Raw genomic sequence first — 144,179 nt, forward strand, 5'->3', positions numbered from 1 at the left:
TGTACAGTGGTATACCTCTTGATATTTTGAGAAAATATCTCAAAATTTGGACTTTAAATGTTGAATATCAAGAATACAAAGCATTAACATTAGTAGCAATTATTATGATGACAATGTTTCTGCCTTTATATATATATATATTTTTTGTTTTTCTTATTGGCCATTTACCTTAGTGATGAGTAGTAAATGTAAAAAAGAATATGTCATACAGAGAACTTGGTAAAGGCAATATTTTCACATGTCCCAGTTTTTATCCTTTTATCTCCTCAGTGCTTCCTTAGTTCAAGTCTATTAATTTTATGCAAAACTTATAATACCGTACTGACGCGAGTGTAGTCCCACCTTCGAGTAAAGTCCCACCCCCAAACTTTCGAAAAATTTCAGAAATTTAAAAAATATGTTTGATTTAAAAATAAAAAAAAAATATTGTAGGCCTATGTGTTTTGAATAAATTTGTACTCATGTCATACTCTATTAATGATTTCAAAATGCATACAAATTCAATGCATTTTGAAATCATTAATAGAGTATGACATGAGTACAAATTTATTCAAAACACATAGGCCTACAATATTTTAAATCAACCATGAATGATCCTAGCATTTAGGTCAATTTTTTTTTTGAAATTTGAGTATAGTCCCACCCCCCAATTTTGAAAAATGTTCAACCAAAAGCGGGGTGGGACTATACTCGCGTCAGTACGGTATATGAAATATATAGCTCAGGAATTTAGGTAGATCTATAGGAAGTATGAAATTCACAAATTAAATCAAGTGCACATGTTTGACAGTTGAGAAGCTCAAAGTATTTCCCGGGTCAACATTTATATATGCACCATAATCAACATTAATTAGTGAATAAGAACCCTTCTAAAGTAGGATTTGCCATGGAAGCTTAGCCTAGAATCAATGGATTCCTAATTACTAATGTTTATAGAAGTTCTCTGGTCACCACACCTAGTTCCGTTGATATCATTTGCTTTGTATTGTCTTTGGTGGATCTTAACTATTTATAGGCTTACAAATTAGTGTATAACTTGTTTAGGGATATTGCTGATTTGAAGCTTTGATGTGATGATTTTGTGGGGAAATTAGCACTGAAAGTTAAGGCAGTTAAGATGTATAAGATCATAAATATTTAATTACTGTCTTTCCTTGTTGTTAATACTAATTATTACTTGGGGATTTGTTGTATTAAAGGTTAAGCTGAAACATTAATGCCCTGCATGCTGGCCATAGGCTTTAACATAAAAAGTTCACTGGTTTTGGGGTGTTCACAAAATATCAAGAGCTATCTCAAGAGCCAATACAAGGCTTGTTTGTATTCGCTTTAGTGCTTTTTTCATGCTGATTCCAAATACAGTCATGAAAATGTACAATTCTGATATTTTTGAATTTTAAAGAAAAATTTGGAATGTGTCGTCTGCCGTCGACACCCATGTGAAGAGAGTTAATACTAATATTACATGGGGATTTTTGATTATTAACGGTTAAGCTAAAGTGTGTCAACAGAAGAATGTGGATCACTATGATGACTGTTTATCAATGAAAGAGGTGGAAATATCATTATGAGTACATTACTCACACAATTCTCGCGTTTCACAATACGATACGCCGCCAGCGGTTGCTTTTGGCAGTCACATGTTCGACTCCAGAGTCGACATCGCCGTTCTAGCTGCTATTGAATTTTCACGCGAGTGCGATAATAAATATGTTGAAAACAGCTCCACGAAGGATTCCCTGTGATCATGATAGAAAATGGATCTACGTTAGTTGTAAATTGTTGTTTTAGTTGTGCATTCGCATGTAACATCATTATAATGACATTTAAACCCACAATGATGCATGTTCCTGTATTGTATTCGTATTACGCGGGCTTTGGATGTCTACTCATTTTTCCATGATGCACTACATATTTTGGCAGCCTCGACTCAGCGACCGCTGGAGGTGCATCGTATTGTGAAACGTGAGAATTGTTTGATTCTTGCCTCTTGTTTGCTTGTTTAGGTTTGCACAGGGAGATGTCCAGGGAAATAGTTTGTAGCATGACTCTATACTGAAGTTTAAACCAAAACTATTTGCTTATGGATACTTGAACTGGCGTTGGCTTAAAGCTATAATGTACGATTTCCATCAAATTTTTATTTTGTTATTCTTTACTCATAATGGTGAAATAATATTAGTAATAACTGTCTATTTTAAGCAGAAATAACAATTAATGTAAAGTGAAAGAAACCCCACTAGCTATTTTGACCGTTTAACATGCAGTTCCATGGGTTAATTAATGTCTGAAACCAACATGTCAAAATTGCTCTGTTGACCTACAAACACAACAAATTTGGCTGATTCCATTTAGGTGTAAGTTGGGACTTTACTAAACATTACAAATATGCCAAAAATCAGGTTTGAAAAAAAAATTAACCAATTCCATATTATAATATCATACATTATGGCTGTAATGCTAAAATTATTTATACAATTCTAGGCATAAATCAATTGTAGCACATGTTACAGATATTTTAGGGTGAATATCCTGATGATAGTGTTTACCAGTTGACAAAGAAAACCACCTAATAATTCATTCTGATAAATTCTTGGTATTTGATGATACTTACTGACAAGTGCATGGGAAACTCATCAAAGTGATGTGGCTGTGCAAAATGAGATTACTATATAATATTTGATGATGGCCATGATACAGCATCATTTATCATCCTCTGAATGTTAGCCATGTCCATATACTTACTGTGGGATAGTCTCCAATTTCAGAATTCTTAAGATGAGTACACAGCTGATACAGTCAAATTTATCATGTGTGATAAGCTATTTCCACTATGTGAAATTCTTCTCAAGATTTAGTTCTTACTATGAATTACACCCAGTTGATGTTGCTCATCCTCATGCCCACATTGTGACATACATCTAAAGTTTACGGGGTAAATTGTGGGATAGGCTTTTACAATGAGTTCATAACAATTAGTAAGTTTTTGGCGGGTTCGCCGTTTGACAAGTTTAGAATATACATTAGAGTAGCTCTAACTTCTTCATATCAGGACAAAGAAACCAAGAATGAGACACGTAGGCTGCCCCTTGCCTATGATGGCTCTGAAAAGAGCTGTATCAATATTAATTGCCCCACTATGTACAATTCCAGTCCAAACATTTTAGATGCCAAAGACTTAATTTATAGCAAATTAGAAAGTATTTAACCACAGCATTGCAGATGCCTTGATGTTATGCCATGATGCAACAATCTGGTGCCAAAAATGTTTAATAGTTCTGAGAAAATGTTGTTCTTTATGATGCCAAAATGGTAACTTAAAAACCACCGCATTTCAGAGATGACTTTGTGTTACATAATGCCATGATGTAAAATTCTGGCTGGTACTAGATATATTAGATGTGAACAAAGATTAGACAGAAAAAGGTCTGAGAAGTTAATGAAACAAGAGTCAGTAAGCTGGTAAGTTCCATTTCACTAAACCTACTTATGAACGGTACCCTTCGTAAGTATCCCGGGTAGGGATTTACTACAGGGAATCTTCTTAAAGTTATGCCTAGTATTAGGTATGTCACAGTGGCTGCACAATAATTCTGTCATACTGTGCACGCATACATAACAGTGAATCAAAAAGCGCGCGGATCAAAGTTGGCAAATTTTTGAAAACATACATGTCAAAAAACGATTTCCTCGTTATGTTTCATTGATCACAATAATTTGTCTTTTTAATATATGGTAGGTGAAACATTTCCTAAATCACTATCAACTCATGAAATTAAACACTGCCTAGTTTAAGAGTTAAGACCTGTTTTATGAATTTTTTTAGATCGTCCATAAATCAATAAATATAGGTCTCTCGAAATAGAGGACCTAGTACCACCGGTCTGAAAAACCAGTGTTTGTTATCATGTATTTTTTTCCTTGGACAATGAGTGAAACACTTCCCTATACCAATTGAAAACTCGGTGCACTTAGGCAATTAACTGCAGTTTCTTTATTCAACATCACAGCAGGTTCATATTTGACAAAATCATGCTGTATGAATAAAACATAAATAAAACATTGAAAAAAGTAAAAATTACATATGCCTAATTAACATAAGAATGGCATAAATATATAATTAGATGTAATTAGCTAATTTGCATAATTAATGACTTTTTGTGTATTTTTTGTTACCAAATGAAAGACCTTTGGGTACTTATGTGTGCAAAAAAACACATCCTCATATCATGTACGGTTCTCTGTTGGCATTATTTTTGCATATTAATTATCTGGACCTGGTCATTTTTTAAGCTTTTATTTGTCTGCAGATTGGTCAAAATGGCTAAAATTGTATATTTGGTGGATTTATTACATTTATTCGAGGAGAGATTTTTAATCTTGTTTTCTTTAACGAAGTCCGGAAAGATATGCAATTAATCTGTGATACTTAAATCAATGCTACCTTTTCAAGTAAGTGTCCGAATAAGCATTACAAATCCCAAAAATTACCATTTTGCCATTTATAGCAATTTGTGGCAGGTTTTCACCCGATTTCCGGGTATCTTCAAGTTGACGTTACATCACTTTGCATTATCCGATTTCAATTCTGTTTTTTGTTTGTTGAAGCATTCATAACGATGATTCAATTAAAAGCGTCAAATAACATGTTTCTGCTGCGCTTATTTTTGGGGTGATATACCTACTAGTATAGGGTATTCGTAAATGGTTACTTGAGTTACGAAGGGTTAAAGGTTTAGTGAAATGGCCCTGGTGAAGAAGGGGGCTGCTGCAGGTAACGGGTCAGGGCATTTTTACGTCAGGCAAGTGACGTTAGATGACAAACAAGCTTTACCCTGATTGGAACCAACTGTAACAAAGTCTTTATCATGGCTCATCTGCCCCACCTTTTCCAGATAAAGTGCATGTGGAGAGCCTTTTTTTTGTCCTGCAAAGATTTTGATCCAAGGACTTCTTGCACCAAAGGTAAAGACCTTACCAGTGTGCCATGCTGCTCCCTGTACTGTATATAAAGCAAGATTTGGAAGCTGTTCAAAAATGTTCTTTACTCTTAATTTAGAGCATGTTTGAAATTGTAATTAATATTTTGATTTTAATCAAACAGACAAACTTTGGTGGAGTGACATAATACACTAAGAGAGAAAGAAAAAAGTCAGGACCATTGGAAAGCTCTCTTGATTCCTGCTAGTTCTGAATAGATTGTAGATGACTTCAAATTTCTAAGCTTCCACACCTCCATAAGTACTTTCACATGTTCAGCCTCATAAGATCATAATATCAATATTATAATCAGCCCAGCCTGGCCTGGCAAGTTCTTAATGTCTTAGGAAGAGGGGTAGTAATTTTATGTTGTCGTGGGTATAGGTTTAAAACTGAACAAGCATTGAAATAATGCCCTTTAAGTTTCCAAGTAAATTGAACAAACCAATAGTAGTATATCACTGTACATAGAAAACATAAGTAGGACTTGATTCCTGGACTTGATACATGCCATATGACTTGCAGGTAATAAAGTGAGTAAAAATAGCTCTTTAATCTGCTACAGGCATCATTCATTGCCTGTTGACTTCCAAGAACTTGAAATGTGAACTTCAAGTAAAAACATTGATAGTGTGTCCAGGGATATGCTGTGACCAAGATTCAGTGACATGTTGGCTACATGTATACGAAGTCGGAAGTTACAAGGATATTAGATGTCATTCGTTAACCCTAATGCACTAGTTGTATTTTGGCGAGAGGGAAGGAAAGAACGAAGGAAGAAAGAAAGAAGAAAAAACCTTTTTTCTCAGGTTCTGAACCACTGATCCCTTGTGTGACCAGGGATATTTGTCTCATATCCTTGGTGTGACAGACACGTGCACGGGCCTAGCTGGGCCACACTGGTCTACCTTGGCTGGCCAAGCTTTCCGTGGCCATACAACTGTTCGCATGATAACGCAATCGCATATGCTTTGTGAATTGAGGTTTTTTGATGTTTGGTTCGTTTAGGGTTAGGCTCAGTGATCATGCAGGTTACAGGACTGACGTAGATACTTGTGTCTGTTGAGATTGATGTTCAATGAGTGATATCACTTTTTGACATCCAGATGTCCTGTTGAAATCTATAGGCCCTACACTAATCCGACGAGCTAAGTGATGATCAGAATTCATTCTGCCATTCCTGGGGGCCAACCACACCAAACTGGTGTTGTAACTGCCCAGTTGGGTGGAAAAGCGCTACTTCAAAATCAATCTTATATTGTATTGCATTGTAAACTTTCCGCATCCTTTTGTCACACAGCTGATGGAACACAGTTTAAAATTCCTGTAAAGCCTGCATCATTTCACATTTCAGGTGGGATTTTTTTTTTCAGGTATATTTTTATTAAAACACTCAAATAGCAGCCAAAATGGCTGAATTGCATGGTGAATTACTATAATTATGGCCCACTTCAATGGCTGCCATTGAGGTGTAGGAATGCCTGGAATCGGATTGTCTATATGTATATGGATAAGACATAATGGGAACATAGGGAAGTCACATATTTGGTTTACATGTTGGGAGTATATTAGGATCCTGAGCTTGTACATCACTGTTTGTAAGTTTACATAATACGGTGTGTATGTTCACATTGTAAAAAAAGTTGCTGAATACTTGTCCATTGTTTAATGCATTGAGGTGCTATTTGAACTATAATTTTGATTCAAGCTTCAAAGTATATTGCAACAAGCAAATAACATCATATCACTTCTTGTAGGTTATTATTTACCAGGTCATTAGCCTATAGATGTAATAAATATCATCAGCGTGATCAGAGCTCCATGAAATAAGTTGATCTGCTCTCTATCTTTCAAGATTAATTCTTCGGAATCAAAATACATCATCAATCAGATGAGGTTTACTTGAGAGATATAGAATCAAGGTTGTTACTAGTTATGATTCAACAAAGGCATCACCCAGCTAAAGGAGATACATGCCAAATAAATTGCATTATTTGGGTCCTGCCCAGAGGAGATATCTTACACTTCCCATAATGCATTTTTCCCATTTCAATTTTCTATACAGATTTGCTTTCTAGTGCAACATGGGTCAATTTTGACAAAATGAACAGAACATATCCAGAGCTTGCAAAATATGTTTATTTCTTGACTAACAACCTATGTTTAGCCAGTCTATTCTCAAAATAAAAACAAAGGGAATCTGTACAAAGTAATGGGAGCATCATTAATTAAATAAGGTTATGTATAATGTTGCAAAGGATTCTGGGAAGGTAAGATATCTTTGCTGAGGCTAATGAACGCAAGTTAATACCATGTTACTAGATAACCACAAGCTCTGGGACCAATTGAGATGCCATTCATACTTGCACATGTATCATGATGTGAAATGAAATAGAAGTTCATATTGGATTGTAAAGATAATGATCAATATTATAAAGACAGTGATAAATTGATGCAATTAGAAGATGTTGAATGCAATTACTTGTGGGAAACATCTGATTAGGGCTGTGAAAGAAATTGTGTAAAATGTGATGCTTGGTTCAATTGCTTTTCAAGTTCCCCAAAGATACATTATTATTCTGAGCAGTGTATTTTCAACAATATAACTTACATGTTGTATATTTTGATTGCATCAATGCCCTAAAACTAAACATTTCTATATTCTCCTGTGGCTTCGCGAAGATCATTATGTTAACCCTCTCCACTCGGGTGTCGACTACAGACGACAAGTTTCTAATTTTGTTTTAAAAATTAAAAAATTCAGAAATGTAAATTTTCATGACCATATGGAATAAGATTGAAAAATGTATTAAAATAAGTACAAACTAGCCTAGTTGTGGTTCAGTGGTTCTTAAGATATCTTAATTATTTGATAAATTATCTCAAAACTTTGACTTTTTTTGTTGAAGCCTTTTGGCTAGCATGTAATGTAATCGCTGCTCAGTAACTTCTTACAGTCTTCTTGCAGCAGTATACAAAGTCTTGAGTTCCTATATTTTAGGTCCTGTTGAGTAAACCCTGTCCTCCCAGATACAGATAAATCATGATCTGTATGTTGTATTTCATCTTGTTTTTATGATTCCATTTTATTACCTTTTTTAAATCCAATTTATTTGTTATAATGTTTTATTTTGCTTTTGTGTAAATTCTCAATTTTGTGTGTGAATCACCCTAAGGTTGTTTCAGCATACAAATAACAGCTAGTACATACACACTACAAGATTCCTATTGGGCCGTCTTCACAATTACACTATCACTTAGGTACTTGCCTGGTACTGTCCAGTACCACGGGAGTACCAGTGTAGTACCAGTGCAGTACCACTGCTGGTGGGTCCTACTGTGTAGTAGCAATATTGGTACTGTGTATGTATACTCTATGTGTACTCGTCAGACAGCTCGGTGACAGTGTACATGTGCAGGCAGCCACAAAAGGAAGTTTGTTCTGTATGTGTTTCTTGCAGTCACACAAGGATATTTGTTATATTTTGGTCAGTATGATAGTAATATAATCATAATACAAAAATGAATTTTAATTCCAAATGTCAAATAGCAGTGTGGATTCTGAGAATTACTGAAATTTGAAGAAACATAAATGTACCATAGAATTGACCCATGCTGTGATTGGAGGGGTGAAATGAATCTATGGCTTTATGAAACAGCCATCATGATTCCAAAAATAATATTATTCTTTGAATGCTTACAAGTTACAACCAACTAGGGTGAAGTTGAGTAACCTATTCATGGTAAAAACTGTTGCCACACTGAAGCGTAAATTGCCCAACATCCTTCCCTGCTCCCTTGCATTGTTGATTTGGACAAAATCATCACTATTTCTACATAATAGTTTTCTAACAGTGAAAGATACGGATGGGGGAAGGGAAAATGTAACCTGTATGTGCATAAATCAACTATCCCAGATAATGGGATTTTTAACATACAAGGGTCATTCAAAATATAACTTTTATTTTGTAGCCTAGATTTAAGAGTATAATCAAGTTTAATTTCAATATCCTGGCAAGTAACATAACAGAGATGTGATGATGGAGGTAGAACTTTTGAATGACCCTTGTACTTTAGTTCTGGCAGGTGCATGCTGTTAACAATGCTGGTGTGGCACGGGGTGTGGCAACACCAGGATTGTAGTCTTTCCCCCTTGATGCTTCATGCAAGCGTACTATGAAACTACATAAGGAAGCACTTTGATGGGTAACCATACTCAACAACCCTAACGCCCAGTTGCTTTTTGGCGAGGCGGAAGGAAAGAAGGAAGAAACAAAGAAAGAAGAAGAGAAAACTTTTTTCTCTGGTGTGGTTTTGAACCCCGACCCCTCGGTGCCACGCCGGTACATGTGCCTACCTTGCCACAGGGGTGTAGCTTGCCTGGCCAAGCTTTCCGTCGCCATATGACTGTTCGCTTGATGATGCAATCGCATCACATGGGATACCTGCTTGTGCCTACGCTTTCTGAATTACGGTACGGTTAGGGTTAAGGAGCTCATCAGTTGATATTTGATGAGACCAACGCTGATGAATAGATAGTGTAAATGAAATATAGAGAACCAACAATGTCAAAGAATCCTAATTCAATATCCTTTCCAGGATGGCACCTGTAAAATTTTGATCTTGATCCGTAGTACTTCCCTGCAGGATTTCCACCCAGAATGTGTTCAGTGGTTTCCCAATGTGTTCCAACATTGATTGATGGGGAGAGGGGAAGGGTAAATCATTGTTGTAGATGTCATGTTTGTTCCCAAAGACAATACTCATTTCCATGATCATAACAAATTCTGTACGGAATTTTGACAGAGTCTGCTAAGTGTTCCAAGTACTTTTTTCCAAGATTGTAATTGTTTACAGGGAGGGGCAAAAGGCGATGAGAAAAACAATCCTGTTCTACGGGTGGACGGACCTTTCAACTTTCAAGTAGCGTCGTTCGATCGGGCATTTGTTTGGGGTTTTTTTTCCTTGAGGCTAAAATTACCCTAAAATTCACCAAAATCTGAAAATCTAAAAAAAATTTGCAAACATAATTTCTAAAAATGCTCAGCCAAAATGAATACATTTTGGTTTCAGAATGGCTGATTTTACATAATTTTAGCAAAATTATGAAATAAAATGATCCAAAACACATCGATCGGTGGAGTAGAGCCGTAGAACAAGGTTTATTTTGTCGCCTCAAGGTACTTTTCTTACCTTTACATGTTTAGTGGTATTTTGTCACATTTTATTGCAAATTTGAAGTTCCTCCATGAGTTTTTAGTAACTATTTGTGAATTTGTCAAAGATGATTTAGTCAAGCAAAATGAGTCATTTGTCAAGCAAAATCAAAATTCAGTTTTCAATTTCACTGCATGTGCCATTTCAGAGCATCATTTCACGGAAAAATCCATCTCAAAATGATTGCTCACAACAATAAAATACAAAGGAAGTTGAATACTATTATTGGCTATATTTGAAAATCAATATTAAAGCAGATTCAACCCATCGTGGACGTTTTTTCCAACAAATCCAGGCAGCTGGTCAATCATCTGCACCTCGTCTTTTGCATGATATTGCAAGATTGCCCGGTAGCCTGAATTCCTTTGAAAAACGTTCCACAATGGGTTGTATCCGCTATTGTGACGAACATTTCGGTTTGGAGTGAAATTTTGAGTGATGTTGTCTGCTCTGTAGCACTCTGTCTTGTGGAGAGTTATGTAGAACAGTTGAACACAATGATGTCATTTTATTTGGGTTGATTGACTGCTTGCCAGTTTTGGTATTTGGCAGATTGGTCTATATGTGTGTGACAGTTATACAATCATAGGCGACAAGACTTAGTGGAGTCCAACTTTTGTAAATATTGAATTCGGAGCATAAAGTCCAATTCAGACTCCACATCGCAACACAATGCGATGCTTTTAAAACTGAAATCTGAGCCAGGTTTTTACGAGCTTGGCGGTGAAAATTCTCATCGCGCAGTGGAAAGTTTGGTCCACGATGGAGTTGGATTTTGTTCAACTTTTTCGCATTGCGCTGCGATATCGCAGCCGTGCAGGCTTGTTATTGGCTGCTGGAAAAACAAGGTCGGCAGAATGACCATAAAAGGAGATGCAGACCCCACATGCTTTTTAAACATAGCAGTATCGAGCGATGAAATTGAAATGGACATTTTAATTTCATCACGCTATGCTACAATGTTTTTGAATCTGACTTAAGAATTCAGATGATGATCAGGCAAATGTAACATTTGTTTAAACCAGAAAACCAGTTAGATCCTGTGATATTTTGCAAGTTCTGTCTTGGTATCTTTAGCATGTTAATAATTAATAGATAGTGAATTTCTAAATTAATTGAATACATATTGTCATTTAGGATACTGCTACACATACCATACAGACAATCAAATACAACCATACATGTACATCTTTCAAAGACCTTATATGTGTGGCAACAATCTAAAAGATAGGCAGAAATGTGGCACATAACCCTTAAAATTAATAAAAATCCCTTAAAATTAATAAAAATCCCTTAAAAAGGGATGAGCAGCGACAAAGTTCATCATTTGGCTATATGGGGAAGAAATTTAGAGTAATCTTTGTTGCACGAAACCACTGAAGTGTGAAGTTTTGCGTGATATCATCATTCATCATTGTAGTAATACCCTCAACTCACACCAAACACGCACCCCACACCTGAGACGAAAACCCCACTCTGCATCCACATCCACATCCACACACACCCCACCAACAAAGGCGTGGACCGTTGACACATCCCGACAAACATTGACTTACACATATTTCAAATAAATAAAAAGAAATCCGGGAATAGTAATATGATAAAATAAAATATGTGATAAAGCAGGATCTGCCACAAAGACTACTTTGGTGATACATATACCATTTGCAGACTAATTAAACAGGACTCCTGTAGCAAGTATATGTATCAATTACCTCATTCCAATAAACTTGACTAATATTTAAGGCCAGAGGGAAAATTATATCGAACCCTCATGCTCTAGTTAGCAAAGAGAGTGATGTAGTTGATTCCTCAACACAATTCTTGACAAAACTCTTAAAAGAACTGTCTGCAATGGGGTGTGACCCGATCAACAGCCTTATTCACCCAATTTTCTTCATCAAAACTGAGATTTTGGTATCGGAAGAAAGCTCTTTATTTTTCTCATTATCCCATTAAATTTTAAAGCCCAAGACATTTTTTATTTAGATGAAGTGAACCATTTTGTTGAATTGTGGTAACCACAATTGGAAGTATTTTTGTTTGATGGGATGTACAACAACTGAAAGTTTGTAATGCATCTATGGGGCATTGTTATACACGTTTTTGCTTCTCATATCAAAACGACTGGATCAATACAACTCAAAATTTGTAATTGTTTTAATGGTTAGCCTCAATGTAAGATAGAAAACAACATGACAAATTTGGAGTGACCATGCCCCTTTGATATTTGGAAACAAAATTTAATGGGAATTTCACTTCTCTTTGTAGGATATTAATTTTGTACCTCAAGAAGGCTTACTGCTATTTTTTCAAACTCTTTAATAGTAGGTGTGAAGGAATTTGTATAATAGTTGCTTCTGTTTCAGCAAATCATATAATTTGCAGTAAGTCTTGAGAATAGCAAATCATCTACTGGAAATAACCCAAGGTTTAACCATGGCATATTCTTCTTTATCAGGATGTTAATTGAAGTTAGGAAATATAATACGAGAAGATCTCAATATTATTTAAAGAAATGTCAAGGCTATACAATATTTTTCAAGTCCAGTTTCTAGTATTCCAATTACTTTTTATCATTCAATTTTCATTCAGATTTGTTAAAATTGTGTTGCTGTGAAATGTTGTCTGATGTGTCTAGATAAAATAACATAAGCATAGTATCTGGGCATCTAGTATGTATCTGCATTTGTGATCATGGTGATGTGACCGAGCAAAACATTACAAGTGTGCCAGAAATTCTGTGTCCTTTTTTGACAACTTGTTAAGGGCTGGGGTATGAATTTGGACAGTATTTATTTTGGGACATTAGAGCACATCAGACATATCGAATTGCATTCGAATACTGAAGAATGTCATTCTGATATCAATAATTTTGATTTTTGAAATTGCAATTTAATACACATTTTATGGCAAATCATTAAAATTGATATTTTTGATATTTAACAGTACTTGAAGTAAACTTTATAAATCTGATGCTTTATACTTAAAGTGTATGTAGGTGGGATGAAAAGCCGACGATCAATTGAAAATTTTGACCTTTCGTATTGAAGATATGGATTTTCCTTCCTGCTACATACACTTTAAGAATATATCATTAGATTTATATAATTTACTTCGAGGACTGTTGTATATCAAAAATTTGAAAAATATTAAATTTTTATAATTTGTCATAAAATTTGTATTATATTGTGATTTTCAAAAAATGAAAATTATTTGATATCACAAAGACATGCTTCAGTATTCAGAATGCAATTCGATAGGTCTGAGGTGCTCTCATGTCCCACAAAAAATACTGTCTAAAACATAATAAACGCTCATTTTAGATCCTTTTCTGATATCAAATAATTTTCATTTTTGAAAATCACAATATAATACAAATTTTATGACAAATTATAAAATTTGATATTTTTCAAATTTTGATATATAACAGTCCTCGAAGTAAATTATATAAATCTAATGATATATTCTTAAAGTGTATGTAGCAGGAGGAAAAGCCGACGGTCAATTGAAAATTTTGACCTTTCATATTGAAGATATGGATTTTTTTCCCAAAAAGACCTAATTTTTTTTGGTGTTTTGGGAAAAAAATCCATATCTTCAATGCGTAAAGGTCAAAATTTTCAATTGATCGCTGGCTTTTCATCCCACCTACATACACTTTAAGTATAAATCATCAGATTTATAAAGTTTACTTCAAGTACTGTTAAATATCAAAATTATCAATTTTTAATGATTTGCCATAAAATGTGCATTAAATTGCTAATTTCAAAAATCAAAATTATTTGATATCAGAATGACATTCTTCGTATTCAGAATGCAATTCGATATGTCTGATGTGCTCTAATGTCCCAAAATAAATACTGTCCAAACGTTCATACCCCAGCCCTTAATGTTCCAACAAAAATATTTGTGCCAATGGAAGTTGTGAAATTGTTGACCCCAGTTTGTTTTGCCCAGTGCACTCTAGAATCTTAAAAGTGTGTTGGGGTGTGTTTGTGGGGGAGGGATGGTTCAGTAATACTTTGCACAAGTCTGTCAGCAGTATTTTCAGGGGTTTTGTGTGAAGCAGTCATATATAACTTTCTATCTAGTAGAAGTAGTGCTATTTCCTTCCAAGTAATTAAGATAGGTACATGACCGTATATATTTAAGTTTAGGAAGTTTCTGTCTGGAACACATTCAAACATTCCAGGAAGGTAATCACATCGGGATGATTTCCTTGATTTCCCAATAATTGTTTGTAAATATGATTTACACTCGCCCTGACCTTACGTTAGTAGTCACAATGTTTGGAGTTGTGATATTTATATTTTTCCAGGTAGTACCATTGTTGTATTCCTGAGAGTATTAATGTTGTTATATCTGGAATCCAAATTGCAGGAGCAGTTTTACTTGAAACCTTGGAATAGGAATGTTAGGGACTTAGGGTGATGGGCATCAACGTAAGGTAAAAAACACGATGTTTTACAATCGGACCACTACTACTAAAGGTGGGTGGTTTTCCCGAATGACAATGGCTCTCCATAGTTTTCTGTCCTACATGGCTGTCTTGAAATCTTCTAAACCTCCAATCCTGTGTTGGACCACAATATCATCCTGCACCTTTAATCCTCAGCTGTTATACATGATGACATTGCAATGCATGATGGGATACTCCCTTCAGCTGCTGTGGGCTGTTTATATACATGATAACACATTTAAATGAAGCTCAACTTATTGCATCCATGAACATTGGGCTGTAATTACCATACATGTCCCATCAAACACAAAAATTATCTTATAATGTTAGAAGCGTGTTATAGGCATGTTTTAGTTTTATTGAAAACGTTTTAATAACATTTAAATGTCAGGTTAAATATAATGGTCATAAAAACATTTCTAAAACATTTTATATAAAAAAGCACCGCAGCAACATTTTTAAAATGTTGTCAAAATGTTATTATATAATATTTTTGGCAAACATTTTTGGAAATTGTTTTATCAACTCTTAAATAACATTATGTTAGAATGTTTTGCATCATGTTTTCAGAAATATGTTTGGAACATTATTACAACATTTTGTAACCTATAGGCCTATATAACCTGATAATAAAACATTTTATGTGAAACGTTTTGTGTTTACAGGGTATAGAATTAGCTTTTTGTTTGTTTTTGTGATTGTAGAATTAGACCGGAGACATTGAACTCTATAGCTCCATGCACAATGTGCGTTTTTACAGTAGCTAGAATGATGTGAGTCATGTTGTGATATTTATATTATTCCCAGTAGCTCATACATGAAGTATTAATAGCTGCAGCTCTTGTTAAATTACAACACACATTAAAGTTGATCTTAACTTGAACTGGTGACTCTGGTATGATTAGGTTTTAAGATCTTTTCCAAAATGTGTAATATAATAGAAAACTCCCTTCCCCTCCCCCTTTATAAAGAAACTGATAGAGTTGACATCATTGTTTATCAACAAAGGTAAGGGACTGGGCTATTGATATGCTTGAACGAACCGCTACACTGTTCATTGGCTTTCTTGTACTAAATGAAATGTGGCGGGCGATTTAAAATGCACATGCACTGAGCAAACTACGATGCGTACACACACTGCAGGGCAAAGAACAATAGAAATTGCCATAATTCGCATGCATACTGCCGGGCAATGACCTCACATGTCAAGTGGTCTATAGAACCATGAGTGCAGTATTTTTATGCCCTAACAGATTGCCTTCGAAAACAAAAATGTTGAAATGGTTGTTACGGTTAAGTGTAGCCTTAAAGTAAAGCTGAGCAATGTCAAAACATAAAATGTATTGAATACTACCCAGATTTTCAAGTTTGTAAATATAAAACAGTCATTAGGCTCTATGCCAAAAAAAAACAACTTTTTATCTTCACAATGTTTGTAAACCTTAATGTTTCAGGGGTTGTAAAATGATACATGCAACACCAAAGGTTTCCCCTATGAGAGCCACTCTCCTCATTTATGTTGATGTTCCCATGTTTACATTTTAATGTATCTCTCAATTCTCATTTTATTATGGCACAATTAATACAGACTTTCCAATGGGAGTAAATGCAACCACAACCATCTGGTAAATGTATGCGCAAACCAATGTACAAGCATTGTCTACGCGATAGCTTAGTAACCATATTTCCCCACTTTCACTTATTTTTGGACCTGGATGTGTATTTTGGCTGTTTTTTTAGACTTGATTAATAAAATTGAAAAACAAAATGATATACAGTGTAAGCTGGTATATGCTTAACATTGATAAATTGTAATTAAAATATGCAAATGTATCACCAACCTTTTGAGTTATACTGGCAAGCAGTTTACTAAATTCGCTACTTTATTATGTGCAGGTGTGTTGCTGATGCTACTGCACATTGGTGCTCAAGTTTATTGAATCACATAAAATGTGGTCTTTAAACTCATCAAATTATTTCAATAAAATGTGCTATATCATACATATATGATACCGTATTTCCTCGAATAGTCGCCCCTGGGGGGCGTTGCATTTTCCAAAAGGCGGGCGTTTATTAGAGGTCATTTTTAGAATGATTATTCCCGTTAAAATCATTAGGTAAGCTTAAAACTCACGCTAAAATGACGAACTATGAACTTAGGAACGATGACTTCCAGTTCACTTTCAGCTTACTACACAAGATAGCATGGAAATATCATCATTTTGGAAACATCTTGGTTGAAAAGAGTGGTGGGGAATTTATTTGAAGGGGGACTATTCAAAGAAATATGGTAAATTAATAACATTACCATAGATTTCATTAATGAAAATATAAACAATTATGGCCATATTTCCTGGTCACATCTTTAGAAGAATCTTGTGAGTTGCACAGTGAGAATAGTAGGCTTATTACTATTAGCCCAGATAATATAAATTCCAGGATAAAGTTGAAGTTTTTGCTAGCAATAATTATTAGTCCTAAAATTAAGGTTAAACTAATTAATTGATATTCATTAATTTCGGCACATTAGTGACTCAAATATTTTATGGTTTCAAGCATTGTGATATAGGCCTATAGTTTACTCATAAAATTTAACAAGTGTGAACTTGAAGGGGAAATATTTTTAATAATTTTTTCCTTGCCGACATGTGTGAACAAAGGTTCCTGCCTTAATGTCCTCTTAAGTGCATTATTTTGAACTATTGTTACATCCTTTACAAATTCAAATCTTTTTTTCAAAAAAATTAGTGTAATTTCTTAACCTACTTGTAAATCAGTCCTTGCATTGTAGCATATTCTTAGCCACTATTTGAAACTACTCTTGTGAGTTCTTAATAGATCCTGTGCACTTGTAAATCGGTCCTTGCTATTGTAGCACATTTGCTATTGGCACTTAATGTCTGAAACCTCATCCATTAGTTTCTTTACATGACTTATTGAAAGTTGAATGCAAATCATTTTGTCATGTTGCTTATAGTTTTTGACCTAAATTGATTTGATCGATATGAATTATGTATTTAATGCTCCCAATTTTCACACCTGGAATAAATATATAGATTTTGATTACAAAAAAAACAAAAAAAGCTGAATTTGGCTTTTTACTTTGTCTATTTAGAAGTTTCAGCACTTTTTGAATGTATTTGTGATAATGCACAGGCAATAAGCAGCACTGTGAAGTTATCCACTGGATGCTTTATACACGCAGATTCAGTGTAAAGGAATTATGCTTCCTAGTTTACGGGGGTATCATATATGTGACACGATCAAGGGAAATGAGTCGGATGTCGCTAATATTGATTTTGAGATATTGGCAAAGAAAGCGTTAAAATTCTTTTGTTTTATATTGTTTTCAGTGATTGATAAATTGATGTAACTTCACAAAGGAAAGGTGTATCAACATGGGGTTTTCAGTTTCTGAAAGCTCTAAATTTCCTCTTTAGAAACATGTGTCAAACTCATTTTCGACCAGGGCCGACATGTGACTCATTCCCCTTGATCATGTCACATATGCGCTCCTAGTTTATCTGGTGTGTCAAATGAGGCATTTTTCCCAAATTGGCCCAAATACACATTGCAAATTCTCGTTTGTAAAATCTGGGTGAAAATTGTGATAAATTGAACCCCCATACAGAATGTGTGCCCCTGCATCCTCCACTCATGATTCCCTCGTGAGCAGCAAGTCTTGAACATGTGCAACCAACCACCCCACTGACTCCCTTCTTGATAGCTCTTGATTAGAGCACTCACAGTGACTAAATACAGTGATGAAGTCTGTGTGTTGCTAGCCCCGCCAGTAATAAGAAAGCTAGAGTAATGGTGTAACATTTCCTAGAAAGTCTTAGTTATCTAGAAACCCCACTCATGACACAAACCAGTGCTAACCCAGCCCGTTATCTGGAAACCCATCTCACTGATGCGCCAACCTTCCTGTCCTTCTTCAGACTGTTAAGGGATATGTCATGCCAGTTGGTCTCAGTCTCAATTTTCTTTTTATTGGGTGGGAAAATGTAATCTGCTGTGGAGCAAAGCTACTCTCAGATTGCTAAATCTGCTTGTAAGCCTAAGCTCTATTTTTAATTGTGACGTGCAAAAGTTGTCAAACACAGTGATTAGTCAGAATGATCCTAAACACGACACAAGAGAAGGTGGCTTTATCAACTGCCTCTATCTCTATATATAGCAAGCAATAAAGAGTGTTATACCTTCCTGCACGTAGGCTGTAATGCTGTGAATTTGTTACAGTATTGACTGGGATATTTCACTGTCACTTCTTGAGTAATGTATTCATTCACTGCTGCAGTTGCTGATGTCAAGACAACCAGGCTTTGAAGATGAACCTGCTAATTAATATGTTCCTTAATAGTCAGAGTTCATGACTATCCAAACAAGCATTTTGAAGAAATTCAGTGTTTGTTTCAAAACATGTTTTTGTTTATCAAAAATTGGATTTCAGTCAGTTACTAGTTTATGATTAATGTTCAAATAATTTGATTAGAAACTAGTGATGATTTGAAAGGAAAAACATTGTACATTTTAAAACAAAGAAATAAATAGCTTATGAAGCAAGTTGTGACATTATATCTTAACTCCATGAGTAGTACCTGCTGATTGGTTACCATAAGACTGGTGGTACATGTAGAGCTGAAGAAGCTGTATTTTAATTGGTCATTCAGATGAATATATTGCATAATTAAAACCCTAACTGAGCACAAGGTTTTTTTGCTATCAGAATGGAAAGAAGAAATGAAAAAGGAGAGAAGATGAAGAAAGAAGTCACTTGTTACCCCCGGGATTCGAACCTCAGACCCCTTGCATGCCACGCAAAAGATCACCGACCTGTAGCCATGGAGGTCAAGCTGCCCCGGGCAGTGATTCTCTGGGTATATGACTTAGGCTGATTGCATCATCAAGTCACATGGGATGTATGCACAAGTAGTGGTTTTAATAGTGAGATTTAGTGAGATCTGGTTCAGTTAGGGTTAACCCCGGGGTACTCAGTACAAATGACCATACGGGACGTGCGCAAACATGGGTAGCATTTTCAGCCTTCTGGTATATCAATGACCCCCCTTTTCAAAGCCTATTTGGTATATGAATGGGTCCTTTTTTCAAAATTTTCTCAATTTTTTCAGAAAACAGCCCAATTTTTCCTTAATCTAGCCAAAATTTTCCTTAATCTAGCCAAAATTTTCAAAATTTTGGGAAAATTTGTAAAAAATAAGACAATTTTGGTTAAATTCGGCCGAAAATTTCGACTTTTGGTATATAAATGGGTCCAAATTTCTTGAAAAATTGGTATATTTATGGGTCCACTTCCAAAATCTCAGCGGCACGTCCCTACCAAAACCAAACTTGAGTACCCCCCCCGGGGGGTTAACCAATTAGGAACACTGTACCACATAATTAACCAATTAGAAATGCAGTAAGAAAGTAGTACTGTGGGAGCTAAATGGCACACACATGGAAGGAGTGTAGGTGTCAAATTGTGATACCCTGGATATATGGCATTTTGCCATGCTTCTGAAAACCATTTTTTTTTCAAGGCCAGTTAATGCTGGTTGGTTACCTTGTAGATTGGTTCTGAATGTATAGCTACATAATCATTGGCAGCTACTGTCAACTATAATGGGAAATCTGCCATTTAGGATTGTTACTCATGGAGACTAAATAAGTGTCCTTGCTGCATTTTTGGCAAAGATAATTGGTGGATAACACTGACACATAATTCTTCTGAAAGGTTTGGGCATGTTGTGCTTCTTTGCTTTGTTAGTGTTGATGAGGATTATATCATGGCTATACCACAAAGACAATAAATGCAAAAGTATCATGTCAAAATTAATTATGTGTCCAGGTGCTTCCATGATTTGTAATTCAATTAAACAAATTTGATATTGACCGCATTAAGATATTAGTCAAGTTTAAGTTTGAGCATAGTTTACTTGTCATTATAAACCCCAGTAAACATACGGTCATTGACGTCTATAAGCATGATAAGCTTCCTAATAGAAGTGTTAATACGGTGAAATGTGTGGCTATATGTATCAGGAAAGGAAGTTATTTTTAGTGTTACTTCTAGGAAGATTGTGTTAGATTTGTTATGCTAGCAATTTGCTACTCATATTAGCACTTTTAATTCATGTGAAAGAATAATTTGCTGCAAACAGAAAATGCAGGAGTGAGATAGCCTATGTTAACTCTTCAGTATTGCATACCAGAGGGCTGACAGTAAATTTCGCTGATCCCTCCTGTTCTTTTCTATGTCGATTTAACACACGATTCCCGCTGTTGTTTTGGTTCCACTTTAGCACCCCCGGTACACGCATGGAGGTCGCCATTTGAGGTTTTAGCACCCGGCTACCTTGACTACGCGTTCAGCATCGCGCGCACGCTGCGTTCCCAACTGTCAATCATTAGGGGTCAATCACCTCGAGCTTGACAACAATATCTGAATAGACTATCGCCAAGTCTTACGTGTATGCGCGAAATGTAGGTTAATTTTCGTGATTGAAACAGTATTTTTCTTGTGTAAATCTTGGCCCGGATAGCGGGATTGTTGGTTGATTTAATGCATTTGATAAATTAAGTTCATGGATGCGCTAAAAATATAATTAAAAGTATTCAAAAACCTGTTCAACATTTGAAAAAAAATGCACTGTAGCAGGCTTGAAAAAGTCTAACCGTGGATGCAGCAAGCCGCGATTTTTCATGACTTGAACGCAGAGCACGGACGCGATATAGCCGGTAGAAATCGCGGTAGTGTTCCAGGCCTACGCGATATGGCAGGGTAATGGCGGCTTCCATACTTGAATTACTTTTATAACGAGCTGTCGCCAGCCTGTGCATACCATAAAGAATGGTGCATATGGGCACCCTTACATAACTAAAATTTTAGGCACAAACTTAAAGTGCCCTCCTGTAAAAATGCCACTAGAAAATAAGGGCATGGACCCTTAATTCTAGTTAACATTTTCAGAGGAGGGAGATCCATATATATATATATATATATGTCCTTAAGAGTATCTGTGACACTCATCAACAAATTTGAATACCTTACAATTGTCATGAGGGCCACAAATATTATAGTGAGTCTCATCTCAAGTTGAAAGCAATGCCGTGTTGTATGATGCAGTTTAGATGTATACAGTGCCCCAGTACCAGTACAACTGTATAAACACACTGACAGTATTCCTGAACTTGAGACAAGACACAGTATGTTTTCTAATTTCATTTGTCAAAATACTCTTTTTGTTTTGTTTCTTACAAGCAATATGAAATCAATAAATCCTGTGAATATCAATTTAGAATTTAGTACATTCATATCATACCTACTCTACACTGATTTGACTTTAAATATTTGTGATTTGAGGCATATGATGCCATAAATCTTAACTCTAAAAATGGAGAAAAAAATTAAGATAAAAAAACCAAAAACACATTTTAGTTTTTGTGCCACCTGCAAGAAATGCACCTTACAGATATTTTTTAGCCTTTAAGATATTTTTTAAACTGCTGAGAAAAAAAAAGAATGAAGGAGTAGACTGCTGTCAAGGAAGGTGATGGTGAGATGATTCAGATAAATAGACACAGAGAAACATAAAAAAAGCACTGTGATTTATAGTGTGCTACGCACAGGCACAACACCTAGACGTTGATCCACAAGCCTCAGCACACTTTACAGTGTGCATAGAATTTGATCTTCCTGCCAGGTGGCTATGCAATAAATAGATAGCAATGCAATGAGTGATAACATGGCAAAATCCTCTGTGTTGTGGTTTGCTTCTGAAACCACAAAAGTTTGGATATATTCCTGATCTTGCATAACATTAAATGCTTTTAGCAAATTTGCTTGACTGAAAGAGGCCATTGGGTGCTGCCATATACTATGGACCACAATGGCCTCATCCCATGGCATAGTTCAATAGCCTCAATTACACAATCATAGTGCAAAATTTGACCTCAAGTTTTTGTACCCAAATTTTCAAAGGTTTTTAAATGAATGTGCAAATGTTGGGGTTAAAGAACTGTGCCTTGATATATGAGTATGTTGTGGATCCTAGTGATATGCCTTCACCATATCCCTTGATGTTGAAGGCCTATGGTGTCACTGAGAAGTACTTGTGTGTTTTAACTATGCCACTGCTTCTATCTCATCTCGCTCTACAATCTGATACTAAATTAGGCAGTCCTTCCTAGCCATTATTTGCATTATGGAGTTACATTGATGTTTTCCATGGCATGTACCTCCATCATGTTCATATTCAGAATTGCAGAAAGACTCATTTCCAAAAGTATGTGTGACATGATCTGATCCACCCAGGTAAAGTTTTCATTATCAATGTTGAGATACCAACACTATATTGCCTGTAAAGAGAGGAAAGACAGATTTGTAATAATGAAAATGTCTTAAACATATTATACTCTGTGTAAATTGTTATGGCATTGTGAGAAGTAATAATTCATTGGTATAGACGAATCCAACGAGCCAAGTCATGGTCAGAATTTGGTCGGCCATGACGGGTCCCCGCATGCACCAAACTGGTGTAGTGACTGCCCAATTGGGTGGGTTAAAGCTGCTTAAAATTCGATATTAGATTCTTTTGTGTTATACACTGTCGTTATTCTTTTGTCTACGTGTAACACAGGTGATAGAATGCAGTTTAAAATACCCTCCAAGGCCGCATCACTTCACATTTTAGGTGAGATGACGCCGACGGGGACCCAACTTTGGCAGCCATTCAGGGGTAGGAATGTGTGAATTTGGATTCGTCTATAGCACCAGCGCAGTCACATTCGGAGCCTTATTTCACCCTTATACAGATGAGCACTCCATTATAATGCCTCTTTGAAGGTGTCTTGGGAAGTATTCCTTGAACTGCATAACAATAAAAACGCAATAATATTATACTGTCGTATTCATCCTACTATTTCTTTTTTTGATTTTCAGATGAGAATAATTCTGCAGTGTAGCTGAAGTGAGGTCACATATGGTTTTATATCAGTGAAACACACAGTCTTAATACATCTTGTGTGATTATCATTTGGTAAGTATATGATGGTAGAGTGAATATGTGTAGAGTCTTCACAGAGAAGTTGACTTCAATTGCACCATCAAATTCAGATTCCTGGTTCAGATTGTGACTAAGGATTAGCAGAAATTATTTGTTGATGGGGTGTTAACTTGACTTCTAATTGTTTGTTTATACTGCCAAAGTCAAGTTTAAAGTCAAGTTTGAATTTGACAAACGTTGCTCCGGGTCGCCATTAGAAGTTGACTTCAAAACACAGCAACCCTGTTTACACACAAACAAAGTTGAGTTCAAATTTGACTGAAGTCGACTGAGTCTCTGTGTACGTGTAAGCAGAGTTTCTGTCAAAATGTGAAGTCTGTTTCTGATCCTGGTATGGTACTGTACTCTACAACTGTTGATGAGATGTGAGTGAGATGTATGGTAGATTATTCTGTATGACTTTGCTTTAAATAAAGATGGTTCTACAGTTGATGACAAGTTATTCCAGTTCACCACATTTGCATGGATAAAAATCAATCTTTCTGTCAGAATTCTTTGGAAGGTATATCATATCACCACATTTGCATGGATAAAAAGCAATCTTTCTTTGTCAGAATTCTTTGGAAGGTATATCATATCACCACATTTGCATGGATAAAAAGCAATCGTTCTTTGTCGGAGTTCTTTAGAAGGTGAGATCATTGGTGAATTGGGCAGGTGACTGTGCAGAGCTTTGCGGTTACTAACTTTGTCATGAAAAAAACTAACAAGAAGTGGGTTTCTTTCTCTGTTGTGTATTCATTCATTACATAAAAAACTATTACTTATTGCTAAAGAACTATTTTTATAATCATATGTGTTGATGTTGATTGTGTATTGCAGGTGACTTCTGATGCATATAAAAGGTCCTTCAACTGGCCACGTCTATAACCATTTGGCTCACACCCAAAGAGATATGGAGGTAATTTTATTTTCCCAGTTCTCTTTTTATATATTTGTGGGCAAAACAAATCTTGATGTTAAGAAACAGAACATCCTATTTACTTGTGTTAGTCAATCAGTTGGCATCGTAGGGTGATGTCCGGGAGACGCATGTATTTAATACATGCACTTCCTCTATGAGCCCGATATACCCTCCCTAGTGGCATGTAGTTCTATTTATATGACACAAACATAACATGGCCGGAGCATAGGGAATATAGGGCAGTTACACACCTTGCAACCTGTTTTTAATTTGAAGTATTACCCTCACTTGACTAGGCCATACTTTTATTTGTTCGTTTTCATATTGTGTGATTATTGATATCAAGGCTATTTACCCCATCTATGGCTGATTCATGCCAGTCAGAGGAATGGTCTATGGACCCCCATCCCATTTCTGTTTTAAGGCATAGCTCTGCATGAATTACCTGATAGGGGTGTGTGCTTTGATCAGTGGCATGTGCAAGAGTCTACCAGGGGCATGCAAAATTTGGTGCAACCAGTTGCATGTGCAGGAGCATGCAAATGGTAAAATGGCTGGAAATTGAAATCAGGATATTGAAAATATAAAAATGTATGTCATCATAGTCTACTTGAGTAATGAATACCAATAAAGTCAACATGAATACAAAAATGTCAGGTGAACAGGAGGCTTTACTGTGTTTGAGCTAACATTAAGGGTATATAAAACTTAAGTTACATATGGTATACCTTAAAAAGTGGACAACACGTATGTGCAAGTGAAAATCGCTTTTTATTCTGAGAGGTGCCCGATCATGCCTTCACCATGTTCCCTTTATGGTTACTGCACTGACTGGCATGACTAAGACTTTGGACTTTGACATAGTGGGCTGAAGTAAATAATGGTGTTAACTCTTAATTATGTCTGGATTTGATTTGGACCAATGGAACCTATATTCTCAGAGCCAGACATAAAGCATCATTTGTGCTCAAACCAGTTTGACATTTGGAGGTAAATAAAGGTAGAATGAATCATGAGACGGTAATATATTTTATTGTCTGGATGAAAACCGATGTCTGGTCAGGAAGAATACATGTCACCAGGTATATATCCAAAATTGTTTACTAATACCCTGCTCTATTAAGCTCCAGTCTGGAGCCCAAGAAGTGGTTCATGATATGCTACATATATTTAAGAAATTGTTGTCACCACATGGAAAACACCCCAAGGAAAAAATTTGGATTTTGCATTAATGAAGTGCAATTATAACTTTTAAAATTTGGCAGGGGATTTCCCTCTTTTAATATAAAAAATGATCTGTATTTGTTAGCCGAGTGCAATAATGAAATAGCATATTATTATTTGGGCCATCAACAGGCTGTGAATTTGCCAAGCAGACTTAAAAGTTTACGTTATGTGTCAAGTTTTAATTAGAATAAAATTGGAGGAAATGAATGCTAGCCCGGTATCAGGACATGATTTCTATTTCTGCTATGATATTTTAAGGACTGAGACTTCGAAAGTCCCAAATTAAATCCATTTCATTATGTTGAATGATAATTGTACATAACGTGACAAATATATCTGGAATCATACTCTGTAGCATTTGTAAAGCAGCCAGTTGTTAAAAACTTGGAAATAAAAGTCTGTGAGTAAATGGGCCCATGGCTCATTCTTTGTTGCTCAGTTATGGCGTTTGTATGCATATGCAGCACAGTTGTCATTCTATTATATCTATATTTTTATTCAGACAGGCCAGAACATTTAAAAAAAAATTGTATTGTACTACACATGCTTTCGTTGTGGATAAGCAGTTCAGAAATAAATAATAATAAAACAGATGCAATATAGGCACATTGCCTTTGAAACAATTTCTGTAATAAGATGATTGTAATCAGTGTGTTAAATATGCTGGCATCTTCATGGGCCATTAGGGCTCTGGGTTTGAAATCTACGGGCCCTCAATTTTCATGGGCCTGAACTCGGAATTGTTCTGTGTGTTGAAGAGACTAGCTTTAAACCACACTATTTTTGGCTACTTACATTACTAGCAAATTAATAACTGGTTAACAGGTAGGTAATGCTAAGGATTGATGTTGAAGTCAACATTGAGCCCAGCAGACTTGAGCCCGGCATTGAATTTGTAAATTGCTGACTTTGGTGAAAACATTTCATGGGTATTCGTACAGGGTTGAGTATTGGCAGGCCCCCAGTCATTTGTTCAGGCTATATGGTATGAGGGTGTGCCATACTTTACACACTGCTTGTAATGGTCTATAGAAAAGGGCATTTTAGAGGTCAATTGTAAAAAGCTTTCAAGATAAGTGTTTTAATAGTGACTCATTTTTTCCTTCATAACAGTTGCTGAATTCACAGCAGTTGCTGAAAAAAACCCAGCCATTTGGATATTCTTTGCTCTCCTTCTTCTTATTCTTATCCAATAACAGACATCGCAAAAGGTGCTCCATGGTTTGTGTTTCTTTGACACATAAGCAGGTCACATCTTCGTTGTTTAGATATCCCCACTTCTTACGAGTCACTTTACATCGGCCAGTACCAGCTCTCAGTCTGTTGAGGCATTTCCATTCAGCCCAGTTTGAATTGGCACCAGGGGGAAGTTCTTCGGCACTATGGACATGGATGTTGTTGGGGGAAGATTGGCAAGCCTCCCATAAGGCAGTTCTGGTACCTTCTTGCTCTACTTAGGGGGGATTCTCCATGTTATTTGGTTGCATGTCAACGACAGTTTGTTTTACAGTTACAAACAACTCATTTTGCACAATTTCAATCATCACACTCTACAATTGCAATTAATTTCCATTATATATTTCCATTATGTGTTCAGAATTAGATAATTGTAAAGAATGAGATGAATCAAGTCACCATCAGATCACTCAAGTTGAAAATCACATGAAGTAACTCATCAAACTCACTCATACAAACTGGGTTAACCTGGCTCTATGAGTGTTACTATGGTAACACCATGGTGTAACATCTTGGCTACATGAGTGTTACTATGGAGATACCATGCTGTAGCTGGAGGAGTAGGAATTGACATAAGTGATGGTGTAATGTTTGTTTGTATTGTTTTTAATTTATTTCTATTTTTCCTGCAGTGTTTGTTGAAATCGTTGACTGGAATATTTTTATACATGTTGGGGTTTTCAATCATGGTTGGGTCCTCATTTGTGCAATGGGTGTCAACAGTGACCTTAAATGGGACCTTTCCAGGATCTGTGATGGGACCAACATAATGAAAAGGACCCTTTTGTGGTGCTTGAACTATATTGTGTGGATGAAAATCATGCAAAGGATTTAACAAAGCTCAGCCATTCCTGAGGGTTTCATAACTAGAAATCATGAATAAAGAAAGTAGTGCTTATTTGTGAATTTTTAGACTATCATGACTATGGAAGCAACTCCCAGGACAGAAGAAAAAGTGCAAACTCATTCATATCACAGTGGCTGGCCATGAATCTCTTTAAGCTTATGCATTCTGTGAAGTGAAATATGTTTGAGGGATATCATTTGCAGTTTCGAAGTAAACCTCACACCGGTTAAATGAAATGTTTATATAATTCACACATTTCCTTGGCCTTTATAAAAATGATAGTAAAATACTTTGAGCATGAAAATATGGCATACCGTAAAGATTCGCCTAATGGCGCACTTGGGCTCCTTTGCCTTGGGGTAAATTTCATGTGCAAATAGAGAGCTCCTTCCTCGGAAATCAAAACAAGAATTAAGGTTCAGTTTCCTTATTTTGCTGGTGGGAATTTTACGGGAGGGCACTTTTAGGTTGTGCCTAAAATCCTACTTATGTCGATTGAGAGCCCATAGCGTCATTAGGCGAATCTTTACAGTATCCTTGTTGCATGCAAAATGCACACAAAATTTAATTCATGTGAACATCTTGTTAGAGTAACCATACTAGAAGCTACAACATAATATTCCATATTCCAGGTGTTTCTATTATAGGATCAGCTCTTCATTAATTTCATTACCATTATTTGAATACAGTTTAACACTCTCCCCACGGATGTCGACTGCAGACGACAATTAGTTCCAATTTTTTTTTATAAATTCAAAAATTTCAGAATTTTTAATTTTCATGGTCATATTCGGAATCAGCATGAAAAATGCATTAAAATGAGTACAAACAAGCCTAGTATTGGTCCAGTGGGTCTTAAGATAGCTCCGAGCTTATATTTTTAGAACATATCTCAAAACTCACTTAAGTTGAAGCTTACATGGCCAGCATGCAGAGGATTAATAATATGATAGTGCAGTTGCAGCTGGCTCTTTGTCGTTGTGCCGCGATATGTTTATGACATTCCAACTCTTTCAATTGATAGATCTTCTCAAAACGTATGTACTTTTTAAATATTTTATGTCTATGTATAGAAACAGAGAGATGACTTTATGGCAGCATCTAGCAGCACAAAGTATTATGTAATATAATACAGTTATATGTTAGGTTACATTTGGACCACAGATATCTGGCCATAAGGCGACAACTATGGATTGATTTTGACTGAGAATTACGAGGAAAGGAAGTTAGAAAATAGGGTGGGTTTTTTTTGTTGCCTATTATGGAATTTTTTATGGCAAGGCAGCAGATGATATTATACAGCAACTATCTACAGCCTGGTAATGGAAGCATTAAAATTTAGGGGGTTGAGGGACAAGCATTTTTGTTTCCATTTTACTGGACTTTTTCCGGGACTTTTTAGCCCACAAAATTCAATTTCAGACTCTTTTCTGCCCCTAATGAAGGTGTATTTTGTGATTTGGTGGCCAATTTTATCCTATTTTGGCCCCTAAACACAGTGTTTTTCGCGCTAAAGTGAAGTTGGCTTGTACTGTTTTTGCCATTTTGATGACCACAGGAGTCCACAGTAGGTCTTTGCTAACTGTAATTCCATGTTGGTCAATACTGTCGGTCACTTCTGTTGTTTTTCAGAGAAGGGCAGGTTTGGTTGGCTACTACATTGTAGGGCTGCTCTTATTTTCAGATTGTGGTTGTCTTGCACTTGGCAGCACCAAATAGCACATTCCATGAGGTGCCCATTGCTTGATCTCCTGAATATTATTCCGGGGCACTCAAATATAATGATGTAAGCATGCGTGACCAAAAAAAAACGCGTGAAAAGGGGTGTTTTTTCTTGGTTGGGCACGTTACGCGCGTGACGCGTTAAGGGGGTAAAAAACGGTAATTTTCATGAAAAGGGGTAGTTTTAAAATCGTTTGTAACGCATTTAGGGTACCATTTTAATCCGCTTTTCAAATCTGCTGAAATTCCGATTCCGAAAAAACTTATTCCAGTGCCGGAATTCCCCGTTTGTATCCAAACCTAAAGTGTCACTATGTTATGCAAATATATTTCATGACGTATTACATGTGATTTAACCATGGCCTCATACTTCTATGTAAAATACCGTTTAGATTAAAAAAACCGTGCATATTAATTATAATTTATGACGTCATGTAAAATTGTAATGGGTATATAGTTCAGTGGACAAACGATGAGACGAACGAAAATTCCGGGACGAAAATATAATGTAGGCCGATATCAAAAAGATTTTAAGGACCTTTACATTATTTACTACTCCTGCTGGTAGATTTGTGAGTTCCCCTTCTCTGGATTACATTAGGAAATTATATTTGTAGTAGAAAGTATGAAAAGGGCACACAATACCGGAACGGACACAATAATCAACTTTAGGTGCCGAATTCGGAACCAACTACGATGTGAATACTGCTTAACGTTGCCTCTGGATAAATTACGCTGTGTATTGGTATTTTGTATTCTCACAAAACTTTACGAGAATCCAATCAGATTCATGTAACAAGCTACGAATCTGAAAGACCTCATGGTAGCTGAGACTATTGTCATTATTTATATTTTAAAGTGGTATGGTATACCGCGCCGGAGGGGGGGTATATCCGGTAGACTTTTAGTGTTGAATGGCAAGTTAATAGGCCTACAAAAATTGTTCAATTTGTCAAAATCCATTAAAACTTGTAAAGTGGGTCAAATATAGACAAAAACTTGTTTAGGTGGTCAAAATTAGACAAAAACTTGTTTAGGGGTCAAATTTTTGGGGAAAGCGCTAAAAACTTGCTTAGGGGTCATTTTGCTCACAGAGGAAAACTTGTTTAGGGGGTGTTCGAAAAAAATTTGGTCACTCATGCGTACACTCTCATATTTGAGTGGCCCCCCCGGGATATTACTGTTTTAAGGAACAATTTGTTTCTCTTGTCTTCTTATTAGTTATTAGTGTGACATAGTCTGCATAGATGATGGGTGGGTTCATAATTTGGAGAGATTTCACAGACCAGATGCAAGACCTAAACTTCATGGATCACAATAATGCACCTGGAATATGCAGACATAAGCAACAGTGGCATAGCCAGGGGGACAAAGGGAGGCAGCTGTCCCCTGTGAAAAATTGTGCCACTGGAATTCTGGCTGCTCTGATATTTAAGATTTTTAGGCCTTTTTTGATTGTTTAGCCCATTTTTGACCAAGTTCGCCCCTTAAAAGTTGTCTTATCCTCCTTTGCCACAACTGGTGTCACAACTGGCAAGCAAAGGCTGTTCTACTGGGTTGATTTTGCAAAAGAAGACAAGGGTATACTTTGTTCAACTTATAATTGGCAAAAAATATTTGTATTTTGTTACTATGTTCACATTAATAAAGTCCCAACTTATGCTTGCATAAATGCATATAAGTAATTACGCATGCGTATTAGTCACACATATACATATAGTATACACAAAGCACAACTAGCATAGGTGCTGCTCCCAACTGCATGCACACCATTATAATGATTCTATATCAATCCACGAAGTCTTTGCCAATTATAAGCCAAACAAAGTATAGCAAGGGGTTGACATATTGACAAATAAATGAATTATTAGATACCGAACATAAAGAGATGCATTTGTAGGATTGATAAAATGATGAGTTTATTTAATTATGTTAGTCAAATCTAATATATATTGGATTGACCAACATAATAAAAAAAAAACTCAAAACTTGAATTAGAACATCTGTGGTGATTTAATTAATTGTCATGACTATATACAGTGTGTCTCAACGAAAATAACCAGATGCTTTTATTTTGCTATAATTCCAAAAGTCAGGAGTCACACTTACGGAATTAAAAAAGAACATTTAGCACAATGGGTTTCTTACATATCAGTGTGGATTGTATTTGATTCAGTTCAGTGGTTACAACAGGGGCTATTTTAATGTGCCTCCTGGCACGTTTGTGCAGTGAGATTAAAAATCTGTGCAGCAACAATTAAAAATCTGTGCTTAAAATATGAAGTAGAGATGCTTATTATAGCTTTTTTTACTGTCACTTTGTGCAGCTACGTACAAAAATGTCAAATTTGTCATAAGCTTTTGAGCACATTCAGCACTTTTAAGTGTAAAAGTAATTCTTGAACCTTCCTTTCATAGGGCCCAATTTAAACATAAATAGGAACTGTTCCCTTAGTGGGGGTACCTCTCAGTGAGTCAAAAAATTGTGCTAATATGGGGGTCAAAATCATCAAAAAAGTCCCCTTTTTTAGAGGGGGCCTGCTCTCAGAATAAGTTCTTGACCATGCAAACACAACAAACCATATTTAGACTTTCATATTTTTCTCAATATTTTGACGACTGATTATTTACAAATCTTATTTCGAGTGAACATCATGAATGTGATGAAACCCTAAAGTAGAAGCCTAATTTAATAGATAATAATTATTTTGTTCAATATATGATATTGAATGATTAAATAATATTATGAACGTGAGTGAATATATTCATGATTTTTAAATGCCATGTCAACAGGAAAAATGGAACTCATCTATATATATTCTCCATAATGAAAATTAATTTTCATTTTAAAAGACTGTTAAATGAAGACCATTGATCAAAACTATGTGCATAAAACTCAAAATACATGTACGTATGCACAAATCTTTTATGTGGCAAGATATTACCAGTGATTAGGCTATATGGTTAAAAGGCATCAATACTGATTGCTTGATTGAAATTTCTGTACATATCATCCATTTTGAAAGATGATCTAGCACTGGTAAAGGAGAACAGATGAATCATGAATACCATCAAAAGAGATATATTCCACAAGTTAATAGAGAATGCGGCTGGAAATTTGATTAATATGGGTTTATTACTCAGAAAATCAAAATTGTAAATGAGAAACATGTAAAAATGACTTAGGCAATTAGCGTATTATGTTGGCTAAAGAGAATTTTTTGTTTTAGGTTTATTTGTTGCTTTATGATGATAATGCAACAGCAACAACAACTTTCAAGCCTTCATGCAGGAGCTAACTTAATTACTCACCTGAGTTTACTAAGGTGCTCAAGAAGGAGCTCAATCTTTTAATATCTGTATTAAAACAAAGGGATTCAAGTAGTGAGGAGCTCAGTAAATCATACTCCTGAAATGTTGTGAAGGAGAGCTGTAGGAGCTCTGGTGCAATTGAGCTCCTGAAAAATGAAGGTCTGAACTTTGGAGACATTTCCCTGATTCTAACAATTTCTAGGCATTTGCCTTCACTTGCGTGCCCAATTCTGAAGATATTCAAAGGCATAGCAATGTTGCCTGTGCAGGAAACATGATGCCTGGTCGGCAGTGTTTCCTTGCCAAGCATGTGGACTGGACTAATTAATATACAAACTCCTGGACTTCATTTGAGCCAGACATTACATCATAGCTGTATTGTGCTTCATTCCGGATCTGTCATGTGTGTAAACATTGAATCATCTATTTATAATCATTATTTCAAGAATCTGAGCCATTTTCCTGTCTGTACCCACATCTCCACCTGTACTGCTCTGAGAAAGCTTTGCGTCATCAGCCATGACCACATGGAGGTTGAAATTTCAGGGTTCGGACAATTGGAGGGTTCATTTGGGGTTTCAGACCATGTGCAGGTGATAATCTTCAGCTGAAATCTGTTTGAGTGGAATTAGGAGTTTCATGTCAGGTAGACACATTCACTTCGAGGTTTTAGTTGATATCATGAGTCTTGACATGAGTATCAATTGTGTTTGACCTATGGTTTCAGCACAGGATCTTTGACTCTCTCCACACAAGTGCCGAGTACTATTGCAGACGACAAGTTCCACTTTATTTTCTTAATTTATTTTTTTAATTCAAAATTTTCAGAATTTTTAATCAATTTTCACGACTATATTTGGAGTCAATGTGTCAAATGCTTTAAAATGAGTACAAACAAGCATAGTATTGGTTCTTTAAGATAGCACTTGATATTTTGAGAAATGTCTCAAAACTTGGACTTAGTATGTTGAAGAAAGTCACAATCATGTACTCAGAATCAAGAGGAATGGGAAGATCATAACTAAATACCAAACAGAAGAAGAAGGTATCCATTTGGAAAAAACCGGTCAGTCACACAGAATTGATCACATATACTGGTCAACACTTTCTGTATGCTGGTTTGAGTGGCTGAAACTGTCTTGTTGACACAACATGGAGTGTATGGTTTCTACCAGCCCTCGAATTAACCCACGGCACCGACGGCATATTGCCGTGGGTGCCCACCCCCATTGCCGTAATGCCCTCAAAATATGTCCTTTACCGACGGCAGTCACTTGCCGTGCCCTTTAATGAAGTTGCCGTGGATGCCCTAGCCGGCCAGCCCTGCCCCTTCATGATTATAAAATCATTAACAAGTACTGGTTGAAACCCTGAAAAATTGTGGAAAATTAAAATCGAAAATCTTGAACACGATCGCTATTTTCAGCATCGTAACCCAGCTATCAATCAATTAGTTTGTTGTGAATTAATATTCATTACCCCTATGTAAGCTTACATATTCAGCCAATCACATCCACTTTTATACATTATCTGGTTGCTAGAAATCTGACTTCATTTTCCCGATTGGTCAGAGAAATACCTTCAGCTTACTATTGACCAATCAGAAACGCTGTTAGTAACAACTAAGCTTCCTTGTGTCTTGAACAAAATCCGAGCGCTGGGCAAATCAATTGATCTCTCGATTATTAGCAAACATTGACTTCCCATTGCAAACCGATGGCGATACCCTTCCGGTATCGTCTTATCTTGTACATTTTTGTTCATTAATTTCATTAATTTACTTCAATAATTAGTTTTTGATATGTGCATTTTGTTTTTGTTTTTTCTTTGTTTTTTCCTTAAATGTTAACATAGGATATGTCATTGATGGACATGACAGCTGGTTGGTTGGACTCGGCATTTTTGTTGTCTACCAACCTGCTGCCATGTCAAATAAATGCCATATACCTGTATCAAGGGGTTACAGAGCTACAGGCCTTTGGGCCTTTACTGTAATTCCTTCACTCATCGTTGTATTATGCATTTCCATAATTATTATATTTGTATTATTATTTATATCTTTATAATGTATTATTCTTATGTATTTTTCTTGTATCATGTAATGAGTGAAAAGATAATAATAAATCTATCTATCTATCTATCTGTACATGTGAGCCCATCTCTAGATATGTTTTGCATTGCACGAACTAGTTTTTATCCCGGCAAATTTGATCAATATTATTACCAAAGTTACAGCTGTTTCACCGCTGTTTCGAGTCAGTTTTGCAGCTCAGAACTAGGGATCGCAAAATTTAAGTAAATTAAACTGTTGATTTTTGACTGCTTTGTATTATTTAAGCAGGTTTTTTGAGCAATCAGGTTAGTTTTAGTGTAAAGTTGAGAGTCGAATTTTACTTTGTCGAATTCAGCTGACATGGCTGACAGCAATGCATCTATTCGCTTTTGAGAAATTGCCTTGGTGCCCTTCTCAAATTTTGAACAGTTGCCATGATGCCCTTTTGAAATATTACAAATTGCCATGCTGCCTTGCCTTTTCAGTGAAAATCCAAGGCAATTATCAACTTGCCCTAAAAATGTTGCCGTGCCCCTTCAGATCCTTAATTCAAGGGCTGGTTTCTACTTCTGAAACCTTCTCAAAATCCTAAAACTTTTTTGTCTGTGTGAACATGATGGCTATCATACAACAGCCCAAACAATCCCACTACATGCATGTACCCATGCAGGACATTACTAATACCATGGCAAGATGTGGAACAGGTCATAGGGTGACTGACCGCTATGGGATTGACCATTAATCACCAAATGTTACCAGATTCTTACTATGGAATGATAGTTAGGGCTTTTAGTTAACAGCCAGAAATGAGGTGTTTTCCTTAAATTGATGGAATGATGAGAAACCTTTTTTGAACTTGAGTTTCTTGAACCTCGAGTTGTGACATGACGGTCATGATGATTTGTGCAAGTCATACAATTGCAAAGTGACTTCTGGTATAATCATAATTTTTATCTTTAGTTTTTACAATTTGCATTAGATCTATGTCCCATTTCTGCAAAGGGGTGTTCATGTGGATTTATATGGTGTGCTTAATAGAACAACATGTCCCAGTTCATGCTGGAAGGGGGGTGTTAACATGAATATGGTGTGCTTTAGAACTACATGTCTCATTTCTGGAAGGAGGTGTTAACATGAATATGGTGTGCTTTAGAACTACATGTCTCATTTCTGGAAGGAGGTGTTAACATGGATATGGTGTGCTTTAGAACTACATGTCTCATTTCTGGAAGGAGGTGTTAACATGGATATGGTGTGCTTTAGAACTACATGTCTCATTTCTGGAAGGGGGTGTTAACATGGATATGGTGTGCTTTAGAACTACATGTCTCATTTCGGGAAGGAGGTGTTAACATGAATATGGTGTGCTTTAGAACTACATGTCTCATTTCTGGAAGGAGGTGTTAACATGGATATGGTGTGCTTTAGAACTACATGTCTCATTTCTGGAAGGAGGTGTTAACATGGATATGGTGTGCTTTAGAACTACATGTCTCATTTCTGGAAGGAGGTGTTAACATGGATATGGTGTGCTTTAGAACTACACGTCTCATTTCTGGAAGGAGGTGTTAACATGGATATGGTGTGCTTTAGAACTACATATCTCATTTCTGGAAGGAGGTGTTAACATGGATATGGTGTGCTTTAGAACTACATGTTTCATTTCTGGAAGGGGGTGTTAACATGGATGTGGTGTGCTTTAGAACTTTTGTCCTGTTTCTAGAAGGGGGTGTTCAGCTGAGTGACTGAAATGTGCCCAACTAGAGAAGATATCTTACACTTCCCATAATACATTTCTCCCATTTCAATTTGCTGTACTGATTTGCTATCTAGTGATGAATAGTGATAAAATGTACCTCAATGAACAGAACCCACACTATATTGAAGCCCTGTTATGCCATGTCGTAAAAAAAAATAAAAAAATAAGCTTTAATTTATATAAGTATCATCCTCATAGCACTTAAAATAAAAAAGCGCCAAATCTAAAGAACTGGTAACCACCCCCTTGGTCACCCCCTTACAAACCGTGACAACGCTTTACCCTCCTAACACCCATTAACCAACCGCACCCCATGTCCCACAATGACAACCTTTTGAGGTGATCCAAGGCACCAATATCAAAATACCTATACATTCCCTTTTAAGGCAATTTTTGTCAAGTGATCAGTTTCCTTGACATACGATTCAGTCCGTTATCATTGCAAACACAGGTAGCTAACAAAATGCTACCTATTGCGCTACACTGTATTAATAAGTCGTATCTATTTTGCTTTTTAAAGCCTTTGAACTTTGACCTTTGGGGTTGCGGCTACCACAGAATACATCTAGGGCCATGGGCCATCATTGTACCAAGTATGAACCCTGAGGGCGCTGTAGTTCTTGAGCTAGAGCTGTTTGAAATTTTACACATATTGATCCCTGTAGCCCATAACTTTTGACCTCTGGGGTTGATGTTACTGCAGTAAATATCTCAGGGTCATAGGCCATCATTGTACCAAGTATGAACCCTGAGGGCACTATAGTTCTTGAGCTAAATCTGTTTTAACAGTTTACACATACTGCTCCCTGTAGCCTATGACCTTTGACCTCTGGGGTCGTGGCTACCATAGGTTACTTTTAGGGGTCATGGGCCATCATTATACTTAGTATGAACCCTGAGGGCACTATAGTTTTTTGAGCTAGAGATGTTTCAAATTTTACACATATTGCCCCCTGTAGCCCATGACCTTTGACCTCTTGGGTCGGGGTACCCTAGGATGTTTTTAGGGGTCATGGGTCATCATTGTACCAAGTATGGGCCCTGAGGCTACTTGAGTTTAGCTAGAGGAGAGCAAAGAACTGGTCTTGAGAAGGAGAAGGAGAAGCCGAAGACTAAACACAACAAATACGATGCAATGCATAGATAAATAGACATAAGAGTTAAACACACTATTAGTGATTCAATAAATCAGATTTTTGCAAGTGATAAGACTTGAATGAGAAGTGAATGTGACATAATAAAGGTAAATGGTCACATTTTAGTAATATTGCAGGAGTTCATCTGTTCGGACACTTGTAGCTGCACACAAATGAATGGTGCTTTGTATTTATCAACACTGCTGGGTTTTTTTTCCTTTTGCCAATATTTTCTTTTGAAAAAAAAATGCTGACAATTTTATTGACTAATCCTATATTTTTAAACCAATCCTAAAAAAAAAATATTTGTACTGCTCCGCTTGGATCACTGATAGTGGCTTTAATTTTGAGCCTTTCTGTAGACCCAATGTGGCCTCACTTTGGTAGGTTTCATTGCATGTACAGGTTCCTGTTAGTATTGCTTTGCTTTATTTAACTTGACTTCCTAGTTTCAATTTGGAAATTACTCCTAAACATCAAGTGGAAATTGAATGTTGCTAGTGGCTGAAAGTGGATCAGGAAATCTGCTTGAAAATATGTAAAAATATTATTTTTGTGGGCTCTACCATCATTACAAATTGAAGGTTGAGTTTTTGGTAGATTAGCGTGGCCTGAAGCAGGGCATCTAGACCAGTCATCATTCTCCTGAATTTGAGCCATTTCTTGTGTTTGCTATGTGAGAACAGAGGTCTTTAAGTTACCAACCACAGCAGTGCTACAGGATTGAGACATACATTTTGCCCTCGATTTGTCTTCACACTTGCAAAGTGCCGCAGTTGCAAGTTTTTATTTTTGATTGCACTATTTTGGTTCAGTATTTAGTATTAGCAATTAATTCATCAAGGATACTGTCTGGTTTTCATGCATTATCTGTTGTGTAATATGGGAATTTCAATCCAAATCAATGACTTGTCATTAAAAATGTGAGATGATCAATCCAAATGATTATGTAATAAAGCAATTTTGATACAGACAAGAATAATGTTTCAATTCTTATGTTTTCTTTGTTTTCAGCAAGAGGTAAATCATGTCCTTTCAGAAGCCACAAGTTCACCTGTGATAGGATTTAACCATATTGAAGCAGAGTTTATATTAGGCAAGTATGTGAAACAAAAAAATGTGGTAAATTATTTTCAAGTCACTCACAAGTATAGACATTAGATGTCAATGGCTGCAGCAGTGAAAAATGCATGGCACCCTAGAGCAGGGTCATAGTAAGTAAGTCAAAATATTGGGTGGCCATCCAGAATTGGGGTGATTAAAAAAAATGGTTTATGTCCATATGTTATGAAGAAATAGGTAACACATTGCTATGCTGGCCGGTTGCTGCGACCATGCCCTGGAGTTAGTCAGTCTCCCATTGCTGTGGCCATACCCTGGAGTAAGTCATTCTGTCCTTCACTTGCTGCAGCCATGGCCTGGAGTAAGTCATTGTGCCCTCCGCTTGCTGCAGCCATGCCCTGGAGTATGTCATTCTGCCCTTAGTAAATTGAAGTAGCTTCTTGCTGCGGTCTTGCCCTGGAGTAAGTCATTCTGCCCTGTGCTTGCTGCTGCCATGCACTGGAGTAAGTCATTTTGCCCTGACTGTGAACATGCCCTGGAGTAAGTCATTCTGCCCTTAGTAAATTGAAGTAGCTTCTTGCTGCGGTCTTGCCCTGGAGTAAGTCATTCTGCCCTGTGCTTGCTGCGGCCATGCAATGGAGTAAGTCATTCTGCCCTCAGTGCTGCGGCCATGCCTTGGAGTAAGTCATTCTGCCCTCCTGTTGTTGTGACCATGGCACAAGTCATTCTGCTTTGGCTGTGGCCATGCCCTGCCTTGGAGTAAATCATTCTGCCCTCAGTGCTGCGGCCATGCCCTGGAGTATACAAATACAACATGTTTTGCTTCCCGAAGCGTCAGCGGAGGGAAGTAGTCAAATCATCCAACACCGAGGGACCAGTAGTTTTGAATACTTCCCCGAAATGGAACATGTTGTATTTGTTTTACTATATACCTCATAAATATTTTCACTATCAAATCGTTCAAACAAAAGTCAACAACACACCAGTCAACATTCCGGCCAGCATGGTAAATAAGCTTAATATTTTGCTTACCTGATTTTATTGGAGGATTTCTGTTCAATCAATTTACATTTTGACGTATATTATTCTAATTTTCTTTTTAACATTCCATAAAGAGCATTTTGTTTCATAAAATGTCAAATTTGTGTGTTATTATCCATCGGTAATCTCGGCAAAATAACTGCAGCAGACGCCATTTTCACGATAAACGCGTCTGCAGAATCGCCGCTGTGTAGCATAATGTTACATTTGAAGGAACGGTGACGCGCGGGGTCGAAACACCGTGTGGTAGTAGGGTGCGGAAGTAAGTCATTCTGCCCTCTGGTTGCTGTGGCCATACCCTGGAGTAAGTCCTTTTGCCCTCCCCTTTCTGTGGCCATGCCCTGACGTATTATCAAAGACAGAGATAAAAATATTTTATCGCGTCTGATGTCACTGTCAATTATGATCCTTGATTGGTTTACACAGGTTCATAGCGCGTAAAAGGAAGGCCGATTTATCTGGTGCCGATCGGAGAAAAGGAATAGCAGCAAATGACAAAAAATTCCGTACTTTTACAAGGCAAAAAGCAGCTTTTCTAGGCATTGTTGACATGGTGCCTTCGCGAAAGAAAGTTTCCTATTACAAAGACCTAACTTTTGAGATGGTTTGCATGTTTGAAGGTGCAAAATTAACAATAAGGCGCCCGGTTATACCGCCATGTTCAGCAAGTCATCATCACGACACTTGTTAAACAAACCGTGTTCGAGTTTGATTGACAGATGACGTCAGACGCGATAAAATCTTTTTATCTCTGTCTTTGATAATAAGTTATTCTGCCCTCCCCTTGCTGTGGCCATGCCCTGGAGCAAATCATTCTACCTTTGCTGTGACCATGTCCATGCCAAGGAGTTAGTCTGTCTGCCCCAATGAGGTAGAAAGGATAGAGCGCCCTGCTCGCCGAATCTGTGAAGCCGGTTTGGGTGCTGTATAGTTACACAAAATTGAACAAATCATGTATTAAAACACATTAAATTTCCCAGTATACCATTGTTTTTATCAAAAAATTGCTGAATTATAAAGGCAAGCACGCCTGAATCTGGTATTTCATCAGTGTTGCCACACTAAACAACCCGTAAACAACTCTACCACTTTTCGAAATTTCGCCTTCAGTCGCCGTTCCAGTAGCGGGCGAATGAACTAGATTTAGGAGCGTGCTTGCCTTTATTATTCAGCAATTTTTTGATAGAAAAATGGTACACAGTAAAGTTGAATATGCTAAAACAAGTAATTTGTTTAATTTTATTAATCCGTACATGCTAGAGTAAATTCAGTTCCCATTTTAGTTGTATTTGATGCTGATTTTGTTAGGTCCCTTCATTTCATAATGGCTTACTCAGTGTGTGATTGTCAATGAAACGGCAACGTACCAGCTCGAGCTCAGCGATCTATGTTTTTCTACATCATTGGTCTGCCTTTGCAGTGACCATGCCCAGGAGTAAGTCATTCTGCCCTTGCTGTGGCCATGCCCTGGACCAAGTCATTCTGCCCTTCGTGTGGCCATGCCCTGGAATAAGTCATTCTGCCCTCGGTTAAATACAGTAGCTGCTCTATCAAATACTGCATTTACCTTTGGGACTGAGGAGACTGACTCAAACATTTAAACATACCTGTCTTGTAAATTTAGCAAAAAACAATTATTTACTATGTTTTGTGCTGGCAGATTAGATATTACATTTTGACTCTAGGAAGCCAGAGAAGATATCTTACCCTTCCCAGAATCCTTTGCAATATGTCAAATCACCTCATTACATCAAATGTCATTCCTAATACTTTGTACAGGTTCCCTTTGATTTCATGTTGAGAATAGACTGGCTAAATATGGGGTGATAGTCAAGAAATAAACATATTTTGCAAGATCTGGCTGTGCTTTGTTCATTCACATACTTTTTGTCACTATCAACCCATGTTGCACCAGATGGCAAATCAGGACAGAAAATGGAAATGGAAGAAATGCATTGTGGGAAGTGTGAGATATGTCCTCTGCTAGAAAGCAGACTGATTGCAAACCACCTGCTTCACAGGTAACAACACAGTATCCGCTGTGCTTTCTTATGTGAAGATACTGTCTTTACACTTGGGAAGTCAGTAGTGCATGTAATGTGCTGCTTCCACTATTGGCAAGTATTCAAACCATCACTTTGTACAGGAAAGTGTGTCAAGTTATTTTTGAAATTGAAAGAACTTTGCTACATGATTCTTCCGCTTGGTGGTAAAAATATGATTGTGCACCTTCAGTCTTAAGCTGAATTTATTCTCCATCGCTGGACGATGAGCGATTGGTATTTGACCAATGAGGTAGTGCACTTTTCACAATGCAGTAAAAAGCACTCCACCTCATTGGCTAAAAACCAATCACTTTTGGTCAGGGATGTAGTATAAATTCAGCTTTAATCTGCAAGTGGTAGAGAGATGCAGATGTGAACTGAAACCGCTACCTACAGTCAAATAAAATTGGACTCTTCATGGTTGCTGCTATGCCTTAACATATTATTTGGACAAAATGTTCCAGGTGTGCAGCATTTGGGCCTGCGCCTTGCATGCTCAATGGCATATAATTATACATGTATATATACAAGGGACTGGAAGAAGTTCCTTGTATGTATAATATGTTTGTATGTATTATTAATATTATTTTATTTTTTTGCTAGAAAGTTCACTTTTTTGTAAATAATAAAAACCATGGATATAATGGGCACATTTTGGTATTTGCAGCCAGAAAAGTGAACAATATGGATTTAGGGGTTTAAAACGTGAATACTATACTCTTGAAATACTTTTAAAGGTGAACCTCATTGAAAATAAAGTTATATATCAATGGAAAGCTTATGATGCCAGGAAGCAGAAAAGAATATTTTTTATTTGCCTAACGCACCAGGATAGACATAATCTCCATGCAAAGATTGGATATTGGCACCCCCTAAATTACAAAACGAAATCGTTCAAATTGGGCGCTTTTCGATGATGGCGTCAACACAGGGACACACAGTTACTTCCGGGTTTGAGTGTAAACACAATGTCCATGCATTACTGTGGCATGCATCGGGCCAATGCACGAACTCAGTCATTGCCAACTTACTTTACATGAAAATATCTTCAATAAAATAAGAATAACATGAAGGAAACAGTATGATCAAATCAAGAATGAAGTTCCTGAATAAAGTGTGTGGATTAAAAAATGGGAAAAGTGCTGGCGGGTGATTTGGGATAGGCCAAGCCATCCACGATATGCAGGGAATATTACAGTAAAGCACGAAGAGCGAAGATTAGCGAAGAACCGGAATGAAAACAGATTGCAAAAATAACTGCTAGTGCTACCAGTTCAGATCGTCACACCAAGTTGAGATGAACTTATCACAATGAGAAAATGAAGGAATAGAATAAAGTACATGTACGGGATTTTTTAATTATTTCTTAACTTTACAACCGGTCATGTATGATAGGCGAACTCGTAGATACATATATATAGATACATACGGGGCGGGGTGAACTCACTCAGTCGCCGAGTGTTCCGTATCCGCGACTGTACGTACTGTACTTGCAGACAAAATGACCGATTTGATATTCACATTCTGATATTTCCAACTTATTGCTACTTCATCAGCAAAATTTATTCCTGTAGATGTTCCAAATATAAGGGAGCGATTGATCAAATCTGCTGAAACACGGCGCAACTTGAACTTGTGCTACCGGAGAGACGAAGCGAGTCGTTGTGTTTGCCCACCTTGATCATGCGGCTGCCTGTAATTTCTTCAGCATAAAAGCAGCAATTTGCGCATCGTGTTCGGTAATCCATAAAACATGAATGTTTCACTTTTTCAGTACACTGATGGTAGTATCATTAAAAGAATCGTGACATAAGTGACAATATTTTAATTTTATTCAGATTTCAGAATTGCATCAAATAACGGTCTACTAAGCCTAAATTGTATTTATTTTATAATAAAGTATCTGTTTCTTTCAATCGTGATTGTGTGGAAAGAATGTACCGGAGAATGTATTACCGCAATGCGCTATAATATGAAAACCTTTATGGGCTGGATTTGATGAAATCGGCGGTTTTTAATTAATTTTTGATTGCTACAAGGCGATATTTTTAAATGAATCAAGAATAGGGAATGTCACAAACAAGTTATTTAATTTGTTATTCGATCATGTTTATTCAGTCCATGACATGAACGGTATACGGTAGCAGCAATCATTTGCGCATGAAATTGATCCCAGCGCGAAATTCAAACTCAATTACCCAGTTATACCCAGCCAGTTATGACTGATTTTGTCAAAAATTTACGGAACATTTTCGTGTTGACAATAATTCTATTATTTCTAATATATATAGAAGGAATCAGCAAATTGAAGATTCTTCTCATTTCAAGCTTTATTGTGAAAATCAGACTTGCCGGGCAGCTTGCAAAGTACAAGAAGCAAGTCTTGTTTACATGTTTCCGAGTAGGATCACGTGACTGCGAACCCTGAGCTTACGCCACGAGCATTCTCAAGGTCAAAGCGATTGATTTGGGTGCTTTTTGGGCGCCTTAAAAAAGACCAAAAATTCATTCATTTTTTTAATTTTTCAGCTTTATTGGCCATCAAAAAAATCGGAAAAAAATATTTTTAATATCCTGATATCATAAGCTTTCCATTGATATATAACTTTATTTTCAATGAGGTTCACCTTTAAAATGTCATAATACAGAATTAGGCTTGAAATTGAAATTGCTGGCTGTGAGACGGGAAGTCTTTATGTTGGTAGCTAAGCTGGCTGCTAGGAAGAGTAGAGTTCCTGTTATACCTTAATATGAATGTAATGTTAGCCATGAATTTGGAAATGTGCCATATTGGTTAATGTATAGATTACTCCAGATACTATTGAAACCCCATGAAGAAGACTGATCATTTATACCATTGTGATCTTTACATTAAATAGATGGGAATTCCGACTACATTTTTTTTAAAAGAATGAGAAGTCCCACCTGAGTTGTGAGTAGTTTTATTTTATTTTATAAAAAAAATGACCCAAAGTGATAGGATTCAAGCAAAATTTGGAGTAATTGAAGACTAGTTAGCAATGGGTTAAGTGTAAGTGTCTTTATGGTTGTCAAGGTGTGTTTATTTCTTCTCTGTCAAGGTTTTTGCTGTTGATATTGAAGACCATAGACTTTACCTATAAGCCTACATATATGTGCTAAATATCATTTCTAGAAAGTGTAGGGTCTACAGACATGTTATTTGATTGGATGGAGCATAGATTATCAAACAAAAAGAAGATTATTATGACCTGTGGCATCTGAGCACAAAAATGAGATCCATATCTTGTACAGGAGTGCAGACCTGCCAACTGTCCCTCATTTTGAGGGACTGTCCCTCATTTGGGGTTTTCTAAAGTGAAAATGAGGGACAGTCCTGCTTTCTGAAAATTTCAGTGATGGCAAATTTAAATGTAAGAACAGCAGAAAATGATGCAAATTTCACTTTCAAATTTTGCTATAGCATTCTCTTTAGTCTATTGTGATAAATTTAGACCTGCAAAATCTTCCCTGAATTCTGAAAGTATTGCACACCTGAAGTCTTTGAATAAGTCGGTACCTGGTTTGTGTACATATACAAAGTTTTGGCCTCAATGTCCCTCTTTCTGACTTTGGTAGGTTGGCAGGTCTGGGAGTGCGATAACTCAGTCTTGTCCACTCATTTGTATTATCAGTCATAAACCAATGGAATGTAGTACTCTTGAGCCTACATGTAGCTCTTTGCAAGTACAGTATGACATTGAGACCAGTACTATTGCTTAGAAAATACAGGTTTAAATCATTCAATGTCAGTGTTACATATCAACAGCCTGCTAGAAGCTAATTGCATAAGTCATTTATGTAATTTTGAGAACAAAGTACAAAATATGGTTCAAGCATGCATTTAAACATATTTATTCACCAATCGTTGAACAAGAACAAATAATAATGATACTAATAGTAATAAAAGGGAATAATCCAAAATAATTAGGGTGATTGCACATAACTGATTCATGCTTGAATCACATTTTGTTCTTTGTTCTCAAAATTACAAAAAATGACTTGGGCAATTAGTGTAGCAAGCTGACGATATATTGTTTATAAATTGCCATGGTGAATATTATTTATTTTATTAACTTTAAACTGAATCAAACCAATCTCTTTCTTCAAATATATTTTATTCTGTTGATACAATAGATCGAATGTTGTTCTTTTCAAACATGATAACCCAACAGGTGTTAGCGAGACAATGTATAATTGTATAGAATCTAGATCCAGATGGTGCATAGGAAATGAATCTCTGTATAGCTTGTCATCTTTCTATATATTAACTCAATCTTTTAGTCGTATTTTTTCCTGATCATGTCAGATTTGTGTTTTCCAAACAAAAATAATTTTAAAAGGTTTCTGAATAATTCTATGTGACTTGTGACATATATATTTTTGATCAAGTCCTATTTTGATGCAATTTTCAGCATAAAAGGTTTCTGAATAACTCTATGATGTGACTTGTGACATACGAGGGGCAGTCAGTATGTTTTAAGAATTGACTTGTGACGTCATTTGTGGATCGTTTTCATGGCATTTCTCAATGATTACATAAACACTGTACAAGTGGACAAGTGGACTACGGAGTAGTCTAGGCTACATAGGGTCCAGTGCAACTGGGTCCGGTGCATCCGGTCTTTCAAACAACACATGTAAAAATTGCTGTAAAAATTGGCATTTTTAGTAAAAAAATAATAAAAATAGTTTTAAAAAGTATGTTTTAACCTCAATTTCACCTCAATATGGTAGGATGGAATATTTTTGTTCACATATATAAAATATTCATGTGCCTTCTATTATTCAGAACAAAAATTAAGGTTGCACTCGATTTTATTTTGAAATTATTGCTACTTTAATATTTGACATATTGGGGTAAAAATTGGAAAAAAAAGTCACACAAAACACATTTTTCAACAAAAATATCTCAGTTCACTTTTTCAGAAATGCCAGCCGGGTTTAACAGATGGATATAAATTCTAACCCGGCTGGCACCTTTGTCCAAAACAGTTGCACCGGATCCTATGAAACATAGCAGTAGCAGCAGCAGTAGCAGCACATCACATCTGGCTCCTCAAATCATCAATGAATTACATGTTTCTACTTGGATATACAGATATTAACTTATATCAATGGATTTGTTATAACTCCAGGAATACCACTGTGACTGTATTTTCTTCAGATTGATGGAATTTTGTCTGTTTTCAGTGGATTTACTCCTCAAATTTTGAACTATAATTTTGTGAATTTCTTCATATGGATATTGATGTCACCTACATATTCACCAACTTATATTCATAGACCAATCATACAACTGCTTCCTGTCATGTGACTACTGATCTACAACTCATTTACATATTACCTAGACCACTTAAGTCAAAGGACTGACCTATATTGATTACCAAGTCTACATTTGCACTTGAATTCTGCTAGTTTGACACATACTGATTATTGATTTTCTTATCCCAATCAACCAGGACAATGGAGCGAATAAACAACACAATAGGTGCAATCAGCCATGCATGGTCTTCTCTGAGCACAAGTTTTCTGGACAGATATTATAATTTCAGTGGATTTGATAATGATGAAGTTTTTGCTTCTTCTCTTTGGAAAATAAAACCAAACTCACGCTCTACAACTGTTTATGTAAACCCAGAAAAATTTGCTGAAGTAGCATCAGAGCTCACAACTCTGTATGGTGACCCAACACCGAAAGGAAGCAATGGCCAGATATATAAATGCAACATGACCCATGATGATGATATCCCTGCTATGGTAACTATTACCAGCTACAGCACTACCTCAGTCCTTCATATACAAGGGAGCCTACATGAGATATGGGTGGACACAAATCTTAATGCAATTAAACAGAGACTATCAACTCAAATTGAACCCAAAACTTTGGAACAATCAAGTGCACAAGATCTATCTGTATCATTTGATGCAGATGAGCCATCATGTCCTCTGCCTACCACGTCAACCCCTATGCACAGGAAACCTACAACAAATCGTCCCTCAATGTGTGAAGCACATACACAGACCTATGCCCAATTGGATGAGACCCCCAAACTTAAGGACACTATCAGATCTTTGAAAGCCAATCTAGAGGATTACAAACGCCAACTTGCTGAATTCCAAGATCTACGTAATAACTATACGCACTTGGCAACATCTTACAAAGATCTGAGTGATCGTAACTGTATGTTAGAAGGAAAACTAACAAGCTTGGAAGCACAGTCTGCTGCCTTCCAAACCGCAAAAACCCCTGCTAAACCATTACCTACTAGTCCTACCCCTCCAACCATTGGAGTCGCTAACAAATTTAACAAACTTGCAGATGAACTTGAATCCAATGATGCTGTCCCTGCTGTCCCTTCTGCCCCAAGCATCTCTTTGTTAACCCCTGATAAACAACTGCAGAAACCTCAGAAATCTACAAGACAACACAAACCAGTGAAACAGCCCAAGACAAGAGATGAGTCATCCCATTCAACAACACATGATAAGCCTCAACCACAGATCCTCATCTTCAGCAACTCAATGTGCAGAAAAATAAATGGACAGAGATTCTACAGGGGAAGAACTACGCAAGTGTTCGCGAAACCAGGCGCTTCAATTGGTGATGTACAAAAACTAGTTGAAGATTGTGAGTATGATGACCCGAAATATGTCATCTTGCAAGCATGGACCAATAATGCTACCCGTGAATCAGCTCACCAATGTGAACGCAAAGCCCGACCTCTCATAGATGCAACACTTAAGAAGTTTCCTTCTGCTCACATCATTGTATCCAGCGCCCTCCCAAGACTCATCCCTGTGGAGTGGAAAAACACCACAAATGATGTGATTCGCCAACTTAATAGAATGTTTGAGCATAACTGTAGGAACAGTACAAGAGTCACTTTCGCTGATCACATTCCAACTTATGTGACAGAATCAGGGCCGACGCGAAGACTTATACTATGACTATGTACATTTGAACAATCGCGGTTTAGGCAAATTGGTGATGAATTTGAGACGTGTAATTGACTCTGTGGATTTTCATATGACTGCTCATCAACCAAGGCCTTAGAACTTTCAAGAAAGACTCTAGATAAGAAAGTAAACAATGGCATTTGTACCGTGAAGTATAGTACAAATCGTAATGTAAACACCAATAATGTGATCAACTTAATGAGTGATAATGATGACAAAAATTATTGTAATAATAGTATAAATTGTATAAGTGATCATGTGCATGTTTCTAACCTTAGTACCAAAGTAAATAATTACAATAATTGTTTACGTTCCCACAATGTACCTATAAATACACATGAAATTGATGCCTTAGATGCAAACAGTGTAAATGATACTATTAATGACACATGTAATGAAGATATTATGGATGATAATGTAAATATTGTAAATAAGGATTTTTCAGATAGTACTTCTGTTATTGAAAATAGTGCTGAAAATAGCAATGACAGTTATACTGATTATGTTTTAAATGATATTAGTGAAGCTTGTATGGGCATTGAAAGCAACAATAATTTGAATATATCAAGTGACAATTCAAACCAAATCAGTAAAGACAACAATAGTAATGATATTAATCACTTGAATAATTTTAATCCCTACAAAGTTCTTAATACACATGAAAAAATATTGTTTTAGCAAACCTAAACATTTGCAGTCTTACTGGTAATATTGATGAGCTAAAGCATATACTTAATGATAATCCCATTGATGTAATGGGACTTGGTGAAACTTTCTTAAATGAACATATATCAGATAACATTATAGATATTGATAATTATTTTTTGTATAGACATGATAGAGTACTAAATGGAAATTATGTTAATAATAGGCGTGGTGGTGTAGCTTTTTATGTAAACAAAAACTGTATTCACAAAGTAAGAGATGATTTAGTTTCAAATCAACTTGAACTGCTTACTATTGAACTAATGCCTCTTAAAAGGAAGCCCATTATAGTTATATTATGGTATAGAGTGCCTGGGTCAGCTATTGATCTATTCAATCATCTTAATCATCTTCTTCAAGTAGTTGAGTCAGAAGGTAAAGATTATATACTTATGGGTGATCTAAATTGTGATCTATTAACAAGCACTCCGCATTGTTATACAAATAGACTCAAAGAAATTTGTAGTAATATGAACCTTGTACAGCTAATTAAGGAACCAACCAGGATAACCAAGAATAGTGAAACACTCATTGATGTTATATATTGTACAAATCCTTCTAAGATATGTGATTCTGGAGTAATTCATGTTGGTTTAAGTGACCATTCAATATCATATGCAATATGGGGTAAAAAACACAGGATATGTAATGAACCAACAAATGAAAATGATGATGATAAAATGCGTGCAGATAAACATAACTTCAGAACATCTCGTTCTTACAAGAAATTCAATGAAACTGACTTCTTAAATGATTTGTGTCAAACAAACTGGGATAGTGTATTTAATACTGGTAATGTTAACACTTCAGCTGAACTATTTGAAAAATTATTTCTTGAAGTAATTGACAGGCATGCACCTTTTAAAAAGCAAAAAAAAAAAAAAAAGTGTTCTCCATGGATCACCGATGATGTGCTAAATATGATGCGTAAGCGTGACAAACTTAAACAAATTGCTATTAAATCAAGTAATGATAACAAATGCTGGGAAAATTTCCGTAAAATTAGAAACGAAACTAACAAACTTATAAAAGATAAAAAGAAAGAGTTTCTTAAACAAGGTTTTGATGCTCACAAGAATAATATTAAAAAAGCTGGGAACATCTACGGCATATTGTTCCATCTAAAGGTAAAAATACAAAAATCTCTGTTATTAACTCTGAAAATGGCCTGGCACTAACTGAACCTAAGGATAAAGCAAATGAATTGAACAATTTTTTGCCAATATAGGCCCTAAACTTGCAAGTAAGATTGCTAAAAATAACTTTTGTAATTATGAAGTCAATGAAAAGCAGCAAACTGATCAGTCACATTTTGAATTTGTAAATGTATCAAATGACTATGTATTCAATCAACTCAATAAGTTAGCAAATGATAAAGCTACTGGTTTAGATAACATTCCATCTCGACTACTGAAAATAGCATCACCAGTAATCACACCAATTGTAACTTATTTAATAAATAATTCTTTTGCATCATGTACTTTTCCTACATGCTGGAAACGTGCAAAGGTGATTCCTGTATTTAAAGCTGGTGATCCCAATGATCCTAGCAATTATAGACCTATCTCAATTCTAGTTGTTATCTCTAAAATTATTGAAAGGGCCGTGTTTGATCAACTGTACAAGTACTTAAATGTAAATTGTTTAATTAATATAAACCAATCTGGTTTCCGCCATCTCACTCCACTTCTTCTTCTCTTATAAACATCACGGAGGACTGGTATAATGAAATTGATAAAGGTAATTTAATTGGATTATGTCTGCTGGATCTGAAGAAAGCATTTGACACCGTAGACCATAATATCTTCTTGAGTAAGCTTAAAATGTATAAAGTAGGTGAATATTGTATTAAGTGGTTTACTAGTTATCTTTCTGGTCGCACCCAATGTACATCTGTAAATGGGACTCTCTCAGACTTTAAAGAAACTGTTTGTGGAATGCCCCAGGGCTCAATTGACGGACCACTCGCTTTTCTCATTTATATAAATGATTTACCAAATTATGTTTCTCATTGTAAAGTTAATATGTATGCAGATGATACTGTGTTGTACTATGCCTCTAACTCGTCAAAAGATATCACGGAATGTATTAATAATGATTTAAAAATGATAAATAATTGGTTACAAAGTAATAAACTTAGTCTGAATACTGATAAAACTGAAGTTATGCTAATAGGATCTAGACAAAGACTCAATACAATTAAGAACAGTGTTAATGAATTATCTATCAACATAAATGGTGTAACTATAAAGAAAGTTAATAAATGTAAACATCTGGGTGTAATTATTGATGACACATTAACTTGGAATGAGCAAATCAATAATGTACGTAAAAAAAGTCTAAAAGGTATGTTCATGCTCAAACAATGCAGGGCAAATAGTCTCCCTAAGGATATTTTATGTACTGTGTATAATGCTATTGTTCTGCCGCACTTAGATTATTGTAATGTTGTATGGGGAAATTGTGGTGTTACTGTTTCAAAGAAACTTCAAGTTATTCAAAACAGGGCTGCAAGAACTATCTGTGGTGCACAATGGGACACACCTAGCATAGATGTCCGTGCTGAACTTAATTGGAAACCATTAATTGACAGACAAAACTCAAATTGTTTAATTTTAACCTACAAAATCTTAAATCATCTTGCACCTCCTTATTTGAGTCATATTTTCAGTCACGTAAACAATACCTATAATTTTTCGTCAAAGCCAAAGCAATGTAACTATTCCCCTGCCAAGAACAAAAAACAAAAAAAAAAGTCTGTGATATAGAGGTGCTGTAAGCTGGAATGAACTAGAAAATAATATCCAAAACTCTCCAACATTGTATACTTTCAAAAATAATCTTAAAAAATCATAAAGCCATGCCTGTAAGCATGGTATGTATGTAACCATAAGTATCATTTTGACTTGACAATTAATACTTTTGAGTTTGTAATATGTTTAAGTCTAGATAATAAGCTTTTGTAATTATTTGTTATTTTGTACATGTATGTTTGTTTATGCACGGCCCCAAGGAAGAACAACTTTTGTTGAATTGGGCTTTCCGTGTTGAAATAAAGTCTAATATATATATATATATGTAGCCTAGACTACTCCGTAATCCACTTGTCCATCGTGCATACTCTGGTTATTGCATATAAGCTTAAAACTCTGATTTAATTAATTTGTGCACAATTGATAGATTTTCACAACTGATCTTTTCAGTCACCGTACCCCCTCTGTTTGTTAGCTTTCCAAGTGGACTACTGACTTTGGATTGCGGTTTGCATGCTTAACACGGCTGTCTATGGATGAGATTGTCGGATTTCTGGCCTACTAAAATTGGCCATGATGTAATGCATCTTTAAATGGATCTGGCTTGTGATTGGTCGCCCATATCTCGTTATGGTTTAAATCCTCCGGGCACCTGCCATTACCATTAATAACTACATGGTACACAACACAACTATGCAGCCTTTGTGTTGGCGGGAACATTAAACTCCCTGTACGTGCATGAGCGCGTCTTGTACCATGCTTGTACTTCCAAGCTTTGTGCGGTGTGGTTAAATTGGATTGATAAACAAGTATGATTGACAGTGTGTGTGTTAGGGACTTTGCCCGATCAAAGTCCCGTTTAAAATGCAATGTCCATTGTCGATTTTTAACCCGGACTTTCGCGATTAATAAACTGGTAGATTCTAAAATCAGAATTGTTCAGTATTGAAGTGCCAATATAATCATGACATTATGATATGTTGCATTCAATAATATAAGCCTACATATACTTTACTTTTACGGTCACTAACATAATTATATAAACTTTTCATAACAATTTTATACTAGTATTTTGATGTAATAAATATCAGTATAATTTCGAGTTCAACTGAATCCTTTCATCATGATTAATAACATGTTTTATTTATCAAAAATCGACTATGGCATAGTCTATATGTAGCCAACAAATTCCCATGACAAATATTTAGGTGACAGATGGATAAGGCCTCAATTATGACTGACGTAAAGAACCGACGGAAAGACGAGTAAAATGCTGATGAACCTTAATGTTGAAGGTGTTGATTAAGCATGTTAAATGAGTAAATATCGGAGCCTGAGCATGAAAATAAAAAAAACAATTCTTGTGTGATGACCAAAAAGAGCATCTGATTCGATTTCAGGTAGATATAGATGCAAATAGCTACATAGTCATCTCATGTTGATTAAAGAAAATGATTGCGAAGTACATTAAAAAAAATATGGTTTCTTAATGAATGAGGAAATTTTATAGAGAGCAGATTGGTGAAATGACATGTTGACCTCCAGGATATCCCCAATCAGGTTTTTACAATTTTTGAAAGGTTTTTTTTAAACATTTATTTTTGTTTGTCAGTATTTGCTTGCCACACGGCAAGTTCTTGCAGGTCATATCAGTCCTGCAGGCCAAAGATTGAGAATCTGTACTCTAGAGCAATATACTGATCATCATGAAACTCTCTTGTAAAGATGGCAATGTTGCTACTGTTAGGCATGGGAGATTATGGCACTGCACAAGTATGCCATTAATACGCGGATTTAGGGTTTCTCTATCGGAAGTCAATTTGTGCCGAAATTCCTTCCCACAATGCAATATGCGTATTGCATAACAAAGAATATTGATTAACCTCGGAACTGTATCTATTGTTATGCTATTGCTAAACGCTTATTGCATTGTGGGATGGAATTTCGGCACAAATTGACTTCCGACAGAGAAACCCTAAATCCGTGTATTAGTGGACCATTAATAGCTGAGATTTTTATGCATCATTGAAAAAAAATGTTAGAAATAATAATTACTTTTTTTTCATAAAGAAGCAAAAAATTAATATGCCCAAATATTAATAGTACTGTAACAGATGTAAAAGTTGGAAGTAAAAATGAGAATATTTTCAGCGTAAATGTGATTAATTAAGGGACAAATGCATGCAAAGCATACAAAATGTGCAATTGTAATGTTAAATGGGCCAAAACAAGGACAATTAGGGCCAAAAGAAGGCACACATTACAACTTATGGTAAATTTTCTTTCGGTATTTTGAGCCAATGGAGTCAACTTGCCATTCCCGCTTGGTGTGCCTCCGCTATTCTGTCAATCTTATACTTTATAGCACACTGATTCTATGTAGTGACGTCATCTGGTGAAGAAGAATAAAAAATGTGCCACTCAAATTTCAGAATTATAACAAATGTAATTGCACAAAGTACAGCTATCACAAAAAAATAGGCACATCAGCCTTCTTTTCAAACTTTTTTTCCATTAAATCAACCCAGGTGTTGTTCTTACAATAAAAACACTTGATTTTTTTTACCAGCCCATTTGGTGGTGTGATTTTGGTGGCGTGAAATCAGAACACTGAAAAAATCAGTGCAAACTGCAACTAAATCGAGAACATTTTCAGCATAAACGTTTATAGGTTAATGAACGCGTATTACTTATTGGGAGAGAAATTAGACAAAATAATATGCTGCTGATGTTGATGCGTCTAATGCATGAGCCCGAAGAGGAGTGCATTAGACGCATCAACATCAGCGCAAGTGCATTATTTTGTCTAATTTCTTGAGCAATAAGTAATACAAGTTTATTAATCTATTTCATACACGAGAAGCAAAAAACATGTGATTTTTCTTTTTTTATATAACAAATTATCACTAAAAATGTTGGAAAACAGAACCAAATATAAATGCATCAACCCGCCCAAAAATGGATCAATCCTACGCGCGTGAAGCGCTGAAACACTACTGCGTAGTAATGCTGGAGTGCACAATATACACAATCAATGCATGTTTCGTACTTTTCTAACAGCTTTTCTGATTGGCTGCTTTGATATAGGAGTGTATGAATATTGATTAGTATGATTTAGCAAGCTAATATATTGGTATGTGCGAGTTGCATTGATCCAAATCTTTGTAAGAGAATTTTCACTGTCACAAGTAGTGGACCAACTTGACAACAGTTTTCATGTGAATGATTTAGGTTGTAATTTCAGTGGTTTGTAGGCTCTCAGCTGAATCATGTGATGATTGATGGGTGCTCCACTAAGGACTTTGCCCAGAATGATGCAGAAAATGTTGATAAGTGGTATAAAAAACTACTATAATATCAATAAGAGTAAAGAACTGGATAGAAGAAGCCGTCATGCATTTGTAATTTATTTCAAATGTTTGTTTTTTTGTTTTAATTTTAGTGATATAGGCCTAGGCCTATGCCATTTTCAGATCAAATTTGTCTGCATCATATATAAGCCTATAGAGAGAGAGAGTACTATACAGATGCATGTGGTCAATTTCAGATAATTTTAAGTATCAATATCTGCGTGCCTGCTGGGTAATGTTACGATAAATATAAATTTTGTGCATGTAACTTTCACACTCTGTAAAGCACTTCTTTGAAAGCACAAAATTCAAAATATACATGAGTATGTTGGTCCATTAAAGTACTAATAGTAATTGGTATTTGTAAAAAAAAACATGCAACGATGGAATTACCAGAAGCATAATAAACAGTTGTCATGAGCTGTGTTCACATTGTGGAAATATGTACTACACCTAGCGGAACTTGCTTCTTGTTTGCAACAACCAGAAGTGACAGGTAAAGAGTGCAAACATCTTTTCCATGATTGTAGGTGTGGTCACATGGTAGAAGTAGGGAAAATATTTGTGGAATTTGTATCAATGTTGGCGAACTTTAACGCTGGGTGTTACTAAAAATGTGAACACGACTATGAGCATTATGCTTCTATGTAGACCTATAGGGTTGCTAACGAACAGCTTGAAATGGTTTCCAGCCCATTGTTGGCCTGATTAAAGTTGGTCAGTTAACAGCAGTGTAGGTCAACATGGTCAATGTCTAAATTAGGATTCAATTCTGGGTCAGGTCAAGGGAGCATGAATATCAACATGGCATTCGGTCAGTCATTTTTGAAAGCTATAAGTTTGTACCATCCATGTTGGTTTGAATCACGTTGGTACTGTAAGGATGACTCTATATGCCTACAGTCTCCAGATCAGCTAGTATTGTAAGGATGATCATATGATCAGCTATTCAATCTCAGCCAAATTTAACTAAATAAACTCGGGAATAAACTAATTGTATGTAAGCAGAGTAAGGTGACTTGAAAAGTATTGATCTGACGATTGTCCGGTTCCCAGTTGCTATTTTTAGATATCATAACAGGTCAGCGCAATCAGCTGTACTTTATATTTAGCTTAATCATGACACCTTATTGTTGATAAATTCTAATATTATAATCTTCCTTGACCTAATCAAGCTGGCTGGCAAGCTCACATGTTGCTTCATGTGCATGAGGAAAGTACCTTTAAAGAGTATCAGAAGGAGGAGCAATGGTGCACTGAGCAAAATTTTGGATGGCAAAATTGCAAGTTGGTCCAATTTGAACCAAAATTACGTTAATTGTGGTCTTCTAAAAAAGGCTGAAGACCCCATGGCAATATATGGCCATGCACGTGTCTGGCACCCGAGGGGTCCCTGGTTCAAAACTGCAAACGCGATAAAAAAATCTTCTCTTCCTCACTTTTCTTTCTTCCTTCCTTCTTTGCTTCCCCTTGCCAAAGTAGGCCTGGGGTATTAGGGTTAAAGCAAGCTGGTAAGCTCACATGTTGCTTCATGTGCAATCATAGATAGTGAAGGTGCAATTCAATTCCGCTACATGTAGGTTGGAGCGCCTGCCTTCCTGATCAGACGGGCAAGTCATTCCCCTTATCTCACAATTGGTGATGCAATGCGCATAACAATAATCTAATATTATAATATCATAGATTATCAAAAATATTATGATATACCTTGATCAAAGCCTGGGACCTAAGCAAGCTGACAAGTTCACATGTTGCTTCGTGTGCAATTCAATTCAATTCAATTAAACTCTTTTTCCACATTGCCATAATACCATAATAAAAAATGGATCAAATACTTATTAAATCCATTGCTACTGAAAAAGACGAAACAAAATGATCATGGAGTTTGGGAATAGTCAAAAGGCCAAATAATGCCAGTATCGACACCCAGACCGAAACAAAACCTAGCGAAACCAGAGACAACATACATGACATAAAACTAGCTCCAAATTCATCATAAGATGAGATCAGATATCATTTGTATTTGTTCCAAAAGTTTTTGAATGACTTGGCTTGACATTTTTATCATTTAGGGAGTTCCATAGGATTGGGCCTGTGGTTCTTAAACTGCTTGATCAGTAAAGACTATTTTATTATTTCTTGTTTGATGACAATTGTTACTGTTTCTTGTGTGATAGCTACGATGATTATCAAATTGTTTTATACAGAAGTTATTAAATGAGCTAAAGGGATCTGGAATGAGCGTTTTGAGCGTTTCGACAGTATTTTTTGTGGGATATGAGAGCACATCAGACGTATCGAATTGCATTCTGAATACAAAGAATGTCTTTATGATATCAAATAATTTTCATAATACAAATTTTATGACAAATTATAAAAAGTTGATATTTTTCACATTTTTGATATATAACAGTCCTCGAAGTTAATTTTATAAATTTAATTATATATTCTTAAAGTGAATGTAGCTGGGAGGAAAAGCCGACGATCAATTGAAAATTTTGACCTTTCATATTGAAGATATAGATTTTTTTCCAAAAGACCTAATTTTTTTTGGTGTTTTGGGAAAAAAATCCATATCTTCAATACGAAAAGGTCAAAATTTTCAATTGATCGTCGGCTTTTCATCCCACCTACATACACTTTAAGTATAAATCATCAGATTTGTAAAGTTTACTTTGAGTACTGTTAAATATCAAAAATATCAATTTTTAATGATTTGCCATAAAATGTGTATTACATTGCGAATTTCTAAAAATCCAAATTATTTGATATCAGAAGGACATTCTTTGTATTCAGAATGCAATTTGATATGTCTGATTTGTTCTAATGTCCCACAATAAATTATGTCCAAACGTTCATACCCCTTCCCTTAATTGGTTATTGATTAAGATACGTACATGCATGTATACACCCAATGATAATATTTGTAGGTATCAAATACATTTAAATATCATCTGGGAATATCATATGAAAAAGTGGTCTGGAATGACTTCGATAGTATCCCCAGAATTAGGCCCATAATAATATGGTTAGGCCTTTTGCATGCATACAATTGGATCACAACGTACAAATCATCATATTATTTATTTATAATTGCAATTGAGGTCTATAGATGCAATCCATTTAAATAATTTTCTAATTATAGTCTTTTTTTTTCACTATATAGTCTATTAATTATTAAGTGTTGAACTTAGTCATTGAAGTCCAAGGCTTATGAAGGAAATGAGGAAGAACTTAATACTTAGCTGTTATACCTGTTATTCACCATGTTCATACTGATGATTCTAAAATTTTGCAAGGTATTATTTTTGTGAATTTCACATATCCAGCTTAACCGCAAAATTAAAGGCGCGGAATGTTGAATAATCCATAGTATGTATGCATCAGTATTAAGCAACTGTGAAATCAAGAAATTATTATTTTGCTTTAAATTATGAAAATATCTTCACATGAAAATATTGGCTTAGACACAGTCAACCAATAGGAAGATTCAGTATGATAAGTTTACAGTGGGAGGGGCTTGACACTGTGATGTCAGACTAGAGCAAATGTTTTCACTCACAGTGTAGCAGCACAACAGCAGAACAGGCTTTTAAAAATATCCTTGTACTGATGTTGTGTATATATGAAGATTGCTTGAATCAGAGTTATTTACGGCAGAAACGGGGTAAGGGTAAGGTTGGGTTATTCAAGTAAACTTTCAGATATGAGTCAACAACTCGGTGAACCAACATCAGCAGAGCAAGTCAGCTAGTCTCACTTTAAACCTGGATTTAATGCATTCAATATATCTGATACAATTTCAATTCAATAAAGGATAGTCTGCTACATTTATTGCTTTTCTGCATTGAATAGCGAGTGTTCTTTTTTCCAGCTGGATGGTTTAGTTATAGCGTACATCATTGCATCAATAACTACACAATAGATAAGCCTCATTTTGGTTCTGTTCATCAGACAGCTAGTTTTTTTTCATATGATGTCACCGTTATCATATCTGTATACCGACTCCAGTTTGCATCATCATCTGTGTCTTACGCATCAACAAGCAGTTATATATTGGAATTATTGAATAGCTGTGATTGAAAAACATATCGGAAAAATAGCTTGTTCATCTGTGGAAGCCATCCACTTATTACCAGTGTGTTATTATCTTCATCTAGATGTATGTTACAATAAGGTATGTGTGCAACATTTCTGCTTTTCTAATTTCAAAATGTTAATATTTTCTTGTTCCCTTCCCTTAAATGAGGTATTCGTATCAAACTTTACAATTTTCAATACATTTGGTGTATTCTTTATACAGAGATCTAAGTTGTCCGGTTTTTGGATTTTGCCAGAGTTTATTTTTACATTTCTGGAATTGGATGATGATATTTCATCATAAAAAGAGCAAAACAAACATCAAAAACATTTCAGTTTTTTTTTCAACAGCTACTTTCATGCTTGTTAATATTCTTAATTCTTATTTTTAATATTATTGTTTTTTTCATACCATTGTTTCACTTCTTTCATCTGCATGATTAAGTTATTTGACTGTATATTATTGTTGCTCATAAACAGATATTTATAATTAATTCAAATGCATTATTTATTTTCAAATAGGAGAAGAGCCAGGGCATTAAAAGAATGCATTGTTCTTCTGTTTTTCTGGTCTTTCACTTACAATTCATTCTAGAAACAAATGAACAAGCAAACAAATAAAATAACCAGCTGAATTATCAATAGTAGATTGAATTAAAACTGACGCAAGCAATGGGATCATAATCATGTGATATAATTTAATTATAATTGACTAAAACATGCTGGTAGTATTATACTACCAGCATGTATAATACATTGATCATGTGATGTAGGTAAATTCCATGTTTTAAAAGATATTGCCCTGTGACAGTTGCGCTCCACTGAATTTTCCCATGGTAGGCCTGGTGCTGAGCATGGGCGTTTTTGTATTTATTTTTATTATTATTACCTTCAAAATGTTTTAACAAAAGTGCTGAACATGCTCAGTGGGTGCATTTTCAACTCTTTTCATTCAAAAACAACCCAACTTTTAAAACAAGATATGCTTTGGATTTTACAGACATGAATCAGAAGCAAATCATTAAATGTCCTAACAAAATGAATCATTATTTTATTTCTATATAGTTGATGTGAAGATGAATTTAATAAGGGAATTCACCATGCATTGTGGGATAGTTTTGGTACAGGAGAACTTTGGGAAAGTGAATGTTTGTGCTGACAAAATATTGTTTTAAATGTGTTGCTAACATTTTAACAAAACCCAAGATATTGTAATTGTAATTTTACAAATTGAGTAAGAAATCTTTCCCTAGAGAAGTCCTTTTCAGAAGGCTGGGCTTTCAGAACTCTAGCCTTCATCTTTGGCTCTGAAGCGGGCTCTGAAGATGGCACTCGCTAGAGTTCCGAAAGCTCAGCCTTCTGAAAAGGACTTCTCTAGGGAAAGATTAAATCTTACTCATGTTTACCAACCTAGAGTACCAAGTAATTTCAAATTTTACAAATTATATAAAATATTTGTAGTAATAACATTGCTACACTAATAGATGAATAATTAAAGCAATTTTCCCGATCAGATTTTTCAACTGTATCTAACTGCCCCACAATGCATTGCTGATATTATATATTTAAAGAAGTGTTGACATTCATTTGTGTATATTTTATTGTTGCCTCAAAAAATATATTGATTTTGATATCTCAGGAACTGTAAGTTTAATTTGAAAATTAAATATATTTAAATGAAAATAGGAAAATATATGTAACAACTCAGTGTGATATGAAATGGTATGTTTGAATCTAAATCATTCAAACTCAGCAAATGCCAGCCAAGAAATTTTAGTCCATCAGAATTTACCAGACTTGATTCAAATATATGTTTACAGATGAATTGCTTTGTAGTGCAGGAAACACAGACCTTCCGTTTATGTTCACTCAAAAATGTAATGCTGCAGATTAACCGATTCTGGTACTTGGCACTCGCTGCATGTCTGCATTGCATATTGAATCATATCTAACAATAAATTGTCGTGTTCAATGGTTAGATTCTGACAATTAAAACTATAGGATTTCAAATACCACTGAATCAATACTTGTCAGTTATGTTTGTTTATTTAAATCAGTAGATTTTGAAATGATTAAAACCCTTGTTTTCTCTATTGTTGCATGTGAAATATGTTAACTTTGATAAAAAGTTGAAGCTATCTTCAAATGACGTAGACAGAAGCTTAGCGTCGCATATTGCTACAGGGCTTTCAGTTAAAAATACTTTCTTGATTTCTACGTTCAAATAACATTAAATTTAACAGAATGTAAACTGTACTTGACATCTGTTTACTGTGCTTAGAAACAATATAAAGTTTAACCCAGGGCAACTGATAACATTATCAATGTATTGTTTTACTGTAGGCAATAGCACATATCCTTGACTGTACTGTTTGTTGACAAACTTGGCATTTATTGTTTGTTGACTAGTGAACTTTCTATAATGATGATAAATGATCTAGCTCATTGGTCAGATTTTACTAACTTATACCGCATAAACACCCCTTAATCAACCCAAATGCCCCAAGTTCTTTTTAGCAAATGGAAGGGAAAGAAGGAAGGAATAAAGAAAAAGCAGAAACAAAGAAGTTATTTGATTTGGTGGGGGTTCGAGCCTCAAAGCCCTCGCGTGCTAAGCACTAGGTCAGCGACTGATAGCCATGGGTGTTTTGCTGGCCAGGCCACAGTGCATGCATATATCGCTTAGGGCGCTTGTGTTAATGCATCACATGGCCATGTTTTGCATGTACCGTAAATGTAAAAATGTACTTTCAGAGTACATAATTGGCCCCGGGAATTGGCCCAAACCATGCATGCAGGTATGTATGGCCAAAGACAGATCCTGAGGAGTCTTGTCACTAAACTGCTATAAACCCTCTGCAAATGCTAGCATCTCATTGACTGCATAGACCCTATCTAGAGCTCTAGAGGGTTATGATATTATAGTAGTGGCCGTTTGAAATGACTTTGATTAGTGCATGGGATCACTAATTAGGTCACACACGTGACTCCCTGCAACAAGCAATGTGCACCAAGGTCCCTGTTAAATATTATCACAACTCCTTCAATTAGCTGTCTAATTGCTTCTAATTAAGAGACACATACCCTAATAAGGCACCTCTATGTCCTAATAAGGTACCTCTATGTCCTAATAAGGTACCTCTATATTCTAATAAGGTACCTCCAAGATCTATAGGAGCCAGCACAGTATGAGACCATGGTTTATTTATAGACACATGCACACTATATTTAGCTTGTAAGAAAATCACATTCAAGTTCAGTTCAGTCTTGTGAATCGGAATGAAATAACACATGCACTATTTAAGGCCCATTCAGTGATTTGCTCATCGGGAAGATTGTAAAAATCATCAGTCCTAGATGTGCTAACATAGCCTGCTAGTGGTTAAGCTGAAACCTGTAAAGACAATAGAAGACATTTTTATGCTACATGTATTTGAATGGGGTTTCAACTTTGTCAATATTATACTGCACTGTTTTCTTTGTTTTTTGCCAATTTTTTCATTTCAAAAATACCTGATGACAATTTGTATTCAATTTATATCCAAGCTAAATTTGTCATACTTTGTGTTTTTTCCTGTCTGCATGCAAAGGCTGCTGGGACATTTAATGGTGGGTGTATCCGTCATTGGCTAGCTCACTTCACTATGGACCACAATAGCCGCATCCCAATGGCATAGTCCAATAACCTCAATTACATAATCATAGTGCAAAATTTGATCTCAAGTTGCAGAGTATGAGTTTTTGTACCCAGATTTTTAAAGGTTCAATGAATGTACAAATGTATTGGGGTTTAAGAACTGTGCCCCTGATAGATGAGCATGTTGTGGATCCTAGTGCTTATTGGTTTATAAATACCTGTCTGCCTCCCTAGCAAATGCCTATAAATAATGACTATTATGGAACCTTTTTTGTCCTCTCAGGAGAACCTTCTCTCTTGAACCTCTCAAAAGATTCTTTAATTTCGGAGAACCCTTAAAGGTAGAGAAGGTTCTCTTCTGAAAATGGTTCTGTATCACATTTTCAACAGTGTTTGAACCATTTATGGTTCTTTAGAGAACCTCTAAGGGTTCTCCTGAGAGGACAACTTTTTTAGAACCTTTATTTCTTAGAGTGTATTATGAAAGAGGAGGGTCTCTTATGTGGAATGAGACAGGTTAATTTAAAAGTTTACAGATACATGGTCAACTTTATAGAAGAAAAACAGATAAAAGTGCCTCTTATAGTGTCTTCAAAATAGAGTGCCTTTGCTCTAACAGTATCTTCAAAGTAAGTGGCAATGTAGAGATTCCTTTCATTATTTTTTGCAACTTCTCTTAGATAGCAAGATTTCCATTTTCCATTTTTTTCTTTCACATACATATATTGTTTTTTAATGTGATGTCTCTACAGTGTGTTTTGGCAGAAAATAATACTTTGGTGTCTTCATAAAGTATGTAAAGTCAGACAAACATACAAGTTTACAGATTTCTAACCGGTTCAGAACCAGTTCAGACCAGTTGCTTGCTTACTGATCACGTTCATGCTATATTTGCCTTGAAGTTTTGGCTTTTAGCCAAACACGATAATATAAAAAGCTAGAATTAGTCACAGTTATAGTTAACTCATTTTTTCATATTTTCAAAAAGTGTTGCCAAGTTGTTTATAAATAAATATGAAAGTTAGCATTATTTCAAACTGACCGTTTGATGGATATTGGAGGCCACGCCTTGTCTCAGCGTAATGCTAGTAGGAAAGTACATCTTAAAGGATTGTATTGGTATCAAAAAACATCCTATTGCTACTGGAAGGAAGTGCATCATTCCATGTATAGTAAACCAATATTAACCATGGTTTTAATATTAATTGGATATGTATGTGCAAATATTAGTTGTTTGTTGCCTAGATATGGCCACAAGAACAGGGGTGAAGCCAGGGGGTGCAGGTGTGTGATGCATCCCCCTCCCCACACACACCCCCAATCCCAATCTGTATAAAAAGGTCCAAAAATGTTGAAAATTATCCCTTTGTAAAAAATGAATGAAACATCCACTTTTTAGCACACCTGAACACCCCCCTCCCCCTATAAATTGACTGCACAAGAAATGTTCAATTTCTGTCCTATTGTGATATTGTCTTTATCATGGCAATATTCATACATATTTAAGGGAAATAAGTCTAATTTCCATCAAGTGCCGGTCGTCATATTTTAGCTACATAAATGGACAATGACAAAATTAAAATTGACTTTACTGGAAAAACAATATTTTAATTTGATCATAATGAAACACTACCTGCATAAGGAAATTTGAGCATATTTGGTAGAGTATTCAGCCAGTAAAACAAAGGTCCAAAATCAGGATGACTAACATGAGGCATTGTTTGACAAGAATAATTTAATATTATAGCTTCTCATATATTTAAATGTTCAGTTATGTATAATAGTTCTTTTAAGGTATGGGTATATGTCTGTTCACTGACTTTTGAGCTTGTGTTACATGAAACATTGATATCCGTTTTGTATGAACATTATAATGAAAGCTAAAGTCAGAGAATGTCTCCAAAGGAAAACACATACTTCCTATTCATCAATTACCAGACTCTCCATCACAATCACAACAGTTGTAAACACTTGGATTTGTAGTACAGTGGACTTGTTACTAGTACTCACAACAGTTCAGTAAGGATGCAACATTTCTTGCTTTTTTTCATATCATTGCAAATATCAGAAATATCACATACATGGATTTTACTATACCTCAAAGATATCCTGCGCACACAAAGTATCTGTACACTTAAAGAGATTTCTAGACCAAAATTATCAAATTAGATGGAGAATTTTGTTCTGCATATTTTGATACCTCATTTGGCATGATGGAACTTTATCCCCCCCCCCCAAGTTGAATGAAAATAGAGAGCATTTCAAAAGTGACAAATTTGGATACTTCCTCCTTCAGGGTGATTCCTTCCAGCTTTTACAACAGGTTCATTACAACGTAACAGATTACACTCACTTGCTGTGCTCATAATTTAGCGTGTTTTGAGAGAAAAATCTATGTTAAGTTTGTCACTTTTGGATGCTCTCTTTTTTCATTCAAATTGGTATACAAGTTGGGAAAATAAAGTTGCATCATGCTAAATGAGGTATCACAAATACACAGAACAAACTCTCCATCTATTGATACCTTATTTGGTAGCTTAGGTTTAGTATCCTTACGTTATTGCTTCAGTTTATATGGATACTATTTGGTGTGTAGTATATTATTACTCAGTGATCTCTAATTCAATATTTCTTACTAACAAAAATGTCTACATCATAGGACTCACAAATTATGCAATAAAGAGTAAATTAAACAGGCACCATATTGTTATTGTCTATAAATGTCTAATAATATTCATATTAAGGTACTTTCCTGATACAAATTAAATTGTTATTTCTAATCTAGAAAGCGGAGTGTCTCTCACAGAATAACTTCCAAGTTGCAAAATAAAGACAGGGGTCATTGGCTCTTCTATTATGCACTAATAATAACTTTCATCAATGCTTTCATTAATTATTAATATAATTTAAAATGAACAAGCAAACCTATTATTAGAAAATGGAAGCTGGGTAAGTGTCAACATAGTTCCAAGGAGTCAATCAGTGATGAATCCTACCATAGACTGGCATCCCAATAAAAAAAACTGCACTTCGTGGACATGGGTATAGCACATAGAGTGACAGCCTGCCTACTGCCCTCCCCCCCCCCCACACACCCCGACTATGCCACTGTGCAGGAGCAACATCCAAGCAGGGGTGCAGGAGGCAACTTCCTATAGATTTGAGGGATTTTGAGTGGCCCAGATGCCCGGGGGGTACTCAGTACAAATGACCATATGGGGATGTGCCGCAAATATGGGTAGCATTTTCAGCCTTTTGGTATATCAATGACCCCTTTTTCAAAGCCTATTTTGGTATATGAATGGGTCCTTTTTTCAAAATTGTCCCAAAATTTTGGGAAAATTTGTAAAAACTAAGACAATTTTGGTTAAATTCGGCCAAAAATTTTGACTTTTGGTATATCAATGGGTCCAAATTTCTTGAAAAATTGGTATATTTATGGGTCCACTTCCAAAATCTCAGCGGCACGTCCCTACCAAAACCAAACTTGAGTACCCCGGGCCCAGATGGGCTATTCTTTCACACATTTCTATTCTATATAATGTACAAAAAATTCAGATCTTATTTAAAACTTGATCAGTTGGCACGCAAACTAGGAATGATGCGGTGTGCTACAAATGGCAAGTGAGCCACCTTGAAAAGGCCTGAAATAGATGAGACATAATTATACCAGCCCCTGATGCCATAGACCAATAGGTGTACAATCACATTTAGGTAGTTCACATTCCCTGCTTGCACTTTCTAATAATTGATGTGGTAGCTTTTTATAGCTCATCTTGCCTATAAATAGCTCTCGATAGTGCATCAATTTATAAAAATATACGAAATATCTGATATTTTGGCAGCTGTCCTAAATGTGGTGTGCAGATATATCAATCATGACAATGAAGATCTGAAGTTAAAATGAACATTGTTTGTTGGCCTGGGAGCTAGGCTACTTTGTAGTTCTTTTTGCACAGCAATTCATCCCAGCTAAGATCTTCCACAGAGTGCATACAACACATTCCCAGTGACCTGAGATAGGAGCGGTTCTGCAAAATTCTGGACTAAGATTGAAAATTATATTTCCCTGTTTTGATAACATTTTATTTTTAGGGAACAGGTCAAGTTTAGAAGTTATTTTGTGTTCAGATTTCAATAATGCCTTCAAGCTGCTATTGGACGTGGGATCAGCATCTTGTATCGTGTGATGAAATTAATCGTGTAGGGTCTTGAAATGATACGAACTAAATCATTTTTGGCCTAGAGGAGTTATTTGGATTGATGCTATATATAGGAGGTTGTTTGTTTCAAAGTGTCAAGCGGTATTTTGTCAGGATAGGTTATGTTACTAATTGCGATTAGATGGCTGTACCACCTAGATTTGATTTTCAAGTTTTATTGGTTCTGGTAGGCGGTTCATTTCAAATTGGGTTTCTTGCCACAGTAAATGACACTCAATTAACCAAAGCACTATAGACCATAGACCATGTAACATTTGTTTACACCTGCTGTGCTCCTAAGAAGCACCTGTGGCCATATTCAATTTAAAATTTCACTCAAGTTAAGGTTTCCCCTATAGTAAATTTTGGTGGAGTGTGTGGCATGGAACGCTGAACTTCAGGAACTGAAAACTGTTTTTCAGGCAAAAGAGGGGCTTCTGAACTGAAATTTAAGAAATGTGAACTAACAATGGGCTAGATTTGAGCTATAGAGGTACATTTATGGGAGTTAAACTCAAAGCCAAGCTAAAGAACTGAATCATGATCTCTAAAATGAAAATCTTCATAACTACACCAGAGAGGCTGAAAAGGGGACCATTGATGACTGCCACATATACCTGTACCACCTTTACATGTGAGTGCCCCTTCCCCCTCGGATTTCTTCTGGGTAACATATAGGTATACTGCAAATTTGTTACCCTTACCCTGAATTTAAATTTTGTATGATTGCTAATCCTTCCTTCGATAGTGTTCTATGAGCAAGGGAATTGAACCAAATTTCACTATACCCCAATCAATACCCACAATCCTCTGAACAGAAAAAAGGCAGTAAATAAAGTAAATAGTAGGTTTCAATTGGACCATGGAATTCTCTTTATTCCATGATTAGACCTATTAGTTCTTGACGTCAACTTTAGACTTCCCTTGTTGAACAATCAATTGTCTTGTAATCACAACCAATAACCTGTTTGCCTCAATTGTATTAAGAAAAATGAACCAGACACTTAAGAGTTAACGCTTTAGGTGTGGCATCATTTCAAGTTAGAAGGCTTAATAATCCAAACACTTATTCTGGGATAATTATAGGACTAATATGATTTAATTTGTGTGTTATTGAACACTTTAAAACTTTAAAAGACTTCAAAAGTCTTTAAAAGTTAAGGAAAAGATATGTGAACCAAATATTTGTTATATATTTTGGCATTTTCTTGACATATTACTTACTTTGAGTTGATATGCAGCGGAGTATTAGGGCGTAACCTCAAAGACCAAGGTTAATTGAGTCCAATTAGATAGTACCATCACACTTATTGTTAGCTAGATCCTTTCAATGGATGGCGCTAGAACTTTCTACAGAATTTTAACAGTTTATAATTGACAGGAAGAAAGCATGGTCAACTTTGAATATGCGCATTTCAATCACTTAAATACTGGGCTGTAGTACCGGTTAGCGGGCATTTAGATTAGTGGTGTGTAGTCAACATGGTCAAGTGATGTGCAGTCTTCATGCAGTGTGACATTGTTTTTACTTATTTAAGATTGATCTATTAGCTGTGTAGTAATTTGGAACCAGTGAATGTCTTCAGAGGTATACTTCATTTTTTTCAATATTTCTTCTTCTTCTTATATACATGCTGTACCTCAATCCCAGACCTCAAAGTATTGATTATTATCGCACAGGTTTTACGTGCACTGTTAACTATGTACTATGCATGATCCTGGAACCTAGGATTGAGTGCAGATATCAGATTTGGGGATCGGTTCATCTTCTCTGGCACTTAACGTGTATAGGGATGACTCTTACTTCCAGTCTTAGCCAGTCAGACAGGTAATCAGTGAATATTACCAACATAGCAGGAACTTGCTTTTACCTGCCTGTGGAGTAATTCAAATATTCCATTTATCAGCAAGAAAATGAAGATGTTCATAACCTATAGCATGTAGTATCGCTATTTTACCAGCCCCGATGCAAAGTAACTCAGCATTTGTGGGCTAGTGTACAATCCTCAATGTCTCATCTTATTTAATGATTTTAATATTGAATGTTTTTAGGTTGGAGTCATTATTTTTGAATATCTCAATTGCTCTCAGTAGTTCACTTACTTATTTTATGTCTTTTCTTTTTTGTATCTTTTCTGCAGGTTAACAATGGATGTATGGTCAGATTTGAATTACACTGGATAACGCTCTCAAAACGAAGGAAAAAAATATCACTTTACCTACTGCATCATCACTTCAATGGAAATCACAATGACAATGCACCACATGTACCCCACTCCTGTAACAAGCCGACACGAAGAGCGCCACGCTATGACGACAACCCACGTAAATTGTTCCCGCAAGTTGGCAAGCAGCAACGAGAGCCATGGACTAATAGAATGGACTACTTATCATATTATCGCAATATGTGTCGTGGGATTCCTATTCATCTTGACGTTATTTGGTAGTGCTTTAGTTATCATATCCATCATGAAATTCAAACGTCTTCAGATTCCTTCTAATTATATCTTGCTAAACATGGCTATAGCAGATATATGTGTTGCTACACTTATGCCATTAATTCTTGTTCTAGAACTTGTCGGTGATTTTTCTCGTAACATTTACATGTGTATGCTGCCATATTGCCTTATAACACTAGCTTCTGGTGCCTCGTTGTTAACTCTTTGCATCATAGCGTACGATAGATACGCAGCCCTCGTCAAGCCTTTAAGATATGGTGAACGAATAACGACTGTAAGAATCGCTTTAATCTGCGCCGCTGCATGGATCTATGTTTTACTCATATCTTCTGTACCGTTTCTTGGCTGGTATTACAGTACTGAAAGTTTGGTGGACTTCAAGTGTCAATATCGCGTTCTCAATAACTATGCAATACTGTTTCAGATTGTTAGCATTTTTTTACCGGGATGTATTGTAATGATATATTGTTACTGTAGAGTAATGCTGGTTGCAAGGAGGCATACAAGGGCTATATCAGCTGTACAAGTATCACTCTTCCCAAGTCAAGTTAACATTAACAAATCCCATAATATGTTTAAGGGAAATAAGTACACAAGAACGCTAGCTGTCATTCTAGGAATATTTATTTTAACTTGGGTTGTGTTTATTGCATCACTTTTAATCGAAATTTTCTGCCCAATTTGTGGCTGTACTGTACAACTTCACAAATACACCGGACTTTTAGTATTTCTAAATAGTTCACTCAATGCGTGGATTTATTGCTACCGAAATAAAGATTTTAAAGCGGCATTCAGGAGGTTGATGAGACCCATCTTTCCGTGCCTTCGTAAAAAGCTGGGCCAATCGCAATCTCAACTCAACGACGGTCGTCGCGGGTCTACATCACGGATATCAGAAGCTTTGAGCAGGACTAATAGTATGGTTGGTGGAATTAATCAACAATTACAAGTTTTATATGAAAATGAGGTGATGGGAGAGGTTGAACAGCCTCCCCCACAGAAACCTAAACCACAAATTATCCCTCAACCAAGTAATAATAATAGTAGTAATAAAGCACAAGAACAGGGACCTGTAGCAGAGAATGTACCTGCAAATCAGTAAAATGTACTTTCTTTATCATGGTACTGTCTTTTTTTGTACAGTATTTATTGGATCATTGTACAGGGTGTCCCTTAAAGATCTGGATCATCGGAAACAGAATTTGTTGGGTATTTTACCGGGGTATTTTAATGCATAAACCAAACATAACTAAAAACCGATGTGGTTGAGGAATATATCAGCTATCATATACTTTTTGAATTTGACATTTGCCCTTTCTGTTTTTGAAATAAAAGAATTTTACAAAACTACCTCATTTTCAATCCGGTCCACAGAATCAAATATCTATCAATGACAATAGACGCCTCATGCGCTGATGGTGCGCAGTGATTAGCACTCCGAATACAGATCATAGATTGATATTTGAACCTGTGGAAAGGTTTGAAAATGAGGGAGTTTTGTACAATTCTTATATTTCAAGAACAGTGTGGTCAATTGTCAAATTTGTGATATGTGATAGCTGATTTATTCCTCAACCACACCAGTTATTTAGTTATTTTTAGTTGTGGTGTTAAAATACCCAAAGAATTAAGTTTTCGACAACACAGTTCTTTCAGGGGCACCCTGTATGTGAATGCTATCTTTACCTTTTGTTGTTGTAAACATTTAAATATGGTATCTTTGTATATGAAATTGGCAATACATTCAAATTGTATGAAATGAATAGTATGTAACATTTATTAATATTGATATAATGTAAAACTATGAACGGAAGTCATAGGTGAAAATTCTATATATATTGTTTTCTATCAGATATTAAAAATAAGCCTTGTATGTATATATTGGGAAAATGAATTTGTTGAACAGCTCGATGTCTTCCCAGCAAACACAAAAATGTTTTATAAATGTGTCATAAACATGTTTTGGTTTTGGTCAAAATGTTTTTATAACATTTAAATGTTGGTTTATATAAAGGTCATTTTTAAAACATTTTATATGAAAAAAACACTACAACAGCAAAATGATGTCAAAATGTTACTACAAAATATTTTTTGGCAAACATTTTTGAAAAATATTTTGTCAACACTTTACATTATATTAAAATGTTTTGCATTAAGTTTTCAACTCGAGTTTTTAACTCGACATTTAAACATTTCTGTAAAACATTTAGTGTTTGCTGGGTTAATAATGCTATATTCTTGCCTTGAATCATACTTATCAAAATTGTTTGTAATTAGTTGTAACACTTATACTGTAATACAATATGGTACACAACTCCTGTCTGAAACCCAATGGTGCTTGTTCATTTTACACAGAATAAAACACAGCAGTTTTCAGATTCTTGATGTTTAGTGCCAAAAGATGCATATAGTTAAACTGTTGTGTAACACAAAAGTAACAAAAATAAATCAATTTTGTTTTAACGTTGTTCTCTATTACTCCAATTTATTTAAATATGTTTAGTGTTTTCATTTATAGTAATTGGACGATCAAGAATGAACTGTATGGTGCAACACAGATCCTGGAAGATCTTTCCATGATCTGGATCTGTGGGTGCAACCTGCAATGGTTTTGTAGTCAACCATTTACAGTGTTGGAAAAAAATATAAATTTGCCGAAGTTAATCTAAATTTGCCCAACACCACAATACTGTGGATCGAAAAGTGATAGTCTGTTACATTTTTAATATGTTTTTTGAAAATATGGCCAAAAAATAGGCTAATTTGGCATATCTTCCCAGAAATAAGAAGTTGCCCAAAAATTCAAGATTCAGAAATGGTGTTTTTGGATTGGTGGGGCTAGCACAATTGGGCTCCCAAGTTGCAGATCAAGTAAAACTGTTCATAAACAACTTTAAGTGGGCATGCATCCTGTACTTACTGAAAGACACATGTTAGACTCAGGATGTGTTGAAATTCCTTATACATGTACAAACCACACATGCACACACCCAGGCTCAAAATAACTCAAATTCATAGAAATGCTATATAAAGTGCTAAACTGATGCAATTAAATAAGCCAATGGGTCATTTGGTTCATGAACATGGATACTTATTATGCAATGATGTTTGATATATGATATGCAGGTGAAGGGGAAGTGTTGGGGATGGGGAAATATTGGGCAATAGTTAAGCTTATAATGATACATAAGCAGATCCGATTAAAGATATGTCGGTACTCCAACTATTATTAGGTAAACTTGGCCATTTTGAATTTGAACAGAACTGTTCAGTATCTTGTTAAGAGTATCTTAAAAGATCACTGCCATCCCACCGCTAGAGTGTTGTAAAAGTTGTAATGTGTTGTTTTCAGCAGAATTAAAATTATCTCAAGAACAACAGCCTAACTTAAATGTTGATATGGCTTTCGGCATATTGTAACCTATGAAATGGAAAATGTTTCTGGTGTTTTGAGTGTTTATTTCTTAAATTTTACTTTGCAGTCATAGCATTTCACGAATATTAATTTTGAATACAAAATTATTAATTAATACCGCATGGTGAGAGTACCAATAAGCAATACCTGAGACAATAGGCAGGCAATACCAGTCATTTAGCAGTGTTTAGAACTGGAATTATGTATTTTCGTCTCGGGTTTAGAACTTCATCAAACCTGTTCCTGAGATATGAATACTTAATGTTGTAAACAATTAGCCCACTGTGCAACTAGCCTATGAAATAAGAAAGCAGTTCAACTCTGGTTTTGGTCGTATCTCTAAAATCAACTCTAAATGACAAATTACTAATCTTACTTGCTTGGTTGATTTAAAAGGTTGTGTGGGATTGGAAGTGAGTGTAGGCGGCATAGTGGAAGTGATTGTAGGCGGGTAAGCAAAGAGTGACTGATGTGATAAACATGATAAATGTGCATTTTACTTCAAGTGTAGAAATGCAGGTACAGGAAGGGGAAATAAGTTCACACATCATAAACATAGTAAAGTGCTTGATGAAGGTTTGGCAGATTTCTAGAAGGGCCACGTTGGGGGTTGTTGGCTTAAGGAGCAGTGGGTATTGGATATTAGTAACTGAGTTGGAGTCTTATTCTTGTGCAAGAAGGTAACACCCCTTCAATAAGGCTAAGGGATGTTGGTATGTTTTACTCTCTGTAAAATTGAGTTTAAAAAGTTGTGTTGGGTGTGTGGGAGGTTTGCATGTATGAGTACCATACTTTGATCATTGTGCTCTATTGCAAAATATGCTTGCCACTTCCTGCTTGCTTCCCATCCCACAGATCCAAGTCTAAACAGTCTAAACAGACTCAAAATGATTTAAATGTGAAATGCTCCATTTTCACAATATTTTTTTCTCAAAAACAAAACAAAACAAAAACATGTTTTGAAATAATGACATACCAAAATGCTGTGGAATTTGGGTTATTCCTTCATGTAATTTTACACGAAATTAGGGTTGGGTTAGGATTAGGGTTATGATTAGGGTTAGGGTTATGATTAGGGCTAGGATTAGCTTACACAAAATAATTACATGAAGGATCGACCGGAATTTGCTGCACACAGTACATCATGGATCACTTTTCTGCAATTGTCAGATACAGGCAATTTCAGACAATTGTCTGCAAATTTTTAACTGAAATCCACAATGGATTGATATTCAATAGTGTGGCACTTGTGAAGAGCCTTGCATGTGATTTTGAGAAAGTTAATAAAAATCTTTTTAAATACTATCAACTGATATTTAATAAAGTGAGTTTAATATTGTGTTACCTTGGCAACTAATGTGACTGTATTGTTGAAAACCAGGGGTGTTCGAGTTGCAATTCAATGTAGAATTATAAAAGCAAATTTCTTATAATCTGTAATAATTGGGCTGTTCCAGTTGAATTCCATCCACCCTGTATGGAAGACATAACCATAATCTTCCACACAGGGGCAGTAGTGTATGCAAGGGGAGAACACCCACTTTGTCATTCAGTTGGGGAAAACTGCACAGAGTCAGGGAAATGCACCTAATCGTGGGAAATTTACACGGCCCCACTTGTGTGGGTCAGTCGGTGGAAATGCACTTAGTCTGGGGAGGATAGTAGCGGAAAATATCTGGGCTTCGCTTAAGAATTTTAGGGAAAAAAATTGATACCACCATAGGAGTGTATGGATTTCAACTGGAAGAGCCCAATATATGTGTGAAAGCACACTAAATTTAAAAGTCTTATATGGACTTACAATATTGTAAATTTATTAAAGGAAGGGGTATGAACGTTTGGACAGTATTTATTGTGGGACATTAGAGCACATCAGACATATCGAATTGCATTCTTAATACGAAAAATGGCCTTCTGATATCAAATGATTTTGATTTTTGAAATTCGCAATGTAATACACATTTTATGGCAAATCATTAAAATTGATATTTTTGATATTTAACAGTACTCGAAGTAAACTTTATAAATCTGATGATTTCTACCTAAAGTGTATGTAGGTGGGATGAAAAGCCGACGATCAATTGAAAATTTTGACCTTTTGTATTGAAGATATGGATTTTTTCCCCAAAACACAAAAAAAATTAGGTCTTTTTGGGAAAAAAATCCATATCTTCAATATGAAGGTCAAAATTTTCAATTGATCATCGGCTTTTCCTCCCAGCTACATACACTTTAAGACTCTATCATTAAATTTATAAAATTTACTTCGAGGACTGTTATATCTCCAAATGTGAAAAATATCAAATTTTAATAATTTGTCATAAAATTTTATTATATCGTGAATTTCATAAAATGAAAATTATTTGATATCAGAAAGACATTCTTCGTATTCAGAATGCAATTTGATAGGTCTGATGTCCTCTCATGTCCCACAAAAAATGCTGTCGAAACGCTCATTCCAGTTCCCTTAAGTTGCATTAAACATAATTTTATAGCACTGAACAGTGTAATGGCAAAGAACATAGACCACCCAGTTATTTTCAGAATTCTGTCAGCTACAGGGTGTCTCTAAAAGAACTGTACTGTCAGAAACTAATTTTTTTGTGTATTTTGAAGTTCATGCTTGCATCAAACATCATACATGGCCAAATATTTTAGGCATTGAACAGTAAAACAGCTTTCATATACTTTTTGATTTTGAAAATTGACTGTATTATTCTTGAGATATAGAAAATTTACAAAACTGTCAAAAATACCTCATTTTCAATTTGTTCTCAATGATCTGTATTTTTATCACATTCTAGCTTATATCTCAAGACTGAAATGATCAAAATTCAAAAAGTATATGAAAGCTGAGTTACTGTGCCATTTCATGAAGCATTCGGTCATTAACTTTAAAATACCCAAAAATTCAAGCACGTTTTCAATGGTGGTCTTTTATGTGACACGTCAACAGTTTTGTGAATGGTTTATAAAAATGGAACTTGATGAATAAATGCTGTTGGCAAAAACATATTATGTATAGCTGTATGTGTTTCTTTATGAACATCCTCCAACTTAAAACCCTGACATACACACCCCCAGACATGAACACACTGGTAAAGATCCATCAACTACATATAAAATTCTTATAATTGTGGACACAAATTAACTACTGCTAACTGGATCTATTCAAGATACACCTAGAGAATGTGGACTTCCCTTTACCTGAGTGGCCAATGTGGTACTTACTGTTTATTTTGCAAACCTTTTCTTTTCTAGATTAATAAATACATTTCATTTATGATATACATATCACTTGTTGACAAAGAATTTGGCCTGAATAATGCATGTGCATTCAGATGTTGATGCATCAAACTGTCACAATTCTGAAATTGTGACAGTTCCTGTTTTTTTTATGCAGCTTGTCAAAAAGTAGGAATTGTCATTCTAGAATTTTGACAGTGGACCCTATCATAATAATATTCTAGAATTGTGACAATTCCTAAACAGCAGGCTGTATGTAGGCCTATGGCTGTGTGTTATCATATTTGGTAGCGGGTAGCAGGACTAGCTGCTCTGATTAGGTTTTCAATGCAAATTAAGTAGCTGATTGGCAAAATTGATGGGTTTTTCTTTTCCCCCACAATGATCTGGAGATCCATATCGGGTACAATGACGTAACTTTGTAGGGTTGCAGGGCCAGAGGTTCTCAACCTGCATTTCCATTTAAAGCCATATTATAACATTTTCAAACAAAATAGATTAGCATTTCTTTGCCATAAAATGTTAGCTTTTACTGTCAGATATATACCCTTTTATTTTTGAACCGATCAACTACGGCAAAGCAAAGAAAATTGGAATTTATTACCAGCGCACATGACGCCAATACGTACCACTCCTTCGGTCATGTTATGGTACGACCCTTTGTTGTGTATATCACCGTCCCGCACGCCGTGTACGTACTGTGTGTTATGAACATCGTGTATGCGTTTGACTAATAATTCCATCGTAATAATAAAACGCCGGTTCCGGCGTTTTATTCAAAATCTCGGATTTTGACAAAACTACAGCACCCAGAGTCTTGATTTTTGCAGGGTATATTGGTTTAATAAAGTACAATTTAATCATGTAAAAAAAGAATTTTAAAAATTCAGTGAGGGCGTCCTCCTCAGCAAATGTTAAGCAACCTGATTAAGGGAGTAAAATATTACAATTGCATTATCTGGACAACTGTAAGGGGGCTCAAACTCATTGACCAGGGGAATGTTTTGCAGGGGTTGGGTCAAAGGTCATGCAGAGGTCAAATTTTAGAAATGCATTTTCTGGACATCTGTAAGGGGCACGGGGCTCAAACTCGGTGACAACAAACTACATGACCAGGGGAACATTATGAAACATCTCGCAGGGGTCGGGTCAAAGGCCGGTCATCTGGGGTCCAATCTTAGAATTGTATTATCTGGACATCTGTAAAGGGTACAGGGCTAAAACTCGTTGACAACAAACCTCATGACCAGGAGAACATTTTGGATCATTTTGCAGGGGTCAGGTCATGTCAAAGGCCATCTAGTGTCAAATCTTAGAATTGCATTTTCTGGACATCTGTAAGGAGTAGGCTTACGGGGCTCAAACTTGGTGATAACAACTTTAACCTCATGACTAGGGGAACAGTTTTGCAGCAGGGATCAAATAGGCCTACCTTCAAAACACCAACATGCCCCAGCTAGGTTTGTGATCTATGACCACGATTTGGGACTAGTTCTTCTTCCTTCCTTCCTTCCTCTTTTTCTTCTTCTTCCTTCTCCTTTTTTCTTCTTCTTTCTTTTTTTTCCTGCAAATGAAAGAGGGGTGGCTGCCCCCTGTGGCGCAGTCCCTGCCTTGCTCTATTTTTAAATTTAAATTTCAAGTGTAACAATACTTTTTGTGAGCAGTTTATAATATTATGATCATTAAGGGGCTAATTATGAGCCCTGGGGAGGGTAAAATTGGGGGGGGGGGGGGGGCAAGAATTTTTGGCGAGACGAGAGGGGGGGCAAACAATTTTTGGCGAGCCGAGAGGGGGGGCAAGCGATAATTTTTGGCACACATTCATGGGGCGCCTTTTAAATAAAACGCTCTAAAAGGCTTAGGAAAACAGTACGGAAACACTTTAATATGCACAAGTGTGTAAAGGGGGGGGGCAAAGATTTTTTGGCGGGCCGAGAGGGGGGGCAAGCGATTTTTGGCAGGCTGAGAGGGGGGGGCACGCAATTTTTGGTGGGTTGTTTGGAAATTTTACCTCATAATTATTGCACAGCCCCTTAATTATCATCTCCCCTCGGAGGAGGGGGTAAATTTCCGAACAGCCCGCCTAAAAATTGCTTGGCCACCCTCGGCCTGCCAAAAATCGCTTGCCTCCCCCCCTCTCGGCCCGCCAAGAAATCTTTGCCCCCCTCCTTTACACATGCCAAATTGTTGGGATCCCAATTTGCAAGCCTTAGATGGTTAGATATATGTTGCAAGCGCGGCGAGCAGGAAAATTTGCATATTAAAGCATTTCCGTACTGTTTTCCTAAGCCTTTTTATAGCGTTTTATTTAAAAGGTGCCCCATGAATATGTGCCAAAAATCGCTTGCCCCCCCCCCCCCCTCTCGGCAAAAAAGTTTAGCGGTCCATCGAGGGGGGTCAAAAACGTTTTCGAGGGAAAAATTTGAGTTAGACCAGCCCCCCTACCAAAGTATTAATGAACACTCCCTAATGGCGCCTGGATTAATTTAGCTTTCATCAGAAGCATTCTATATGCTTGTAGACGAGGTTTTATGGTATTGTTGACAATACTAGGTCCATGAACATTTCACTTTTTGTATTGAATCAAATGTATTGAATATTATTAAAGCCTCATTTAACATTTTAATATCATGACAACGGGCATGGCAAAAACAATTGGCCAAATTAATACCACACATGCATCATCCTGAATAGACTTGATTTTTAATTCGGGCTTTCGCGATTATTAAACTGGTAGATTCTAAAATCAGAACTGTTCAGTATTGAAGTGCCATTATAATATGTTGCATTCAATAAGCCTACGGATACTTTACTGTTACTGTCACTAATAAAATTATATTGGCCTAAACCTTTTCATAACCATTTACTAGTATAAATATTTTGATGTAATAAAATAATATCAGTATAATTTCCAGTTCAACTGAATGAGTTCATAATGATTAAATAACATATTTTTATTTATCAAAAATCGACTATGGCATAGTCTACATCCTGAACGACTGCACATGCGGGATTTTATTGGGCAAGGGGGTTCAAGAACTGTAGTCAGTTTGTCAACTAGAGCGATAACCGCACCATAGCTGAACCATGTGGCTTCGGCAGTATATTGTGGTAGGCCTATACCACTGTCACCCTGAGTCTGTAATGGACATAATCTCGAAATGCTACGAAGGTATGAACGCCCGAGTGGTGTTAATGAAAGAGGAAAAGTAAAGAATATAAAATAAACTAGAGCAACTGTGCCCTTTGCAAGGGCACAAGGTAAGTTAGGCGGATGACTGTGACGATCTGATCAAGCAGCAATACTGTGCAGGATAGTATTAATTTTAATAAGACTGTTTCATTATTTGCCGTTTTAATATACCTTGATCGTGAGAAGCTGGCATTTTGAAAACTTGACTTTTGACCTCTGTCTGACCCCCTTAATGACCTCAAATGAATTTTAAAATATTTAAAACATGTTAAGAATGTCATAAGGATCATTGCATTTAAATTTCAGCTGAATTGAAGCATTTTGAAAACTTGACCTTTGACCCCTTTATTGCCCCTTAATGACCTTCAATGAATTTTAAAATATTTTCAACATGTTGAGAATGTCACAAGGATCATTGCGTTTCAATTTCAGCTCAATCGGAGGATTTTTGGAAAACTTGAACTTTGACCCCTTTATGACCCCTTAATGAACTTTAATGAATCTTAAAATGTTTTTAAAATGTTTAGAATATCATAAGGATCATTGCATATAAATTTCAGCTCAATTGGAGCATTTTGAAAAACTTGACCTTTGACCCCTTTATGACCCTTTAATGACCTTAAATGAATTTTAAAATATTTTTTAAATGTTTAGAATGTCTTAAGGATCATTGCATTTAAATTTAAGCTCAATCGGACCATTTTCGGTTAAAATGACCTTTTTTGACCCCCGTGACCCCTGGATGACCTTCGACATTTGGAAATATTTTTATTATATTCTTTATGTTTTCCTCTTTCATATGACACCACTCATGGGGTCATACCTTCGTGGCATTTAGAGATATGTCCATTTCAGACCAAATGGTTAGTCAGTTAGTAAGACCTTTTTTGACCCCCGTGACCCCTGGATGACCTTCGACGTTTGGAAATATTTTTATTATATTCTTTATGTTTTTCTCTTTCATATGACACCCTCATGGGATCATACCTTCGTGGCAATTAGAGATATGTCCATTTCAGACCAAATGGTTAGTCAGTTAGTAAGTAAGCTAGTAAGTAAGCTAGTAAGTAACATTCACTCCTATAGGCTGATACCATTTCATGGTTCAGCAAAAATAGGAATACATTTTATAACGTCGGGTTCATGCTATTTTTTTAAGTGGGGAAAATCGGTTCAGTTGCATAAAATTTTGGAGGATGCACTGACTAGCCAGCAAACATCAGGCCCGTAGCCAGGATTTATTTTAGGGGTGCTGATTTTGAAAAAGTGGACCTTTTTTTTCAAAATTTGGACCTTTTTGGACTGGGGGAGCGGATTTGGACATTTTTTCAATTTGTTTATACTGCACTGATAACCGTGACGCGTGTCCTGTACCGCCTGATTAGTGAATCAAATCATTCTACTGCCCTCTAAAAGTCATAATAAGGGAGCGGACATTATTCAACGAGGAGGGGTGAAGAAATTTCAAATAGGCCTATTTTCAAAACAAAATATCATGTCCCACCGGTCCACTCAAAAAGCTAGTCACTCGCTGGCTATTGTTATACAAGGCCGACTCGGTCATTATGCGCGGGTCGAACGAATTTGGTGTTGAAATTGGCAAAATTTCGATTTATAAACTTTTCACTTTATATAAGATAATTTTCTTGGTCAAATGAAAAGCAACAGGCTAATGTTCATTTTTTCCCCCAGCAAATGTCAGACCATAAAATGCCTGATACTGTATATAATTATGTGACCGTACACGACGAATGAGCCGTAAATTCCTCCCCGGTCAATTTTGTTTTATTTCGTGTTTAGAAAATATATATCATAAGCTTTAAAATGGTAGGCCTATATCATTTGACTTCAAACGATTTCCAGAAGCGGGGTTATGGTTTGTTGAACTTTGCTCCTTCAACAAAATGGTAGCTTTTCGTTTCTACATGAGTAAAATATGTTCAATTTTCACGGCATCAGTATTTTAATTGTAAGCCCATCCACTAGTGTTATCTTGTGATCACGAGTTCCTGACTTTAAAGTCATGAATGAAGTCAGGAACTCAAGAAGACGAGATCGTGTTCTAAAATTCTAGTCATTAAAAACCACAAATAAAAGGGGTTGTTTTTGGCCAAATTTTGTCCTCGAAAAAGGCGGCGGGTAAATTTAATGAAAAATCATTGCAAAGGGGTCTTTGAAAGCTGTTCATCAAGATTTGGTCGTGACCGTGATTCCGGTGGTTGTTACGGCTGCCTTCGCAAACAGCACGAACTCGCAAACCAGTTTGCAAGTTCGGTCTTTGGCGACGGACACGCAAACTTTATCGGGTAAGGAGAATATAAGATGCAATCGTAAGTATCAACATTGCACTGATTTAAGGTTATTAATTATTTTAAACTGTTGTGATTTGGTAGTTCACAGCATCTTACGAATGGTAGTGAGCTTTGGCAAAAACTGCATTGCTCAATTCATAGCGAGCGTGTTGAAGAATTAAATTATCACAGATACACTTTTATAGGTGCTGCGGTTCTTGAGTTACGTTGTAAAGAGGGCTGAAACAACAACACTTTTGTAAAATGTACATAACTCATTAACAACAATAAATTAAGCAAGTTTGCAAAGTATATGATTTGTAGAATGAACTTTTGCAAAACATCAAGGCGTTAATTTTCAATAATATATTGATATAGATTATGAAAATCGATTTTTAGGTTGCTTCGACCAACAATTCGCTACTTGCACGGTTCCGCCATTATGCACTATGTGCGGGAGAGCCTCGAACTGGCAGCATACATGAAAGGAAGAATTATGTAACCTTACACAGAACGTTATGACTAGTTCAATTCCCATTCATGTATGCTGCCAGTTCGAGGCTCTCCCGCACATAGTGCATAATGGCGGAACCATGCAAGTAGCAAATACCTCGTCTACCCTTAATGGACATGATGGATATTATTCAAGGTCGTATTTAAAAGGGCGCAGTACACCAAATCACTATGTATTGCAATACGAGTTATATAATAATTCATTCATTCATTCATTGTATTTTATTAAGTACGTAGGCCTCCAGCCCATAGTACAAAGCAAACAATAATTACACGGTGACAGACATTATTTACATGCATATGAAAGAAAAATCAACAATTTAGATTAATAGAGAAACATTATGTATCAGAATGCATATTATACCTGAGTTTGAGAGCAATATAAATAAACTCTGAAAGTGTTTGAATAACATTAATATCTTCATTTTTCATCAAAGAGATAAACTTATATAATGATGGATTGACTCTATAAAAAACAGGAATGTACTTATCTCTTAAAATCCGAAAAAGGGACATACCAAAACAAAGTGATATTCATCTTCAACACTACCATCATTGCACAATTCGCAAAACCTCTCCTCGGCGTTTATTTTATTCCACCTGCCAGTTTCAATTCTGAGAGGGTGATCGGAACATCTTAATTTTGCCATGGCCCTTCTTTTACCAAAATTTCTAATCAATAATAAGTACCTTTCAGGAGCAAGGAGTGATTTGAACTGAATGTAGGTTCTTAATTTATTCCTTGAACTCATATCAGAAAACCAATTTTGAAAGGAAATATCTCTAATTCTGGTGGCAAAAATATTCAAAAATAATTTTAAATCACCAACATCTTGAGTTTGCCACACTACACCGAAACCAGACGTCTGCAATAAGTGTTTTATATTTGTAGTCCAATTTGTCATACCACGTTGATCTAAATTAAAAAGCATCAGATAACATTTCTTTGGGTATCTATCATTTGACATAAAAATTAATTTCAACCAATATTTTATACAACGCACAACCTGAAAAGTATACATAGGGGGTCTTCCGCACTCACCCAAAGAAGCACTATTTGATGTATTGTACAGGGTGTCCCAGAATGATCTATACCGGGAAAGATGGAATTTTTTAGGTATGAAGGGCATGTTGAATGGTCATATTGTTTTGCATTTTAAGTTTTACATATATTTAGCTTTCTCAGATTTTTAGATTTTAAAATTGGACGTTTCTAGTAGAAGTTATAGAAGATTGCGTAAAAATGGTGAATTCTAAGTTTTGACAACGCAACCTATTTTGAAAATCTGTAATATTACTAACCGTTCAGCACAAAGTTATTTGGAAAAAGTTATGCAGGTATTTTAGTTGTGCCCTGTTCATATTTCTACTAAATAGCCGATATCTATCTATTATTTATGACGTTACGAAGCAATCATTATATGGAATTAAGGATTTGTGGCCTAATCCCATTCTCTCTTTGGCGGTAGTTTTAAATATAGTTATTGTGGTGTGAGGTCCATGTCATTTGAAATGCTTGCAGAGATCGAACTGGTTGTGGTACAGAAAAGACGGCTCCTCAATTTACTGTACAGCAGCGTGGATTTCTTTCAAAAACTTACTGGCAAACTGGCACTGGCAGCTATGTTCAAACCACCAACCTTTTTCATTGCACTTTCTAAAGCATACATTGCTTTTGTTGCTTGCATAGCAAGCGTTTTGGTTGCTTCAGTAAAAGTATTACCAGTTGAAACCATTATACCAAGATATTTATAGGCGCTAACAATTTCAAGCTCTTTACCTTGAAAAAACCACTTTTCATACCTTCCGGATTTGCCTCCTTTTCGGTTTATGATAACCTTGGTCTTATCTCCCGGTCTTATCTACATTTACTGACATGCCCCAAGTATTACAAAACAATTCAAGAACATCGATGTGTTTTTTAAACTACCAACACTATCTGCAACTAAAACAATATCATCTGCATAGAACAATGATTTGACTTCAGTGTTATTATCAAGTTGAATTCCACGACCACCATTAACATCAAGATGTCTTGAAAGCTCACTAATAAAAATTGAGAAGGAAAGAGGGCTAATTTGGCAGCCCTGACGAAGACCAAAGGGGCAATCAAAGAGATCTGAAAGATGTGAGCCACTTTTAATACAAGATTTTAAAATATTGTTTATATTACAAAGAATATTATACAAGTTACCATTAACACCAATATCCTTAATTTTTTTAAGGAACTTATCCCGAGGTATGCTGTCATAATTATGCAGTGGAGTGGGGATATTGGTGGGTGTGTATATAGGGGGGGGGGGTATTATTTCTTAGGGGCTGTGCAATAATTATGAGCCCTGGGGAGGGTAAAATTTGGGTGGCGGCCCAAGACATTTTGACGAGCCGAAAGGGGCAAGCAATTTTGGCCAGGCGAGAGGGGTGGGGGCAAGCGATTTTTGGCACACATTCATGGGGCGCCTTTTAAATAAAACGCTCTAAAAAGCTTAGGAAAACAGCACGGAAACGCTTTAATATGCAAATTTTCCTGCTCGCTGCGCTCACAATATATATCTTGGCTGTTTAAGGTTTGCAAATTGGGATCCCAAAAATTTGGCATGTGTCAAGGGGAAGCAAAGATATTTTGGCGGGCCGAGAGGGAGTGGGGCAAGCGATTTTTGGCGGGCCGTTCATAAATTTTACCGTCCGGGGGCTCATAATTATTGCACAGCCCCTTAGGGCAAAAATCGAAAACTGGGCGAATTTGGCTACTTGATCCCCATCTTGGGTCAAAATAGTGGGTTTTCTGTGCTTTTTGTCGGGGGGCAAACTAATCGTAAACACACAATCCCGGGCACACAATATCATATACCACAAGATAACGGTGTATTGACCTGCTGATCATGCAGTGAATTCTTCTAACAATGCCTTCTATTGAACTTAAACGAACTGCCTAAGAAAGAGGGCAGTATACTATTTGGAGTAGGTCTGAGGAACAGGAATTTTGTATAGAGTTTGCGTTCCCGTCCAGTTTGCGTTTACGGCCTTCACAATTGTTATCGTTTCTACGGAATGAGTCCGTATTACGGAAGTAACTATTAAAGGGCCATGTTTGGTTCGCTTTGCTTTGTAACGCAAGAACTCGTGACCTCACGAGTTCCTGACATGAGTCAGGAAGTCGTGATCTCGTGATCCTGTGTTCCTGACTTAAAGTCAGGAACTCAAGCGCGGCGTGAGTTCACGAGTTCCTGACTTTATGTCAGGAACTCGTGATCACAAGATAACACTAGTGGATGGGCTTACAATTAAAATTAAAATACTGATGCCGTGAAAATTGAACATATTTCATAACCAAATCTTTCAAAGACCCCTTTGCAATGATTTTTCATTAAATTTACCCGCCGCCTTTTTTATGCAAAATCGAGGACAAAATTTGGCCAAAAATGTGGTTTTTAATGACTAGAATTTTAAACACCCCTTTTCAATATTAGGCCTACTCAAAATACCATTGACAGAAAATTACCGTATTTTCCCAAGCACCCCTTTTATCCAAATTTCGCGGACAGTGCAAATTACCCCCCCTATTTTGCATATAGCCTAGGCGTAGATTCAGGGGGGATTGGGGGATAAATCCCCAATATATTGCTGGGGATGGTCCATACAATCATCTCCCCTCAATGTTGACACCTGTATGTGGGTTCTGACCAAATTAACCTCATATTTGGCCATTTTTCGCGCTACGCCCAAATTTATTCCACTTTTGCACAATATTTCATCAGTTTAGCTTCAAAATGTCGAAAAGCTGCCGGATTCACTATATTTCAAGAAATTTTTCCACCCCCCCCCCCCAACGCCACTGCTATTTTGCCAATTTCACGGTTGCTATTGGTTAAAATAGGCCTACCTAGCCTACAAACCAATTTTTAGTAAAGACGTGAATCATCAGTGTAAACAGTTAGTAGACTATGCCATAGTCGATTTTTGATGAATAAAACATGTTATTAATCATGCTGAAAGCATTCAGTTGAACTCGAAATTATACTGATATTTATTAGGCCTACATCAAAATAGGGCCTACTAGTATAAAATTGTTATGAAAAAGTTTATACAATTATATTAGTGACAGTTGTAAAGTATACGTAGGCTTATATTATTGGATGTAACCATAGATTTTGAAAATCTATGATGTAACATATCATGTCATAATTATATTAGCACTTCAATAGGCCTACTGAACAATTCTGATTTTAAAATCTACCAGTTTTAAGCTTACATGCAATATCCAGAGTATGCACAATGGGCAAGTGGACTACGGAGTAGTCTATGTAAACAGGTGCAAAGATAAATACCGGTAATTACGTCTGTCTGTCAGGCCTGTCAAATCTGAATGAACAAAAACAAAGGCCTGTAGACTTGTAGACATCTCTTAAAACCCTCCAAGCCCCCCCGTGTAAATAATAATGACCACTCCCTATGTGTAGTCTATGCTGCACTTGCGTACGACTAGTGTACGACTTTTATAGTGTACGACATGGGTTAGTGTTCCATATAAGATTAATAAGATACCATTAACATAAATTTACATATAGATACCATTAACATAAATTTACATATAAACCATAAATATTAATATAAATTAGTAAATAAATAAATAAATAAATAAATAAATAAATAAATAAATAAATAAATAAATAAATAAATAAATAAATAAATAAATAAATAAATAAATAATTCAGTACATCCCAGTACATTCTAATATATCCATGTACATTCTAGTACATCCCAGTACATTCTAGTATATTCTAGTACATTTTAGTACATTCTAGGACATTCTATTACATTGTAGTACATTCTAGTACATCCCAGTATATTCTAGTACATCCCAGTACATTCTAGTACATTCTAGTACATTATAGTACATCCCAGTACATTCTAGTATATCCCAGTACATTCTAGTACATCCCAGTACATTCTAGTACATTCTAGTACATTCTAGTACATTCTAGTACATCCCAGTATATTCTAGTACATCCCAGTACATTCTAGTAAATTCTAGTACATTCTAGTACATTCTAGTACATCCCAGTACATTCTAGTATATCCCAGTACATTCTAGTATATCCCAGTACATTCTAGTACATCCCAGTACATTCTAGTAAATTCTAGTACATTAGAGTACATTAGAGTACATCCCAGTATATTCTAGTACATCCCAGTACATTCTAGTAAATTCTAGTACATTCTAGTACATTATAGTACATCCCAGTACATTCTAGTATATCCCAGTACATTCTAGTACATCCCAGTACATTCTAGTACATTCTAGTACATTATAGTACATTCTAGTACATCCCAGTACATTCTAGTATATCCCAGTACATTCGAGTACATCCCAGTACATTCTAGTACATTCTAGTACATTCTAGTACATTCTAGTACATCCCAGTATATTCTAGTACATCCCAGTACATTCTAGTAAATTCTAGTACATTCTAGTACATTATAGTACATCCCAGTACATTCTAGTATATCCCAGTACATTCTAGTACATCGCAGTACATTCTAGTACATTCTAGTACATTAGAGTACATCCCAGTATATTCTAGTACATCCCAGTACATTCTAGTAAATTCTAGTACATTCTAGTACATTCTAGTACATCCCAGTACATTCTAGTATATCCCAGTACATTCGAGTACATCCCAGTACATTCTAGTACATTCTAGTATATTCTAGTACATTCTAGTACATCCCAGTATATTCTAGTACATCCCAGTACATTCTAGTACATTCTAGTACATTCTAGTACATCCCAGTACATTCTAGTATATCCCAGTACATTCTAGTATATCCCAGTACATTCTAGTACATCCCAGTACATTCTAGTAAATTCTAGTACATTCTAGTACATTAGAGTACATCCCAGTATATTCTAGTACATCCCAGTACATTCTAGTAAATTCTAGTACATTCTAGTACATTATAGTACATTCTAGTACATTCTAGTATATCCCAGTACATTCTAGTATATCCCAGTACATTCGAGTACATCCCAGTACATTCTAGTACATTCTAGTACATTCTAGTACATTCTAGTACATCCCAGTATATTCTAGTACATCCCAGTACATTCTAGTAAATTCTAGTACATTCTAGTACATTAGAGTACATCCCAGTATATTCTAGTACATCCCAGTACATTCTAGTAAATTCTAGTACATTCTAGTACATTCTAGTACATCCCAGTACATTCTAGTATATCCCAGTACATTCTAGTACATCCCAGTACATTCTAGTAAATTCTAGTACATTCTAGTACATCCCAGTACATTCTAGTATATCCCAGTTCATTCCAGTACATCCCAGTACATTCTAGTACATTCTAGTACATTCTAGTACATTCTAGTACATTCTAGTACATCCCAGTATATTCTAGTACATCCCAGTACATTCTAGTAAATTCTAGTACATTCTAGTACATTATAGTACATCCCAGTACATTCTAGTATATCCCAGTACATCCCAGTACATTCTAGTAAATTCTAGTACATTCTAGTACATTATAGTACATCCCAGTACATTCTAATATATCCCAGTATATTCTAGTACATCGCAGTACATTCTAGTACATCCCAGTACATTCTAGTATATCCCAGTACATTCGAGTACATCCCAGTACATTCTAGTACATTCTAGTACATTCTAGTACATTCTAGTACATCCCAGTACATTCTAGTACATTCTAGTACATTCTAGTAAATTCTAGTACATTCTAGTACATCCCAGTACATTCTAGTAAATTCTAGTATATCCCAGTACATTCTAGTATATCCCAGTACATTCTAGTACATCCTAGTACATTCTAGTAAATTCTAGTACATCCCAGTATATTCTAGTACATCCCAGTACATTCTAGTAAATTCTAGTACATTCTAGTAAATTCTAGTACATTCTAGTACATTATAGTACATCCCAGTACATTCTAGTATATCCCAGTACATTCTAGTACATCCCAGTACATTCTAGTAAATTCTAGTACATTCTAGTACATCCCAGTACATTCTAGTATATCCTAGTACATTCGAGTACATCCCAGTACATTCTAGTACATTCTAGTACATTCTAGTACATTCTAGTACATCCCAGTATATTCTAGTACATTATAGTACATCCCAGTACATTCTAGTATATCCCAGTACATTATAGTACATCCCAGTACATTCTAGTATATCCCAGTACATTCTAGTACATCGCAGTACATTCTAGTACATTCTAGTACATTAGAGTACATCCCAGTATATTCTAGTACATCCCAGTACATTCTAGTAAATTCTAGTACATTCTAGTACATTATAGTACATCCCAGTACATTCTAGTATATCCCAGTACATTCTAGTACATCCCAGTACATTCTAGTAAATTCTAGTACATTCTAGTACATTCTAGTACATCCCAGTACATTCTAGTATATCCCAGTACATTCGAGTACATCCCAGTACATTCTAGTACATTCTAGTACATTCTAGTACATTCTAGTACATTCTAGTACATCCCAGTATATTCTAGTACATCCCAGTACATTCTAGTAAATTCTAGTACATTCTAGTACATTCTAGTACATCCCAGTACATTCTAGTATATCCCAGTACATTCTAGTCCCAGTACATTCTAGTACATTATCGTACATCCCAGTACATTCTAGTACATCCCAGTACGTAATAGTACATCCCAGTACGTTCTAGTACATCCCAGTACATTCTAGTACATTATAGTACATCCCAGTACATTCCAGTACATCCCAGTACGTACTAGTACATCCCAGTACGTTGTAGTACATCCCAGTACATTCTAGTACATCCCAGTACATTCTAGTACATTCTAGTACATTCCAGTACGTTCTAGTACATCCCAGTACATTCTAGTACATCCCAGTACATTCTAGTACATTATAGTACATCCCAGTACATTCTAGTATATCCCAGTACGTACTAGTACATCCCAGTACGTTCTAGTACATCCCAGTACATTCTAGTACATTCTAGTACATTACAGTACATCCCAGTACATTCTAGTACATCCCAGTACGTACTAGTACATCCCAGTACGTTCTAGTACATCCCAGTACATTCTAGTACATCCCAGTACATTCTAGTACATTCTATTACATCCCAGTACGTTCTAGTACATCCCAGTACGTTCTAGTACATCCCAATTCATATCCCAGTACATCCTAGTACAACCTAGTACATCCAAGTACATTCTAGTACATCCCAGTACATTCTAGTACATCCCAGTACATTTTAGTACATCCCAGTACATTCTAGTACATCCCAGTACATTTTAGTACATCCCAGTGCATTCTAGTACATCTCAGTACATTCTAGTACATCCCAGTACATTCTGGTACATCCCAGTACAGCCTAGTACATCATAGTACATCCCAGTACATTATGGTACATCCCAGTACATCCTAGTACAACCCAGTACATCCAAGTACATCCCAGTACATTTTAGTACATCCCAGTACATTCTAGTACGTTCTAGTACATCCCAGTACATTCTAGTACATCCCAGTACATTTTAGTACATCTCAGTACATTCTAGTACATCTTAGTACATTATAGTACATCCCAGTACATTCTAGTACATATCTAGTACATTCTAGTACATCCCATTACATCCTAGTACATCCGAGTACATTATAGTACATCTCAGTACATTCTAGTATATCCCAGTACATTCTAGTACATCCCAGTACGTTCTAGTACATCCCAGTACATTATAGTACATCCCAGTACATTTTAGTACATCCCAGTACATTCTAGTACATCTCAGTACATTCTAGTACATCTTAGTACATTCTAGTACATCCCAGTACATCCCAGTACATTCTAGTACATCTCGGTACATTCTAGTACATCCTAGTACATCCCAGTACATTCTAGTACATCTCAGTACATTCTAGTTCATCCCACTACATTCTATCATTATAGTACATACCAGTACATTATAGTACATCACAGTACATCTCAGTACATCCCAGTACATTATAGTACATGTCAGTACATCCCAGTATATTTTAATACATCCCAGTACATTCTAGTACATATTAGTACATCCAAGTACATCCCAGTACATTCTAGTACATCCCAGTACATTATAGTACATCATAGTACATCCCAGTACATTCTGGTACATCCCAGTACATCCTAGTACATCCCAGTACATTCTGGTACATCCCACTACATCCTAGTAAAACCCAGTACATCCAAGTACATTCTAGTACATCCCAGTACATTCTAGTACATCCCAGTACATTTTAGTACATCCCAGTACATTCTAGTACATTCTAGTACATCCTAGTACATTTTAGTACATCCCATTACATTCTAGTACATCTAAGTACATTCTAGTACATCTTAGTACATATTCTAGTACATTCTAGTACATCCCAGTACATTCTAGTAAATCCCATTCCCAGTATAATTATTATAGTATATCCTAGTACATCCCAGTACATTCTAGTACATCCCAGTATATTCTGCTACAGCACAGTACATTCTAGTAAATCATAGTACATCCCAGTACATTTTAGTACATCCTAGTACATTCTAGTACATCTTAGTACATCACAGTACATCCTAGAACATTCTAGGACATCATAGTACATCCCAGTACATTGTAGTACATCTCAGTACATTCTAGTTCATCCTAGTATATCCCAGTACATCGAAGTACATTCTAGTACATCTCAGTACATTCTAGTATATATTAGTAAAATCTAGTACATTCTAGTACATCCCAATACATCATGGTACATCCCAGTACATTCTAGTACATCTCAATACATTCTAGTACATCTTAGTACATTCTAGTACACCACAGTACTTTCTAGTACATCACAGTACATCTCAGTACATCTCAGTACATCCCAGTACATTCTAGTACATATCAGTACATCCAAGTACATCCCAGTACATTCTAGTACATCCCAGTACATTATAGTACATCATAGTACATCCCAGTACATTATAGTACATCCCAGTACATTCTAGTACATCTCAGTACATTCTAGTACATCTTAGTACATTCTAGTACATCCCAGTACATTATAGTACATCCTAGTACATCCTAGTACTTTCCAGTACATTCTAGTACATCCCAGTACATTCTAGTACATCCCAGTACATTCTAGTACATCATAGTACATCACAGTACATTTTAGTACATCCTAGTACATTCTAGTACATCCTAGTAATATCCCAGTACATTCTAGTACATCATAGTACATCTCAGTACATTCTAGTACATCCCAGTACATTTTAGTACATCCCAGTACATTCTAGTACATTCTAGTACATCCTAGTACATTTTAGTACATCCCATTACGTTCTAGTACATCTAAGTACATTCTAGTACATCTTAGTACATATTCTAGTACATTCTAGTACATCCCAGTACATTCTAGTAAATCCCATTCCCAGTATAATTATTATAGTATATCCTAGTACATCCCAGTACATTCTAGTACATCCCAGTATATTCTGCTACAGCACAGTACATTCTAGTAAATCATAGTACATCCCAGTACATTTTAGTACATCCTAGTACATTCTAGTACATCTTAGTACATCACAGTACATCCTAGAACATTCTAGGACATCATAGTACATCCCAGTACATTGTAGTACATCTCAGTACATTCTAGTTCATCCTAGTATATCCCAGTACATCGAAGTACATTCTAGTACATCTCAGTACATTCTAGTATATATTAGTAAAATCTAGTACATTCTAGTACATCCCAATACATCATGGTACATCCCAGTACATTCTAGTACATCTCAATACATTCTAGTACATCTTAGTACATTCTAGTACATCACAGTACTTTCTAGTACATCACAGTACATCTCAGTACATCTCAGTACATCCCAGTACATTCTAGTACATATCAGTACATCCAAGTACATCCCAGTACATTCTAGTACATCCCAGTACATTATAGTACATCATAGTACATCCCAGTACATTATAGTACATCCCAGTACATTCTAGTACATCTCAGTACATTCTAGTACATCTTAGTACATTCTAGTACATCCCAGTACATTATAGTACATCCTAGTACATCCTAGTACTTTCCAGTACATTCTAGTACATCCCAGTACATTCTAGTACATCCCAGTACATTCTAGTACATCATAGTACATCACAGTACATTTTAGTACATCCTAGTACATTCTAGTACATCCTAGTAATATCCCAGTACATTCTAGTACATCATAGTACATCTCAGTACATTCTAGTACATCCCAGTACATTCTAGTACATCCCAGTACATTCTAGTACATCCTAGTACATCCCAGTTCATTCTAGTACATCCCAATACATTCTAGTACATCCCAGTATATTCTAGTATATCCTAGTACATCTTAGTACATCCCAGTACATTCTAGTACATCCCAGTACATTCTAGTACATCCCAGTACATTCTAGTACAGTACAGTACATTCTAGTACACCCCAGTACATTTTAGTACATTTTCGTACATTATAGTACATCCTAGTACATCCCAGTACATCCTAGTACATTCTAGTACATCATAGTACATCCCAATACATTCTAGTACATCTCAGTACATTCTAGTTCATCCTAGTAGGCCTACATCCCAGTACATCCCAGTACATCCCAGTACATTCTAGTACATCTCAGTACATTCTAGTACATCTTAGTAAAATCTAGTACATCCCAGTACATCATATTACATCCCAGTACATTCTAGTACATCTCAGTACATTCTAGTACATCTTAGTACATCCTAGTACATCCCAGTACATCCCAGTACATTCTAGTACATCTCAGTACATTCTAGTACATCTTAGTAAAATCTAGTAGGCTACCAATACATTCTAGTACATCTCAGTACATTCTAGTACATAGTACATTCTATTACATCCCAGTACATCACAGTACATCTCAGTACATCCCAGAACATTCTAGTACATCTCATTACATCCCAGTACATTATAGTACATCCCAGTACATCATAGTAAATCCCAGTACATTATAGTACATCCCAGTACATTCTAGAATATCTCATTACATTCTAGTACATCTTAGTACATTCTAGTACATCCCAGTACATTATAGTACGTCCTAGTACATCCCAGTACATTCTAGTACATCCCAGTACATTCTATTACATCACAGTACATTCTAGTACATCATAGTACATCCCAGTACATTCTAGTACATCCCAGCACATTCTAGTACATCACAGTACATTATAGTACATTATAGTACATCCCAGTACATTTTAGTACATCCTAGTACATTCTAGTACATTCTAGTACATCCCAGTACATCCTAGTACATTCTAGTACATCACAGTAGGCCTAGTTCATCCTAGTACATCCCAGTACATTATAGTACATCTCAGTACATTGTGGTACATCCTAGTACATTATAGTACATCCCAGTACATTCTAGTACATCCTAGTACATTTTACATCCTATTTCATTATAGTACATCCCAGTACATTCTAGTACATCACAGTACATTCTACATAGATCTATGCTGTTAGTTTCCGTTTCCATATTATTTATTTACTAGCGGGAGACCCGCGCTTCGCGCGGTTCCCCGCTAGTTGAGTAAACAGGAGCGGTTAGTAAACAGGAGTGGTTAGTAAACATGGTAAATGGTGTCTTGGTGTAGATTATTCATCCAGTATACATGTATAGCAATGATCATGTTAGCTTGATAATCATATGTTATAGCTCCTGTCATATTAAAGAAGCTAAACTTTAAGTGAATCCAGACCTGTGATACTGTTGTTACTTACTCAATCCCTCAGATTTCTTTTGAAATAGCTCGTGACAAAATGGTTGATTTTAACTTTATCCCAACTAACATAAAACATTAATGTTAGAAGAGGTTGCTAGAAAATGTTTCAATTTTGGGTTATAACGGTATAAAACATGTAAGCAACATGTTTAAAATTGCAGCAAAACATTTTAAGCGAGCCTGTGTTGTTAATAGCTAGGCTTACATTATAGCCAGGATTTATTTGCGAGGTATATTTACATTCCATGCTATTATTCGGTACTTAACTGCAAACTGAAACTCGCTTCTGTTAACCTCTATTTGTTCAAGTATGCCTGTGTACTGTAATACATCCGAAAGCATGTAGACTATGGGGCATGCATCTCTACGGCCCTTGGTTTTCCACTTTTGTAGTCTACTCTTGGGAACTACATGAAAACACAACAAATCAACAGTAAAGATATGTCTGAATTGATATTCAAAAAGTTCCACGTTTTACTTGGGACATTAAGGAGTTATTTAGGGTTAAAATGGGTTTTTCGTGATTGTTTTCCATTTTTGCCCAAAAATATCAAATATTAAAATAGCTGTAACTTTCAAAATAAATTGAGTAGAAATTTCATTTCTATTGTAGATGTTTCATGTCACATGGATTTCCAACACTGATGAATAAAAATGTTACAGCACAACTCTAAAATATAAAAAAAATGGCAAAAACCATATTTTTGTGCTATTTTGGCCATTTTTGAGCTAAAAATGTAATTTTACATGGGGAAAAAAATAAATATATATTTTATTGATTTAAAAATATGTCATTATGTCAACCTAGTTATTCTGAACAAAAAAGTTTATGATGGTGAATGTCTGTGACCTATAGTTTTTGATCTATGGCCCTTTCAAATTCACATATGGACTAAAATAGCACATTTTTGTTCAATATTTCCAAAATAAGTTGAGATTTTTATACCACTGGGTATCTCTGGCTACACAATGTTTATGTACCGTAAAATGGGGTAACTTCAGTCAGCAGGGTAACTTTGGTCGGTCAAATATATTTTTCTTAATGGTCATATTTTTGTACAGCAATATTATTTCTAGTCATATTTGGTGTCAATTTGTTAAGATATATGTTTATAATGTATAGGCCCACTGTTAAAGCGAACTTTCCTTCTTCAGGATATCCTTGCAAAATTATTAAAATTCAACGGAGACCTACTGGGATCAACTTCAATAGGAGTTCAGCGCCCTCATAGATATGAAATCCATGAACATAAATTCTGAGGGCACTAATACTAGGGATGACCACTGTCAAGAAATTTATGCAAAAGTATTTACTATTTAGTTATTTTCAGTTGTGGCGTTAAAATATCCAAACAATTACGTTTCCGACAATACAGTTCTTTCAGGGACACCATGTAGCTAATATAAGCAACTCAACAAGTGTTTTTGTGTGTGTTCTTGAAATGTTAAATAAAAATTCCTTTAAAAAAGGAATGGGGCGCCCAATGTGAGCTGCACGGGATATGATGATCAAATACGAGAGAAATGCTTCATGGAATGAAGCTTTTGTGTCAATTTGCGATTATGTGGGGTGGAAGTTCTGTTTGGGGGCCCTATTGTAGTGAGGATATTGCTTTGGATATTGATTATTGTTAAATTTTGTTATGCAGGGCCTAGGGTATATGATGGATAGTATAGAAGACACAAATAAGTAAGCTTCCCCCTAGTCATGTTTGTAAAAATAGTTTACAATAACATTTTTGAAAACATTTACAAATATTGTTGTAGTGTGTTTTCATACAAAACGTTATCATGACCTTTATATAACCCGACATTTTAATGTCATTAAAACGTTGTTACCTAAACCAAAACCCAAAATATAACTTATTTAAAACGTTTGTAAAACGTTTTTGTGTTTGCTGGGTTCTAATATCTTTGGTAACAATCAGTTAGCAGTCAAGCGCATAAACCAATTAGTGATTTCATGATTGGTCAATGGTTGTTTGGTTTGGTTTAAGGATTAGGTGTGCAAAGGTCACGGCCCTGTTGCTACTGCAATCACTATGGACCACAATGGCCTCATACTATTGCTCTTATCATTTATTATTATTATTATTATTATTATTATTATTATTATTATTATTATTATTGTTATTGTTATTGTTATTGTTATTATTATTAAAACGTTACAGGTATTTGGGACATCGATGGGGACCCGCATGGCACCGTCGTTCGCCTGCCTCTTCATGTCTATGCTTGAAGAGCAGATGTTGATGCTGCCCTTGTCGTCCATGGATTTGGTGGAGGTACATTGACGATGTGTTTTTCATCTGGACCAGAGAAGAAGACAGCCTTCACACTTTCCTGGACCATGTCAATTCCTTCCACAGAACTATTAAATTCACATCTGCGGAACTTTCTCACCACCAGGTCAACTTCTTGGATGTCACCATCAGAAGGAAAATGACTCCCTTGTCACAGATCTCTACACCAAGCCCACAGACAGTCACCAGTATCTACACTCTTCCAGTTGCCATCCCCAACATTGTAAAAGTGGTATAGCATAGGGCCTACAGCCAAGCTCTCCGCCTCCGCCGCATTTGTAGGCCTACTAATGATTCTGACTTTTCACAGCATGCTAGGGACCTCAAGAGGAACCTTACAACTAGAGGACACAGTGCACACAAAGTGCAGCAGGCCATCAACAAGGTCAAATCTCTTCCCAGGTCAGATGTAGCCTACTGAAGCAGAAGCCCAGAAGCCAAGACACCAATACCAGAGTCCCTGTTGTGGTCACTTTTCATCCTAACCTCCATCCTCTCCGCAGCATCACTAATGACAATCACCATATACTTCAAACTTCAGATCGGCTACAACGATCGAGCGGTTCCCGATAACCCCATCCTGGCCTACAGACGTCCCCGCAATCTTAGAGATCTTCTTGTGAGAGCTGAAGTCCCCCTCTTTCTGATACTATTCCTTCCACACAACAGGGTATTGTCACATGTGATTCCAGGTGTGTTGTTTGCAAGGACCATATCCAAGAAGGGGATTCTGTCACCAGTAATTCCAACAATTCCTACCACAGGATCAGGGGCAACATCACCTGCACCACATCTAATGTAGTGTATCTCATTTCTTGCAGAGTTTGTGGTATACAGTATGTGGGACAAACCAAGAATGCACTTAAGAAGCGGTTTTATGGACACCGGTCCACAGTCAACACCAAGAAGCTTGACACCCCTGTTGGTGATCACTTTAACCTCCCCAACCACTCTCTCTCCGACATGATCCTTCAGGGGATTGAGTCTTTAGGTACTGGTAACCGTCCTGACACCGTCCGTGCCAGCAGGGAGAAATTCTGGATGAAGCGCCAACGTACCATCCAGCCACATGGTCTCAACATCCAAGAGGGAAACGATTAACTTGGTTTTCATATTCATAATATTCCAACCTCCCCCCAATTTTTTTTTTTTTCCTTCCTATTTTGTTATTTATATTTTCCATCCACTGTATTATTTTAGTTTTATTTCCTTTTACTTCCATCATCATGTATTATGTTTTTGTAGTTTTTATTTTTACCACACATTTTCATTTTTCTATTCAGCCCATTGTCTTCATTCATTTCCTTATCCCTCTCATCTCCATTCATGACATCCCACTTCCTGTCCCAATTGATAGTTCCCAGGAACCACTTATGTCTTCTATTGTCTTGCTAATTTCCTCTTCCTTTATGTCCATGTCACTATATATATATATGCATGTTTGTGTGTTGTCTTGTCACTTTGCCTTTGATAAAGATCCTGCTAGGATCGAAAGCTCAGGCCCCTAAACTTTGAAATTTTATTATTATTATTATTATTATTATTATTATTATATTATTATTATTATCATTATCATCATCATCGTCATCATCATCATCATGATGATGATGATGATGATGATGATGATGATGTACTGGGATGTACCGGAATGTACTGGGATGTACTTGAATGTACTGGGATGTACTAGAATGTAGATGTACTAGACTGGGATGTACTAGAATGTACTGGGATGTACTAGAATGTACTGGGATGTACTGGGTTGTACTAGGATGTACTGGGATGTACCAAAATGTACTGGGATGTACCATGATGTTCTGGGATGTACCGGAATGTACTGGGATGTACTTGAATGTACTGGGATGTACTAGAATGTACTGGGATGTACTAGAATGTACTGGGATGTACTAGAATGTACTCGGATGTACTAGGATGTACTGGGATGTACTAGAATGTACTATGATGTACTAGAATATACTGTGATGTACTAGAATGTACTGGGATGTACTATAATGTACTAGGATGTACTGGGATTTACTAAAATGTACTGGGATGTACTACAATGTACTGGGATGTACTAGGATGTACTAGAATGTACCAAGATGTACTAGAATGTACTGGGATGTACTTGGATGTACTAGAATGTACTAAGAGGTACTAGAATGTACTGGGATGTACTAGAATGTACCGAGATGTACTAAAATGTACTGAGATGTACTAGAATGTACTCGGATGTACTAGGATGTACTGAGATGTACTAGAATGTACTAGGATGTACTGCGATGTACTAGAATGTACTAGGATGAACTAGAATGTACTAAGATGTACTAGCATGTACTGGGATGTACTATGATGTACTAGAATGTACTGTGATGTACTAGAATGTACTGGGATGTACTATAATGTACTAGGATGTACTAAAATGTACTGGGATGTACTACAATGTACTGGGATGTACTAGGATGTACTAGAATGTACCGAGATGTACTAGAATGTACTGGGATGTACTTGGATGTACTAGAATGTACTAAGATGTACTAGAATGTACTGAGATGTACTAGAATGTACTGGGATGTACTAAAATGTACTGGGATGTACTATAATGTACTGAGATGTACTAGAACGTACTGGGATGTACTAGAATGTACTGGGATATACTAGAATGTACTGAGATGTACTAGAATGTACTCGGATGTACTAGGATGTACTGGGATGTACTAGAATGTACTATGATGTACTAGAATATACTGTGATGTACTAGAATGTACTGGGATGTACTATAATGTACTAGGATGTACTGGGATTTACTAAAATGTACTGGGATGTACTACAATGTACTGGGATGTACTAGAATGTACCGAGATGTACTAGAATGTACTGGGATGTACTTGGATGTACTAGAATGTACTAAGAGGTACTAGAATGTACTGGGATGTACTAGAATGTACCGAGATGTACTAAAATGTACTGAGATGTACTAGAATGTACTCGGATGTACTAGGATGTACTGAGATGTACTAGAATGTACTAGGATGTACTGCGATGTACTAGAATGTACTAGGATGAACTAGAATGTACTAAGATGTACTAGCATGTACTGGGATGTACTATGATGTACTAGAATGTACTGTGATGTACTAGAATGTACTGGGATGTACTATAATGTACTAGGATGTACTAAAATGTACTGGGATGTACTACAATGTACTGGGATGTACTAGGATGTACTAGAATGTACCGAGATGTACTAGAATGTACTGGGATGTACTTGGATGTACTAGAATGTACTAGGATGTACTAGAATGTACTGAGATGTACTAGAATGTACTGGGATGTACTAAAATGTACTGGGATGTACTATAATGTACTGGGATGTACTAGAACGTACTGGGATGTACTAGAATGTACTGGGATATACTAGAATGTACTAAGATGTACTAGCATGTACTGGGATGTACTATGATGTACTAGAATGTACTGTACTAGAATGTACTTTGATGTACTAGAATGTACTGGGATGTACTATAATGTACTAGGATGTACTGAAATGTACTGGGATGTACTACAATGTACTGGGATGTACTAGGATGTTCTAGAATGTACCGAGATGTACTAGAATGTACTGGGATGTACTTGGATGTACTAGAATGTACTAAGATGTACTAGAATGTACTGAGATGTACTAGAATGTACTGGGATGTACTAAAATGTACTGGGATGTACTATAATGTACTGGGATGTACTAGAACGTACTGGGATGTACTAGAATGTACTGGGATATACTAGAATGTACTGAGATGTACTAGAATGTACTCGGATGTACTAGGATGTACTGGGATGTACTAGAATGTACTATGATGTACTAGAATATACTGTGATGTACTAGAATGTACTGGGATGTACTATAATGTACTAGGATGTACTGGGATTTACTAAAATGTACTGGGATGTACTACAATGTACTGGGATGTACTAGGATGTACTAGAATGTACTGAGATGTACTAGAATGTACTGGGATGTACTTGGATGTACTAGAATGTACTAAGAGGTACTAGAATGTACTGGGATGTACTAGAATGTACCGAGATGTACTAAAATGTACTGAGATGTACTAGAATGTACTCGGATGTACTAGGATGTACTGAGATGTACTAGAATGTACTGGGATGTACAGCGATGTACTAGAATGTACTAGGATGAACTAGAATGTACTAAGATGTACTAGCATGTACTGGGATGTACCATGATGTACTAGAATGTACTGTGATGTACTAGAATGTACTGGGATGTACTATAATGTACTAGGATGTACTAAAATGTACTGGGATGTACTACAATGTACTGGGATGTACTAGGATGTACTAGAATGTACCGAGATGTACTAGAATGTACTGGGATGTACTTTGATGTACTAGATGTACTGTACTACAATGATATGTACTAGAATGTACTGGGATGTACTAAAATGTACTGGGATGTACTATAATGTACTGGGATGTACTAGAACGTACTGGGATGTACTAGAATGTACTGGGATATACTAGAATGTACTAAGATGTACTAGCATGTACTGGGATGTACTATGATGTACTAGAATGTACTGTGATGTACTAGAATGTACTGGGATGTACTATAATGTACTAGGATGTACTAAAATGTACTGGGATGTACTACAATGTACTGGGATGTACTAGGATGTACTAGAATGTACTGGGATGTACTAGAATGTACTGGGATGTACTATAATGTACTGGGATGTACTAGAACGTACTGGGATGTACTAGAATGTACTGGGATATACTAGAATGTACTGAGATGTACTAGAATGTACTCGGATGTACTAGGATGTACTGGGATGTACTAGAATGTACTATGATGTACTAGAATATACTGTGATGTACTAGAATGTACTGGGATGTACTATAATGTACTAGGATGTACTGGGATGTACTAAAATGTACTGGGATGTACTATAATGTACTGGGATGTACTAGAACGTACTGGGATGTACTAAAATGTACTGGGATATACTAGAATGTACTGAGATGTACTAGAATGTACTCGGATGTACTAGGATGTACTGGGATGTACTAGAATGTACTGGGATGTACTACAATGTACTGGGATGTACTAGAATGTACTACAATGTACTACAATGTACAAGAATGTCCTGGAATGTAGTACAATGTACTAGAATATACTAGAATAAATTCAAAAATAGTAATGAGTATTCATGAATATATTTGCATATTAATAAGAAAATGGCTGAACATAATTTGCATGCATATTCTATTCTTACATAGAACGTGTACCCCGCGACATGGACCTAGGACTTAACCTAGGACCTGTGCAAGCGACTGCGTCACGGGCATTTCCCATAACACGTGAAAGCCGGAAATAGAATATTCCAGAATTTCAACATGTGGCGTGACATCCCGGAGACTATGACATATAGCTACACATCAGCACATGGTCCACATAGTCAGAGAATCACTGCAGTGATATTATACTCGATCTCTGACTCGATCTGTATGTTGGGAGGAGTGGAGAAAGCTAGAAGCTGCTAGAGCCAGAGGAATTCAGCATATATATATACAGAACCGGAAGTAAGGCATACTGGCACTCTCAGTTCACTCAGTTTCAATCTTCAAAACTGACTACCAAAAGGGTAAGTATACAAAATTCGGGCTGTAAGTAAGTCAGTTGACAGCCGGTTGCAACACTATGGTGACTATCTTAACCATATGCCAGAGTCAGTCAAGATTCTGAAATATTGATGGTGTAGGGCCTATTTTAATATTTAAAAATTTGATTTTGATTCACACCATGTTTTATTACATGTTTAACCCTATTCTATTACCCCCACAAAAGTGGTATATTTGAGTGGTGTGGAGGTATCATATTAAAGGGGCATTTCGTGATCCACAGCCTCATCCCCCCACTTTTCTCAAAAAAAAGTTGAGATTTTTATATCACTGGAAACCTCTGGCTACATAATGTTTATGTACAAAATATTTCTTGCAGATTAATTCGTTTAGCAAAGATATCGTGAAATTTGAATTTCGCTCTGGTGCACCAGAACGAAATTACAACGCATTGTCTATGGAGCAGTGTAATACACATAATCATGCATAACTCGCAACGCAAAATCGGAATCAACTGAAATTTTGGGAATAGGTTTTTTCGTGGATATCTAAATGAAAAATGACATAAATAGAGGATGCTAGGATCACAAAATACTCCTTTAACTACTGCGTTGCAGTGTTATTGGTTGGGTAAAAACCAATAAGTGGCATACCATTGGCAAGCTTGGACTTTAAGCTTTTAGAAAAACAAGTTTAATATTTAATTATGTAAATATTATGCAAATTAGCTCATGAATAATTAATGAGCTCAAAGCCAAATATGATCAAAAATTATTTTCATTTACAATTTTGAAGTGTATGAGTATATCAATGTGGCATTTTTATGCAGTTTTAAATACACTGCCGTGTTTCTACAATCTACATATATAATAAAAAGAAATCCGAGTTACTTTGGACCATATTTAAAAAGTTTATGGACATTTTTGGGCTATTTTTAGAGCAAAATTTGGCCTAAAATGGTCAAAATATGCAGGTTTCCAACATTTTCAACCATTTTATGATGTGTTAAGGGGTACGACACCCCTGGCCAATTTTGTGCCTATTTTTGCATTTTTCTCAAAAATTATAGCGCATTGGTGACAAGTAAGATATGTATATTATAGGGGCAAGGACTACAACTACTGCACTGAAAATTCAGCAACTCACAGGCAAGTAGTTATTGATTTATTGAGCAAATATTGGTTTCCCTCATTTTTGACTGTAACTCCACAACTGTTGTCTGTGTTGAAATAAAATTTCCAGTGCAGTGGTTGTATTCCTTGCCCCTATAATATACATATCTTACTTGTCACCAAAGCGCTATAATTGTTGAGAAAAATGCAAAAATAGGCACACATTTGGGCAGGGGTGTAGTACCCCCTTAATGGTAGTTGTATTAGGAAAAAAGGTGTTTTGTTGATAGAGAAGTGATAAATTATCAAAACTATTCCAAAGATGAGACCTTATTTGTGTAAATAATTTTTTTACATGCATATTAAGCCATTTCGTGCCATATGGCACTAAATTGATGGGGGGTAATAGAATAGGGTTAAACAAAAGGTGGTGCTACACCCCTTGATAAATTTTGTGACTAATTTTGCATTTTTCGCAAAAAATAACTACACACTGCACTGGTAACAAAAGTTAAATGTATTTAAGGGCAAGAAATCCAATTACATCAGTGAAATTTCAGCTAATTTCAGTGATTCAAAACAAGTGGTTCATTTATATGTTAAGAAATGAGGTACATTCTAGCGGTAGGGCCTACCTCTTTTCTTATCATAACTAACGTACCGCTTGTCTTGATTCACTGAAATTCCAGTGTAGTAACTGGATCCCTTGCCCCTATAGCGTGTGGGACTAGCTCGAGATACCCTAGCTAAAATCATAGGCGTAGATACCGGGGGGATTGGGGGGGGGGTAAACCAGGGGGGATGGTCCATACAATCATCCACCCCCCCCCCACCCCCCAATGTTGATGCCTGTATGTGGGTTTCTGACCAAAATAACCTCATTTTTGGCCATTTTTGCCCCAAAGTTGCCAACTTTTGCGTGCTTTGTGCGAATATATTTCACTTTTGCACCATATATTTCATCATTTTAGCTTCCAGATCGCAACATTTTTCGCGTGCTTCATCATGCACATTTGTACCATAAACTTAGTTGGTTGCCAAAAGGTGCTGGATTCACTATACTTCAAGAAATTTTATCCAACCCCATCCCCCCAATGTCAAAAAGAAATCTATGGCACTGGGTAAAATACAGGTTTACAGGCTTTTACATTTTATCTTACATTTTATTGCTGTATTTCAACTAGAGCGCCATAGGTAGAAAACACAGGGTTTTTTTCTGAGAACAAATGAAAAATACATTATCTTTTCATGACTTCAATGATGCGACCTCGATGACCATCATTTCTAATTCACCATGTCCATTGAAGTGAGAGAGAGAGTATTGAATACAGCCTACAGGGCTAAATACAGAAATACATTTTTACTTGTATGGCCTGATTTACATTTTGCTAGCATACTGGGCACCCGGGACTGGGCATGGCAACATGATTGCCACCCCTGGCTCATCGGATAGAAAACACCCCTCTCTCACCACTGTTCCTTTACCAGGAAAAGCGCACGAAAAGTTGATAAAGTGCATGCGTAGCTTTCGAAAATTTGCTATTTCAACTAAAATTCAAAGGGGATGTACCGGAGTCACAGAGTCAGTGGACAAAATTCCAAATCGTCCTACTGATCTACTACTAAAAGAACATTACCCGGAATTGCAATTTCCATGCTTAAATGAACAAAATTGAAGAATTGTTTCCTATTAAGGGGGTACTACACCCCTCAATAAATTTGTGTCTATTTTTGCATTTTTCTCAAAAACTAATAACACACTGGTAACAAAAGTTATGTATAATATAGGGGCAAGGAATCCAATTACTACACTGGAATTTCAGTGACACAAGACAAGCGGTTTGTTATCAGAAATAAGGTACCGCTAGGATGTACCTATCATATATACTGAACCGCTTGTCTTGAGTCACTGAAATTTCAGTGTAGTAATTGGATTCCTTGCCCCAATAATATACATAACTTTTGTTAACTTACCAGTGTGTAATTATTTTTTTTTTTATTTTCAAAAATAGTCACAAATTTACCACATGGGTGTAGTACCCCCCCTTAAAGGAAGATGCATATAGGCATTTTACAACTTTCGGTTAATTTAGTCCGGGTATTTTGATCCAGCTAACGAGTTTCATGCTTTTTCCAGGCATGCAGAGGAGCTGCACTAGCACTCATATTTAAATTACGATTTAGGCCTGCATAATAGAAAGGATGGAATTATAACTCTTATTTTTAAGATTTGTGTTCAACTTCGAGATGAAAAAAAAAATGGAATATACAAAGGGACGTCTCACAGATCTACTCAATGGCTTTATCGAGATAAATGCGCATGGCAATTTGGTATTTTAATACTAAATGGGTCAAAGTGGGGTTAATTTTGGGTCTAAAATAGACCAAAAGGAAAATGTCAATCGTAAATTTTGTCAGAACATTTCTGTCGACTGAGCAAGGGAGGGGACTGACTTGCCACCCTGCCCATGCAGTGCCGGATTTACCTTTGGGGAGGGGGCAAATAAATCTCACCATGAGGAAGGCATAAGTGCACTCAAGTAGCCAGGTTTTAATTTACAATGGGGCATACTATATCGATAGTGGTGGAGACATGCATATTTTGTTCCGATATGAGACATTTTTCAAAAAAATTTAGCCAAATTTTGGTCCACAACATGTGTTTGGGGGCTACATTTAAGGAATATGCACAGGGCAATTTTAGGGGCCCTGTGCCTGGGGCCCATCTGGCCCTATGGCAAATCCGGCCCTGGCCCCATGGCTAATCTTCATTGGTGCTGATGGAAGGCGCAGTGCGGAGGGGTAATGGGATGCGGGCATATTTTGTCGATCTTGCACAATCATTTTATCTTTGTCCGCATCACCTCAACGTGCCTGTATGGCCAACATCATTGTAGGCCCACAATATACCTGCCCAATTACCAACTTAATTGTAGGTAGCTAACCTTGTTGCTTTGTGTGTGGCTTGGTTTGTTGCGCCGCCATGCTTTCTTACTTGATGCATTGGGAACAGTGTGAATTATGATTTTCATTCTAGTATAAAAATTATGTGTTTAATTTTTTTTTTAAATAAAAAAATATGTTGGTATAGGTCCTATTTTTATTATTTTGTTTATTTTTGAGATAGTTTAACCAGTTTCTGGTTGTGTAATAGCTCCAGACATTTGCATTAGGCAGTATTTGGTATATAAAATATATCATTATTATTCATGACCTCCCCATCCCAAGAAAATAGCAGAGTCATGCAGTTGAAGGGTCTGGAAACTTCTGAAGTTCTACTCATGTCACAGGTGGGTGGGGGTACTGAACCATTAAGAATTATAAGGAGTGGCTTTCACAAGAAAATAGTTTACTTTTTTATATACTGAAATAAAATAAAGTAAAGATACACAAGTTGCTGAGAAAGTGTTTTGATTTTGAAATACATGGTATTGCACAAGATTTGTATTGTTGTACGATATATAGCAATAAATCCAGACAGCCTAGAACCAGTACTTTGTGTACAGAAAAGATATCAGCGCATTATGACAACACATCATGTCACATCACATGACGTCAGGTCATTGTTGTTAGCTTCACAATCTTTACTGCTGTGTTTGTGCATGTCCATGACCGAAGTAGAACTAATATTTCCATGATTTGGGATATCACAAAGGTCAATGGCCTACATGTAGGTTAATTACACTTGACACTGTACTTTTTCATCCCAGTTCCAAATTGACATACAATATACAAACATTTCCGAATTATTCCGGTAAATTTTCTGGGCATGTTAACACAATAGCGGAAAAACCAAATGTTGAGTCACTTGGCCACTTTATAAAAAAAGTGTACAGTGTCAGTATGTAGGGGAAGGTGGGGCATAACGGACCCCCGGGGCAAAACGGAACCACCTGGAAAAATAGGCCTTCGCAATACTGCCGTCTATGCAAATTATATTGAGGAACACAAGTATGGCTACAAGGATTTACAACAAAAATTTTATCTGAAACAATCCACTGACATTCGAGCAAGATCGAGTCAAAAAAATACTACCCGTCTGGTGTAAGATATGTAGATGTTTAATGCGCTGAAATTTTACTTCATTAATATCAGATTCCCAAATAATTGTGTATATTGTAAACACGAAGGTACTAGCCATGAGCTGTATTAAGTGCATGGCCTATATGCTACGATGTATTATGCATGCAACCTATTTCTAAAAAATCGGGTATGGGGCAAAACGGAACCCTAGGTGTGGGGCATATAACGGAACAGGGTTCCGTTTTGCCCCACAGATGGGTTCCGTTTGCCCCAATTGGACATAACTTGTCTTCACTCAAGGAATGTAGGCGTTATCTAGGGGCCTACTCGAACATGGTAAACACTTCGCTGAAACATAGACATATAACTAGACCTACAGATAGTGATTAATGATTAAAAGTTAACTCACTCCACAGAGATGGTAGGCCCACTTAATATTGTAACTGAATATAGGCCTACATATAACTAGGCCTAGGGCCTACCGATGGAACAACTGATATAAGTTTACACCCAGGGTGCCGTTTTGCCCCATAGGGGTTCCGTTTTGCCCGATAGTGGGGCAAAACGGGTTTTTTTTTTTTGAAAATATTTCTTCATTTTTATAAAAAATTGTAAGATTCAAGTTATATTGGTTAATGGTATATTAAAGGTAAATACAAACTTCAACTGAACATATAATTTTTACAGTCATATTACTTATGGTGACGACACAGAGCATCCTCAAAGTTAAGTGTTCCGTTATGCCCCACCTTCCCCTACAGTACTATAATTTAATTAAGTGCTAATCACTTCCTAAAATGGTCGATGACCCTTGACGTAACTAATAACAAGTAAGATACATGTATTTCCTGAGGGAATTCCACATGGATACAATGTATACAAAGGGACAAACCATTAATTTTATAATATTAATTTATTAATTAACTTAATATTCTACAGTTGGGACTTTTTTCGTGGGGGGGGTCAATATGCCTATTTGAATGGCAATAGGGTGAATGGAACAAGCAGGGCCAAAGGATTAATACAATGATTTATGTCCCTTATGTACACAATACCCCCCCCCCCCCCATGACAAAAGGAAGTAGGCCTATGGGACAAATTTATGTTATTGAGATATGGCGCAAAAACCTGATTTTCCTTGATTTATGAAAGATTTTACGTAAGATTCAGACTACTTGGTGTTCTGGTACATGTTAAATCAGTGTACCTAAATCAACTGCACCCAGTTTAACTCCCAGGTGGCAAAGTCTCAAAGTGATCTGCCAAAAATTACTTCCTGCTTCCCCCCCCCCCTTCAACATGCCCTGCCAGAATTTTTTTTTTAAGTATAACAATCACACCATCTCTCAGATTAGATTTAAAAATTATTAGATTGATCAGCATTAATTTACTCATGTGCTCGAGTCATGAAGTCTACAGTCCATATGGTACAATGCAAAACAAGCTTGAGGCGGTGCTTCATGAAGCTTCTATGGCAAGCTGAAAGGCCCATTACATATTGCGACAACGCGTTGCTTTCGCCAAAGCCAGCCAATAAAATTCGCCAAAGCCAGCCAATAAGCCAGCCAATAAAAATAGAGCTGTTAGCAACGCGTTGCTTTCCCAAAGCAACACGTTGCTTACATACTCAATTCAGAGACGCCCAAACCGAGTTTTTGCTTAACCAATCATATCGTCACTTTGAAGAGCTGTTGGTTATGTCCATCCCGCCTTAGTGGTACTAGCTGTCTGTACTTTTCCAGTATAATAATTGATTTTATTTATATTTGATTTGAGTTATTTAATAGTTTATCTCATAAAGGGCATGATTCTCTTGTCTAAGTGAGAATCGGAATCGTTGATTTTACAGAAATATCATTTGTGTTGCATAAAATAACATACCGTAATATAGCTTACCTCTCTACACAATTTTCCACTGTTTCCACGTGTTGCTAAAAGCTCTATTTCTATTGGCTGGCTTAGCAACGCTTTGCTTTCCCAAAGCAACGTGTTGTCGCAATACGTAATGGGCCTTTTGGCTTGCCATAAGCTTCTGCCACACATACCCTACCTTATTAAATAGTTGACACAATTACACATATATGACAAAACACACATTGCGTCATTACATCACTAATTAAATTTTAAGTCACCTATACATGAACCTTAATCATTTTAATCATAATACAAATTGACATTTCACATTTAGGTGACACTACATCAACCATGATTAACAATTGACGCAAGTAAAACATGTTTATTAATTTGTTTTTGTTTACTTTGATTTGTTTTGTTTGTTGTTAATATTGGTAAATTTTTGACTATTTTGCAGTAGCTACATGTAAGAAGTGAGAGCAGTTTACCAAGTATTGTCCACAGCAATACATCTAAAACAACCTCAAGCAGTCTGTTTTTAAATACCATAGTGTGAAACAAGGCAAGTCTATGAGTATATGAACTTAAGTCTATGAGTATGAACTTAATGCTACCTTTGTATTTTGTACATAATTGTTGATTATTTGAAGTTCAAAGTTATTATTTGAGCATTTGAATGCAATTACCTTGTGCAAAATTGTGGTGCAACACAATGCAATGGCATGTATCACCCGTGATATTTCAGTATGATATAAACATTATGTTTTCATAAGTGGCTCAATTATATTGTTATGAGTTTGGCAGTACAAAGTAAGGAAAGAACCATAGCCAACTTTAACAAGTACATTGTTGTGTTAAGTAGATGTTATTTCCTTTAGCGTCGCCTCATAAATTGTCACTTGTTTAATTTTTCCGATCTTGCAGGAAAGATTTATAAGCAGTTATAACAATACTACAATAGTGTACTCTGGAAGTTTATGAAGCTTCATATATATTCTACAAGGCGCAACCAGCTAGTACATATCAGCCCAAGGACAGTACACAGGCCAGTCTTTGGAACAAAAGTGCATAAATCATCAGTTTGCACAAGGAACAAATAGTACAGCACCGACCAATCAGTATAATTATTATCTGGAGGGACAAAGGAGTACCATATCCATCTAAATACACACCTAACATAATCTAGCAAATCAAGTTTGCTACCACCTTTCTACAATTATGTAAGTATGTTAAGCCAGTGCATATATCAACAAATTATAGTACTTAGTAGAATTCATACCAGGGTTCGCAGATTTTTGCCGCAGGTGGAAAAAACCATGGTTTTAACCACTTGGCAAAAACAGTTTTTGCCAGTTCTTGCCGGCAAAAATGGCAAAAACTAAAAAAGTGATAAATAGTTCACTTTTTTCATCTCAAAACTAATTATTAAGTTATAAAAATACTTTCCTGAATGTAACAAGGCCAGATTTTATATTTATAAGTAACATATTAAGAAATAAAAGGCATGGGTTTTCATTGCTCACTGGTGCATTTAATTGAAATGCGGCTTACCAAATTCAAAACTTTTTTATTTTAAGGACTTGATGAGGCAAAAAATATGTTGAATGATTTATTGAAAGTTGTGTTTTACTGTTTATGAGCTTTCTGTATTACTTTTTATTATTTGACTGACTATATATGAGTTTTTGCCATTTTTGCCAGTTTAAACCAGGCAAAAATTGGCAAAAACAGGTTTTTGCCAGTTTTTGCCACTTTGTCGGCAAAAACAGGTATTTGCCGGCAAAAACCGAACCCTGATTCATACACAGGTATACATGTACATGTAGTTATTTGTTTGAATGTGTAATCAGAGTGTGATGGAACATTTCATTGATCATCGCGTACCTTTCCAATTAATGCATATTATTGAATAACCAGCCCAATATCTGTGGAATACATTAGGCGGAGGCGGCGCCGCCGTATATAGTGTTAGTTTTCGGTATTCAATTATTTTCTTTATATTTCACCCGGGTAAGTCAGGTGGAAATTAAAGAACATAATTAAATGTCCAAAGCTAAATGCTCCACCTAATGAACTAATTATGCACGGATTATGTTATGTTCTTGCTCAAAATTTTGTTGTAAACAAGTAGTGCTCTAATCTTACTATAAATAGGGGAATGTTGTATGTATGTATACGTATGTATGTTTGTATGTTAGTATGAAGATTGAAAGGCTCTGTCAGTTTGGATTCAAATGTCGCCAAATTCACACGGGAGATTAAGAAATATACGGGGAATGCATTGCACTTTATTTAGTTGAAAACGGTCAAGAATTGGCTGCAAAAACAGTGAAAATATGGGTAAAAACAGGGGTTTTAGTTATGAAAATCGGTTGGCAGCCTTTGCGTCACTGCAGCTGGCAGGCAGCGCGTCGGCGTCGCGTCCGTAATGCGCACTACGCCATCAAACGCGTAAATGGTGCAGAGCCACACGACTTGCAAGCCAGAGACCAGTGGACATGATAATACGGAAAGAAGGAAAAATAGTACAAAAAGGTACATGGACGGATCACGGGGTTATGATAACGGGTGAACACGACAAAAAGGTACGAGTACCGGTATACGGGTTAAAGTAACTAAATGAAAATGGGCACAAAAGAAAGAAGTGAAGAAAGAAACTAATCACTTAAATGTAAGGAAAAAGCTAAAATAATTACAACATAATTAAATAAATAAGATGGAAAACAGGAAATCACAAGCATCAAAATGTACCTTTTCAATGATTCTACCTGTTCAGTAATTCTTCCTGTTATAGTGAACGCTCATTTACTCATCTAGCGGGGACCCGCGCGAAGCGCGGGTATCCCGCTAGTTTCAGAATAAAAAGTGAAGCATTATATGTTTGCTCAGCAATCCTGAAGAAGTCAGAGTCACACTGACAAAAGCTTGACAACCTTTTCAATCCAATAATTGAAAAAACTTTCCATATAATTATGGAGTTCCCCTCTATATATACCACAAAATCTGTTATTGGGGGGGGCACTCAACTTTAGAAGTGACAGGTATGTGCCTACCGGCGTCGTGAAGTAGGGGCCTAGCGGGTACAAAGCGTTATTTCGAAAAAGGGGATCATTGGGTACAAACAAAATAAAGAAGGGGTCATTGGGTATAATATTTTGAAAAAGGGGGTCATTGAGTATAAGATTTCAAAAAAAGGGTCATCGGGTAGAAAATTTTGAAAAATTCGGCATAATTTTGAAAAAATTTAGCAAAATTTGACAGTTTCAACATTATTTTTTGGCATTTTGATGATGCTATTCTAGAAAATCTAGAAAATAGGGGGTCATTGGGTACCCGCAACCAAAAAAAGGGGGTCATTGGGTAGCCGCATAACCAAAAAAAGGGGGTCATTGGGTAGCCGCAACTAAAAAAAAAAGGGGGGACATCGGGTATGACTTTAAAAAAAAGGGGGCCATCGGGTATAGTCGACTTCAAAAGAGGGGCCTATTGACAGGCACATACCGTCACTTCCAAAGTTGAGTGCCCCCCCCCCCCCGGATTTGTACCCATGACCACCTAAGGCATTAAAGACACTGGAAATGTTACAAAGTGACAGATGAAAAGATTGACTAAGACTAGAGAATCAGTGGTGAAGTCATGGGGGTGAGCAGGGGGTGGTGACCCCTGAAATAATGCACCATCGTGTATCACAGGCTGTCAGTACACGATGGTCTCTGGTGAAAAAAATTAGTGTTAACAGTTCACAAAAAGTCATGTTGCGAAAATCTGTGATATGCTTCTTCCCTTTCACTTATTTCAATAGCAATCCGGTCAAAAGTAGTTACCAATGAAATAAGAACATTCTGAAAAGCAAACTTTGTATTTCTCCTGGCCCTTTTAAGATTTTTTTGAGCGCTCTGGGAAAAAACCATGGAGTTAACTTTTCACAATTTTTAGTCGGCAAAAATTAAGTTTGTGCCCTTGTTCTAACAATCTGGCTATGCCACTCCTAATAAATCAGACACTTGTTAACCCTTAACAGGACGGTATACTACAAAATACTACTTGATATATGCGCTGTTCATGCATGCATCCCACGTGGTGTGATGACGCAATCGCCCTAAGTGATATATAGGCACGGTTTAGCTGGCCAGCGAAGCCCAAGACCGCTGCAAAGTGTCGCCGACCCAGTGCCTGGCATGCGAGGGGTCTCGGGTTCGAATCCCACCCAGAGCAAACAACTTCTTTCCTTCTTTCTCTCTTTATTCCTTCCTTCTTTCCCTTCCCGTCGCCAAAAAGCCCTTAGGCGGTTAGGGTTAGTGAATTTGGCCATTACATACCATGAAAGTGATTCCTCAGTTTTTAAATATAATGAAAAAATTGCATACAATTGAAATTGGCCTCAGTAAAGTGTAAACTAGTGTGAAAGGTATACTACAATTGTGAACTAGGATGTTGTTGACATGACTGTAATATTAGCCTAAGTATCTCAGTGCAGATCAGTACCTGTAGCGTGTTTAAGTATTTAAAGACAGCTTACTAGCTTGCTCATCTTGCTAGCTTGCTCATCTTGCTGTCTTGATGTTACTTACGGGAAATTATGGAGAAGACACACACAGCTATCTGGTTCGAGTCTGCAAGAGTCATTTCAGGCTGAGGATGGATTTTGTTGTGCTGCAGTGTTTATAAAATCAATTGTATGCACAATAAAATGTATTCTTCGTTTGTATTATCAACCCACAGTTTCTTCAAGGTGATTGAGGTTCTGATGGGGTCCATGGATGGACCATCATCTCAGAAGATAGGATTTTCATTCACATACTTATATTATATCAGTTACATGTACAATCAGCGGAATGACACAGACTTTATAATTTAGGTGGTGTGGGTGGGGTTATAGCAAATTGAAATGGGAAAAGTCTGAATCATCTGTCCTCCTGCTCACAGGGAAGGGTCCTGTCTGAGGGGCTCAAAAGCCCCTCTTGCTTTTGATTAAAGCCATTTTCTAGTGGGATTATAAGCTTTCTTGCTATTACATGTTCCTGGATATTGCAAACGTTGCTTTTCTTGTGATCTTAAGAAACATGTTTGAGGTTGGTGTATCATTTAAACTTGTGACTTAATTATTTTGCTGTATCTAGCAAATTAGTAGTGTTTATGCCATAGTAAAAATGCTATGCTCCTTGTGACTGCTTAACATGATATGGGCTTCAATTGTGAACTTTGTCTGACTGACTTAAGAGAAATGGAAGAATCCTACCTTTTGAATCTTCAGGAAATACAGGGCTATTGGTCATATGGGGATAAAGCATCCATGCCAGTGGCGTAACTCCTATGGGCTCTGGGGGGCCGGGCACTCGGGCTAAGGGGGCACACAAGCCTGGATAGCCTTTGACAGTGACACATAATACTTTGTTATAGGAAAGAAGTGGAAACCTTTACCCACCATGCATAGAATTACTCTTCATTTGGGTGCCCCTTCCACACAAAATTTTTGCGCGCTTCACGCACATTACATCATTTTAAAGACCTAAATTCAACTTGATTAAATACCAAATTAGTGGTATTTATGCACATTTTCGCGCACCCGCATGCAATTGTTTTAGGAAGAGGAGGTATTTTGTATTCTTGCCCCTGGGCGCCACAATCCCTAGCTACGTCACTGCAGCCTGTGATACATCGGTGTATCACAGGCTGTCAGTACACGATGGTCTCTGGTGAAAAAAATTAGTGTTAACAGTTCACAAAAAGTCATGTTGCGAAAATCTGTGATATGCTTCTTCCCTTTCACTTATTTCAATAGCAATCCGGTCAAAAGTAGTTACCAATGAAATAAGAACATTCTGAAAAGCAAACTTTGTATTTCTCCTGGCCCTTTTAAGATTTTTGAGCGCTCTGGGAAAAAACCATGGAGTTAACTTTTCACAATTTTTAGTCGGCAAAAATTAAGTTTGTGCCCCTTGTTCTAACAATCTGGCTATGCCACTCCTAATAAATCAGACACTTGTTAACCCGAACAGGACGGTATACTACAAAATACTACTTGATATATGCGCTGTTCATGCATGCATCCCACGTGGTGTGATGACGCAATCGCCCTAAGTGATATATAGGCACGGTTTCGCTGGCCAGCGAAGCCCAAGACCCGTTGCAAAGTGTCGCCGACCCAGTGCCTGGCATGCGAGGGGTCTCGGGTTCGAATCCCACCCAGAGCAAACAACTTCTTTCCTTCTTTTCTCTCTTTATTCCTTCCTTCTTTCCCTTCCCGTCGCCAAAAAGCCCTTAGGCGGTTAGGGTTAGTGAATTTGGCCATTACATACCATGAAAGTGATTCCTCAGTTTTTAAATATAATGAAAAAATTGCATACAATTGAAATTGGCCTCAGTAAAGTGTAAACTAGTGTGAAAGGTATACTACAATTGTTAACTAGGATGTTGTTGACATGACTGTAATATTAGCCTAAGTATCTCAGTGCAGATCAGTACCTGTAGTGTGTTTAAGTATTTAAAGACAGCTTACTAGCTTGCTCATCTTGCTAGCTTGCTCATCTTGCTGTCTTGATGTTACTTACGGGAAATTATGGAGAAGACACACACAGCTATCTGGTTCGAGTCTGCAAGAGTCATTTCAGGCTGAGGATGGATTTTGTTGTGCTGCAGTGTTTATAAAATCAATTGTATGCACAATAAAATGTATTCTTCGTTTGTATTATCAACCCACAGTTTCTTCAAGGTGATTGAGGTTCTGATGGGGTCCATGTGGATGGACCATCATCTCAGAAGATAGGATTTTCATTCACATACTTATATTATATCAGTTACATGTACAATCAGCGGAATGACACAGACTTTATAATTTAGGTGGTGTGGGTGGGGTTATAGCAAATTGAAATGGGAAAAGTCTGAATCATCTGTCCTCCTGCTCACAGGGAAGGGTCCTGTCTGAGGGGCTCAAAAGCCCCTCTTGCTTTTGATTAAAGCCATTTTCTAGTGGGATTATAAGCTTTCTTGCTATTACATGTTCCTGGATATTGCAAACGTTGCTTTTCTTGTGATCTTAAGAAACATGTTTGAGGTTGGTGTATCATTTAAACTTGTGACTTAATTATTTTGCTGTATCTAGCAAATTAGTAGTGTTTATGCCATAGTAAAAAATGCTATGCTCCTTGTGACTGCTTAACATGATATGGGCTTCAATTGTGAACTTTGTCTGACTGACTTAAGAGAAATGGAAGAATCCTACCTTTTGAATCTTCAGGAAATACAGGGCTATTGGTCATATGGGGATAAAGCATCCATGCCAGTGGCGTAACTCCTATGGGCTCTGGGGGCCGGGCACTGGCTAAGGGGGCACACAAGCCTGGATAGCCTTTGACAGTGACACATAATACTTTGTTATAGGAAAGAAGTGGAAACCTTTACCCACCATGCATAGAATTACTCTTCATTTGGGTGCCCCTTCCACACAAAATTTTTGCGCGCTTCACGCACATTACATCATTTTAAAGACCTAAATTCAACTTGATTAAATACCAAATTAGTGGTATTTATGCACATTTTCGCGCACCCGCATGCAATTGTTTTAGGAAGAGGAGGTATTTTGTATTCTTGCCCCTGGGCGCCACAATCCCTAGCTACGTCACTGCAGCTAGTGACGAGTCTTCAAAAGTGAAGACATTGGAGAATATGAAAACATTTTGTTTTATCAACATGAACTGCATTGAAACATGAAATATATTTAATCTGAAACACTATAAGTTATTTGGTAGGTCTATGGCTTTCAATACCAAAATTGATTAGCTCTGCACCATGCACACCCTTGGTCAGGGGCACCCAAACTATTTTCGCCCCCGGGCACCCTGATCCAAAGTTACGCCACTGCATCCATGTGTTATGAGGCTGTTGCGCTGTAAATTACACACATCCAGTTTTCATCCATTTTTTAATAATATCAATGTCACGCCAAAACAAATCAAACATATTAAAATTTTAATTAGATACACTGCACTGTTGATTTTACAATAATGGGACACCTGTATATGACTTCATTTTATTTTATTTCAGAATTGTTGCAGTCAGACTTTTGTTAAAAGGAACTAAAACAGGAAGCTAACATGGCAGTACCTTTTGATGCACCATCTGGTAGTCCTGAGACCAGTGGCTCCCTAGCAGCATCGCTATCATCTTTGTGTATAAGCCCATCTTCGTCACTCCTACAAATGAAAGGAATTCAACCAGATATGTTTGTACATAAAGTTGATGGTCAGTTCTACTGTGGCATATGTAATTTAGTGTTACGATATCCAATGCAAACGTCGTGTGGATGTAGATTCTGCTATGGATGTATTCAGAATTATATCAGGTAATGTCATGATAATTTTCAAAACACCAATGCAAAATTAGAGGAAAATCAGCTCACAGGAAATGTATGAAATCGTGTCTGTACAAAAAAAAGCGTGAACTAAAATGCAACATCAAATACCGTAAAACCTCGTCTACAAGCATATAGAGTGCTTCTAATGAAAGCTAAATTATTCCAGGCGCCATTATGGAGTTTGAACAAATCATGGGGATCCAAGCATATACAAACAAGTACTATTGTAAGACCAATATATTGTATTGGCATATATTAAACCTTGTTTCGTATTAATTTAGGTTTCATCAAAAACACTATATATGCTTGTAGACGGGGTTTTACGGTATACAATCTTATTTTCATAATTTGTTGTAATGAGTTTAATGTTTGTCATAAGAGTTAGACCAGAGAAATTGGACTCCACAAGGTCTTATGTGTAATACTTTTGGAAATCCACCATATTGGATATCATTATCAGTATTGGGACTTGACTATTGCAGACTTCTGACATTTGGTTTGGTAGGGTTTTAGGTGTTACAAAAGTGGCCATGCATGCTTTGCCTAGCAGATACCAGTTGGGCATGGATTGTAAGTTTGCTGAGCTTGTTGAAAAAAATTTCCTCTTCAGAAGAGACATGCACATATGGGCGAGTCTATATACTTCTCTGGTCATCTTTTATGAGGTTTAGAAATAAATCAGAAAGATTTATATATCTTTGAAATTAATGATGTTTGCTATATTATTATTTACATCCATGCAGTAAAAATTTACATTCCATTACCAAAAAAAAAATTGCTGTGTTTTAAACTTGTTGAGGGCTTTGAGAACAAACCAAAGTAAAGGTTGGTGATCATAAGATACATTGTATAGACAGCAACTAGATGAAATTGACAATTTCTTAAATTCTATAACATTATGTCTTTAGGAATTCAATATGGACTGGGTATGTTTTGCATTCTTGCTGAAGACTTTTGAAATTGATATTGAAGCTATACTAATAAAACTTTGTTCTCCTATGGAAGAGTTAATAAGCTGCTTTTAGTATCTAGATAGCAAATGGTGAAATATTTTGTATGAATTATTTCTTTTTCAGTGGGAAGAAAGGCACAAAGTGTGCCAGCTGTGAAGAGGAACTTGATCATTCTGAAATTGTGAGGGATAATTATTCTAGGAAACAGTTGGAAAAATCGCAATCTTATTGCTGGAATAAAAATAATGGATGCTCAGAACAGATGAAACTTAAAGGTGAGTGTTTTACTACATTGTAACTATTTCCCCTTACATGAATCTAGAAAATATGGATAGGAAAAGGGACAATTACTGGTCTTCATTGGTAGATATCAACTACAATTTGATAGGTGTGAAAGTTGTCCAAAGTTTCCAGTAATGGCATATTATACATCTGTAAATTTTCATAGAAGGACAGCAAAGTCTTCACCATACAGAAAATTTATAAAATTTAAAAAAAAACCTCTTCTTTTAATCAACAAGAATCTAGGGTGGTATGATCTCCAGCAATCATTACTACATCAATATAACTCAATACATTTTGTTGTACTCTAGTCTTACATTACAATAAGTTTCAGGAATTTAATTTTATTAACTCTGTATTCTCAATTTTCTTTTTAATTCTTACAGAGCTGAGTGTCCATCTGGAAAGTTGCCTGTATGAGAATGTACCATGTGTTCACAAGTCACAAGGCTGTACTGCTGTATTAATGAGATCTCAACTTGCTGGACATTTACAGAATGAATGCCAATTCCGTCAAGGGGACTGTGAACTCTGCGGAGAGAAATTTCCTATAGCAGACCTCAAGGTAACCCATTTATTGCCGCATTGATGCATTGGGTTAAATGGACAATATCATACACCTGCTTACCAACCCTTCATTCATATTTAAATGTTAAAAAACAAGTTAACAAAAACACCCCACCCCACCCCACCCCCTTTTATATACAAAAATATGATATTGCATACACTAATTATAGTCCCAGTTGCTCAGCATCACCAGATGGTATATTTGGAAACTGGTGAAGCTATGGGTAGTCTGCCAAGGAAAAGAAGTGGTAGCCATATGTGATGTGATCAAGCAAAACAATTCGGAAGTCCAAAATATTGATTCGAAGGAAATATTTTATCTTGTTTCCTGTTGTTCTAGAAGCTCTTTAAATGCTCATATCTTTTGAACTGGTTGTCCAATTTCAATGGGGTTTTCTGCAAAATGAAGCTTCACAAATGCCTGTTACAATCCAATAAGAAGTTGCAAATTGTATAGGACTGACTTTTTACTGATTTTGCTTCATCACACCACATATTAGCAGATTGCACACACCCATGGCTGCAGAATATACTTTTGTCAATCTTCAGCTATGGTCTCAAAAAAGTTGGCTAAAACACAGAGGCATTCTATACCGTAATTATCCTTACCTTGCTGAAGTTATAGTAGTAGGCCTCGTAATGCTGATCAGTTCCATTTCATTTCAAATCCAGATCCAAATCTGAATCATTAAGCTTTCACAATATGTGTGTTAAACTCTTTATGTTCACAGGCTCATCATGAAAAATGTAAATCTTACCTTGTCAAGTGTCCCAACAACTGCACACCAAATGGCATACACCAGGATAAGGTGAGTTATTTGGGTGATTCTCTGAAAAGAGTAACTTTTAAGTCCCGCGACTTTCGGCGCTCATAAAAGTTTTAAAAGCGGATTTTTTTTTCTTTTTTGGCTTAGTCATGGACTTTTGTATGTATAAAAATAGTTAAGAACATCCAAGTGGGGAAAAATTCATTTCTTGAGTCAAAAATTCTTCAATATCTGACGACCCCCCTGAAAACCCCATGTCCCGATGTCACGCACCGAATTTTAGTGATTTTGTAGTATTTTTGTGAGCAAGTGTGGGAAGTGAAAATTGCCACTGACTGGGGTAAATATCATGTCTAAGAAGGTTTAAGTGCTTAAAACCACTTCTAAAGTCAATATTATGGAATAATTCAAAAATTTGTGTCAAAAAATTGTTGTCCCTTGGTTTTGCATCATTGCCGTCACATTGGCATCAAAACGACTGGAGGTGAAGACCAAATATCAGAGGTCAATAATTTGACCCTGTACGCTGCCTTTTACAGACGACGAAAAACATCAACCCGGAATAGGTGTACATTGGCACTCTTTTCCTGCCAATTTTGAGGGTATCTTCAAGTATACACGCGCGTACCTTTATTCAACATCATCTCCAAACGTTTCTGATCAATTTGATATAAGTCTTATTGTTGAAATTTTCCGGAAAATAATGATGGTTGAATATGTCCCACAAGCTGTTGTGGTGATATGTAACACGTGGGTAAGATTAACCCTGCTATTAATCGTAAGCAATGACTGAACCATCATCTCCGCTACATCAGTTGGCGTCACAATTTGCCGTGGCGGAGATGATTCTCTATAGGAATTCGTGTAGAAATATCATCTCCGTCACATCACCATCATCTCCATCACATCACCGGATCTTGAGATACAGCGAAGTCCAGTTTAGTTTATCAGAAAATGCCTACCAATTCTAGACCTTCTCATCTGTATGAATTTAATTTTCAAGTAGTGTGAAAACATTACTGAAATCAAATGTCTGTGACGGAGATGATTCTCTATAGGAATTTGTGTAGAAATATCATCTCCGTCACATCACTATCATCTCCATCACAGCATTGTCATCTCCATCACAATTGTTGTTGACCTTTATTTGACCTTTGACCCAGACAACATGGAATTTACTATTTGGAAATGTAATTGATATTGTGTGTGTTTACTATGTCAATAGAAATTTATTTAGTTATTTCAAGCAAAATTATGAATATACTTAAGTTTGTATAAAAAATACTAACAGACATGACATTTTCCGTACAGCCTGCCTCTCATTGTCCCAACTAAATGACGAAAGTACAAAATCATATTTTTTTAATGAAAAAGCAAACATGAATCAAGCAACTTACAAGTTATCCATAAAACTCATAATTAAGAGTTTTAACAATTTTTTTGTCCTTATTTCCTTTTTAGCCTAAATGTGACGGAGATGATGCTCACCTGGCACAACCTGCAGATTACGCCCTCTATAATATAGAGGGCGCCCTAAAGATTGCGCCAAATATTGTTTTCTTGCACTAGAGACTTACATCCTTACAGATATATAAAGGAAACATTTTTATAATCATTTTCAAATTCATATTTGCCTATCTTCAAATAGTACACCTTTTCAGAGAAATACCCATTTATCAATTAAATCACAACTCTGATGAAAATAATCAGTGGTGGCACCACGGGGGTGGGGGGCATGGGGGAAATTCCCCCAGTCAGAACTCTTGCCCCCCACCTGTTACCCCCCAGTAAAAACCCAAAATTACGACTTTTTGCAGGCAATTTTTCGCCAAATTTATGATCTTCCACTCCCCCCCCCTGAAATACACTTTGCCCCAAATGCCCTCCACCCGAAAAAAAAATCCTGGTGCTGCCACTGAAAATAATTGTATGTCTATGAACAAAAGTGATTCATTCATTCTTTACAAATACATCGATGTTGTTATTTGATGTAATAGCGACAGAAGATATATTACCTGCCAAAATTAATTATCTGTTCCTCATATGTGCCATGATCAAGCAAAATGAGTTGCTTGTCTGTCAAACAACATTATATTTTTCATTTAATGTTCCTGTCTACCTTACAATGTATTGCTGACAATATACTGAATATTCCATCACAATTTAGAATTCCTGTTCGTAAGTTATGACTATTTTCACAATACACAAAACAGTTTGATACAAAGAAATTACCACTTCTTTTGGCCATACCTCACAAGCAAATTTTTGACAAACTACTCATTTGACTGATGGTGTGGTCCCTTATGCTCATTATCCATCCATACATATATCTTTTCTGCTTTTTTCTTGCATCCATTGGTCTGCCTGCCTTGTATACTTTCCTCAGTAAAATATGATACCAAGTGGTTTCCTGTAATGACTAGATTTTATAACTTGATTACAGATGGATACACATTTACAAATTGACTGTCCTATGGCCAAAGTGAGGTGTTTTTTCTATGGATATGGGTGCAAATACGAGGTAAGTATTTAGTAGGGAGCGATTTAAACTGCTGCCCTTTTTTAATTCTACAGTCTCATCTGAATAATTATCTTCACTCACATTATACTTCTACTGACTTTAATTGGTAGCATCTACAGACTAAATTCAGACTAGTAAATGAACCAAGAGATTACTCTATCATTAGGAGAGGATGTTAGGCTGTCTGTCCCATGTACAGAGAGTAAAATTGGATCGATTGAGCCCATATGTATTGGTCAAGCTATGAGTTTTAAAATATTGGACGAGACATAGTCTAGTCCAATATATTAAAACTCATAGCGAGGCCAATAAATATTGGGCGTAAAGCATCCAGTTTTATCATTATTATGTTTCGGATCCAATATTTTCACACACTTGCATTCATCAAAACATAATAATGAAAAAAGAAGGAGTCAAAACGCTGATCAAATCACATAATTATGCAATGCTAGTAGAAATTTAATTCACATTTTGACTATCATTATATGATTTAATAAGCTCACCAAATGTACAATAATTCCTGATGGTCAAGGGATCTTGTAGTTTAAAATTTCTTGTGTCATAGTGGCACAGTTCTATATCTCAATTGAATTATGCAGACAATTTGACTGACATGATGTTAATGATTTTTTACGCCCCAATATATTGTGCATGGAAAGCTATGAAATGATATTGAAGCAGAATGAAACAGGTGGTGTCATATAGTTACATAAAATTTCTCATTAAATGTAGCAATACTATCTTGATAATCTTCTACAGACACTACGTAAAGACATGAGGACTCACAAGATTGGGAATGCATCCGATCATCTTCAGTTGATGGTGAGATGGTGGGAAGAAACCAGACTCAAGATGACAGAGACGCAGCATCTCATACAGGAGATAACCAATAACAGTGGCATCATGGAATCCAAGATGCAAACGTTCACTAATGATTTGAGTAGTGTGCAAACTGCTGCAAAGAAAACTGAGAATCATGTCAGGGAACTTCAGGTGAGTGTTAATGCTATGCATGCTAGCCATAGACTTCAACATAAAAAGTACAAGGTTTGAGATATTTTCTCAAAATATCAAGAACTATGTTAAGAACCACTGAACCAATACTAGGCTTGTTTGTACTTGTTTTAATGCATTTTTCATGCTGATTCAAAATATGTTCATGAAAATGTACAATTCTGAAATTTTTGAATTTTTAATAAAAATTTGAAACTTGTTGTCTGCAGTTGACATCCGTGTGGAGAGAGTTAAGCATAGCTTTAAAGTTGGTGTGTAATTTGTTCATATGAGGTTTTCTACCTTACATAAAGTTAAAAACAATGTAAAACATCCGTAAAACGACATTCCAAAATTTGAGTTGAATTACTCCAGCGGTTTGGATATCAGAAGCAAAAGCCTATTTGACCCATAGGGCAGTATATTAATGGGGGATGATACTACCACTTTTGTGTTCATACTATTTAAGGAAACATCACAGGCTTAATATATTACTGAGAAAAATATTCAGCTTTCTTCAGATGCCAAAATGTCAATGTTTATTGGGTAAAGTTGTGATAAATATCACAACTTGTTCATCAATGAGTGACAATAATTGTGTCATGCAGTATGCAATACAAGAATTGCCATGTCAATCTGTGTTATATTAATGGGCAATTCTACTGCATGAACATGCACTTAACAGCCCTCGAATTAAGGATCTGAAGGGGCACGGCAACTTTTTTAGGGCAAGTTTAAAATTGCCTTGGATTTTCACTGAAAAGGCAAGACAGCATGGCAGTTTGTAATATTTCAAGAGGGCATCATAGCAACTGTTGAAAATTTGAGAAGGGCACCAAGGCAATTTCTCAAAAGTGAAGAAAACACATACAAACATAGATAGATGATTTTATAATGAATGGGCAGGGCTGGGGCACCGACGGCAACTTCATTAGAGGGCACGGCAAGTGACTGCCTTGGGTAAAGGACATATTTTGAGGGCATAACGGCAGTGGGGTTGGGCACCCACAGCAAAATGCCATGGGTGCCGTGGGTTAATTCGAAAGCAGGATGTTTTGCAGTTACATAGCTCCAAGACCTAAAATCTGGAGTGGGGCTGGTCAAGTCCCTGCACCCTTGGTTGTGTTTTTACTCTCTCAATTTAATATTCCAGTTTGCGCAGACTGCCATTTTTATTATCGTCTTTTAATAGTTATATTCAACTCAGGTTAAGACCATCACTGCATATTTAGATTATTTGATGATGTAATTATTAAAACTTTTGTGTTATGAAATATATGCATTTTAACAGAAACTGATAGCCAAGCAATCTGATCAGATGGACACCATTGAAACCCAAATCCGTCAAGCTGCCAAAAATGAAGATGTCGTAGAGATGAAAAAGACAATGTTCAAACCACTCCAGGAGAAACAGGATAGGATGGATGACCGTCTCAAGCGATTGGAACGTGGGGATAGTTATCCAGGTGGTGGGGGTGGTGGTGGTGAAGGTGCTGCAAATGAAGGGGAGAGACAAGGATCTGGAAGAGGAGGTAGGACATATATTTAAAATGGTTCAAGTTTATTATTTATTTTTTATTAGTTGGGCAAGTTCTAATTTCTAAACATTTTGACTTTGAGGCAAGAATTTTTGCAAGTAATCAGTGGGATTATGTGTAATGGTGTAGTGAAGTTGGTCTTCAGGGATATAGCTCCCAGGTAATGCTTCTAGTCTTGTTTTAAGTTACAAGCTATAATGCACTTATCCCTGATAACCAGGACCGTTCCCAGGGATTTTGCCGACCTAGGCAAAGCCTCTCCCTGCTGTCCCACCAAAGCATACCAAAAAGTGTTAAGGAGGTTACCCCTTGAAAACTCATTAGTTTTGACCTATTTGTATTTCCGCCCTCATTTTTTCGTCACTTTTCTTTCTCCATTCCCGTTTTTTCTTTTTTCGCCCTAGTAATTGTAAATATAATGTGATATTAATGTTTATCTAGTTTTTTTCAGTAGTTAATTTTCTTTCTTTTTTTTAAATTTTAGTGGTAAGCAATGCCAGAATGGTGTCTGTTGAAAACCAGATGGGAATGCATGCTGTACGCCTGGCAGAACATGAGCTACGATTTCAGATCATGGAAACTACCAACTATGAGGGCGTGCTTCTGTGGAAGATCAAAGATTTTGCACGACGCAAACGAGATGCAGACAGTGGCAAGACTCTGTCCTTATATAGCCAGCCCTTCTACACCAGTCGCTATGGCTATAAGATGTGTGCTAGGATCTATCTGAATGGAGATGGCATGGGTAAAGGATCACATGTCTCTTTATTCTTTGTTGTCATGCGTGGAGACTATGATGCGTTGCTGCCCTGGCCATTCAGGCAAAAGGTTAGTGATAAACATACCCATACCCAGACCCATATTTACATACCCACACTACACACACAAACACACCCCCATGTGTAATCGCCTCCAAACGTGGACACTGTTGAGGACCATGCAAACGTGGTCGTCTGAATCCGCACTCAATCGACATACCGAGGACGTTTTCCGCCATTTTGTTGGTGTATTTTTTGTATGTATGGAATTTAACTTAGCATTAACTGCGGACGTTATTTCCTATATACCGATAGATGTTGTATTTCACAAATACATTATACATGCAGTTGTGGTCAGTGCCCCATTGCAGGGTGTCCGCGGTTTGAATGTGAAGTGTAAGTGTCTGTCCTCGTTTGCTGGCAAAAACAAACGCACCCCAAACACAATCAAACATATTTGAAGGCTAAATTACAATGGTCAGACTCAAAAGGCTGTATGTTATGCACCCCTGGTGTAAAGTAACAAATTTGAAATCAATTATTTGAGAAACTTCCTTTCATTTTCTCACTTTTTGCTAGGTCACCCTGATGCTCTTGGATCAAGAGACTGGACGGCGTCACCTGTCAGACAGCTTCAGACCGGATCCAAAGTCTAGCAGCTTTAAACGTCCAACAACGGAGATGAACATTGCCTCAGGTTGTCCACTCTTTGTCAACCAGAATGTCCTGAAGGATTCAGCTTATATGAACGATGATGTGATCTTTCTCAAGATCATTGTGGATACTTCAGATCTTTATGGCCCATAGATGACTAATCAATCATAGCATATACCTCCCTTCCGAGCCTCTCACATTATAGAAGTTGTAAGCATGTAATGTGAATGTACTCCTACTGTCCTTAGCTAGGATTTTCAAAAAAAGAATATATATTATATATTTATATTTATATTTATTATAGTAGAGCCAACTCTACTTTTCCATGCAAACACAGGTCATTTTGCCTGATCGCCACTTAAAGTGTGTGTGAAACCGATCGTTGCAAAATAAACCAAGATTTTATGTTGTAATAAGCTCTGCTAATGATGCATCAAGCACTTTTTACTAAACTGGTGTAACTCGTATGTTATATCTATAATCATGTATTTTATTGAAATATGCATTTTTTATTTATTAGACTTCATCACTGTTATTAAAATACATCAAGCATACAATTCAAAATATTAAATATATTGCACCTAATAATAATAATAGCAAGTTTTAAATATAAGAAAAGGACACAATTTATAAGCCAGCGAAAGGCTGGAATGAACAGGTGCATATATCACCTCTTAAAGGGAGGGGAACATTATATCAGCTGAGGCACCTCTATCAGAGGTGCTCGTAAAAAGAGCAGCAGGTGCCCCTGTACATGTGTTGGAAGGAATAAAAAATACACTACATGTATTTATAATTTATCTTTGTATTCAGAAATATTTTATTTCAATCAGATTGGAAGCAGGCCATTGTTACACCTATGTTTAAAGATGTTGACAAGTCTGATGTTTAGAGATAAAGGTATTGTTTTCAGCCGCTGTTGTGCATCTATCGTCTCAATGCCAAAAATAATGATGTTGCCCATGTTATATGAGACGATAGATACACAACAGTGGCTAAAAACAATACCTTTCTTCTCATTCTTGAACACTTAAATTCAAATGAAAATTTCATAAGTATACCAAATTTTAATCAAATTACATGCTACATTTTACAAGGAATTACCTAGGGCTTAGAATCGATCAGTCCCATTGTTGCTATGCGGCACAGATTGGTTCACATAATGAGTATGCGTATTACATAGACACAAACATGCTTTTAAGCATGGTTAAAACCATGTTATACGTGTCATATCATCCGCCTACTAACCAATAAGATTAGAGGAATATTCTCAAGTGTTTAAGAATTATAATTACAGGGCTATATCTGTAGTATGTATTGTGTGAAAACAATTGGAATTTGCTGTACATAAACAATTGTATAACTATTTAACAAATTGTAATATTTTAACTCAGTCTCAATCTGGTGTTTAGAAGTAACCATTCTGTCACTCTTGGAGTTTCAGATTATATACAAATTAATATGAACAATGGCAGAGTTGAGTTACTGCTGCCATGTTCATTGACCTCAAAAGCCTTTGATACAGTATTTTATTAAGTAAACTTTGTTCATATATGGTGTAAAGGATAAATCATTGTCTTAGTTTGAATGACCTCTCCAAAATAGAAGTCAATTTGTTAATATTCAACTCTTTCTGGTCAGCGACAAATCAATGTTCGTATGAGAGATGTCATTAAAATTCTCAAGGTCAGTACCAAAGACCATAAAATTGGTTTTCTTGATATTCAAAGTAAGTTTGTTGTACAAAACGAATAAGCAATTTTACATAAATTAACATCAAGCTCAGACTGAAGAGAATGGGATCATCAGAAGAAAATACATTATATAATCATCATCTTAAGATACAGTCAGGAAGGGAATTTATATAAATAATAAGCAAGGTTCTAAGATAGAGCCTTGTGGAATATGTATGAAAATGAATTTGTTGAAAAAGTAGCTTCTTTCAAATATCTTGTAATTCATGATTAAAAATGATATTGGAGTTGGCATGTCAATCACATTTCTAGTAATGTATCTAAACACACTGGTTGGGAGATTTATATTATCTGCCACCATCTACATTACGGTTTATACTGGCAAATGTTCTTGTCATTCCTCATTGGACTATTGCAGCTCTTGTTAAGTAGAATATGCTCATGCTCTTCATGTACTTCATAATAGACTAGGAGAGATATGTTAATAAAACCCGTTTTGATGATTCAACATTTCATTTGAGTCCTTTGGGTAGACTCAATGAAAGATGGAATTTCTAACTGCTTGTTCTTATGTTGGAAAGGAATTGCACCTGTGTATTTGTCTTCAAAATTTAGTTTTATACATTCACATGGTATTCTTAGTAGTCAAACTTAAAATTCTCTTTTGGTGCCATGAGTATTGGGTATTTCTGATCGCCATTTTGATAGTCATGTGATGACTCATCTTTCCATTAGATATAAAAGTGATGAGCTTGTTAACCACTGCATTGATTCCAAATTGGATAGAGACATGATATTTCAGGTGAAGCTGGCTTTGCCAGTGCCACCACTATTCCTACTGAATGTTCCCCTACCAACATCAAACCTGATTTGGTCATTCTCTGGAAGAATCTCAGGAAAGTTTTGATTGTTGAACTAACTGTTCCCTTTTGCATGGTATTGAGACATCAGTATAAGCTCAATAGTGTATGCCCCTCTTATTTCTGATATTCAGAAAAATTATTTAAATGTCAATTACATTCCTTTTGAAGTTGACTCGAGAGGCTTCATTTATTAAGATAATGCTGAAAGGCTCAAATTACTTTAGTTCACTCCCCAATTGGTTTCAATGATTTTTGCTACAAGGTTTCCAAATTATCTATCATTGCCTCTTTTGTTATTTACTTTGGTCTTATATACCAAAGACGAAATGTCTCGGGACCAGTGCAATTTGCTTGATGCATATTTAAAAACGATATATTTTGTAATGTCCCGATTTATTTTCATACATTTTTACCAGCCATTTTTGTGAATTTAGATTTTTCTGTTTCTTGTAATTTAACACAGAATACAGCAAAATTTACTGAACAAAAAAGACCTGAAAGAAAAATCAACTGATTTTACCACATGTGTTACTAAATATCTCATCCTGGGCTATTGTATTGTTGGATGCATTTTATAATGTATTTCAATAATAAAGTGATGTGATTTCTCTTATATTTATATGATCTACATCTATTAAATATGTGACCATCCACGACGAACCCAGTGTGAAGTCGCCAGTACACATTCAGAGATATGGACCAATAAAGCAAATAAAATTCAATAGGAAACAAAGGATTTTAAGGCAAAATGTTGAATTTTGAGTACCAAGTTTACAAGCAATTGTGACATGTGATATACCATTTTAAAGCTTGTTTTATGGGGATTTTAGCCAATTCAAAATCTAAGATACTCATATGTACAACTTTACACTGGTTTCGTCGTGGACGGTCACATATATTTGAATTTGCAAACAGTTTTCTATACCTTGTTTCACCTCACATTTGGTAGCGATATCAGTGCCACAGTTGGTATACGCATACCTCTGTATGCCGGCAAACGAGGACACATACAAGATTTTTCACCCTAAACTGCAGACTTACCTCCAACCGAGGATACTCCTCAGTCTGAAACTGCTGCAAAAGACCTCAAATGCATGCTTAATGCATTATAGTGATATTTGGTCGAAACTGCGGACCATATGTGTACAAACTACAGTCAGCAGTTGATGGATAAAATTCCGTTTTGTATTATACACAAACAAAATCTGCCATTTTAGTCCACAGTTAGGCGATGAAAATGTGATACACACGTCCGCTGTTAGATAGCAATGCTCACTGTCCTCGGTTGGCGGCAAACACACACAGGGGTGTGTGTAAGTACTGTGGAATCGGGATACCGTGTTTGATTCGATACCACAACCAGCGAAATACGCAGATATATGTCACTACAAAGTTCAAGGTAAAACAAGGTATAGTATACAAAAGTTTTGAATCCTTCATGTGGAGATGTGTTCTTCTTTGCATATAGGTCTAGATAAATCACTTTATTAAGAGTTTCTATAAAGAGACATTGAAATGTATGAAAAGAAAACTGTTAAAATTTATATTTATATTGGCTGTGAACTAACAATGTAGGAAACATAGTATAATATATTTATTATATAATATTATTATGAGATGCAAACTGAAAAATATTTTTGTAAAACCTCAAGGCATTTTTTACTGCATGTAATTAAAATTTTATAATATGAAAGGTTTGATATATTTCATGGTGCAATAACAGAACTAACTGTATTATATACTAATGTAATTAAAGGGCACCTTTGTTTTATATCACTGACATTTTGAAGGGCTGGGCATCCAAAAAGTTCAGCATTTATTAGCTCATTTACTTCCTCAATATCTTTATACTTGGCTAAGCTTTGAAAACAGTGTAATTTTAGCAAGAACCATTACAGTGCTTTAAAAAAGCTAGTCATTGCTGCTATCTCCTTAGACTTGCAAAAGCTTCCTTCTTACAGAAGCCATGCGCATATTTTTTTGGGGGGGGGCTTTGAGGGCAAACACACACAGGGGTGTGTGTAAGTACTGTGGAATCGGGATACCGTGTTTGATTCGATACCACAACCAGCGAAATACGCAGATATATGTCACTACAAAGTTCAAGGTAAAACAAGGTATAGTATACAAAAGTTTTGAATCCTTCATGTGGAGATGTGTTCTTCTTTGCATATAGGTCTAGATAAATCACTTTATTAAGAGTTTCTATAAAGAGACATTGAAATGTATGAAAAGAAAACTGTTAAAATTTATATTTATATTGGCTGTGAACTAACAATGTAGGAAACATAGTATAATATATTTATTATATAATATTATTATGAGATGCAAACTGAAAAATATTTTTGTAAAACCTCAAGGCATTTTTTACTGCATGTAATTAAAATTTTATAATATGAAAGGTTTGATATATTTCATGGTGCAATAACAGAACTAACTGTATTATATACTAATGTAATTAAAGGGCACCTTTGTTTTATATCACTGACATTTTGAAGGGCTGGGCATCCAAAAAGTTCAGCATTTATTAGCTCATTTACTTCCTCAATATCTTTATACTTGGCTAAGCTTTGAAAACAGTGTAATTTTAGCAAGAACCATTACAGTGCTTTAAAAAAGCTAGTCATTGCTGCTATCTCCTTAGACTTGCAAAAGCTTCCTTCTTACAGAAGCCATGCGCATATTTTTTTGGGGGGCTTTGAGGGCTGAGCCCCGGGGTAAAAGCAGGGGCAGCCAAGAAGAAGGCGCAAAAAGAGGGCGGCGGAAGAAAGAAGGGCGGCAAAAAGAATGAGTAAAGAAAAAAAAGGGCGGAAAAAATTTGAAACTTTTGGAAAAATAGTACTATACATCAAAATGTGTTGCTTTTAGGGTGCTAGCGCCTATAATCCTTTTTTTTTTTTTTTTTTTTTGCTCTTCACTTTTTCAAGTTGGGTCAACCTTTTCGGGCTGTTGAGGAAGGGGCGGCAAAATTGAATTTGCTTCAGCCCCCCGGGGTAGGAGCGGCCACGGTACGCCACTGGAAGCCCAGGGCAGGAGCCAAACAAACAAGTTAAAAAGAAATATTTGATGAAGTTTGCACATGATGCTTACAAGTGGGTAATACTGTTAGCTTGAACACTGCAGTACAAAATGTTTGCCCTAAAACAAAGGTGCATAAGACTTTAGGGTGTGTGTGTTAAACCATATTTGACATATTTTGTACAGATCTAGGAAAGGTGGGAAGAAAGGATGTTGTTGACAAGGTTTTTTATTTATATTTATACACATACAAGGGAAATATATGCATAAAATTTTCAAATAAACTGTGTAAGGACTTTGTGATCTTTTGATATATAAGCAGACCCTAAGATCCTAAATTAAACAAATATCAAAGTGCAAAGTCTTTCTAGTAATTCAAGGTCTTCTATAGAGTTATAACTTGGTTCCACAACATATGAAAACCATACACTTTGCAACTGCACTTATGGATTTACCTTCACAAATTTTGATTAAATCATTGAATATAAAAATGTCCTGTATCAGAGACAGTCAAATAATGATTGTATAAACATAATATGAAAATTTCAATTCAAATTATGAACTGGAACTGGAAGGTATAGCAAATTTGGTGTTCAGGAATTCTTTTTTGTCAGGTGCTGTAACTTTTAGGGAGGGCGTATGTACTTATACTTTCATTTATTATTTAATCAAAATAATATTGTAATTCGCCCTGAGTTAATAATCACTCTCCTGTGTCACTTTGGCTTGATCAGCTGATACGTCACAATGACATTTTGTTTCCAAAGTTCTATTGGAGCCTCAGAACTCGGAAACATTCCCATTGACGACTCAGAAACAACATGCTCGGCTAGAGCAAGTAACTTTTTTATTTATAACTTAGTAACTTATTTATATCATTGCATGGAGTTTGCTATTCGCTGTCGAAGTTATGTAATAATCGGATTAACTACCATAGCAATAGATGAATACAATTTTTGAATAGATTGCCCTGCACTGCATTCATCACCTGTGTATGTCTGCAATCATAGATTGAATACAATACCGCTCTTTTCAAAGATTCTAATCTTACAGGTGTGAGTGATTTAGCATTTCTGTGACATCTATGGTTCAATGCTTAGGTACCGTGTGAACGTTGTAATGCAGGGTGATCTATTCAAAAATTGTATTCATCTATTGCTATGGTACGGTAATTAATCCTGTTACATCATCACTTAGACAGCGAATACTCCCAGTTCACATGATTAGTTAAGGTGGCTGTGTACTCTCAGACATGCATGTAGTAAAAGTGCAATAACTTTGTAATTATTCAGCATAAAACATATAAAAGTATACATTTTTATGAAGGCAAGACATCAATAAATCTTAATACAAATACAGATTTGGGGTAAAAACAACAATTTTGAAGAAAATCACAAAAAGTGAGTTTTTGGCAATATTTGTTAGGTACATCATAACAAAAAAACACTCTTTCCAAAATATTTTATTTTGTTTTTAGCTCAATCTTGAGGCTCCATTCCAAAACGGTTTTTTTATTTTTTTGATATTGGCCTTATTTTTTGAGATATTGACCATATAAGGCATCAAAATGAACTTTTTAAAATTCAAAACGCCTATTTGCACAAAATGATGCCCAAAATCGGAAATAGACCAAAATATAAAAAAATGAGAAAACCGTTTCTTGAGTCGATCATGCTTTTTACGATGATCATATTTGCTTACCTATAGATGGTGTATTTATTGAGTTATCGTGTACCTAAATCGTCATTTTACCGAGAAAATGAACATTGAAATAATGGCCGTTGAAGTTTAAAGTGGTCACATTTTGCACTTTCATCGAATCTCACAGGAGAATGCGACAGTTTTCGTTTTTGAAACTTATATTACGTGAACATCGGGTAAATCCACAGCCCCTTAAGAAGTTTGAGCGAAATCCATTCATAACTTGATATTTAAATCGGGGGAAAGAACTTGAAAAAACCCACATTTTATCAGCTAAAACGGAGCCATTTGACCACTAGGTTTTGTGAAATCAGTGCTTCCGTGGTGTTTCCATCAGATGCGCCGCGCATGTAGATAAGCGTCAGCGTGTCGTCAGCGTGTCGTCGCAGCAGATTTGTCTTGCGTTAACAAATTGCGCGATACGCAACGCGATGAGTTGTTTGCGCGTGTACCTTGCTGGTACAACAAAGATTTTCTTTCCTTTTCAATTTCAAACACGAGTGTGGAATAGTGAAATAAAATCCTTAAAATATTGCAGTTGGAGTTTACAAATCTGGATTTTCATTCCTTGTATTTATAAAAAACATAACAAGGTACAAACATATCATAAAACCTCAATTTTGAGAAAGAAACAATGGCTGGAGTACACAGCCGCGTTAAGTATTTATATATTTGTGGGCAGATTGAAGAAGATGTGAAGAAATAAATTATGTAAATAAGAGTAAATTGTGATTTTAATTGTCTTATTGTTTGTGTGATAACTGCATGGTGCGTACTTGGCCGATTCTGAAAACCTTAAAAGAGACTTTGGTCAAACTTCCGGTTCTGTACATGAAGTGAACTTCTTTATTCTAACGCCGATACCAATTCCAAGCAGGCCCGTACGCAGGATTTTGTTTGGGGGGTGCTGATTTTGAAAAAGTGGACCTTTTTCCTAAGGGGGGGGGGGGGCAATATTTGTGAAAAGTGGACTTTCTTTCCAAAATTTGGACATTTTTTGACGAAAAACCCGTAAAAAACATGATTTTTTTGCTCGCTACGGTGGGAACACAATGGCCATGCGACGCACCCCCCTGCGTATGGGCCTGATTCCAAGTCTTCGATGTAGAGCCAGTGGATCAAACTTCTCAACTTTATAGTGACTCGCTGAGACAAACTTGGCCAATATGCATCTACCAAGCCATTATACCTGTCATGGTACCAACCTCGCCACCTAGTTATGAAAATATTTTGCAAGGCCTTTTCCACAAAGTTCATTGTTAGACTATGAAAACATCATTAGTTTTGTTTCACATGTTGATTATAATTAATATAGCACACAGTGTCATCGCCCCGATATCTTCATGGCAGAAAATGCCATGGTAGGTTGAATCCACAGCCACGCATGGCCATTGTGTTCCCACCTGTTTAATAGTTTTTAAATGCATAGTGGGCTGAAGGACATCCGACTAAGGCTATTGACATTAGCCTGTGACTGACCTCTGTACGGTCAGCGAGCATACATTCGCCATTGTCATCTGCTTATAGACTGCCTCTACGATAGTCTTCTACACAGCCAGTTTGTGTCAGTCGGTGTGACACTTGTCGATCCTGTATGTTCGTGATAGCCACATACAGTCTGGCCCGAGACTACCTCCACGAGGGTCTACGCTGCGCTATTTAAAATCTTGAATTTTGGTCACTTTTTCAGCTCAAGACGCAAGCTACTCTCTCAAAGCGCAAACTAACGACTATCATATCTGTTCAAAATATATATTCAAGTGCAAGGAACCAGGAATCTGGTTTCTTTATACGAAATCATTTACGGGAGATATTCATCATTTTCCACCCCGGTATCCAAAGATTTATCGTCTGAATATCAATCGTGCATAGCACATTTGTGTATCGATCCCGTGTATTCATTTCGGTGTCTCTGGTTGTATAATGTAATTATTAACTGGGCGATGTCAGTGTGTATCATTACAATGATTTAATTACATTTAGCATTGTTTCACATGGTACTTACATCATTATAACGATTTCATTGCATTTAGTGTTGTTCCATGTAGTGGTTAATACATCATTATAATGATTTCATTACATTCAGTGTTGTAACACATGGTGATTATAATTAATATATCAGTATAACGATTTTGTTATATTTAGTGTTGTTCACATGGTGATTATTATTAGTATATCATAACAATTTCATTGCATTTAGTGCATCATTATAACGATTTCATTACATTTAGTGTTGATAAATGCATCACAATAACAATTTCATTATATTTAGTGTTGTTCACATGGCTATTATTACAGGTAATGCATCAATGATTACAATTAATACATCATAACGATTTCATTACATTTCCACATTTAGTACTGTTGCACATGGTGATTATGAGTTAAATAATAATCACCATGGTATATTAAATATATCATTATAATGATTTCATTACATTTAAGTGTTGTTCCACATGGTGATTATTATCAATATATCATTTTAACAATTTCATTACATTTAGTGTTGTTTCACATGGTGATTATAATTAATATATCATTTTAACAATTTCATTACATTTAGTGTTGTTTCACATGGTGATTACAATAAATGCATCACAATAACGATTTCATTACATTTAATGTTTTCACATGTACACCTAATGCTTCAGTATTAGTGATTTCATTACATGTATTGTTCCATATAGTGGTTATAATTAGTACATCATTAAAATGATACCGTTATATTTAGTGTTGTACCACATGGTAATTACAATTACTACAACATTATAACGATTTAATCACATTTAGTGTTGTTCACATGGTTATTACAATTAATACATTGTAAAGATTTCATTACATTTAGTGTTGTTTCACATGGTAATTACAATTACTACATCATTATAACGATTTAATCACATCTAGTGTTGTTTACGTGGTTATTACAATTACTACATTATAAAGATTTCATTACATTTAGTGTTGTACCACATGGTAATTACAATTACTACATCATTATAACGATTTAATCACATTTAGTGCTGTTCACGTGGTTATTACAATTAATACATTATAAAGATTTCATTACATTTAGTGTTGTACCACATGGTAATTACAATTACTACATCATTATAACGATTTAATCACATTTAGTGATGTTCACGTGGTTATTACAATTAATACATTGTAAAGATTTCATTACATTTAGTGTTGTTCCACATGGTAATTACAATTACTACATCATTATAACGATTTAATCACATTTAGTGTTGTTTACTTGGTTATTACAATTAATACATTATAAAGATTTCATTACATTTAGTGTTGTTCCACATGGTAATTACAATTACTACATCATTATAACGATTTAAGCACATTTAGTGATGTTCACGTGGTTATTACAATTAATACATTATAAAGATTTCATTACATTTAGTGTTGTACCACATGGCAATTACAATTACTACATCATTATAACGATTTAATCACATCTAGTGATGTTCACGTGGTTATTACAATTAATACATTATAAAGATTTCATTACATTTAGTGTTGTACCACATGGTAATTACAATTACTACACCATTATAACGATTTAATCACATTTAGTGTTGTTCACGTGGTTATTACAATTAATACATTATAAAGATTTCATTACATTTAGTGTTGTACCACATGGTAATTACAATTACTACATCATTATAACGATTTAATCACATTTAGTGTTGTTCACATGGTTATTACAATTAATACGTTTTATAAAGATTTCATTACATTTAGTGTTGTTCCATAACAATTAATATATTATTATGATGAGTCCATTGCATTAAGGTTAGCAACTATTTTAAACTGTTGCAATTTGGTAGTTTACAGCATGTTGCGAATGGTAGTGAGCTTTGGCAAAAATTGCATTGATCATTTCATACCGAGTGTGTAGAAAAATTCAAATATCACAGATATACTTTTGTAGGCCCTGTGGTTCTTGAGTTATGTTGTAAAGAGGGCTCAAACAACAACACTTTTGTAAAACGTACACAACTCATTAACAACAATACATTAAGCAAATTTCCAAAGTATATGATTTGTAGAATGAACCTTTGCAAAACATCAAAGTGTTATTTTCCAATAATATAATGATTTAGACAATGAACTACTTCGACCAACAATACCGCATCTACCCTCAATGTCGTTAAAGTAAGTCGAACAAATGTATACAATCGCTTAACGAGATGAATCGCTCTTGATTGATTTCAATCATTACAAATTGCTACTAAGTACTAGTTAAACGCATTAACATCTATCGCCTTCTGGGCGATTTTGATCACTCTCACGTTTTAGTTTATCATAGTGACTAGATAGAGTTGTCAGTTCTACGTCTTAAGGACTACATAAAGGCTATGTCTTTTGCACATCTGGTGAGGTATGTCGCAAAGGCTTCTGTTCCCATGGCCGAGGTGGATCTTTATTATTCTCAACTTCCTGATTTTTTCTTTTTTTACGCCAAGTGCTGATGAGTGCCGCAATAGTATATAAATATGGGTTAATGGCAGAATTAATGGGTAAAATAAATGTCACAGACCATGCGAATACTGAAGGGGGCAAAGTCATCACCCCACTTTGCACTAATATCCCAAGCATAATTACCGGAGCCCAACAAAAGAAATCTGTAAAGATTATGGCGGAAACTTTGGCAGTCATTTTTATCTGATCTTCTATACCTAGATCACGTCCTGCTTGTTTTGATGACTTTTTAACAGATCGCACAATCTCTACATAACACACCAGTATAACAATAATGCAGATGCCATTAAGACCTAGAAACAATGCCGACGCATAATACAAGCCGGGAACATGGCCGAGGGACTCAGAACTGGAAACAAACTTAACATAATTATAACTGTTATTATAAGAAGGAATTTTTTCAAATGACGATGTCTTGTTAAATCTTTCAAAATTAGCCAGAGGAAGTCCAATGCACACGTGAGAGTTCTCGTAAAATATATAACTAATCCCGGAAAAAAATGATGGAACAACACCTAATGCCAGAGAGAGCAGCCAAATAATTCTAACTACTAAAGCTGATGACGTTTTCCTCAACTTCCGCTGAGAGTAAGGAAAACGAATGTTCATGAACCTGTCAATACTTATCAATGTCACAAAGAAAACAGAAGCTTCACTGGATACTATTGACATTGCTCCAGTAATTTTGCAAGTAATACCAGTTCTCCAGGACTCAGCTTGCATAGGAAAATGTTCGCCAAAATGAATATCAGCGGATGCGATAACTAGCATATACATACCCATGAGTAAATCAGACAGCGCTAGATTGGTAAGCAGGAATGTTTGAACTTTATCTTTTTCGTCTTTTGTTTTTTTCCTACTTAAAACAAAAATATTTCCAGCTAGGGCGTTCGCACCAATAAGCCACATCATGCCCATCAACACCTTATTAGACAATAATCTGTCGCATGTCAAATACGGAGATCTCACGTCTAATGCTACACAATTAATATCACTTGGTACATAGCATTCACAGACTTCAGTTTGATTTACACTAATTTCCATGTGCGTTGGTAAACCACTAAATGTAGACTTATCTATCATAGTCAGTTTGTTGTCTTTTAAGCCAATAAAAGTAAGTTTCTTTAAATAGTTCAAATTTGGAATATTTGTAAACTGGTTACCATCCAAGACCAGATGACGGAGGTTTGGGGTATCTTTGAATATTTGTGAATTCAAGACACGCAGCTGATTGTTTTTTAGTTCCAAAACTTGAAGATGTTTCAATCCTTTAAATGTTTTGTGGTTTAAATTAGTCAATGAGTCACCCAAAGACAGGAATTCCAAAATAAGAAGCTTCCAAAATATATTATGTTCTACGTTCACAAATTGATTACCATCTAATAACAACACATACAAGTTGGACAAATCCTGAAACAATTTAGCATCTAATGATATTAATTTATTTCGACTGAGAAATAACATTGTGAGGTTATGAAGTCGTAAGAACAATTGCATCGGCAGATGTTTTAATTTATTGTCAAAGAGCTCCAAGAGCTGAAGGTTTGTCAACCCTTTAAATAACCCACTTGGTAAAAGTGTCAGATTGTTATTAGACAGATCCAGCTTACTCAGCTTACTAGTTTCATTAAACAAGTCAGCATCTAATGAAACGATTTGATTTTTAAAGAGACGCAACTGTTTAAGGTTTGTCAACCCTTTTAACAACCCACTTGGTAAAAGTGTCAGGCTGTTAAACGACAAATCCAGTATAACCAGCTTACTAGTTTCATTGAATAAATCATCATCTAATGAAATGATTTGATTTTTAAAGAGTACCAATTTTGCAAGGTTTGTCAACCCTTTGAACAACCCGCTCGGGAAAAGTGTCAGGTTGTTAATAGACAAATCCAGTGTAGTCAGCTCACTAGTTTCATTAAACAAATCATCATCTAGTGAAATGATTTGATTTTTAAAGAGTACCAATTTTGCAAGGTTTGTCAACCCTTTGAACAACCCGCTCGGTAAAATTGTCAGGTTGTTAATAGACAAATCCAGTGTAGTCAGCTCACTAGTTTCATTAAACAAATCACCATCTAATGAAATTATTTCATTTCCAAATAGTAACACGGTTTGAAGGTTTGTCAACCCTTTGAACAACCCTCTTGGTAAAAGTGTCAGGTTGTTGTAGTGAAGATAGAGTAAAGTCAGCTTACTAGTTTCATTGAACAAATCGTCATCTAATGAAATTAGTTGATTTCCAAAGATGGACAATTCTTTAACGTTTGTCAACCTTTTGAATATCCCACCGGGTAAAAGTGTTAGGTTGTTGTTGTTAAGGTAGAGTAAAGTCAACTTACTAGCTTCATTGAACAAATCATCATTTAATGAAATTAGTTGATTTTCAAAGATGGACAATTCTTTCAGGTTTGTCAACCCTTTAAATATCCCACCGGGTATAAGTGTCAGGTCGTTTTTGTGAAGATAGAGTAAAGTCAGCTTACTAGTGTCATTGAACAAATCATCATCTAATGAAATTATTTGATTTCCAAAGAGACGCAACTCTTTAAGGTTTGTCAATCCTTTGAATATCCCACTTGGTAAAACCGTCAGATTGTTGTCGTTCAGACCCAGTATAGTCAGCTTACTATTTTCATTGAACAAATCAGCATCTAATAAAATTAGTTGATTTCCAAAGAAACGCACCTGTTTAAGGTTTGTCAATCCTTTGAACAACCCACTTGGTAAAAGTGTCAGGTTGTTGTCGTTCAGAACCAGTATAGATAGCTTACTAGTTTCATTAAAAATATCATCATCTAATGAAATTATTTGATTTCTATCAAGATACAACTTTTCAAGGTTTGTCAACCCTTTGAACAACCCACTTGGTAAAAGTGTCAGGTTGTTGTAGTTAAGATAGAGTAAAGTCAGCTTGCTATTTTCATTGAACGAATCGTCATTTAATAAAATTATTTGATTTCCATCGAGATACAACTCTGCAAAGTTTGCTAACCCTTTGAACAACCCACTTGGTAAAAGTGTCAGGATGTTGTAGTCCATATTCAGTATAGTCAGCTTACTAGTTTCTTTGAACAAATCATCATCTAATGAAATTATTTCATTTCCACCGAGATACAACTGTTCAAGGTTTGTCAATCCTTTCAACAACCCACTTGGTAAAAGTGTCAGGTTGTTGTCGTTAAGATAGAGTAAAGTCAACTTACTATTTTCATTGAACGAATCATCATTTAATGACATTATTTGATTTCCATCGAGATACAACTGTTTAAGGTTAGTCAATCCTTTGAACAACCCACTTGGTAAAAGTGTCAGGTTGTTGTTGTTAAGGTAGAGTAAAGTCAGCTTACTAGCTTCATTGAACAAATCATCTTCTAATGACATTATTTGATTTTCAGCGAGATACAATTGTTCAATGTGTGTCAACTCACTGAACAACCCACTTGGTAAAAGTGTCAGGTTGTTGTCGTTAAGATAGAGTAAAGTCAGTTTACTATTTTCATTGAACAAATCATCATCTAATGATAATATTTCATTTCCACCGAGATACAACTGTGCAAGGTTAGTCAATCCTTTGAACAACCCACTTGATAAAAGTGTCAGGTTGTTGTCGTTCATATCCAGTAAAGTCAACTTACTAGTTTCTTTGAACAAATCGTCATCTAATGAAATTATTTCATTTCCAGCCAGATACAAATGGTCAAGGTTTCTCAATCCTTTGAACAACATACTTGGTAAAAGTGTAAGGTTGTTGTCGTTCAGACGCAGTCTAGTCAGCTTACTAGTTTCATTGAACAAATCATCATCTAATGAAATTATTTGATTTTGACCGAGATTCAACTCTTTAATGTGTGTCAACTCACTGAACAACCCACTTGGTAAAAGTGTCAGGTTGTTGTTATTAAGGTAGAGTAAAGTCAGCTTACTATTTTCATTGAACGGATCGTCATTTAATGACATTATTTGATTTCCATCGAGATACAACTGTTCAAGGTTTGCCAACCCTTTGAACAACGCACTTGGCAAAACGGAAAGGTTATTGTTGTTCAGGCCCAGTTTAGTCAGCTTATTAGTTTCATTGAACAAATCATCATTTAATGAAATTATTTGATTTCTATCGAAATATAACTGTGCAAGGTTTGCCAATCCTTTGAACAACACACTTGGTAAAAGTGTCAGGTTGTTGTCGTTAATATAGAGGAAGGTCAACTTACTATTTTCATTGAACAACTCATCATCTAAATACATTATTTCATTTCCACCGAGATACAACTGTTCAAGGTTTGTCAACCCTTTGAACAACCCACTTGGTAAAATTGTCAGGTTGTTGTCATTAAGATAGAGTATAGTCAACTTACTATTTTCA

The 144,179-nt window shown here is 36.1% G+C and overlaps 2 protein-coding genes across 4 annotated transcripts; both read left to right on the forward strand.

Moving 5' to 3' along the window:
* Window positions 1-23,601: 23,601 nt before the first annotated feature.
* On the forward strand, window positions 23,602-71,353 carry LOC140153372 (octopamine receptor beta-2R-like). Of its 3 annotated transcripts, XM_072176107.1 has the most exons (3): window positions 23,602-23,700; window positions 24,550-24,628; window positions 69,918-71,353. In XM_072176107.1, exon 3 carries the CDS (start codon window positions 70,015-70,017, stop codon window positions 71,335-71,337), a length of 1,323 nt encoding a protein of 440 aa, XP_072032208.1. In that variant the 5' UTR covers window positions 23,602-23,700; window positions 24,550-24,628; window positions 69,918-70,014; the 3' UTR covers window positions 71,338-71,353. The 3 variants fall into 3 exon arrangements, with proteins under 3 accessions (XP_072032208.1, XP_072032207.1, XP_072032206.1); XM_072176106.1 differs by lacking the exons at window positions 23,602-23,700; window positions 24,550-24,628 and adding an exon at window positions 59,482-60,034; XM_072176105.1 differs by lacking the exons at window positions 23,602-23,700; window positions 24,550-24,628 and adding an exon at window positions 69,226-69,364.
* A 40,229-nt stretch (window positions 71,354-111,582) lies between these two features.
* Window positions 111,583-129,683, forward strand: LOC140153373 (TNF receptor-associated factor 3-like). Its single transcript, XM_072176109.1, has 10 exons — window positions 111,583-111,874; window positions 118,698-118,995; window positions 120,084-120,235; window positions 120,629-120,807; window positions 121,541-121,618; window positions 124,020-124,097; window positions 124,857-125,090; window positions 126,382-126,622; window positions 127,113-127,456; window positions 127,966-129,683. Exons 2-10 carry the CDS (start codon window positions 118,748-118,750, stop codon window positions 128,191-128,193), a joined length of 1,782 nt encoding a protein of 593 aa, XP_072032210.1. The 5' UTR covers window positions 111,583-111,874; window positions 118,698-118,747; the 3' UTR covers window positions 128,194-129,683.
* The last annotated feature ends 14,496 nt before the right edge of the window (window positions 129,684-144,179 follow it).

Source organism: Amphiura filiformis, chromosome 5 (assembly GCF_039555335.1).
Source record: "Amphiura filiformis chromosome 5, Afil_fr2py, whole genome shotgun sequence".
Classification (NCBI taxonomy): domain Eukaryota; kingdom Metazoa; phylum Echinodermata; class Ophiuroidea; order Amphilepidida; family Amphiuridae; genus Amphiura; species Amphiura filiformis.

Bases quoted from the DNA above. Each gene is read 5' to 3' on its own strand.
- LOC140153372 (XM_072176107.1), top strand. From the start codon at position 70,015: ATGGAAATCACAATGACAATGCACCACATGTACCCCACTCCTGTAACA.
- LOC140153373 (XM_072176109.1), top strand. From the start codon at position 118,748: ATGGCAGTACCTTTTGATGCACCATCTGGTAGTCCTGAGACCAGTGGC. The intron at 118,996-120,083 runs GTAATGTCATGA...TTTCTTTTTCAG, and splicing joins TGTATTCAGAATTATATCAG to TGGGAAGAAAGGCACAAAGT. The intron at 127,457-127,965 runs GTTAGTGATAAA...ACTTTTTGCTAG, and splicing joins CCTGGCCATTCAGGCAAAAG to GTCACCCTGATGCTCTTGGA.